The sequence below is a fragment of the Hetaerina americana genome, unplaced genomic scaffold (genome assembly GCF_022747635.1).
Source record: "Hetaerina americana unplaced genomic scaffold, ioHetAmer1.1.p SCAF_10, whole genome shotgun sequence".
Taxonomy (NCBI): domain Eukaryota; kingdom Metazoa; phylum Arthropoda; class Insecta; order Odonata; family Calopterygidae; genus Hetaerina; species Hetaerina americana.
Window position 1 is genome coordinate 35083690 of NW_027286070.1, and position 144179 is coordinate 35227868.

A 144179-nucleotide genomic window follows, 5' to 3' on the forward strand; every position below is an offset into this window, starting at 1 on the left:
ACATGATATTACATCCATCAGAATCATCACATGCTGTCATCCAATGTCTACTATTACATCCAGTTATTGTTCTTCCATTCTATTTTTTGTCATCAGTCTTGCTTCTTTCAGAATCCTATTATTTATGTATGAAGCAAGTGGTAACTACAGCCGTATGAATATTATGGGATGAATCAACCCCTGCCATACTTTTACAAATGGGCGAAGGATATGGTGAGGTTAATTAGAGGGAAGAAAAAAAATAAATGAATAATTCAAATTAAATAAAAATAAAATGGTAGTAGGGTTACAACGGAAAACGATTTAACAAAAAATGCTCTGGCTAAGGTGTATTAGGTAGCATTGACCCTTGCCCTAATGGCACTCCCAAGACAGGGCTTGCGAGAGAATTATATCTGTGCCAGTGGCCCGCCAATCACACGTAATAAAATAAATGCAAATAAATCAGGCACACACTAGCTTGGATATACTCTATAGCGTTGATCCTTGCTAATCTCATGCACTCAAAACTTCAACAAAAACACTCAGGCTATGAAATACTAGAAAGCATTGATCCTTGTTAGTGGGGGATCGAGATGGCATCGATCATACTGGCTTCCCACCCAGAGGCAGTTAAAAGTGCAAAGAATCCTCCCAAAAGTAAAGCTGAGACCAGCATTCTACACTAAAACCAAATTAAGCAATCTGTTATGCCACACAAAGGACCAAGTTGAACCTCTACACAAGAATGGGGTGTACAAACTCCTCTGCGAAGACTGCGACCAGATCTACATAGACCAGATGGGAAGGAGATTTGAGACGAGAGTAAAGGAGCACCAAGAATACTTTAGAAACAACATCCCCACGTCACTCTTCACCTAAAACCCGAGAGATTGTGGCCACAGCGGTGATTTCATCCCAAAATCCTGCTCTTTGAGAAGAAAGGCCATTGCCTCATTGTGCGATTAGAAATCCTTCAGCACAGGAATTACATTGAAGATGTTTTGACCAATGATTTTCTTTACCCTTACGTTCCCCATTATTGTATTTCCCCTCACCCCTCTGCCAACTAGCCAGACACCAAGCAAACCTTTTCAACAATGTAGTAACCCCTTCCAGCCTGCTACTTAATCACCAGACTAATTACCCAGTGCCAATCTACCCATTCCCTCACTCCTCAGCCAACTAACCCGATGCTAACTAAACCTTTTTCAACATAATATTAATCCCTCCTTCCAGCCTGCTAATTTATCAATAATACCAATCCTCTGCCTCCAAACATAAACTGTTAGCCCCCCTCTTCATACCTCAGCCAATCCTTTCCTTCCTCCCTCCTCTTCCCCTCTGTCCAGAGATATATATACTGTTTGACCTGTATTTTTACCTGAAGATGTTTTACCATAACGAAACAGGTCGTAAATAAAAAAAAAATTATGTGGGAAAGCCAAGTTGTTTATTTTTCATTTTCAATTTCTCTTGTGTAACTTCATCTTAAACTTGATACCTATGCAGGATTGTCAGATTGGGTGGTTTACATATTATTGTTTTACACTTAGTAACTAGAGAATGCAAAATGCAGTGTAATACTATTATTATATAAACATCTCAGTTTAGGCTTGTCTATAACCTATCATATGACTTTTAGGCAACAATGTGGATGAATGAAAATATGTAATAAATTGAGATAATTCATAGATGTAGGAATTAGCATGTTCATCCAGTCCCTGCTGAAGTTATATAGCTGGTGTGGGTGAGAAAAATATGATGAAAATGTAATAAACTACTTGGGAATGTTAATGTATGCCACTGATGGGGGAATGTGTGGAGGAGGGAAGGAATTGCTGGGGAAGTTGCCTAGTGCCTTTTTTAGGCATCAGCAGCCCATTTTGTTGCCCTATCAATAGAGCTGCTACTGTACATATAAGATTCTTTCATTTACTATGTTTAAGGAGTGCCTTTGAGAAGGATTAAGGTCCAAGAAGTTATTTAGATCCTGAGGGGGGGACAAAGGTGAGGAGTGTGCCAAGGGTTAGTGAGCAAGCATGACAAGATAAAGTCATGTCATATGAAAACTTACAATAAAAGAAGCATATTGTGCCACTTTCAATAATGTGCTATAAGCAATAATATCTTTGCTATTAATAATGGACAAGAAATTCATGAAGTGCAACTAGGTAGATGTTTTTATAATTAGGAGTTACCCTTGAGATATTTGAGCCTCTTAAAAGGCCAAATATTCTGATGTACAATTGCATGTCTAGAGTGTTATAAATGCACTACTGCATTCTTTTTTAAAGCAAGGAATGCAAACCCTCGGGATATATCCATAGCTGGATGCTTGACTCAGGCCAACATGATTTCTTTTGTTCTCAATTTCTGGATGTGGGTAAGTTTGCTGCTTAAAGATTTGGAAACTGGTGAAAGCTGTTGTAAAGAAGCAATGTCGGCGAGGTGTGGCGAATACTGATATCAATAGAAGAAGGAATATTGATGTCCAGGTGGAGGTCTAACTAAGTTGCTTTTAGTCAAATTGAAATAATCATTTTAAATAGGACGTTAGAGGAAGCTTGTACAACGGGGCCATTCTTGTTCCCATCCCTATAGCAGACTCCAACATCACTTACCTTGATATTGACATCCATCTTGAAAACAATAACCACACTTCACCAGTTGCTACCATTTACACACAAAACGCTCCATTCCTTTTTCTCTCCATCAGCCATCATTGCAGTTTTAATAATGCCCCTTCCCTCCAGAAATACATTCACAACCTACACCATTCCCTCATAAAATAAAAGTACCCAGAAAAAATACTCTATAATAAAATCCTCCTCCCCATGACCCAATATAATCCTTATCTCAAGTCACCTGATTCTGGAATTTTCAGCATCATCGCAATCTTTTATCCTGGCACCCACTAAATTAGAAAAGTAATGAGAGAACTCCACCCCATCATAAAAAATGATAAATTAATATTAGGCCTTCTGCTTAAGTTCCCATAGGTGTCTTTCAGATCATTCTTGGACCTAAGAAACAATCTTAAATCATCTAAGCCCTTATATTTCTCATTCCCTTTCTTCTGCTTATCAGCATTAATCCACCTACCATTCAAATTCTTCCACACCAAATCATCGTATTAACCTTATTTACACCACATGCAGTCAAAAAGATATCATTAACCACCTTTGCTACCTACCTTAAGTACCTATATAGATATATATGCGTGCATATGTATATAATGGAACATTGTAGTCCAAGGGTAGAGCATTGGACTACTGACTGAAGGTCTCAGGTTTGATTCCTTGCACATTTAGCTCCACCCAAGCTGGGCGATTTTTTGGGCACTAGAACTTCCTGGGAAACCATAGGTGGCACAGGGAAAGAAATACCTCCCTACCATGATGTGTGAATTTCACACCTAGTTAGGCTTTGTATTGTGAGAGCTATCAAACCGACCTTTAGGTTGATTTATGTGTTTATGTGGTAAATATATATATACACACAGAGCCTTCAAGCACGTTAACATACCTATATTACATAATCCCATACTTTTTCTAAGGTGTGCAGTACTGCTAAATTACCCATTATCACATTGATCTTTAAGTAGCTCCAAATGAATTCAGCATAGTGAAATGCTGATATGGATTTACTTTCAAAATCATAATCACTACCCAAACCAATTCTGTTACATAGTAAATAACTTCACATTCAGGATGGAATGGAGCATTTGGAATATATTTCAATACATATAAAACACCAAGTCACTAGATAAAATGTTTACTTACAAAAACAATACATGATCCATCATGGTGAATTTTTATCACGAAGCCAAGGTTAACAGATATGGCTACATAGCCTCAGGAGAAATGTTATGACTGGCCAAATCATTCAGAGAGTCGATGATTCAAGAACTGTACAAAATGCACTGGGATAGCCGAGATGTCTTCATCACGCGGAGGATTCAATTTTGTGTAAGATAAAAATTGTCTTCTTAGTCGAGCTAATTGTGGAGCAGAAAGGGTGCCACCAGGACATGAAAAATATATAGGGCAACCCTGGATCTTAACATCATTCTCAGCTCCTATTTTGTAAGCAGAAAGAATCTCCTGCAAATAAAATTAAACAATAGTCTCAACTGCAAGGTAATATACATATAATATAATAACATATGAGCCTAGAGGGAATGTAATTCAATTTTATTAGCAAGACCTCATTGCATGTCCACTTAACTGTAGTCCCAAGAGTTGGCATATTGTCTGGCTAATATGGTTACCCAACTACACAAAAGGTTCATCATTATTCTATTGTTACATTTACCCTTACTCCTTGCACTTTTGTTCCCCATGAAAGGCTAAAAAATTACCTACCTATATCATGATTCACTTTTAACCACAACTCAATGAACATTTTAACCAATTTTTAGGGCAATGTGTACTCACATAGTACATATTTGTATTTTGATAAATTTTATGATTTTTAGGATCTTTCTAATATGAGATATTCTACATTTTCTTTCATCAGCCTGTTCCTATTTTCTTCTGATAATGAGGAAGTTCAAGCCTAAGCACATATGCTTGTGGACACTAGAAAAACAGATCACTGTAGTGGGTAAATTTAGTTACCCAAGTAACAAATCTGGAATAATTTAATGACTTAAATGGCAGGATCTTAGAAAAAGATATACTCACAGAAACAACATTTTGTGTCACTTTATCCATTTCGTATAAGAAGTTTGTAGACGAAATAGGTTGCTGCAAAAGAGTAATGCACTGTAAAATACTATTGAAAAATAATATAATACAATTCCTTGACAATATCTTACACATTGCGTGGACTTATTAGGTGGCGGGGCCTTCCTTTCAAAAAGGCTTTCCAATATTTCAGAGGTAGGAAGTCTGTCAGCCGGGAAAACGGTGAATAGGGGAGAATCCCATCGATTTCTGCTGTCCGGAGCTTCATATCTCATTACTAATGCATCGTGTACTTCTTTATTGAATTTTTCAAATTCATTTTTCCTCCTTTCATTCCAAGACCAAGCTTCTCCACTCGAAATTTGGCAATGAACCGTAACTTGCGTTGTTTTGCACTCTTTTGACATACAGTAAAGCTCGTACCTATAACCTGTCAACTTAGTATTAGTAGACTTATATTGCAAACTGGAAATGATATGAATAAAATTAGACCGATCAAACCTTTGATGTAGTTTCCTCCATCCAATATCACTACATTACCCCCATCAAGAAGTCTGAAAAATAAAAAAAGTGACACTAAATTGGAATAAAAATACTAATGTATAGCATTTAAATTTGATTTGTCTTCAGAAATATTACCTCTGGGCTCGTGATTTCAGAATAGCTCTCACTTCTTTTTCTTTCGACGGATCTGAAAGCATATGTTCACATATTATTCAATCATTGTAAACTTCTTCACTGCATCAACCATTAGCGATTTAACTAACTCATATATACAGAATTTTTCTCGATTCCCTCGAATGCATCGTCTTCACTGATGACATGCACGACTTTCATTTCACTTTCGAAGAAAGACTTAAGTTCAGTTGCGCGTGATGTCTTCCCACTGCATGGGAAACCAGTTAAAATAACCAAAGGCATTCTCAGACGAAGTGTCGGACAGAGTTACAGTACAAATCTTTTTCAGACGTCTTTACGGGTAAACAATATCCATCTTGAATACTCGCATTAGCGCGTTTCAACTATCATTATCATGAGAACTGCAGCGGTGCGCAATAGTGTATATTCGGTAGTTTTTTAATCGAGAATTACGCCACACTGAACATTATTTACTCATGTTCTCATTTACATTAAATGAGCAAATAATAATTTTTAGGAGGGGGTATCATAGATTTATCTGGAACCTCATTATTGAATGAATGAATTTTGGAATCGATATGATCGTTCGAATCAAATTATGGGCACCGAGTCAAAAGATGTGCGAACGGTACATTCGTACAGCGCGATTACGAACTCTGATCCCCCCTTAACTCTTATACCAGCAAGAGTTCGTTACAAACAAAAGACACCCTTTTCAGGAAATATTGTTTAATATAATCCTACTAAAAAGAGGCCGTAAGAAGCTCAGTTTATTCTTTCCAATACCCTTCCTAGTCACTGAGAATATTTATCTAACCCGAGCCCACGCCTACCCACTTCACCCCAAACGAACCGATCCCACCGGACTCGGAAATGAAAACGGGAAACCGGGATACTGAAACCATATTAAAAACCATCCCTACCACTCCCCGTTCTTCCAACCGGGCTTAACCCGGAACGAAAACGCCTTGGGAAACGGAAACAAAACTATAATTGAATAAAGGCACGGTAACTATGGCCGGCTACGGTTATTATGGAAAGAATCAATCCCAGCCGTACTATTAATTTCAGGACTAATGTCGGAAGAGGTTCCACAGTAGACCTGTTTGAGTGAGTGAGCTTTGCAAGGGTTAAGGCGTTTACGCATACCTAACCAAGTGAGTGATTGGCGGGCCACTGGCGCAGGGAGTTATTCTTTAGTAAATCAGCATTTACAGTTATTTGCTAATTACAAAACCCACATATTTGAATGTCTAAAGGGTAAATTTATTGCCCCAGAATCTTTGGAGTTTAATCATGTTATTTGTAAAATATTTTTTTGGAAGTTTACTTTTTTTGGGATGAAATTATTTGTTTTAGGCATAGTCTTATGGTACATATTCACATTAGTTTTTAGTTGATGCACTCCGTCATGCCATTATATTTTTATTCACCCGAAATACAGGTGGTATACATATTTAGCGGAATAATAAGTGTTAGCATTATAGTTTATTTTGAAAAGGAAGCACAGACCCCGCAAAGCAGTAAGGGAAACAATTGAACAGCGAAAACCACGACACGAAAGGGGAGGGAAGTTGTTTGTCATCAGTGGTTCACAACATAGGAAGATTCTGTTCACTAAGCATATGTACTTCAACCCTATAATTTAAGCATAGTGACCGGGGGTGAGACTTCGGCCCCCTCACTCGTAAAAACAGCAGACGGAGATATAAAGTGTGGTATCAGTAAACTCCACCTGACGGAGTGACTATGTGCACTCTTCAATTCTCAATAGCCCCCATGCGAAGGTGACGAGTGTTTTGAGTGCGTAATGTATAACTGAGTAAATGCTGGAGAGTATAGTCCGAATTAACAAACATTAGAAATGGCTGGCGTTGATAAGAATTTTATTACAAATAGTAATATAAGTAGCGTCAACCTCAGTGAGTACCTAGTTGAAGAGGTAAGTATACTTCGTGGTAGAAATCAGAATCTAGCGGTTAATATTAAGACATAATTGCATCGTTATTCTAAAATATCTCTTTACAGACGCCTGCAACTGTGTATTACATCCCAAATTTCGTATCCATAAAGGAGGAAGAGCAAATACTTGAAATGGTTTATAGAGTCCCGAAGCCAAAATGGACGCAATTGTCTAACCGACGATTGCAGAATTGGGGGGGAATTCCTCATCCAAATGGAATGCTGGTCGAAATCATACCCGAGGTAGTACAATGTGGCAATTGAGAACGCCTTTGATGAATGTGATGGTGTGTGATTAAGTCGATACTGTGAAAAATATTAACGTTTTCCCGTTTATTTGCCTTTCTATTGGCAACCTTTTAGTACCACAGGCATGCGAGCGATATTTCGCCTTTAACAACAGTGATGGGTTGAATAGTAGTTAGAAAAAAGTCTTACATTACAGTGATTCTTGTAACATTTTGACATATTTGATTTATATGCTTAGTTCCTTGTCGAATACGATTGCTAGAAGCCGTACCGCAAAACCTATCACATATAAAAATATGTTTTCCATTGAATGTTTATCTCACCTTTGCAGTCTTTAGTGAAGTTCTTAGTCAAATAGTCATTATCCATGCTAATGTTTAGTGAACTTTAAATATTTGAAATGGTTGATTTAAAATGTTAATGTGGTGTTCTATGTCGATTGAGTATTTCACATATTAGCAAAATACTGGCTGTCATATACGGTTGAAATTACGTGATATATGTATGCAAAAGGCTATTCGGGAAAAATTTAATGAAATGACCCCGGAAACTCTGTATTATCAGTATGTGTTAGTCATGTGGAATGATTTGTTGGGGAAAACTTCCCACGTAGGTTTGGTTAAGGTCAGAACTTTTAAACAAAATAAACAATGTACCATGTGTATGGTTACGGGGAATAATATATTGCTCTTCGGTAGTATTAGAAAAAAATCCTGGTGATTGAAGTATTATTTTCATTTTAACTACAGTGGCTGTCTTTTTACCTGGATAAAGTGTGGACTTTGGGAGTGTTTGAGGAAATGTGCAGGCCCAATCATGTGTTGATCAATGAATATTTGCCTGGGCAAGGAATAATGGTAAGGTAGTATTGAGGTAATGTATTAAGGTTCAGCTTTCTATTTACGACCTTTGATTACCACAGGATCCAGCAAGCATCTATTTTATTTAATAGTATTTAAAAATTTAAATGTTGTAAAGTTTTTATCAATTTTCACGGAGCCTAACCACTCATGCTCCATTGAGGGTACATAATTATTTTCTGCCTTTTCCCATCCTCTCCCAGTCATTGGAAGATTGATGGTGGCATCCAATAACCAAGTCATAGCACCATCATTGGTTACTATATTCATATTTATGTTTATTAGTTCATAAAAGACATGAGTGGAACATATCACATTGATTGCAAATTTTCAAGATAGATACAATACAAAAGCAATTGGAGCTTGAAAACAAGTGATACAATCACAAATAAATAAAGTAAAAAAAGAAAAAAAACATTAAGCAGGAGCAGTAACTACATACATAGGAATACAAGTATTTATCAATGGAGTGGGACATGAATTCATCCACAGTATAGAATGGATGTTCACTAAGGATCTGATGAAGTTCAGATTTAAATGACAAAGAATTATTTATTCCCCTTAGTTTTCTAGGTATTAATTTCAGGAATTTCACACCAGCATATCAAGGGTTCTTAGCCAAAATATGTGAGTTATGAGCAGTTATCCTCAAGTCATTACAACCTCTTGTGTGTATTATCTTATCAGATTGAACATGGCTTTGTATTGCTGCTTAATAATAAAAGCATGGAAAATATAAATACTGGAAATAGTTAAAATTTAAGATTTTTAAGGTAAGGTCCACAACTACATGCCCTTGGAACCTTATCTAGGAATTGATCACAGCTCATTTTTGCAGTCTAAAGAGGCACATGGAATGATCAATAGTTCCCCCACATGGCTATTCCATATTTCCGGTGACCATGAATAACTGAGAGCACCGTATCACCACCAACCATGGTCACAATTTTTCTGAGAAGATAACAGCCTATGGCCACTTTAGAGCCTATTATGAGTATGAGTTTCCCAGGACTGAATCCCCAAGAATTTTGTCGCTCTAGAAGACTTTAGAGAGGACCCATTAATCCTCTAAGGCTATAATTTTTCTTTGATGTGACGAAATTGGATTAATGTAGTTTTCTCATTTTTCATCTATACCAAATTTTATTTACACCATTTATTCATACAGTCAGTGTTACCTTGAACTACTTCATTGTTTAGGTGAGTTGTATCATCTACTAGCTGAATACCTGGCTTTGCACGGGTTAGGGGGAAGCAATAATATAAATATACTACATAAATAAAAACAACAAATTATAAAGTACAATAATACACTACTTCATACAAATTTAAGAATCTTTTTTATTTAACACCTGTCTATAAACTACATTTTTTGTTTCATATCCAGGAGAAAGAATATATAAATTTTTAGGCGAACCTACTCCGGAGCAAGCAACATAAAGTTGCCCGTGGCTAAAACATGGCGATCTTAGATCAACACCACAAAACTTTAAAGACTGTCCCTGTGATTTATTAATGGTAATTGAAAAAGCTAGCCGGACTGGAAACTGTAATCTTTTAAAGTTGAAGGGAAGATCAGTTGGGATTAGAGGTATCCGTGGAATAAAAATTATTTCACCTTTTCCTTTTCCAGTTAAAATGATGATGCCTGGATTATATTTTTCATTAATTATGTCACACACAATCGTGTCCCATTGCAGAGTTTTGGTGGATCTAAATTTTGCAATAAAATGATTGGAGATCCTACTCTAAGTATAAGGCGATGTTGTGGCAATCCAGCTGGATCAAGTGAATTTAGGAATTCCGTTGGATAATTGACGGCTTCGTCAGCATCCACTACGGTATCAACCGATTTATATTCAATCACGTCTCCTGGCTGCATGGCTAGTATCTCCTTGTTAATTTCATTAACATCATCGTTCTTAGGAGCTAGAATGGCTCTTTCTCGCAACCATTCTAAATTTTTATAATTTTGATTAACATTAGGATAGACTGCTTGTATCATATCGCGGACAGTTTTCACCGATACACATCTGATGACAATTTTATCATACCAGATGCTTCAATAACTAATCTTCTCCAATCTCCAAAAGTTTATTTACAAAATTTTGAGCATTCCCATCTCTTAAGAGGATTCGCATGTTTTGTTTAAGGCTAATTTCTTGGACATGATTCCATAGAACAGAATGTTTTAAACAGGCATAAATTTCATCGGCTGGAGTCAATTTTGGAATGACAGGCAGAGTTTGACGGAAGTCTCCACACAGGAGTACCAGAGCTCCTCCCATTAAACTGGTGTTTCCTCTGAGATCTTGAAGTGTTGCGTTGAGGGCCTCAAGAGATTTCTTATGAGCCATCGTACACTCATCCCATACTATCAATTTACATTCTATAAGAACTTGTGCCTGGCCGCTTGTTTTATTTATATGACATGTGGGATTTTCTTGTCGGGAAATATTAAGTGGCAACTTAGGGCAGAGTGGGCTGTTCTTCCTCCTTCCATTAATGTTGCTGCAATACCTGAAGATGCAACGGCTAGAGCGATTTCTCCATGAACCCTGATTTCAGCGAGAACTAAATTAATTAAAAATGTTTTTCCCGTGCCACCAGCAGCATCAAGAAAAATGATACCTCCTTCTTGTTTATCTACTTGATCCATTATTGTTTCGTACGCGAATTTCTGATCTTCATTAAGAAGTGGCTTTTTATCCGCGATGTATGCTTCTAAGTCTAAGACATTGTAGCTAGTTTCACGTATATAATCTGGATAAAATACACCCTGTTGATCTTGTACAGGTGCAAAAAGACCGAGTTCCACTAAAGTCTTGTTAACCATGGTGATACACTTTTCCTCCAAAATAATCAAAGTTTTATTAAAAATGTCGGAGTTAAACGTAATATCCAATGTAGGATTTTCACTTCGAACTTTAGCCAGTATATCCTCACTCATTGATTCTTTATATTTTTCCCGTAATGTTTTTGGGTTAGATGGATTACAGGAGGTTATTATGATGGCAAACAAAATTCGGATTTGTCCTGGAAGAGAAATCAAACTGGTCTCTCGCAATGAGTCATCCCAGTGTTGATCTCCTTCTAGCAACCCTAAATTCTGGCAAGCTTCTCTGAATGTCTCACATATTTCTCCGTTTACCGTTCTTAATTCTGCAAATGAGCGAGGTCCTCTAATGGTATGTAGAAGCATTCTTAAAAAATAACATTCGGCGTTGTTAGGATGGACTGTGTAGACTCGGCCCGATGCGTCACATGAATAAATATTATTCTCAGGATCAAAGTTGCCCATTTTTCTTCTACAAAAGACTTTCCTTGATGTATTCTACGTATAACATCTCGGCAATTCTGAATACAATAGTGTTCTTGCAAAAGTATCCTGCTGGCATAGTTGGAAAAATTCTGTTTCTATGACAGCAAAAAAGTAAACAAATTACATACATACAAACAAACACACTCCTTTATATATATAGATGTACATATTCTTGACCCATGAATATATTAATTTTGAGATATTGTTTAGGAATAGAATGAAAAGTAGGGAACCCAGATTAGATCCTTGAGGGACACCTCTCTCAGTCATCAAGGGATTAGAGATAGCAAATGATTTTGATTCAATTGAGTATAATTTATCTGTTTGTGATCTTCCGGTTCAAAAAGATTTTATCCATTGGTTGACTATCCCAAGGATTCCATTTTCCTCAAGTTTCATCGGTGGCACTGCTTGAGCAACTGAGTCGAAAGCCATTTTTAAGTCATTCGAAACACCAATTACATTATTCCTTTTGTCAGAAGGGAGGAAGATGGAAAAAATTGAGATTCGAGCAGTGATTAAATACCTCTTAAAGAAAGGTATGAAAGCATAGGAAATTCATCCAGACTCACAAAGCACTCTGGGGGACTTTCCTCCTTCATTGAAGTAAAACAGATGTATCTTTCTGCAAAATTTTTATTAAGCACCACAAGTTTCAAAGTAGCGGCGTCGCTCTCAGGTACAAAGTTATGGAATTGTCAAGGTGGCGGAATTGGCAAAGGTTGGTGGAGGGGATAGGGGAGGTGGGGAGGGAGAGTGTTAGCAGGGGGGAGGGGATGGAGGTGGCCAGGAAGGTTCACAGTTCGGGGGTCACAAGTTTTGTTCTTGAATGAGAGTGAGGTTTCCATCAGTGGTGAATATCTTTCTAAAACAATGTCATTAAGGAAATAGCCTTTATACACTTTTCTTCTTATTTTCAGCTCTTCTATTATGTCCATTTTGCACCATTTCCCAATGAGATGCAAGATTTCATGGGTTTAGTAACTTGCGTGTCCCTCCTCCAGCAGATGACTTGCAAAGTGGTAGTGGGATGGTTTCCTATAAAGGAAGCTTCTCCTATGCTCCTCCGATCTTATTCTTAAGGCTATCCCAGGCTGCCCCACATATGTGGTATCACATTCATTACATCTCAACTTGTACAATCTACTTTTGTCCAAACGATCAGTCTTGTCTTTTGTTTTGTTGAATCAACATCTTAAATTGTTCCTATTGTAATTACACTTACTTATGTACCCTTATTTTTCTATTAACATCAATTTCATGAGGTCAGCCCGACTTTTATGACCTTGTGGTCTCACTCACTAATTATGTTTCTTTAATTTGAATATATTGATTGCACTTGATCAAAATCCCCGGGATATAATATTAGGGAAGAAGAGTAAATAAAATGTGATATAAACTTTAATATAAAGTCAGGAGGATGTAACTGTCAACTGTCTCATAGCAAATAATAATGCACTATTCCTCTGTTGATTGAGATTTATTTTTATGTAAGTTTTGGCATTGCTTCTGTATCTTCAGGTGCCTAATATGCACAAGCCTAAATAGTTTCCTCAAGACAGCAAGGGGGAAGGTTAGGAGTTGTTTGGAGGGGAAAGAGTGAGGGTAAGGGGCAAGGGAAGGATAAAAGTGAAGTTTTACAGAAATTGCTAATTATATATGTGTAGAAAGTCAGTCTTTGGTATGAGCCCCACTGCATGTGATCATCTAGATGCCAGGGTGGGGGTAGGCTGGGGATCCCCGCCAGTGGGCAAACTTGTCATCAGCAGAGGAGGGATGGACTTCCCTGAATGGCTACCCCGAGACATCATCCTTGGTGGTGGAGTCTGATGAGTGTTGCCTGGCCTCAGCATTCTATTGGGAGTTAGGAGGGGCTGATGAACTTTACAGGCAATTAAGTGGAGACCTCCGGAAGATGAAGAAGTAATGTCGAAACCAAGGTCACATATTTATCATCAGATATATCGTCAATTTATCGTCATATAAATATTTATCAACAGTGGAGCAGTGCATTATTATTTGCTACGAATATATTATGTTTACCTTCCACAACTTAATGCTCGATTTGACTAAATTGGATGTCTCTCTAAGCCAATGCAAAAGTAGTATTAGTTGTTGTAGCAAGAGAGGTGACCAAGATTTGTCTGTATCATTAGGGATAGGTGGGTTATTTGATCAAGGTAGGATTATCAGAGAATGGGAGGAGGGGTGGAGAGAAAACTTGTGTCAGTGTTAGCCTACTCTTTACAAAAGTCAGCGAGGGGCTCACTGCTTAATATGCAGTGAATGAGGTACTCAATTGAAGTGCTCTCTACATAGCTCTCAAATAGGGATCAGGATACTGATGAAAAATTCTGCCAACTCAGGGATGTGATGAAAATCCAGTACACAAGCCACAGCACCAACTTGATCCATGGTGACCTTAATGTGCTCATGAGGGCATCATATTTTAAGTCACATCTAAGAGTAGCTTTCAAATAAATACCTAGGAGTTTAGTGAGTCAATATTAATAGGTTTTTTTGTATGGTGATTGTTGTACTTATGTGTGGCCTCAGCTTTCAGTAGATTTACTTTTAAGACAGAATTGTATCATGTGAATTTTCCTGAGATTTAAATTTATTTCATTTTTGTGGCACCATTTTGAAAGATGTCCAATTGCTGTTGTGGAATCTTCAATAATAATGCTTTATGATAGTGCATAATATATAAGTTTGTGCAAAATTATATTTCTGTGTATATTCTGCTAAATTTTTTATGTACAATATTTGTTGGCATTTAGGACATACAGGCATATAATATATGGGTGATCTGGCAACCCTCCCACCTCCACATGAAGATGACAGCCCTCTTCAACAAAAGTTAGGAATGTGTTTGCACATGTGTTATAATGTACTCACCAAAATGTCATTCATTATGGACTCTCAATTATTGTTAGACAGTCGTTTGAGTTAGCCTTATTGAGGGTTTTTGTGAAAATAGAAAAAAATGGATTGTTGAAAGTCTTTAAATATTTGTTTTTGAAAGGTAATATGCTTGTGCAGATAAAAGATGAGTTGGCTGCTATGTGCAGTGACTCTGCAGCATCATTTATAACTTATTAAATTTTAGGCAGCTGAATTTAAATGTAACCATGCCAACTTGGCTAGTGATGAATGTTCGGGAGAGAAAAAAGCTGCAAAAACTACTATTAGCATGGAGAAAGTTTGCCAAATGGTACTGAATGACCACTGAATTAAGGTTATGTAAGCTATCCGCACGTTGGGTGCCATGTTTGCTCACTTTGGACCAAAAATGCATTCAAATGAACATTTCTAAGGCCCTGTTGGAGCAGTTTAAGCCAAGTGAAATGAGTCACATTTTTTGTGTTGATTCATAACTGTAAATGAAATTAGGATATACCACTACAATCCTAAGAATAAAGAACAGTCAAAACAGGAGACTAAGCTAATGCTAAGGTTGAACGTGCTCTGAAAAAGGCAAAGACGGTTCCATTGGCTGGGAAAGTAAAGGCTGATTTGTTTTGACTGTTTTTTTGGGATAGTCACAGAATTGTGCTCATTTATTTTCTTTAAAAGGTAAAACGATATTGGGATAGTTTTACATACCATTACTTGAGAAGCTGAAGGCAGAAACTGCAAAAAAACTACCATCTTTGAAGAAGAAGAACGTGCATTTCCATTAGGGCAATGTTCCTGCTGACCCTTCTGCGGTCACCACGACAAAAAATCTTGAATTGCACTTCTTATCGATGTTGACATAAATACCCTGTGATCCACTAAAATGGTGTGTGACAAGGGGTGCATGCACCAGGTGGGAAGGGTGAGTGATAATAGAGGAATAGATAGATAGAAGAATATGGGAGAGGAAGGGAACAGGGAAAAATATTCTTTAAGAAACTATCAAATTATTTGCAAACTTGTAAACTTGCAGGAGAAAGATGCAATTCAGAACAAGGGTTACTTCACAGGACAAACTAGTTCCTTGTTTTGCAAAGTAGGGAATTAAAATGAACCGAAACCATTTATACGACAGGCCTCCACCAAAACAAGACATGCCATGCAGAGCTGAAAAATAGGAAGGGGGAACTCCACCATCACATGGACATGCAACTCATGGTCTCTGCTTCTCAGGCAGTGGAGGCATCCCCAATACCCTTAGTCCTCTGTCACACTAATCTCTCTGGTTGACCATATTGATTGACCACTCACCATATTCACCAGATTTGGTTCCATCCGACATTTTCCTGTTTCCTAACCATAAAGTTTGGCTCGTAGGACTAGAGATTTTCATTGGATGAGGTTAACGGACATGTAAATGGTTATTTAATGGAGAAAGACAAAAATCATGTGGAAGGGTTAAAAAAGCTCAAGCATGGCTGGAAAAAGTGTATCAACTTAAGGAGGCTATGTTGAAAAATAAATTTGAAAACAATTGTCATTTTTGTGGAAACTGAGGGTACTGATCTTCTCTGGTCTAATAGCCAAGTTTTCAATGTTTCTTTACGTTCTGGCCATTTTATAATTCTATTTAGCTGGTAATATTTACTATTCATAGCTTTTTGTTGTTTTGTCTTCCTGTCTTCACCAATTTCTTATCTTTTCAGTTGGTAGTGATTTGAAATTTCTTTCTCCTGTTATTTCCATGTTCTTTGCCGTGTAATCACTCGTAGTGGAGCCAATGTTTTTGAGCCATGTTCTGACATGAAATCTTAACATTATTATAACTGTGATAACTTGTTTAAATGTATTTAATTTGAAAATGCATTTTAATACTTTAAAACGAATAAACACTGCTGTTTCTATGTTTTTGTTGATGTGTGAATGTGATGATTGCATTTAGCCACAATTGTGCATGGATAATAGGCATATAGCTGGCAATGGCCATTCTGGCTAATTTCACAACCTACCCACCTCCCGAAATTGTGAATGATAAACTTGACAATAATGTTCTGAAATGAAATGGCAAATAGTGCTTTACTGAAACTCATAAATTATCAAAGAATGCAGATTTACTGCGAGCATATACCCCTAGGGAGCTTACTTGGGAGTTCCACTGTTCACATCCAAATGGAATACATGATTTCATCTGCTTTTGCCTAATGGAATAACACAGACACATATACATTGGATGACACACAAATTTCGATGCCAATGCATCTAAACTCATGTTACTTGAATTCTCTCTTTCAGATTGATGCAAAAAATGTATCACTAAACTAATTATTTTTAAAGAACAGAAAAATATTATGGAAAGATTTTAATCCATCTCACTCTTTTGTAAAAATACAAAAGAACACTTGAAAAATGTATGTTAATATAAATCACAAGATTTAGACTCAAATTTGAACTCATAATTTTGATTACTTGGGTATGCAAACCACCTCGCATTTTAGCCATATTTTGAGGAAAAATTGCATCCTTTGCGCTGGCAAATACAGTATATTCCTGAAGTACACCAAATTATATGGTTCTGTTAACAGACGAATGTTGTCCACCATCATTTTTATTTAGAGATGCACCTTGATAATGGTTACCAAGGTGTGAAATAAGCCAATGTTTTGGTATGCCTCTAATTCTTATGATTGGGATGATTGCTGGAGGCCATATTTTAGAGAAATCATCCCATCTTTGATTTCATGGTCGTATTAACTGTGTATATTATCTATCTCTAGTTCTTAATCTGTCCATTTTACTTTTAGACAAATGTATGAAATTGAATGCCTTATTTTGTATAACATTATTCGATGTAATTTATTATTAGAGTAATTGATATTTTAAAATAGTTTATTTTAATTGGAATATTTCTTACCATTGTGTCATTTATTCTCATACTTTTAAACTGGTTATTTCAGCCTCATTTTGATGGCCCACTCTTTTATCCAACAATCACTACTTTGAGCTTGGGTTCACATACTGTGTTGGACTTCTATATTCCCAGGTTAGAAGATAGTGGGGAACCTCAAGATTCAGTGAGTTGACTATGATTCAATCTTATATTTGCTTTTTTTATGGATGCTTATGTCAATAAGTTTTAAACTAGAACTGTGCATGCTAAAAAAAACAAAGGATTAAATCAATAAACTATTTTTTCATCATGATACATGCATTCCTAGTTGCGAATCATTCCAGGTTTCCCTACACAGTGCCATATTTAATTTTCCACATTTACTATGTCAATTACCTTGTGTATTTTATGTTTGAAGTCTGTGGAGGTTTACTGATTTTCTGATGGGTTCTTTCCACTTCAACAACACTATGTATCATCGTTTCTTTGCAAGCATTTGATATATTATTGAAAATCAATATTTTCTCTTTAATTAGGGTTATTGTGTCTTAAATAGATTTAAAGGTTAAAGACATGGTAATTTGGTTGCTGAATGAGATTTTTGAACATTTTTAATGATAAATTACTGAAATCTAGGGTAAATATTAACCAGTGGATTCCCAACAAATTCCATTAAGATTATTAACTATAAATTCCAGTGTAGAAATTTTTCCAAAATACCTCCGTGAATGATGAAATCAATGAAAAATCACATGTCATAGAAAAGTATTTAGAATACTTCAATCCTAATATAATTGTTGATAAATAGTGGTAGCAGTGGCTATGATAGTAAAAAACATGGTTATAGCCTTCTAAGCTTGTAACATAAGTCCAGGACCAGGAAATATAAAATTCTGGTGAACAAAAATAATAACTATTGACATAATACCAAAAAGTTATATTTAAGAACTCATAACATAGAATAGTGGTAAAAAGTAGAAAAATAGTGGAAAATTGTTGTAAAGATTCATTAAAAAATAGTGCTATGGTGATTTATTTCATTTAAGTCACAATTTAAAAAGATGGAATGTGTCATAAATTCTTTCGTTAGTGTCTCTGTAATTGCTAACAAAGATAAAAAACTATCATAAGTGGCTAAACTTCAGTATTATGTTAGTGATGACTTCAAATTGGATGATAGGAAAAAGCCAAAGGTTTTTTATACACGGGCTGTTCAATAAAGAATGATCAGAAATTTTTTAATTTGTATAATTATTAAAGTTTCAATTTTGTTATATTGTTAGCATAATGTGAATGTGGTAGAAGGTTCATTCATATGACTTCGATATTGCATCAGCAGCAGCCATTTCAAGTTGAAAACTATGTAATTAATCTACTGCATCGATGGAGTTAAAACAGGACAAGCAATACACTGCTTTAAAAGTTTGCTTTCATATGAACAACTCTCCCATTGATGCTGATGAAATGCTACACAAGGCTTATATAGTTGGTAGATATATTAAAATATTTCAGTAGGGCATACAGTGTCAAAAGCAGGTGGACCTGGACCTCCAGTCATTGCTCTTAAAGAAGTAAACATCAACACTGCTTCTGCCATTGTGAGAGAGAATCTTCCATTAATGTAAAGAGTACTATCAGGTGTATTGAAAATTTCTTTTGGTGCCATTCGCATTTTGGTAACAGAAATATTGTACGTGCGACATGTCTGTGCTCTATTGATTCTGGGACTGCTAACACCCAAGTAACAGAACATTCTTGTGCAGGTTTGCTCCAGTTCAAGGCACAGGAAGATGTGCAGTATCTTTTGAATGCACAAACATACTACAGTAAATGGACAGTAGTGTGAGAATGTACCAAAAATTCTCCTTGGATATATCAATTGTAAAAGGCCACATTCCAAAGCAGTAGACTGGATGCTGTGCCATGATGATCCCTGGCCACGCACAGAAAATATTGTTGCTAAATATTTAATTAAAATCGATGTGAAGTGCATTCCTCAGTCTCCGTATAGTCCAGACCTAGTCCATTTGACTTTTTCCTGTGTCTCAATGTGAGGAAATATCTAGGTGGAAAGTAATTATCCTCATCAGAAGCAGTGGTGAAAGCTTCTGAGGAGATAGAATAGACTCATCACAAAATGGCATGTCTTTGAAGATTGAAATAAAAATAAAATGGCATTAGTACATTTCATCCAATCGGTACTTCTTACAAAAATAACATCAAAATTTGGAGGACAAATGAAGGTATGTTGTTAAAAAACATATAATCATTGTTTATTGAACAACTGTCATGTATGTTGCCATACAATCATTTTGGATATTGCTAAAAAGACCTTAACTTTTTATTCAAATTAAGCACATGTACCTTTAATCTCATCAGCAGCAATATTTATATAATAATTTATGCATCATTTTTACTTCTCAAATAAAAGCAGAAATTAAACCCCATTAGTATAAGTAATGACATTGATAGTACATCTTATGCCGCCCTTTAACATTGGCGGGCCAGTGGAATTATTTGGGCTTCCATGTGACTACATCAGTAATCCTCCAAAATCTATGTGGCATCTTTATGTGACACACAGCTCTTGTACAGTATTTTTCTTTTTTAAAGACTTCTTTTACAAATTTGTTGATTAAATGGCTACATACTACCTTGATCAAAAATTTCCCGGAATTTATTCAGAAAATTAAAAATACAAGTTTATTCATCTAAATCTATATTGTCCCCTTCAAAGTAATCCCCATCGACTGCAACACACTTATGCCAGCGCTTGATCCAATCCTCGAAACATTTTTTATATTCGGTTTTCGGTATGTCCATCAGTGCTTCCTGCGATTTTTCCATTACTTCCTCTCGGCTGCTAAAACGCGTTCCCCGTAATGGTTTTTTAACTCGATTGAACAGAAAGAAGTCACAGGGAGCCAAATCAGGTGAATTCGGTGGCTGTTGGATGGTATTTGTTGCATTTTTCGTCAAAAAATTACGAATAATGATAGCACTGTGCGACGGTGCGTTATCATGGTGCAAAATCCACGAGTTTTCTGCCCACATTTCTGGTCTCTTTTGGCGAATTGCTTCACGCAAACGTCTCATAACGCCCAAATAATACTCTTTGTTTACTGTCTGGCCTTCTGGCAAAAATTCATGATGCACTACACCGTTGTAATCCATGAAAACCGTCAGCATTGCCTTCTTTTTTGACTGAAAACGACGTGGTTTTTTTGGTCTCGGCTCATTTGGTGAACGCCATTCACTTGCCTGATGTCTGGATTGCGTGTCGTACTCATAAACCCACGTCTCGTCTCCAGTAATGATCCTTTTGATGAATGTGGGATCGGATTCAGCCTCGCAAATCATGTCTTTTGCGACGTCAACACGGTCTCTTTTTTGCATGAAATTGAGGTCTTTTGGCACCAACTTTGCTGCTACACGACGGAAACCCAAATCATTAACCACAATGTCTTGGGCGGATCCATAGGCAATGTTCAAGTCCTCCGCTATTTCTCTGATGGTTAATTTGCGGTTATTGACCAACATTTCTTTTACTTTATCAATTTTTTCACCGACTTTCGATGTCGATGGTCTGCCACTGCGTTCATCATCTTCGATTGACTCACGACCACTTCTGAACCGCTCGTGCCACTGGTAAACGACCGTTTTTTTTAGAGAATCGTTGCCGAAACACTTTTCCAACATTTCCAACGTCCGTGCGCCACTAAATCCGTTTTTTACGCAAAATTTAATACAAGTTCGTTGTTGGAAATTTAAATCCATTTCTGCAATTGTAAAAAATCGCCAACACACACAGAGATAGATGTACTCTTGGCTACGTAACTTTTGCAAATGTCAAGTTATGACACTAAGATTTAAAGGGAATATCAATAACAGATGTACCAATTTAACAAAAAAAAACAGAACTCAAATCGGAACGATGGGAGCGCCACACGGTGGTTATTCCGGGAACTTTTTGATCAAGGTAGTATATCTTTTTTACTGTTTAATGTTAGCCCCAAAATATCATTAGATGATATTTATTCTCCTTGACATATCTTTCTCTTTGATTACATTTATGAATTTCGTGTCACTTATTAGTATTTTTATAGACACCTGTTTACTTATATCAATAATTCACACTCTTCATTTTCACATTGTTCTTACAGGTAATTTTCAAGACTTTTCAGTTGTTGCTAAATCCCATTTATGTTATTGATTGTTGTCATTAGAATAACATGATAATGGAAACATCTTCATTTAAAATCATAGAAGAACATGTAGCAGAATGTCATGTTTGGCTTAATAGATTTGTATTTGATCTTGCAGAAAATGTCCAAGCTGCTTTCACTTCTTGTGGAGCCCCGAAGCCTTTTGATTTTGAAGGATGATATGTACTCCAAATATCTTCATGGAATAGAAGAAACTGATGTAGACATGTTAATACCCTCTACTATTACTAACTGGAAAACATGTGAACAGTTTAAAAATGAATACCAAGATAAAACTACTGATGTAGGGGTTAAAAGTAGCCATTCTTCTGCCAATCCTAATCAAGTTTTGGGAAATAAAGAACACTCGGATCACTTTGAAGATCAAGAATTTAACTTGCCCCAAAGTGAGAATTATGGAACTGAAGGAAATAGTGTAAAAAAAGTGAAAATTTATGATTCTGGAATTATGAATGTTAAAGACACTCTTGGCATCAAGCTAGATGATAAAAAAGCAATGCAAACTGTCCAAAGAAAGACAAGGGTTTCATTGACCATGAGACATGTACCTAAAACATCTAAATTGAAGATAAAACTTGGAAGGTGAGAAACATGTTTTCATTTATTTTTCATCCCATGCTAACCCATTCATGAAGAATAAGACACATCAAAAAAATTAAATGCACATAGACATAGAAAATGGTCACTGCAATTAAGTTTCTCACTGTTAAGAGTAATGCAATTTTTCTAGGACTGTATTGAAATGAAATTTCAAGATTTTGATACTGCTGGCACCTTTTACAAGCTGTGGAAGTTTAAAAAGAGACGTTTCAGGCGTGATATGGTGGAATATCATGATTAATTAAAAATAGCAATTTTCCACAAAAATAAAGTTTAATGCGACCGGTTTCAATGTTAGTACATCATCATCAGGTGACAGTTAAACCTCAGAGTCCAGTATATGTTAGATTAAAGGCAAGTAAGGGGAGGGTGGAGGAAAAGAGGGGGGGGAGGCGGAAGGCAGCATGGGTGACTATGTGAGTGGGGGAGGGGAAAGGGTTGGGGAAGACAAGGTGCAAAGACCCTAGGAGTCCGGAGAGTGCATCATGGCCGAATGGAGGGGGGTGTCTCGTTGAGGGTGTCCCACGGTGCAGTACCATGCTCTTCGGGCCGCGGAGGAAGGGGATGAGATCGGGGGTTTTTTCCCCATGGTCTTGGTCTAGGAGCAAGGTATCAATACGCAAAGAAGCACTGAGTTAAAGGGTAAAGATTGGGATCACTTTATAGTTTTAAGGGGGCGCCCTAGCGAGGTTTTAGGGAAAGGGTGTAGGAGGGAATGTTATCACTTGCACATGTCGAATAGGGGGGGGCGGTGTGGTTTGTCCCGCAGCGGTGAACCTTCCTTCATCTTCCGTAGGAAAGATGGTGGGGACTCAGAGGGTTTCCCACCTTGTTCGGGAAAGCATGGTCTCCATGTGCACTGGGGGTGAAAGGAAGGAAATATCCAATTAGTAGGGGACAAGGGATCACTGGTCACATGTACGTCGTGGGAAGGTGATGGAGAGGAGGGGGGAGGGTGATGATAAAAATTGGACTTTGTTGATCAGCCCCAAGTCCTTGCGATGTAAGATTTCAAGCTGTTCCATGGCATCCAGCTTCCTTCCTTTTTCCAAGTTGTGAAGCACTTTGAATTCGAAATTGCAGAAATGGTTAGAATCCAATAGATGTTTGGCAAATAAAGAGTTGGTGTGACCTGTAATGTAGCCTTTCCTATGTTCCCCGATACGTTTCAAAAAACTCCTGCCTGTCTGAACAATGTAAATGGCCCCACACTCACACCGAATTTCATATACACCACTTTTGGTGTTGCAGTCTATAGGATCTTTGTTTGAGCATAGGGCTTTGTATAGAGTATTGGGGGTATAAAATGAAATGCTGAATTTATCTTTGGGAAACCTGTTAGCGATTTTGTATGACACAGAGTTATGGAACAGAAGTTTGCACCATTTGCACTCTGAGACAATAGCGACAGCAAGGGAGATGTTTAATTTCAGGGCCTGTTTCATTAGTTTTTTCTTCAGGAGATTATTTATTAAGCGGGCATGGTAACCGTTCTTAAAGGCTATGTACTTGATCGTATTGAACTCTCGTTCGAAGTTGGATTTGGACAAGGGGATACTGATTAATCTGTGGATCATGGAATTGAAGCTGGCTAGTTTGTGGATAAAGGGATGGCAGGAGTCTGAGGGTATCACTTAATCTGTATACGTGGGTTTCCAAAATATTGAAAAATGATCGTGTTTCTTTTTATTTCAATTGTGAGATCCAGGATATTGATTTTATGGTCCACTGCCGATTCCATGGTGAAAGTTATAGATGGGTGGATGGAGTTTATGAATTGTAAGAAAATGTCTTGCTGTCTATCACTGTCTGTCCAGCAGCATAAGATATCATCCACATATCTAAACCAGTATAAAATGTTATTATTGAATTTTTGTTGGACCTCAGAGTGGTCACATTCTTCAAACCAAAACAAGAGCACTCAGGACCAGTGAAACCAGTCATCTTGACAATTGTTGTCAACACTTGCTGTGGTGTAATTCTGTACTAAACCTCTAATAGGTTCAAGATTTGATCTTTTGCTAATAAAAGACACCAGAGTGAGCTCTTTAAATCACCGCAATACATTTATACAAAATGAAAAACTTTTAAGTTCTTATATATGCACCCTGCACAATAGGCAAGTTATCAGTGATGGGGATTGAGAAAAACTTGAATAACTATGTGTATGCACCTCCATCATCAACTTCACTTACCGATTTCAGTGAAGTCTTTGGAAACATACTTTATACAAACATTTTTTACATTTATCCTCCATAAAAGGACCAAGTGTCTTTTGTCTTTAATGGTTTGAGTTCTCAATTATGCATATAAATGAATACTCCTTTTAGCTGGTTTGCAATTATTTTATTGAAATAAAAAAACATCATGAAGGTATCTGACACACTGTCAACAAGAAAAGTTTTTCTTTGTTTCAACAGTGAAAATATAAAATACTTCTGGATTTTGAATGGTAACCTATTACAATGATTTAACAAGAAAGAACCCTTTATCAAATTTAAACACTGGCAAAACTGGGTTGAAAGCTCTGCCCACTAAAAATATGACTGTGTTCACAATTTCACTTGAGGTTATGTATGGGACACTGTTAAACTGATATTTCACTGTCACACAATTCTTCATTCTGGATGCCTGGTCTTTCATTTAGGGAAAGCTGTTATTTGCATGTTGCTCAGCGAAGTCACAGACATGGAAATCAAACATCCGAACTATGGCTTTCAACACAAAAATTCTAGTACTTGGCTCATCATAACAATGAATATTGAGTCATACGTACAGTTCCAAATGAAAATGTGATTGTCTCTTAGAACCTACCGGTGGAATCCTGAGAACACCCTCCTTGGGATTCTGTTACTTTTAACCATGTGTCTGGGACTTAGGAGGTAAATTATTGAAAACACATTTCCATGTTATAAAATGATTCAAGTTCTCAGAAAGTAGTTTGAAATTTGTGTACATAGTGGAATCAAGATGTTGAGAAAAAAATTTGCTTATGATACCAACATGTCTTCCTTTTTAATATCCACTTCAACCTGTGAGTTTCCTGGGGTAATACCTTTAGTGGTATCTGTCATTGCATTACTTGCTTCATCTTCCTCATCCTCAAATGCATCGAGTGATATGTCCATCATGGCACTCACATCCTCTGGCTCATCTTCCTCCTCCTCATCTTCTTCTTCTTCCTCTTCTTCCTCCTCTTCTGGTGTCGTCCCCTCCTCACCCCCACCACCCCCTCCCCCTCTCCTGCTGCTCCCACTACCACTACCCACCCCCTCTCCTCTGTGGCTCCTCTTCCCGCTCTCATCCCTTCTTTGCTTTTTACTCCCACCTCTCCTTCCACTCCGCCTCTTTGTGCCCCTCTTCTCAGACAGCGAGTCCAGTGCATCTCCTTCTAACTTGGGTGTTGCAGAGCTGGATCGGCCATTTCCTTGGTTGGGGCCACTTCCTGATGTGCCCTCGTCCAGCATACTTTGGAGCTGGTGAATGGTGGCTACTAGCACATGGAACTGCTTCCGCCTTACATCAAGCTTGCAGTCAAGCATCTCCCTTGTTTCCTGAAAGCAGTCATAGGCACTTTTGGTCATTTACATCTATTACCCACTATAGTTAAAGTACAGTACATGGGAAATGTGTTCATGATTTTACTCAACATGCATACATGAATTCTTATTTAAAAATATCAAAGATGCTACCACATTCACTGGAATCTAATATGACAAGTTTGTCACAGAAAATTACAAGTCTTCTTCAAGTTTAAATTGAAGCGTAATTGGTGTTTCTCCAATGTGTTGTAAAGTAAATGTACATATGTATGATGAACACATTCATAGCATTGCATTCTATATGAGTATACTCCATCAAATAATGATACAAACAGCAAAATTCTGGCACAAAATGTTCTGGTTCTACATTTATATAAAAAAAAGGTTAACTTATATTTAGTGACTATGGTATTAGTTAAATAACCACTAGATAATTTGGTCATAAATATTTTATCAATTACAAAATTTAGCCAAATATCCAGAAGACACTGCAAATGCACTATTTTATTCTTTTTTTAAAGGAAAGTTCTAGATTGTCTTGATTCATAATTTTAGTCTCTCTTATTCAATACCATCTTTTAAGCACCAAATGTAAGCAAATATCCTATCTTTGAATATATTAATTCCTCTTTTTCTAGATTTTGCCACATGCAAGATGGGTGGGTCCCTGATATTTCACATCTCAATTAAATTAATGAAAAGCTCAATTCTCCAGAAATGCAGGATATATGTATATTCTCCGTCCCATGGACTAAAACTTTGATGCGTTAGAAGGGCTTCTGCATTCCAATGATCCCTAGATCTGAGCAAGTGGGAGTAATGGTAGTTATTCCAGGTAGCCCATACCGGATAGGTCAAGGGATAGGAGTCAGACAAAAGGTAGTCTGTGCAACGTCTGTTCCTCAATGAGGCTGCTGTAAAGGCATCTGACCTCAGTTGGGCGGGCGGCTATTTATAGTGTCATGTCAAACACACTGTTGAGGAAGGCAAAGGGAAGCCACCTCAATTATTCATGCCAAGACTTTTATGGTGGACAATGTACAGAAAATGAGTCTCGGCAATAATGAGACTCAGCCCAATAGACTGTCATGTCCAGCAGCAGGGCAGGCAAGGGTTCCGCGGTAATCTCCCAAAATCCTTGCAAAGAATAAGTATTACTGACAACAGCAGCACAGAATATGGAGAAAAGGTCGGAATTTGATAGAATAGGAATTTAGAACGTAAAGAGTTGAGTACAGAAAAATTGGAGAATATAAGGCGAGAGATGGAAAGAGAAAATATAGTTGTTTTAGGTCTATGCCAGGTGAAATGGAAGGATAGCATGGACTACTGGAATCATGGTTTAAGAGTAATATAGAGCAGAGGTTATGAGAGGCAGCAAGGGATCGCAATAATATTGAATAAAAAGGTAGGAAGAATTATGTTGAACTTAGAGAAAGTAACGGCTAGTATATTACTTACAGAAGTAAAAGCAGAACCGATGAACTTGGTCATAGTTCAGGTATACATCCTCCCAAGCAATCATAGGGAGGAAGAAATTGATAGGGTATGTGATCAATTAAAGGATGATTACAGATGTTCCAAGAGGGAAATATTTGACAGTGGTGGGGGGATTGAAATGCAATGGAAGGGGAAGAAAGAGATGGTAGTGAGGTGGGGGGACGACAGCTTAGGAACTAGGAATGACTCCGTGGAGAAAGCAATAGTGTTCTGCTGGAAACAGGTATTAATCCAAATAAAAATAAGGTTTAAACATCACAATTGGTGCATATATACATGGAAAATTCCTAATGATTCAGAAATATATCAGCTAGACTATATTATGTTCAGGCTTAGGGTTAGGAACAGCATGATCGATTCACAGTTTCCCAGGAGCGGATATGGACTTTCAAAATAATTTAGTAATTATGAAGTGCAGCATCGGATTCAAAAAGATAAAGAAGGTAAGAAGGCAGTTTAGGAAATGGAATATAGAAGCATTCACTGGACTGCCTAGGAAGAAGCATCATCAGGTTGTGGAAAAAATTATGAGTGAGGAAACAGAGCAGGGTACCATTGAGAAAGAATGTGAATATATCAAAAGAGGAATATCAGAGGCTGCAAAAGAAAATACTGTTACTAGGAATAGGGAACCATGGATTACGGATGAGATAATTAGGAAGATAAATGAGAGAAGGAAATGGAAGATTATACGTGCAGAGTTAGGTAGAAGTAAGTATGGAGTTAATTGAGAAGGGTAACAAATAAAGCAAGCATGATGAAAGACACTGTGAGGATATGGAAAGTTTGCAGAGGAAGGCTGAAATTAGGGCACAACACAAAAAGTTTAAAATACTATCAGGAAGTAAGAAGGGAAAACTGCGTTAACAGTTAAATATAAGTCGGGTAAAATAATATTTAAAATGGAAAAGATTCCACAGAGATGGAAGGAATACATAGAAAGAGAATATCATGTAGATAAAGATAGCTTAGCTCCAGGCATACTTTATAATGCCCTTCAGTTCTCATTTACAGAAATGAAATGAAAGAAGGCTGTGGGGGTAGACAGCATTCCTGTGGAACTACTTAAAGATTTAGGAAAATGTGAGAGGAAGAGTCAATATGAACTAAGTTGTAGCATCTATGAGGAAGGAACCTGGTTGGAAGACTTAGTGACATTAGTGTCAGTCACTATTCCAAAAAAGGTAAAGGCTACATTATGTAAGGACTCCTGAACAATAAGTTTGATTTCACATGCATCTAAAGTGGGTCTCAGGATTATCCACTAAAGAATAGAGAGTAGGACCAATGATAACTTAGGGGATGCTCAGTTTGGGTTTAGGAAGGGGAGAGGTGCATGTTATGCCATTGCAGTAATGAGATCGCTAATCGAGAGGAATATAGAATACAATCAGGATATATTTACCAGTTTTGTTGATTTTGATAGAGTGAATTGGAAAAACTAACAAATATATTCCAGAAAACAGGAACACATTGAAGAGATAAAAACTAATCTGCAGCCAGTACATGTCTCCGACAGCTCATGAGCAAGTAGGGGATGGAAAGTCAGGCTAACTTAGGTAGAGGAGTAAGACATGGTTGTCCATTATCATCTGCGCTTTTAAATGTACATGTGGAGGCAACAATTAATAGGCAAGGGAAGAACTGAAGAAAGGAATGAAAGTCAGGGTGGAATTCCTAAATTCGGTAAAATTTGTTGATGACCAAGCCAGCCAAGGGGTTGCAAGCATTGCTGAGGGAATTGAAAATTTAGTGGGATAGATATGGGATGAGAATAAATATAAATAACGAACAAGTTATGCAGTTTTCCAGAGAGAGAAGGGCTAAGTTAAACATAAAAATAGGCGGGTAAAAAGTATTGCAGGTGGAACAGTTTACTTATCTTGGAAGTATTTTGGACCAAAATGGTCAAAGTATTGGGGACATAGAAGAATTGTATTAGGCAAAGAAAATTTCACCAGGACTAGAAAATTGATGAAAGGGATGCTAAGTAAGGATGTCAATAAAAAGCTTTAAAAACTTTGATATGGAGCATAGTTATGTACAATGCAGAAAAATGGCCACTGAAAAGGATGATGAGTGTAGATTTGAGACTTTTGAAATATGGGTGTAGACAATCATGGAGTAGTCGAAGTGGACAGAAAGTAAAACAAAGGATGAAGTGCTAGATATGGTGGGGGAGGAGCGAAGTTTGTTGGGAGAAATCATAAGGCAACAAGACAGATGGATGCAGAGCATAATGATTGGCAACTGGACGTTGAAGATTGTGATGGTGGGGAGAATGTTATGCAAGAGAGGAAGGGACAAAAATAAGAGAGGCATGTTGGGTCGTGTTTTGTTAGGAGAGATAACAGAATTGTTGTAGCTTGTGCCCATCTAAAACCTACCTTAACCAGTAGATTACCTATAACAACAATGTACATTCTATAATGAAATATTTTGATGCGTGTAATATTTAGAAAAAATTATGTGAAGCAACCCTTGTTAATTTATCCTCTGACAATAATCAAATGAACTTCAACAAAGAAAAGTTAGGAGCAGATCACATACTTTTTCAATTTCACAATTAAAATGTTATCATCTCATCAACAATGTTATGACTCCAACTTCATATTAATGATATTTGTCAACATAAGAATTTAAAGGATCGTAGCCTGGAAATGTGCTTATGTAGGGTGTGGGATCCAGCCCAAATAATCCCCTGATAGAGACAGAAAATCTGACGCAATGGAAACCAGAAAGTTCATACATTTTAATTTGATAGAGTCAATATATTGACAACATAATTCATGATCACAACTAACGGAATGGGTGGCATGAACTCTTTAAATGGGTGTTATCTTGGTTTGGGAATGAAATCACTGATTAACTAGAAAAACCTCATCATACCATATGTATGTATGTATGTGTGTGTGTATATATATATATATATATATATATATATATATATATATATACACACACATACATATATACATACATATACATACATATACATAAATACATATATATACAATATATATATATATATATATATATATATATATATATATATATATATATATATTTAATTCTATGCTTCTGATCAAATCGCGATACATAAGGAAATTTCTACCAACCTCTAAAGCACGTAATTCTGCTTTGAGACCAGCCAGACGTTTTGCTGTCTCCCTTCGATCAGGCTGGGCTGAAATAACACTGGCCAGAGCATCATAACGTACTCTTTGTCTTCGTACAACTTTGGCTCGAGCAAACTCATCCAATGTTGCGGTGATACCCTCTCTGGCATCAGCTAAACCACGCTCAACACTTGCAGACAAGAGTTTATAGTTGTTCACTTCAGCTTGAGCGGCACGTGCCACAAGACGACTTCTGGCTAATGCACATTCAAATTGGCAGAGCTGAGCCAGCATACGATCTAAAGTTACCTGACTGTTGAAAAAATAAATTGAGAATTGCAATTATGTACATGTTTGAATCACAAGTTCCAAAATTGTATAAGTTTTCGCTTGTAATTAGGAAATACAGAGTATGCGTAGTACTGACGAAACTTAGTAACACGGAGCCACAAGAATACCCCTTACAAACTAAGCACAAACCTCTCGGAAGGGATTTCCGTTGTGTTACACCATTTTATAAAAGTTTTGAGAAGAACGTTTAAGCGGCGATCATCCCCTGTGCCATCACCATCGATTAAAAGTCTTCGTCTAATGACTTCTTCTGCAAAGTGAAACAAACATTAAGAAAACATGAAAAGTTATACCCTTTTATTATTTATTCTGTTAATATATATAATATACTAACCGTCCGACATGTTAAGTCCTCCAAAGAAGCTGCCACATCAATGCTTGGTATGACTTTTTAAATTTTCAAGGACTAGTACATTTTCTTTATTTACAGACATTCATACATACGCTAAGATACAAATAATCGGCTCCACAACACATTACAGCACTTAGCCAGGGTTGCCAGTTTGTCATTGTCTATGGTTTTCGATTTATTTAATGGACTATCGATAGCTTGTTCCGAGCTTATTACTATTCACTTACTGTATTTTAAGGGTTAATAGTCATTTCAAAAATTTTAAAAGTAACTTTAATGAAGAATTATGTTTCAGCTTTGACTGAAATTGTATGTCGTTCATTAGCTTTTAAGCAAGCGATCAACTCGATTCAATAGTATTGTATTGGTAATAAGCCGTCTTTGCGATAGGTCAACAAATGATCTCTGGCGGGTTGCGAATTTTGGTTAAGGGGGCATGTCTTGAAGTTGTGTTATCTTATTAATGTTAAGTTTTCTGTTGAACTCGTGCAGGTACACTCCTGTCACTTCCGAGGGAGAAAAATATAATTCGAATGAATGCTGCGGTGAAGAACGAATTAATCAAACTACAAATTTGTCGTGTGTTATAGTTCAGGGAACATTTTTCTGATGAAAGGTGCTGTTTTAATTTCCTCTGAATATTCCTAACAATGAGCATATTCAATGGAAAATTGGATGAAATTCCAGAAATTACTATCGACAGATTTGACGGAGAGAAGAATCTTAAAGAATCGACAGCATACTTTCTTACTCATTTTCATTCAGGTAAATATTCATTTGTATATTGCGTTGCACACTTGATTGCTTTGACACAAAAAAGTATCAGACGTTTAAAACTTATATTTTAGAAATTTTGACTGACAGTAAACAATTCTACTAGACTAGCAAGTATACTAAGTAGTAGCGGAAGATTTTGAATGTGCCTCTTCTAAGAATGAAATGTGTATGATAACTTTTCTTTCCCTACGAGCTATTACTTCTCCTCACTGAATGGTCGTATACTAATCCGTAGTTCTCCTGTTTACTGGGACGCACGAAACTATTAATCAATTATCTCAAAAAATGTCTCGTATTTCCATAATTTTTTTTGTAAATCTGAGTTCTTTTCATTTATCTGTTCAGGAGTAACGTACATAAGTCTGTGTTTCCTTGCACGTCTAGAAATGTCCTAAATAATAGATATGGAATGAATGTACTACATTGAGTAATTAACTCACTGTGTGTGTAGATAACTTTCGGTATATTATTTTCACCAGATCACATGAAAGGACTTGACACGTTGGTCTTCAGGCAAGCATTATTAGAAAGAAATGATGTTTACCTCTATACGAGTGAAATCACGCGCTGCATCATGAAAAATCACTCTCGATATCATCTTTTAATACCTAAAATTAAACCACTTCCATCTGTTGGATGTAAACTTTTGAGCATTCCATCATTAATTGATGACAGTTCACATAGAGATTTGCAAGTGACGCTGATTCCAACTGGACATTGCCCGGGATCTGTAATGTGAGTGTTTTATTTTTCTTGCGTACATAATCGTCACGTGCACCATATATGTATTTCAAGGTATTAATTCATAAATTCTGTTTTTTACGTTTTTAACTAGGTTTTTCTTCGAACTACAGCAAGGCAACATTCTTTATACTGGCGATTTCCGACTCTCCCGTGACAATATTTGTACCCTTTCGGATTTGCATCATAAAGATGGAACGCCAAAGGAAATAAACGCTCTCTATGTAGATGCCACATACTTCGATGATCTATACCCTATATTTCCGAAGAGGGAGGAAAGTGTTGAAAAAATATTCAATTTAACTAAAGATTGGCTGGAAAAATGCCCCCACAATGAAGTTTTGCTTGATACTGCAGGTTAGTAATGCACATATAACGTTGAAAATATGAACTCCTTACTATATTTTTTAGAGATGCTCCTGAGTAGTTAATGGTGAGTACATGAATAATGCCTAGTACATGGCACATGAAACTCTATTTTCAGTGCCTGGCAATTATTTCAACATAACAGCAGCCGTAATGAGCTGGAGACTTCATGTCATGTATCATAACAACGTGTTCTGGCGTATCTTGTTAAAATGAACCGTAAAAAATGTTTCATTCTACCGTCTTCTTAACATTGTTTAACAACATTCGTGAAATACATTTTTAGAATATTTCATGTGGGTTTTAGGGCAATACAGAGCACATAAACAGATGTTCGCTTCAATTCACTAGTAAAATCTTCTCCAGCTGAATATGTAATTAACTTATGCATAATCATACCCTTCATGTCACACTTTTCTGTAGTAGGCAAAGTAAAATATATCTCATTGTAGGGTTAATTGGTAAGTTTTAATTTCTTCCATTTTACTCCATTCATACATGTCCCTTTCACCTATTCTATTGATATGTTCTTTTATTAATGCTCCTGTGTTGTTCCTTCGATTATTACTGCTATGTAATATATTCCTTGCCTTGGTTTTCATCTGCCATGAATCCCAATACTTGATCTGATCCTGCTAAGTCCTGGTGCATAAAACTATTTGTGTGGTGTCTTATCGTCACATTTTTTGAAATTAGAAACAACATTTTTTAGAATGTTGAAAATGGTATGCCAGGGCTAGGGCCTCTTTATCTTAATATGTTGTTAGATTCATCTGCACCTATTCTATCTCTGATCCCAACTCATTGATTCTAACATACATATGTTCCCTTAATGCCACTCCCTCTCCCTGGTTTTGGTTCTGTTAAGAAAAGCCTGGTATTGTTATAAAAGGAACTTACTCTATCTTATTAAGTTCTTCCGCAATGCCTAGTCTTTATTTACTTCTTTTGCTTCTCTAATGTTCATTTATCATTCATGCTTTTCTTTTGTTGAAACTTGTACTGTTCTTCATCTCAAGAGTTTCTTCAGCTGTATTAATCCACAGCTTTTGTGGTCTACTTTTCTCTCTTATATGAACAAGTTTATTTGACTCTCATCCATTGTAACAGCATGAGCAAACCAGAATTGTACACTTCTTGCATTGGTGTCAATCTGGTGCATCCACACAAAATTCTTTTATGAATCAAACATTCCTCAGGTGGTACCTCCTCTACTGGTGCCTTATCTTTCCTATTTTTGCAACCAATCCTCCAAGATGAAATTTTGCAGCCAGTTACTTAGTACCACTACATTTAGGTGACCTTTATGTTAATCCTGACACAAGTATTTCTTCCATACAGCTGTGTGGGTAGAGACTTTAACTTTGCCATTTTTGCTGCCTTAAGCCAACAATTAATTTTTCGATGTACTTGATATTCTGCCAACAACTTTTTTTTAAATCTTTTATCTATCCTACCATCTTTTCAAACAGTGCCGAAAGAAAAAAATCATTCTCTTGTTCTATTATTTCACTACTTCAGTTTACAATCATTCTACCTATTCTCTTTATCGAAAAAATAATTAAATACTTTCATTTGGTTGTGTTTATTTTCAATTTTATTTTCTCATATACTCTGCTGAAATGATGCAGTGAAGTTTGTATTTAGATTTAAAAGTTGAAACCTTTATTAATGTACAGTATAAGATTTCCTAAAATATGCTTGCTTCAATCAGAAAAACTTTCAGGAGGCATGTTTTAAATGTTTTTTAATTTTAAAAGTTTAAATATATATCTTGTTATTTTTCAGCAAATTATGGGTATGAATACATTTTTGGTGAGCTAAGAAAAAAGCTTGGAATGAAAGTACATGTGTCAAGAGATAAGGTAAATACCCTAAGGAATGTAAAGGAGATAAATGCAGCCATAACTCATGATAGACGTGAGACCAGGATTCATGCTTGTGCCTACCAGGTATTGTTGTATTTTATACAAACACAAAATGTTATCTGCATATCAGTACCAATAATTCACTTTTTCAAGCAGGGCTGGTCAGTGTGGAATAATTTGTTTTCAAAATTAATGGCAAATATTTCTTATAACAAGGTGAGAGAGATGAGCCGGTGGCTGTTCCTTCTGTTTTGGTCTGGCTAAGAAACACTTTACTAATTCCCTCCCCTTAACCTCCCTGGACCACTCTTCTACCTCCTATTACCCTTACCCCCACACTCCAATGAAAATGTGAATTTACTAGGGCTGAATTTTCAAATCTTATCTATGTAAAATTAATTCTATAAGTGTTAGAATATGGAGGATAGATAAGTAATTTGATCCATTTGTATTGACATATTATTATTTTTCTACAGAGAACACTTCCATCAGAATGCAGAGGATTGGGCGATAAAAAGTTTTTGACATTACGTTTATCCTGTATGTGGTATGAAAAGAATTACGCGGCTAAGGTGAGTTGGCTACTAGTTGCATTCATCATTAGTTGCATTAGAGTTACCTCAGTTACGTACTCAGTGGCCGTTAGAATTTTCTGCCACTTAAAAGTTTTCATAATAATTCTTATTTATCATTAGATGCTTACATACCACAATATGTAATATAAAAATGTTAAAAACACAATACAGCAACCTCTAAATGGAAATATACATTTTACTTGAAACCAAATCATTACTGTCTGTCTCAAGAGTGAGTGGGAAGGTAGGTTCAGTTAGTATTGTCAATTTACTTGAAGGTGTTACGCTGTAACAAAACCTAGGTTGTAAATAAAACTTTTCTCCGTGGAAAAGTCTAGTGTCTTCTTTCATCATGGGTAGTAATTGTTTGGCAATTCTTTGATTGCGAATAACTACAGTATATAATTGCTCTGTGATTTGAATGATTTTTTTCAATGCCACTAGCCTGCCTAATTATGTTCTCTTGTGTCATCACTTATTTATGAATTTGTATTTCTGGAATGATGGCGGTACAAAATGCAAAATGGTGTCATGGTATAGTTAACATTCATTTAGATGCTTAAAAAAGTCAAAACCCTCAATATAGGAGAGTGGTCCCAGAAGTACCCGACCCAACAAAGAAAACACACAAATTTTGGTAAAAAATGTATTTATTTTTCAACATCATCTCCTTTCAGCTCTGTACACTTTTCCCAGCCATGTTCAATAAGTTCGATACCCTTTTTACAACAAGAACTGTCTTGCTCCTCAAAATAGCTATTATCTGCCGACATCACTTCTTCACAGTTGAAAAATCTTTGACCACCAAGCCATTATTTCAAGTTTGTGAAAAGAAATTGATCTGGGAGGACAAAATCTGGCAAATAGGGTGCATGAGGTAGCAATTCAAATTTTATTTCATGAATTTTGGCCATTGCAATAGCATATTTGTGAGCTGTTGCATGGTCTTGATGAAACAACTCTTTCTTCTTAGCACAATGAGGCCACTTTTGCTTGATTTCTTATCTAAGACGTTGCAATAAGTTCGCATAATACTTGCCGTTGATAGTTTTCCTTCTTCAAGATAGTCAATGAAAAATATCACACACTCGTCCCAAAAAACCAACGCCGTGACCTTTCCTGCAGATGAAACGGTCTTTGTCATCTTTGGAGCTGGTTCTCCTTTTTGAATCCATTGTTTTGATTGCTATTTAGTCTCGGGTGTGAAGTATTGGACATCATGGAGTTTCATCTATGGTTATAAAACAGCGGAGAAATTCTGCTTTGTTGCTGTGAAACTTTGCTAAACACTCACTCTGTGAATTTTATTCACCATTTCTGGAGTCGTCACCTCATTTGGTCAAGAAATGCGATGCTCGTCTTGACAGCTTCGTTTTAACTCTGCTACCCAATGTTTTACTGTTGTAAACAAAGGAGCAGACTCACCCAGAGTAGAATTCAGTTCAGCTTTTATATTGTTTGGGCTGAGGCCATTCATATATAAGTTTTGTATCGCATAACGTTGACCAATTTTCTCTATTTTCACAAATTCACTGAAAACGTTCACTATTGATGACTACCAAACAAATATCACATTATGTAGCTCCTTCAAACTTGAAACATATGCTTTATAGATTGCATAATTTCCAATACAGTGATATTTTTCAAACAACTATGGCCATCTCTCGGTCAGGCCGGCTACTTATGGGTAATAAATAGCAGGATAATCAATCTAACGTAATCAGGATTTTTAGTAAGCTGAAATTTTAAAACAATTTCTATTTATTAATTATGCATGGGAACTTGGTACAAAGAGCATAATTTGTTCCAGAATCTTTCTTGTTAAACAAAAAATTAATTATTTGAATCAAATTTTCCCGTCTTAATAAATATAAGATGTGATAATGCGTTCTGTGCCAGAAAAAATAAAATAATTTACAGGACTTATTCAAATAATATTGCATAAGCATTGTTTAGGATTGTGAATCAACTTCATCATTTTTTATTTAATGGAATGAAGCTGTTAGGAATATGAATTAATTTCTTAGAAAGCGAAAAGAATTGAAATAATTTTTATTCATGATACAATCTTAATTCTGTATAATTAGAAAGCTCTCTGGAGAACTTTGTTTTTGCCGACAATTTACAATTTTGTGGATGTGCAACACAGCATGATCATTAAATTAATTTGCAGCATGCATAGCAACTGCATTATTATGGTTATGCTTCAAAATGGATGATGCAACATGTCCTTATTACCTTTAGCCGTCACATTTAGCCTGCTCTATTGGACTATACACTTTTTGATGATTTGTCGAGTTCTTAATGGTAAAAAAATAAGGATTTTATTTTCAAATATTCTCCTACATTGGCTCAAAATGGCAGTAGGAGATGGTCTTTGATTGGCATGTGGCCAGTCAAGGCATTCTCTTCTGCTGTTAAAGAGGGTTGCTTCAGCATCTTTTTCCAGAAGAGACCATGCACATCGAAATGACTTGTGACATTGAAAAACCTGTTGCATCAGCTGGCCCTCCCTATCTTCCAGCTTCTTTAAGTCTGTGATGAAGTTTGGTACTGCCTTTGAGTCTGAGCTCATTGCTTCATCATGTCTCACAATGCTGTGGTTGCCAATTTTTTCCTTAAACTTATTAAGTCATCCTCAGCTTTCCTTACATACTTCTTCTGAAACCATTGTTGATCCTGGCATCTACTCGGAGAGGTAGTCAAAAATCACTTTCATTTTTTCATAAATGATATCCTTGTTAATAGCATCACCTTGCATTACTTTTTGTTTTTCCAGATGAGGACTAAGTTTTCCACATTGTTGAAAATTCTTAACCGTTGTATTAATATTCTTGTCAATCCCTTTGAAGCATGTAACTCCTTAATTTTGTCCTTGTTCTTGAAGTAAATGAATATTGTAGATGCAAAAATTACAAAGTGTAAAAATCATTCATCTTGACTGGAATTTAAACGCGGATCCCTCGATGTCCGGCCGAGTGCTTTAGCCAGTTAAGCTATTGAGGAATGAAATTTGTTGTCTTAGGCGTAACTTTATGGAATTTGCATAACATATTGAAATGTAATGAAATAATTGACTTTGTAATTCCACACACTTTATTTAGAAACTTTCTAACGCAGTTAGAAATTTTGAAATGTGTCCGTTGGAAAGATGATCTTGCCAATGAAATTACGTATCCCTCCCACTCCCCACTCCTAGACCTACCACTCTTCTAAATCAAAAATGTAATTCTCTTTTCTTCCCAGCTACATTGTAACCTTTTTACCCCTCCAACCTCCCGCTCTGACCAACCCCCCCCTCCTATAATCAGAAGTTATATATAGCCAGCGTGCTTCTATGAGGACCACCTGATGATGACGTTCAACGTCGAAACCTGGTCGTGTTTTTAAATAAAGTGTGTGGAATTACAAAGTCAATTATTTCATTACATTTCAATATATTGAGGAATGATTTTTATGCTCTGAAATAGGTGCATTGAAATGCATATTAGTGGATGACTCCTTGAAAAGTTACTGTTATGGCATCTCCTGCAATTTCTTGGAATTTGTCAAATTGTTCATGTTGACTGATTATCTAAGAATGCTACACAAGGTACATGGTCTGTTCTAAAGGTTACGGAACTTTTGGAATAGTGCACCCTTTGTTGGTTTTTAATCTTTTTGAAGGTGTTCTGTTTGTGGAAACTCCCGGATTAGCCTCCTTCAACCACTTTGTTGATATCTTATTTTGTTGATTAGTTATGGCTGTTTATGAAGGGGTGTCCATGGAGTGTGGTGAAAAATTGGATCCACAGAAATGAGCTCTGAAGGAGCAGTGTTGCTCTGTGAAATTCTGCATGAAACTCTAAAAATCTTTCACAGAAAATTTTCAGTTGATAGCCAAGTTTTATCGTGAGGATGCTTTGAAATGTATCGTGTGGTATGAGTGGTTTGCCCTGTTCAAAAAGGGGTGGCAATGTGTGGAAGACAACAAGTATTCCGGAAGACCATCATCATCAGCTGATGACCTTCACATCGAAAAAATGAACAATCTTGTTTGTCCAAATTGACATTTGACTGTCAGACAGCTTGCGGAAGTGCGTGGCCTCTCCATTGATTCATGCTCTGAAATCTTGACTGAAAAATTGAGTATGCATCAAGTTGCCATCAAATTTGTGCCTCGCCTGATGACAGCTGACCAGAAACAACATGGAGTTCAAGTCTGTTAGGAACTGTTTGATTGAGCTGAAGAGGATGAAACCTTCTTTTCTAGGTTCATAACAGGTGATGAGTTATGGGTTTATGGATATAACGTCCAAACAAAAGTGTGATTTTCACAATGGATAGGTGAAACATCCCCCTTCCCAAAAAAACTTGACAAATTCGCTCAAATGTCAAGGTGTTGTTACCTGTTTTTTTCCATGCAAAGGGGGTTGTGACTCCAAAATATCTCCTTAAGGCCAGGCAGTCAACATAGAGTACAACCTGGGGGTTATGAAACGCTTAAGAGAGACAATCTGGTGAAAATGGCCTGAACTTTTGAGAGGTGGTGAGTGGTTTTTCACCATGGCAATGTACCGACTCATTCATCTCTCAGAACTTGCAAGTTTTTAGCCAAAACAAGACCACTTTGCTTCCCCACCTACGTTACTCACCAGATGTTGCACGATGTGACTTTTTCCTGTTCCCCATACTAAGTACATCCCTTAAAAGAAAAAAAATTGCCACCATTCCAGAGAAAGAGAAAAATTTGATGGAGGAACTTTGAGCATTCCAGAAGAAGCTTTCAAGGACTGTTCCGAAAAATGGAAACTCTGTTGGTATAAAAGTATGCGTTAGGAAGGAGACCACTTTGACAGAAATCCTGACCAATAATTTTTTTCTAATAAATAAGTTCAGGAACCTTTTGAACAGACCTCGTCATTTACTCTTTTCAGTGATTTTACTTTTCATTTTTATAGTTATTTTAATTATCTCATGGCTGTATTTTAAGAATTGGGACACTTATAAAACTATGCTCAAAATGTCTGTGAATAATACTACAAAGTAAAACTATGCTCATGAATGTGCATACTATAGAAGAAATTACTCTAGTGGTGCACATGTAAATTTAGCAGTGCCTGTTGGATTAAGTTGGGGATAGGAGGTAATAAAAATAGTGTACTCATCAAGAGTACTATCAAAGAAAATGGGAAGGTATCAAGAAAGGGATATCAGAAGCCGCAAAAGAAACTATAGGAACCATTAATGGGAAAAAGACTAGGAAACCATAGATCACGAATGAGATGATTAGAAAGATCCATTAGAAAAGAAAACGGAAGAATGTAAACTCGGAGTTAGAATAAAGGAAGTACAAAAAGTTAAATAATAAATTGAGGCGGGCAACAAATAAAGCAAAATAAGCATGTTGGAAGACGCAGTGCGAGGATATGGAAAATTTGCAGAGGAAGGGTAGAATTCATGCGCTGTACAGCAAAGTTAAATCTTTATTGGGAACTAAGAAAGGAAGATCTATGCTAACAGTTAGGAATAAGGCGGTTAAGATAATAGTTGACACAGGAAAGATCCAAAAGAGATGGAAGGAATATATAGAAGAACTGTGTGGTAAAGAAATTAGGCCAACAAGTTTAGGCATGGAAAAGGAACGTGATGTAGAGGAAGATAGCTTAGGTCCAGGTATACTCAACTATGAGATAGAAATGGCTGTAAAGGAGATGAAGCTAAATAAGGCTGTGGGGGTAGACAACATTCCTGCAGAACTACTGAAATGTTTAGGAAAATGTGAGAGGAAGACTCTATGTAGACTGATTCTTAGTATCTATGAGGAAGGAAACTGGCCGGAAGACTTAGTGAGATCAGTGTTAGTTCCTATTTCAAAAAAGGAAAGGCTATATCAAGTGAAGACTACCGAACAATAAGTTTGATATCCCACACAGCTAAAGTTGTTCTCAGGATCATCAACAAAAGGATAGAGAGTAGGGCAAATGATTATGTAAGGGATGATCAATTTGGGTTCAGGAAGGGAAGAGGCACGTGTGATGCCATTGCATTAATGAGATCACTAATCGAGAGGAATATAGAATACAATCAGGATGTATTTGCCTGTTTCCAGATGGGCAGTTTTAGTAAGAGGTGTCAGGCAGGGTGTCGCATTATCACCGGTGCTGTTCATATATATGTGGAGGAAATGATTAAAGAGGTATTGAAAGAAGTGGAGGTAGGAATAAAAGTGAGAGGGGAATTCGTAAAATCAGTTAGGTTTGCTAATGACCAAGCTCTAGTTTGTCAGTCAGCCAAGGGGTTGCAAGCATTGCTGAGTGAATTGGAAAGTCAGTGCAATAGATATGGGATGAAAATTAATGTAAATAAAACAAGGCTATGTGATTTTCCAGAAAGAAAAAGGCAAAGTTAAATATTGAAATAGGAGGGCAAAACTAGAGTGGGTGGAATAGTTTACCTATCAAGGAAGTGTTTTGGAACAAAACGGTCAAAGCAGCAGAGACAGAGGCATTCACAATGAGGAAGGAGTTAATGACAGGGAAGTTGAGTAAGGATGTTAAGAAAAGACTTGTTAAAACTTCGATATGGAGCGTAGTTATGTATGGTGCAAAAATGTGGTCACTGAAGCAGGTTGATAGAAGAAGATTGGAGGCTTTTAAAATGTGGGTGTGGAGAAGGTGAAATGGACCTTCAGTGGAAATTGTGTTTTGTTTGGAGAGGCAAAATATTTATTTCGTAGTTATGTCCATCCAAAACCTACCTTAACCAGTAGATTATTTCAAAAAATCTAGTATGTAGAGTGTGGATCGCTGATGATATAATGCTTTGCATATTTCTAATATTTATTATCTGAATATTCACAGCCTTACTATATGCATGTTGTGATGGACTACCAAAATGAACTTTAAATTCAGCATGCGCATATCATGAAAATAGCATTTTTAGATAACAGAATAGTATTTGTTTTTTTCTTATCCAATTTCATTTTCTTCATAGGGTGTTATTGCTGAAGATATGTACGAATATACCCGTGTTTGTTATTCTTCCCATTGCTCTAAAGAAGAACTTGTTAATTTTATTGAATACTTTTTACCAAAGAAAGTAGTTGCCTGTGCCATACCACGGGGAAGAACCGCTAATGAGGTATGTATATAATTTGTAATGAGTGAATATTTGTCCATCTTAGAGGATCATTTATATTGATATGTAAATTTTGTAAGTTTATTTTATGCTATATCATCATATGTACCACATTCTATTGCTACTGTCAACTTTTCCCTTAACTTCTCCAGTTTTTTTTGTATTAACTTAATTTTAACCCTGTTGTTAGTGATTTTTCTACTGATAATGCTTAGGTTAACATTTGTCTTGTGAATATTTTTCATCTATTGGGCAGCCATTTAAAGAATTCAACTTCATTATCAGTTTAGTTTGCCCCCTCTAAATTTAATTTGATTTGAAAGGTGACCTCAAGTTTCTTCATGAAGAATGTAGAAGGTGTCTATATAGTAAAAAACCATGTGACTAACTTGTGGCATAAACCGTCCTAAGTATGGTAGATCTAATACAAATAATTTTGGTCATAAACATTCGGGTGAATGATGCAAATAGACCCCTCCCTATGTGATGCATGCAGTCAGATCCACCCCCGAATGCTTGCTGCCAGAACCATCACCAATCAAAATACTGTCGATCCATCATTCCTGCCTTCCTTAGATTTTTCACTACATTCCTCTCTCATCCCCCTTTGTGCCTTATACTTCTTCATTCGTTTTCTTTTCTGTCCATTTTACTGGTTCCATTCTTCTTTACACTGGTATCCCAAAAACCTCCTCATTTTGCACCAAACACCTTGCTTCAATGAACATGTTTCCATTCCATACAAAACCATGTTTTATATTCAAGTGTTCCCTAATCTTTTATAAATATTTGTACTCAGTATCCCTATCATCATTGCCTTTCTTCTCATGAAAGCTTTTTTCATAATGCAGTTTTTCTTCCTTTACTGCTTTGACTATCTTGGTCCAAAACACTTTCAAGTTAAGTAATCTGTTAAACTTGCTCTCGTTGTTGAACTCCAATTTGAGTATCAGAGGTCAAGGAATATTTGGAAAAGAAAATAAAACATTTTTTTAAATTACCCCTTAAAGGGTTTCCTTTGTCTAAAATGTTAGTAATGGAAAATTTAGAATTGGATAATTCACAGGAAATTGTCTTTGGGCATCACTACCTGCCATTTCATTTTGTATGTCAAAAGCACTATCCAAAAAATATATCTTTCCATGGAGGGTGCTATACCCAGAACTACTGTCATTTCTTCTTCAGTATCTAATTTTATGATCAGGACCATAGAATTCATTACATTTACTCAGCAAATAGTTCCTTTTGTCCTTCAATTTCACTCTTTTGTGGTGTGATACTGGCTCCTTCAGTTCCTTAACACAAGAGTAATTATTTTCACATTTGTGTGCATAATACCACAAATTGTGAACTTCCATAGAGCCCTTCTGAAGGATATACATACCCTGAGTGACAACTTCAGGTTGAGCCCAGGAGTCATCATCTACTATGATTATCTGCAAGCCAAACTCATGTTAACTTAATACAAATACTTGTATATCCTAATAGGAAACTGCAGGCATCTGGAGGTTCAACATGTGTCTTCCAAATTTAAGTCCTCATCTCTTTCAAGAATACGAAGCACTAAATACATTTTCCTAAAAGTATACCATGGTGTTAACCAACTTGAAAAATTGAGAAAACCAGGAAAAATCTGTTAATTTCACTTGTATGGAAATTAAGAGACTTTAATGGATGTTCTGGAAAAATTAGTATTTGACATAGTTTATATTGGGAAGTCTTGGCCTATCATTTTGTCATGCATTCAAGTGATGCTCTATATGTTAAATTAAGGTAGGGTTTCCATAAAATTGAAGATTGAATAGGGACGCGGATGAAAGGTTCATGTCAAATGAGCAGTGCTTATGATGGGGTAAAGAGATAGATTCAACCAATTATTTATAATACTCGTGTAACTGCAGATGACTGGTTTACTAGTTAAAATTTTTAAATCTGCCTGCATGACATGCATAAAGTAAGAAAAAATGTCTTTTGCTATCAACAATGATTCATGATTCCTCTAAAACAGGGAATGCATAAAAAAACAGTTGCTGCAAGAAAAACTGAAAACTGCTAAAAAAAGAGGGAACAAGAAAAAAGTCACCTACTCTGTGGGAAGGAATGCCAAAAGGTGGCCAGTGTGCATACATTTTTACCATGCTCGGCATTGGTGCAATTGGTGTGCTGGTTTTTTTGCTGGAAATAGCAGTGAAGATTCTCATAAAAATTAGAAGGGAAGGTATTTTATCAGAAGCCTTGTTCAAAACATAGCCTCTGAGCATATTCAATAATACTATCCAATTTTCCCTGGAAATTAAGGAAAAGAGCTGTAGATATTAGTGAGATAGGGATAGAAACTGGACCTTTTGAGTTAAGATCCAGCAACCCCAAAAGTATAAACAAGGAAGACAAAATAACAAAAGTCAATGAAAAATTCCAAAAAAAATGCTATATTATTGAATTAAAATAATTGAATGGTAAAGCATGAATGCGTAAATTGTAAAAAATATATTTGAGTCAAGTATAAAAAAAGATTATTATTGTTTTTAAATGAAAAAATCAATGATAAACATTTTATAGCCAAATAATTTAACTGATTGTCTTGGAATAAAAAAGTTGTTTATATATCTGAATGAAAATAGGATACTGCTTGTTATTAATTAAAAGGATTATTTGATTTTTTTGAAGTATCAAATAAACATTACACTAAGGCTTTGTGACGTCAGTCTGATGAAGGTTCCATGCTGCTTCCAGGAATTACTGTCATATAGGTTGACTTGTTGGACGTTAGTTTCACACCCAGTCATGGGGGTCAAGTGTGTAACTTTTCTCTCCTGGAGAAACATTAAAAAGTCTTCTTTTCTAGATATCTCCAGATGCAAGTCCATAACTGGGCTAGATAACTTTTTCTGCCATCTGGAAGGTAGAAAAGCCTGAGCTCATAAGAAGTTTATTGAAGATGAGAAATTCTCGTGAGAAGTGCTTTGCGAGCCAATGGAATCTTTCATTACTACTAGTTTACATATTACGTCACCTGAATCCATATTTTGTAGATGAGTATCGCACGGAGCATGAAAGAGTTTGTAAGTTTCATATTTAATAAATATTTTGATAAATAAATTTGTTGAGGATGCTACTGCAACAATCTGCCAGGGTGTTTGCGTAAAAAGGAAGATGAATTCCAAAAAATCCTGCTGGTAGATTCGTATCAACATAGTTATTTTTGTAAGTGGATAATAGGTAATTTGATATTTATGAATCAAATTCATCTTGAAACAAAATTAGAATGCATACACAGCATTAGCCGTTCAGCTAAAAGTTAACGATGGTAAACATGAAAACAAATGTGAAGAAAAGGATAACTTGTAGATCACAAACTATTTCATCAAAACCCGACCAAGCCCATCCCATCACTTTTTGTTGTGTAGAATGAAGGAATAGCTCCTGGGGATCGAGATGGTACGGGGGCTAACATACTGGCTTCCCACCCTGAGGGCGCGGGTTCAAATCCTGGCGGTGTTGAATATTTTTCAGAGGTATCTCGATCCCTACTTGAGGTGCTTTGTGGAGGGCACTTTGAGTGAGTACGCCGTCCGTCGGATGGGACGTTAAACTGCGGACCCCTTGGCGCCTTTCGTAAAGAGTAGGCTAATGGCGACGCCGGGTTTCTCTCCACCCTTCATCCTTTCCTGTCCATCCCCTATGGCGCAAATGACCTTAGCTGTCGGTCGCCTCCCCTAAAAACTACTACTACTAGGAATAGCTCCTTCCACATTTTAATCCTCTGTAAATATTTAAGTATTGAATTTACCCACTCATAGTAATATTATATTCCATCATTTTACCACTGAAGAAAAGCAGGGAATGTGTTATTGGTTTATCTTCAAGTAAGACTGCAATATTTTATGTAGTTGAAGATTGGCCGGCACAAATCATGGTGAGATGGCCTGAATAGACAGTAATATTTGATTTTAAAAACCTTAGTGAATTCTGATTTAGGCTCTGAATTGGTAGTTTGAAAATACTGTAACTTTTGAAAGATAAATGAGAGGCAATAGGGTAGGTGTGTGTGTTATACAATTGATTTAGGGAACTGCATCTTTTGTGTCGTAAAAATGCCACTGCAATGCCTTTTGAAAATCCATGAAGGATACAAATACAATCTAATTTTACACTCATGTTCCTTTCTACTGATGGCTTCATTATTCTATGGCATCATGTGCATCCATCCCATTTCTAAATCCAAACTAATAATCTCCTAAGTACTCATTTCCTCTTTTCTTCATTCTTTTATTGATGATCCTAAAGTAATACCCATGCTTAGTTTGAAATCTAAATTATACTCTCAGGGTTCTTAAATGCTGCTGCTTTTCCCTTTTTTGAAATGGGAGTTAATACTGATGTAACAAGCTCTACTGGTCAAATTGCTATCTCATGAATGCTATGAATGAACCCATAAAAACTCTTTTTTCTTAATATCCTAAATTCATGAGTATTTCTACAGGAATATTATCTATTCCCACAGCCATCTATGATTTCATTTCCTTTCATACCTTTTACATGTCACAGTCAAGTATTTTTGCTCCTAAGCTACCATTATGAATGATATATCCCTTTCTACATCCAAACTACCTGGTCTATTACCTTTATCATATAGTTCCTCCATATACTCATTCCATCTAGTCAGATTATGACATTTCTTTTCCTACATGTATATATAGCCTGCCTATTACACCCTGTCTCTGTAAGTTCTCCATTCCTTAGCACTGCTTTTTCCTTCATATTTTTTGTACAATTAGTCTCTCACGTCTGTTAATTATTGATTATTCAGGGCTCAGTTTTATAATGCCTTATTAAATCCAATCATTAGGTTATGTCAATGTTTAGTTAACTTGGAGATTACTGACCAATCTGATTTTAAGCAAATAAGATGGTTCATTGGTGAATGTGAAAATTGTAACTATAGGAACATCATGTCAGTCATTGAGCTCTTTAATGTTCAGTTTTGAACTTAACTAGCTGTCATAAAACTGAACTTTGGCCTCAACTTGAGCTTAAGTTTAACCATCAGTTTAATGGGAAACTATAAAATCTGCCTTCAGTGTAGTAAATATTTGCATGTTAGGTTTATAGTATGATTTAACAACCTATATCTTCTTGTAATATGTTATATTTCTTGAGTGTTATTTCTATTGCTACCTCACAAAGACATTGTCCAATATAGGTAGAAAATGAAATAATGGATTTGATACATCAGAAAAGTAAGACAAGTACTGACTCAAGTAGTACTCCAGAGGATTCCCATACAAGTTATGCATTGAAATGCCAGGTCAAGAGAAAGATGATGTCTTCTCCAAGGAAGAAAAGGGCTTTTGTTCCTCTTAGTCCTGATGTTTCAAGTAATGAGGTAAGAGTATTTAAAGTGTTTTCTATGAGCCACCAAAATATGTTTGCATTTTTAGAGGTCTTACATTATAGTGATATAGAATAATCATTGCTATTCCTGCATAAAAAGAGTACATTAACTAGTTTTTATTAAGGATCAGTATTTTTCTTCTTGTTAGCTGCATTATTGTGGCATGGTTCATTCTTGTAAATGATGCTTGCTCCTGCAGCACTTAATAGATGTTTTATGCTACTTTCCTTGGTAGATTTTGAGGAAAATAATGTCATTTCATTGAGGAATTCCATTGATTCCTAAAAACTTTTACCTCTGGTAACCTTATACATATTAATATTCCTATGTAACTTGTGTGATTGGTTTATGGCAAGAGATTTTAGGAAGTGCCTAAGAAAAAGTGGCATCTCAATGTTGTGACTTAAGATGCTAACAGAGTTTAGCAGATGTTTATTTGGGATTTTGTCTGATTTTTGAATTACTGTGTTTTCTCATCGATAACGCGCGCGTTATCTATAAAAAAATGTTCAGATGGTCGAAAAAAATGATGATGCGCGTTATGTAATAGAAATGGAAAAAATCAAAACATAGATGTATTTTTACACACACACATCTGATATGGACGTATTTTTACACACTATATATAATTTTTATGCGCATATATATGTATGTATATGCAGATGCATGGAGTCGCGGTAGTCCAGGGGGTAAAGCGCTGGACTACCGACTGGAGGGTCCCGGGTTCGATTCCCGGGCAAGTCTCTGGGCACCTGCAGCTCCACCCAAGCTATGTGATTTTTCGGGTACCTGATCTTCCTGGGAAACCATACCCGGCACAGGGAAAGGAACTGGCCCCCTACCCTGATTTGCGAATTTCACATGCCATATAGGGCTTAGTACTGGGTGAACTCTACCATCACCTACCAAACCGACCTTCGGGTTGATTACTGTGTTTATGGTATTTTTATACAGATGGGGTGGCATCTGTACACGTTCAAGATAGCTATGAAGCCCTGTGCGCGCGGTATCTATACAAATTCGTGATAACTACAAAGTTCTGGGTGCGGGTTATCGATGGGAAAATACAGTATTTTGACCTTGTCACCTGGATTGTAAATGATGCTTGCAAAAATGGCTTTATTGTATCAGTTTATTCAATTGTTTCCATTGAAATTTTTTTGTGGTTCACCAATGTGATCTTGGATTAACTACTGGCTATGACAATAATAATTTATTGGCCAAATCTGTTTGATGGTATACTAACATAAGGAAAAGGATCAACACATATATAGTTATAGACAATCACAGTCTAGTAAAATGGCAGATAAAAGAGGATAATATAAATAAATAACAAAACCCTAACTCATTATATTAATGGTTATTTTTATGGATGGTATACAAGGTCTGTTTAAAAAAAAATGATGCTGTTTGAATAAATGCTTGATTTTATTAGTTACCCTGAAGTAATGCTTATCGCCTTCAAAATGCACCCGACATTTTACCAGCTTTTGAGTGCTTCCTGGAATGCTTCTTTTTGGATAGCCCTCAAGTCTGTGGTACAATTTTATTGGATGTTTTCAATAGTTTCAAATCGGCACCCCTTCAAGGTGGATTTCAAACTTAGAAAATAGGAAAACATCCATTGGAGCAAGATCTGGAGAGTACGGTGGCTGATGGATCACCAGAATGCTCTTTTTGTCCAAAAATCCAGTAACAATCAATGATGTGTGCACTAGTGTGACATTGTGATGAAAGCACTAAGACTTGTTTTTCCACATTTGTGGTCTCTTCGGCAACATGAGATGTTTTAAGCTTCTCATAACCACTGTATAGTGCTGCCCATTCACTGTTTGTCCTTTGGGGTCATTTTCATAATGAATAATTCCATCCCAAACAAAGAAAACAATCAACATCGCTCTCATTGTTTGATTGTGACATCCAAGGTTTTTGGGTTATGGGGAAGATAGCCCCTTCCACCGTGAAGACTGGTCTTTTTATATCATAACCATAAAACCAGGTTTCATCTCCTGTGATGCTTGTTTTAAAGAAATTTCGGTCATTGTTTGAATGATTGAGGAGTTCCTGGCTGATGTCAAGATTTTTTGCCACTGTTCATCCAGTAACATTTATGGTACAAATTTAGATAATACACATGCTCAAAATGGTGAAATAAAATCAAACCCTAATGTCAACATAATTGGCAATCTTCCCGACAGTTAACCTATGGTTTACTTGCACTTGCAAGTGCAAATTTACATGTTAAACTTGTATAGTTTTGTGAGTAAAGAAATAAAGTATATATGTACAAGGTGTGATCAAAAAAAGACAGGACTGATTTTATAACTTGTTTATTTTGATGGATACAGCTTAATCGAAATTGTTGCCCTCAAAGTACATGCCTTGGCTGATGACACACCTTTGCCAACATTTCTTCCAGCTCTAGAACCCTGCCTGGTAAGCCGCCTTAGGGATCCCCTTCAGGTCCGCCATACAATTAGTTTAAATGTCTGCAAGAGAGTTGAATCGGCACCTTTTCAAGGATGATTTAACTTTGGAAACAAAAAAAAGTCTGATGGAACCATATCTGGAGAGTAGGATGGCTGCGGGATCACGGAAGTTCCATATTGCGCACCAGCTTACATGGCGCTGATCTGTCACGATCAGCGCCATGTGAGCTGGTGCGTTATCTGTCGTGCATTATTTATCAAAATGTCTCAAAATTGTCTGACAGGATCCAAAACTAATGTTCACTTCCTCGGCTATCTCCTCAGCAGTCAAATGGCAATTTACCCGCACCAAATCATTCACAAATGTGACATGGTTGGGGTCTGTCGAAGTGGAAGGCCACCATGTTCACGAATCTTCATCTGGCGAGGTTCTGCCCGATTAAAAACGACTGAAAACCACTCAAAACACTGGCTTCGACTCATAGCTTCTTTAACCAAGGCTTGTTGAATCATTCCAAATGTCTCCATAACACTTATGCCAAGTTTGAAACAAAATTTCATGCACACATGCTGTTCCTCTAGCTCCTTCATTGCTGCTGTTGCTCATGGTGATGAACAGGTTAAGACACGTACCACTGCTGCTGCGTAACAACTCGACATAAACAAATGCAAAAACTCTCGTTTTAGTCATCAGATGTGTTGCTAGATGGTGCACTGTGTCGTGTCGCTTGCGTCCGGGGTTGGCTGCGTGACCCGCCCCGAAACGCGAGAGCGAGTGAGCATTTTCCCAGGCAAGGGCTGGGGTCCCTGGAGAAATAAAACCTCCCTGCCGTTCTGGTTGATTACCCTGAAGGGCGTTTATTCTGTCCCGTACATGGTTACAGTAGGGGACCCTCTCCCAGGGAGAAGGTCGAGTGTTGGTTGCCTGAAGGGCGCGTGGAGTCCGGGGCAGCTACAGCTGCCGGATGGCGGCCGGGGTCCTCGCCGGCTTCTGGCTGGTCGCTGAAGCGGCAGGGCGGCGTCGCGGCGGGTCGGTCCTCCGTGCGGCGTCGAGCTCGGTTGGCGCTGGGAGGCGGCGCGGTGGACGCGGCATTCGTCCGGTTGAGCTTTGGGCGGCCTCGGCCAACCAGGTCCGGTAGTCCTCGAGGGTCGGCGATGATCCCGGGGTGGTCGCCGGAGGTGCTGGTGGCGGAGTGTCGGAGCGGCGGGGCGGCGGGTTTGCGGGTCGGTCCTCCGAGCGGCGCCGAGCCCGGATGGCGTTTCGTATTCGGCGCGGCTGACGCGGCATTCGTCCGGTGGAGCTTGGTCCTGGACTCAAGAGGGCAAGCGAAACCTGGGGGCGAGGATCTCATCGCTGTGCCACCAGATAGCGTGGGGGGGGAGAGGGAGAGTGAACCTGAGAGCGAGGATCTCCTCGCTCCGCCGACAGGTAGCGGGGGAGAGCGAGGATCTGCTCACTGCGCTCTTTCCCCCTTGGGACTCCCACCCTGCTCTGTCTGTAAGAGTCTCAGGGTCCTCCTTATATACCTGCCCTGGCCCGGGCGGTAGCCAATGGGCGAGCGCTGAGGGGACTCCGGGGGAGGGGAGAAGTGAAGGCACTTCCACGTGACGTTGTGACGCATCGCTCACATGCCCGGGCGGTAGCCAATGGGCGAGCGCTGAGGGGACTCCGGGGAGGGGAGAAGTGAAGGCACTCCCACGTGACTGTGTGATGCATCGCTCGCCACATGGCAGACTCTCCCCCTTTCGCATCGGAGCGCGGGTGGAGGGGAAGCTTCTCCGCTGCCGGGAGATTTGAATTTCCTTCGCTCTGCGGAGCGGGCTTTGGCCACAGTAGGCGCACATCAACTGTCTCGTTTCAATCCGTTGAATGGTTTGCGCAGAATAAAATCAGTCCGGTCTTTTTTTGATCACACCTTGTATTTATGAAATAATTCTATCAGGTTTTTCTTCATTATTTATTAATATTTGTCATTGGCATTGATCTCTAAAAGGAATGCATATTTTTTTCTTTTCAGTCACCTCCATGTTTACACTATGCAGAGGGTGATCATCCCCAGGTTTCCAGTGCGAAAAGGCAAATGATGATAGAGAAGTCCGTAATTTCTGAGGTTAGTAGTTCGGATATAAAATTGAAGTGGAATGAAAAAATAAATTGGTTGGCATGTGATGTTCTCAATGCTTCACTGATCATTCTTATGAGAAAGGAAGGAATTTTCACAGGAAATATGGTACTAATTTTCAAAGGATTCACCATTAGGCTGCCCCGTGGCAATGAAGTTTTGACTTTATTTTGGGGATATCCAATTGTCCCTCTTTGGTGAAAAAGTAACATCTTAAATTTATCCAGACTAATATATTGTAAGAAATCACAACTGGAGGTTCGTAGAAATCATTGAATACCAAAAATTGCTCTGGAAATCATCTCATGAAATTAAAGGATTTCACAATAAAACAATAATTGCCTTGACTGGATTTTGAGTGATTTCAGCTGGTTGAAACTCATGTATTTTGGTGCTCATCGATGTATGACTTCCCTAAAGTAACTGCAATGTCATTTCTTGCAGTTCTTTGAAATTGTCTCTTATTTCTTAATCCTTCAATTTGGTATTTATTTCTGAGGCTACTTTCCTCACCTGATACAAGAAAAGCAGTTATGAAAGTAAATTACTGAAGTTGAAGGGTAACTATTATGGTTATTTGATGCCCTTAGCCATGTATGAGGTGGGATAGGAGGGAATGACTCTTGCTTGGACTAATGTTGCAAAAACATTAGTTTCATGCTGTAAGTACTCAATACGTGAATAGTGGTGGAGTACAGTAAATTCGGCAATAAGGTTTTTTTTAAACCATGACTTTAAAAAAATTTCTGGGTAAGTAGGTTAAGCTTGCCTTGAAATAACACAGTCTAGGTGAATATCACTTAATTCAGCATTACTTTAGACCATGTTATGACTATTAAACTAGCCTAGTGCATAAAAAGAAAATTTAAGGTGATCTAGTTCAAGCAAATACTCAAGAGCCAAAGATGACTGGGTTGCACTCATTGTGTGTGTGTATATATGTAGATATGTGTGTGTATATATATATATATATACATATATATATGTACATATATATATACATATATATACACATATATATACATATATATATATATATATATATATATATATATATATATATATATATATATATATATATATATATATATATATATATACACACACACATATACAAAGTAACAATAACAAAAATTTAACAATAAAAACTAAATTTATAAACTAAGCCTGCGATCAATAATATGCAAACCCAATTGAAAATGTTTTTTCAGGTATCTTGCTGGGGAAATGATTCTGAGAAGGAACAAAGTGTTTCAGTTAATCATTCCTGTTCATCGGGAGAGGTCAGACTAGCCTTGGAGGTATATATATGTATTGACATTTTATTCTCTAAGTATTACAAAATTATTATTTATAATATTTGGTGTAAATTGTGTGTTTTTGAAAACAAAAATAATTTGACTACTCATTGACTAGTCATAAGTTGCTAAAATTAACTGAGTTAAATATTTCTATAAAAATTGCTGTTGCATAATTAAAAATGTTTTACAGTTACCTGCCAGGGAAAATGATTCTGGCGAGCATCAAAGTACTCCAGTTGACCATACATGTTCTTTGGAAGTGTTGAGACAAGCCTCGGAGGTATATGTATATGATATATAAAGTTAATATTTATTGAACCTCATAAGTAAATGTATAAGATGTACATATATATATACATACATATATATATATATATATATATATATATATATATATATATATATATATATATATATATATATATATATATATATATATATATATATATAGTACATATATGTATGTACATATATATTATATATATATATATATATATATATATATATATATATATATATATATAGTACATATATGTATGTACATATATATACATACATCCTGATCCTTACTGGAGTGCTATGTGGAGAGCACCCTAAGTGAGTACGCTGTCCTTGGGATGGGATATTAAGCTTGTACCCTGTACAAGTTTAACATACCATCCGTACCCCGTGGTAACTTTTCTTAAGAGTAGGCTAATGATTGTGCAGGGTTCCTCTCCACCCTTCTGCCATTCTCATTCATCCCTAATGGTGCAAAAGACCTTAGCTATTTGTTGCCTCCCCTAATAACTGCAACTGCAATCTGTACATTAACACTCTTTCTTTGTGCTGAAACTATCTCAATGCGCTAACACTGCTTAATTACATAACTGGGTCTTAAATAGAGTGGTGCTAACAAGAAATTCTTCAAAAAGTACCAGCCTACTTTCAGAATGAAATTCATTTGACAAATGAAAGTGTAAGGCTGGGAATTGAATTTTTCTGTAATTAACTGTTTGGAAAAAGAGCACTGATACCTTTCACTGTTGAATTAAAATTTAGAACTTCAAATTTTGAGAGAGATGCAATGTATTGAGCTCTTTGCCAAGTAGTAAACTGAATGTACGAGGCATACTCATAAATTAAGGGCCGTTTGCTTATATTTAAATATTAGCGCTTCAGAACACAGTTTTACTCCTGCAGTGCCATCTACTGATTCACTGAGAAGCTATAGCAGCATTTGTTTTGTTTCAGAAATCGTTTGCTTGTCCGAGCGTACAAACAACAGTGTCTGCGACAATCGTTCATCCCACCAGCTGTGAAGTGCATTCTGTCATACGATTCTTGTATGCAAAAGGATTGTCAGCTGCTGAAATTCATCGGGAGTTATGCCTAGTTTATGTACCTACAGTTATGAGTGAAGAAAAGGTTAGACAATGGTGCCATGATTTTAAAAATGGACAAACAAATGTCCATGACGAAGAGCGAAGTGGCAGGCCCAGTATTCTGACCAATGAAATTGTTTCACAAGCGGAACAAAAACTGTGATGTGATCATCGATTGACGATTAATGGCCTGGCTGAACAATTTCTTCAACTTGGACGCACTACGTGACTTCTTTTCTTGCATTGTTACCCAGGACGAGATGTGGATATCCAGAAACAAAACAGCAATCGATGCAGTGGCGACACTCATATTCACCAAAACCAAAAAAGTTTAAGCAAACTCCGTACCCAAGGCAAAAATCGATGGCCACCGGTTTTTGGGACATAAACGGTGTTCTTATATTGGAATTTATGAAGCATGGGAAAACAATTACAACTGATAGGTACTGCAAAACACTAAACAAACTGAGACGTGCGATCGAAAGCAAATGACGTGGGAAACTGTCATCTGGCGTAATTCTCCTCAACGATAATGCACGTCCTCACACTGCTGCCAAAACCAATAAGAAAATTCAAGATTTTCGTTGGGAACTCTTTGACCACCCACCGTACAGTCCTGACCTGGCACCTAGCGTCTACTTCAAGTTCTTGCCCTTGAAACAGTGGCTCGGTGGACAACGTTTCAAAACCGAAGAGGAACTCAAGAACGGCGTTGTCAATTGGTTCAACTCTCAGGCGGCGAGCTTCTATGCAGAGGGGTTCAAGAAGCTGGCGCTGCAGTAAGAAAAATGCTTTGAAGTGAATGGCGATTATGTAGAGAAGTGAAGTAGGTTTGTAGCTAACTAAAAGTGTCAATAACGGATGACCCGGGCCTGTAATACTCCTCTGATTGCGCATCCCACCGGCGCCCATACCGCGGTGATTCGGTGCAGTAATCCGGAGGATTACCGGGCCGTCTCCTCTATTTTACGCGAATTGGAGGTACCGTTCGTGACATACCAACTCCCAGAAAATCGGCGACGCGAATTCGCCCTCCGAGGCGTCCTTCCTTCCATCCCTGAATCGGAGATCCTGTCAGACCTCCAGTCTCTTGGCTTTCCAGTGATATCAGTTCGCCGTATAACTTCCACTCGTCCCTCCGAGATTGAGGGTGCCAACGGCACTCGCGAAGTTCCCCGATATCCGACCCGCACGTGCCACATCATGGCGGAGAGCACTATTGACTGCGAGGCTTTCCTCGCGATCTCTTCTCTCGCGGGTCTCCGTGTCTCCGCAACTATTTTAAAAAAAAACCAAATGAGCCGGTGCAATGCCACCGATGCCAACGTATCGGCCACACCTAGAAACACTGTTTTCTCAACCCAAATTGCGTCCGCTGCGGTGGTGACCACCTTAGCAGCGCATGCACCAAATCTCCGACCGAGCCCGCAAAATGCTTTCTATGTGGTGACGTGCATCCGGCGAATTATCGGGGCTGCGAAGTACACAAGGAGGCGAAGAGACTGCAGTTTGACAGAAAAAAGGGCGTGACATCTCGCCCTTCTCCGGCGGCAAACCCAAACCCTCCCTCCCTCTCCCGTCCCTTTGCCGCGGTGGCAAACCCATCTGCTGAGTTTCCTCCCCTCCCATAGACACCCTCTTCCCAGCCGCAAGCTACCCAGCCGTTCCCTACTCGCCCTCCGCCCCCTCCATTCCAACCTTCTCCTGCGGACGCCCCGGAAATTTTGCAATGGTTTCGTAGCATAATGGTGGAGATACAGAAGGCTCCTACCATTGAAGACAAAAAAGTTTTTATCCTTGAGCAGCTCCTTCGCATTTATGTCTAACACAGCACATACTTACACACCTGACACTCTTAAAGTCCTTGCATGGAACTGCCATGGCATTGCGAACAAAAAATATGAACTTTTTCACTACGCCGCCCAGCACCAAATTGACGTCATACTTCTACAGGAAACATTGCTCAAACCCCACCTCTCATTCTATTCACCGCATTACTTTACACAGACTCGATCGGAACTCACATGGCGGAGGGGTTGCTGTTCTAGTTCGCCGCGATCTTCCGCACTCTCTTCTTGATGTTCCCATTCTCTCTTGTATCGAAGCTCTCGGTATTACAGTCCATACCACACAGGGTGACCTTAATATATTCTCCATCTACCAACGCATAGGCAAGGCGTATTCTTTGAAAAACAGTGATCTTTCGCGGCTGGTTTCACCGCGAAAGAATGGCTTGTACATAGGAGACTGGAATTCGCACCACACGCTGTGGAATTGTTCAAGAACAAATACGAACGGTCGGACCCTGCATTCCTTCCTTTCGCACAAGTCTGCGTGCATCCTTACTCCTTTGGAGCCGACGCACGTCACAAGATCTCCTTCCTCCGTGTCAATAATAGACTTCGGTCTATCGGTAAACCTTCCTTTCGACAGGCCGCCTTCAGTCGTACGTGATTTTTTCTCAGATCACTATCCAATTCTTTTTCACCTCCCCCTCTCCTCTCCACGCTCCTTCCCCCTCCTATTCAGTCCTTTGACTGGCACCGCTTTCCCGACTCTCTCTCCGCCGTCCTGGCGCCGATCGCTCCTCTCATTTCCCCCTCTCCCGAGGACTTAGACCGCCGTGCCGCGGTCATTTCAGAGGCTTTTACTGAGGCGAGGCGCCTGGTTACTTCGCTAATCCATCCGAAGAAAAGGGTTAGGAGACGCCCCCTCCCTCCTCATATTGTTGCCATGATTAAAGCGCGCAAGACCGCCCGGCGGACTTGGCAAAGAGACCGTCTGCTGTGGGACAAGTCCAGATACAACCGCCTGGCGGCCGAAGTGAAGTAATCTATTGCGGCTTATTCATCGAGGGAATGAATGCGCCACGTTGCTTCCGTGTCGTTCGAGGATAACTCTCTCTGGCGTACGTCAAAATCCCTTCGCCTCTATCCCAAGCGTACCAACCCCCCACTCCAATTTAATGATGTCCTAATCTTCGATCCTAGCCGCAAAGCGGAGATACAAGCGACCCACCTGGAGTCAATTATGGCCGCCGATCCCGCTCCCTCTCCTGCTGACCGGAAAAGTCGTAAATTCCTTTCCAACATTCCCCCGAATCCTCCTTCCCTCCTCTTGATTACGTCTGCGGCCGATATTAAGGTTATCCTCACCTCGCTCCCAAACTGTAAGGCGCCAGGATTTGATAATGTTTCAAATCGCGAGCTCAAGCTCGCCGCCTCTGTTCCCGCTTTTCCTCTCATCCTTTCAGATTTAATTAATCACTGCTACCTCTCCTCCCATTTTCCTTCCCCTTGGAAGTCAGGGAAAGTTATTCTCCTCCCGAAACCAGGGAAAGTTGCCACCAACCCGGGAAATAGTCGTCCGATTACCCTTCTTTCTAACGTCTCGAAAATTTTCGAGAGGGTCCTTCTGACCCTCCTAGAAACCCACGTGTGCGACCGCGGTATTCTCCGTCCCGAGCAGCTTGGCTTTCGTTCGCGTGTGTCCGCGTGTCATCAGATCCTTCGCCTCAGTGAACAAATTTCGCGCGGCTTCAATCTTCGCCGTCCGACGGACGCCGTCTTCCTGGACGTCGCCCGTGCTTTCGACCGCGTTTGGCACAAGGGCCTCATTTACAAAATGCATATCCTCGACTTTCCCCCTCCCCCTCTCCTCCTCGTCCGAAGTTACCTCTCCGATCGTACGTTCCGCGTGTCCTTGGGTGATTCCCTCTCTTCTGTAAAGAGAGCCGAGGCGGGCGTGCCGCAGGGGTCTCTTATCAGCCCCCCGTTATTCAACTTGTATGTCAACGATCTGCCTTCTACACCTCACACTTACCTTTACATGTACGCCGATGACACTGCTATCGCCGCCACCTCTCGAACACGCTCCGCGAACATCAGACGACTTACAGCACACCTTGACAAACTGCACTGGTGGACACGGGCTTGGAAAATACGAATCAATCCTGACAAAAGCACACATATTCACTTTTAAGAGGACGCCTCGGTAGCTTAAGTGGCTAAAGCACTCGACCGGATATTGAGGGATCTGGGTTCGAGTCCCAGTCAAGGCGAATGATTTTTACGCTCTGAAATTGTTGCATTAAAATGCACATTAGCGGATGACTCCGTTAAAAGTTACTGTTGCGGCATCTCCCGCAGTTTCTTTGGAATTTGTAAAAGCACACATATTCACTTTTCCCACAGACGAAAATGCACACCCCACGTTCCTCTTTTCTTCCACCAACACATTATACAGAGGGCTTCATCGCACCGATTTCTTGGTGTCATTCCAGACAACCAGCTCACTTTTCAGCCGCACCTCGACTTTTGCCGTCAGAAGGCAATGGTCGCAAGGAGCCGTCTCGGCTGCCTTTCCTCCGTGATTTCTCCCCTGGGTCACGCCAACAGGATGCGACTTTACAGGTCAATCATTCGCCCGCAGTTTCTGTACGCTTGCCCCGTGTTTGCCATTCGGAAAACGCTCTGGCGTCACCTTGAAACCATCCAAAACAAGGCTGTTCGGTTGTTACTCCAAGTGAGTCGTTTCACTAGGATGGCCGATGTGCAAGCGGCACATAAACTCCCATCCGTTGCGGAATTTATTCGCTCGCAAGTCTCGTCTTTCAAATCCCGCCTCGCACCGTCTGGAAATCCGCTGCTACAAACCATCTGGGACTATGATCCCAGAGAGAAACACACTTATACACTGCCTAAAGATATAACTCGCCTATGAGTCTTTACTATGTCTTTTAATTTTAAATTTTCTTCGTAGTATTAAGCCGCTTCACGGCTGGACGGATCTCTTCCTCCGTCCTCTAAGTTATTTCAGTATCATTTTATCCGCTTCACGGTCTTGCTGTCACCCGCTTTCTCATGCCCAAGTGTAATTTCCCGCTGTGGGAAATGGGCGACCCTCGCCTCCGTTTCCTTTTTGTACCGCTCTATGCTCAGAGTGTGCCGGTGGGCAGTTAGTGCTGTTAGTGACGTACTTTTTTTTTCTTTTTTGTAAAAAGCCGTTCCCTGTCGGCTTTCCTTTCCTGTTTGATTAAGAATTCATATTTTATTCCTAGTTTTAAGTTTCACTTTCTCGCAAACCGCACTTCTACCTCAGCCATGTTTCTTTCTTCAATGCCATGCGTTTCTTATGTACAATGAGCGGTAAAGGTGGGACTTCACTCACTGGGACGGTTTATACTTGCCCGCTTGGGCAGTCAATGAACTTTTGTGTGTAAGTGTCAATAAAATGTGTTTCATATGAGTATTTTTTTTCTGTGACCAAACGGCCCTTACTTAATGTATATGCCTTGTATTTGCTGGCATATAGGATGAACTTTTTTCATGGCCTGATAAAATGCAAATGCCTAAAGTATTATGTGAGTCTTTAGTGCCAGTTGTCAAAATTATGAGATGGGATTTCTGTCTGAAACTTCTGGTTTGTATTAAAATAATTAGGTTGCATGTTGTATTTTTGCAAAAGAGTAATTTGGATCTTTCCATACTTGTTTTTTGTTCCGTAAAAATTAAAAGTTATTTCATATATTTTTTGCTTTACCAATGAAAGAGGGAGCATTTAAAAAAGAAAATGAGTTTAGATCCACTGACATCCTAAGTTATGATTTATCCAATGTGTTCATTCAGGTGTGTTTTAATTAGGCGAAATCTGATGAAATTATCTATACATTCAATTTGGATGTGAATGATGTAACTACCCACTTTAAGCTAAGCTCCCTTGGGCTGTATGCTGGTGCTGTATCCATAATCTTTGCTACTCTATGAATTTTTAGGGAAGCACTATTGGTCATATTCATATTCTGTAATAAAATGTGAATAAAAATATAAACTTTCCGTTGGAATGAATTTCAACATTTTGAATAATGTATACTCAGAAATATTTTTCAGAAAGACTAAATAATAGATGCTCTGAATAGAGCTTCCCAGATGATTTCTATATGACTGCTAATATCTATATTATTAGTTGCTGCGTGTATTAAAGTATGTCTGAGCTATTAAGTAACATGAGGATTTTTTGTTTTTTTCATTCCTGACATTGGAAGAAGGATGTGACCGCAAGTTCTAATGAATCTGAGTTTGAGCCTTCCCCATCTCTTTTACCTCAATGTAGTTGGAAGATATCAGATCCAACTATCAGCAAAAGTTTGTCTCCTGAATGCTATTTTGTATGCAATAATAAGGAAGATATTGCAGTAGACGTTATAACATTGTCATCTGATGAATCGCCGGAAATATTTGTTATGGATTGAACTGAGGGTACCTTTTGTTAAGAGGTGTTAATGTATAGTTTTGTTTAGGTTTTTTGCTATCTACTGTATAAAATATCTGTGATAATTTTTCTCGTTGTATATATATTATAGACTGGCTTCTTTTGAAATATTGTGTATTTTGAATGAAGTCTTATGTAAACACAGTATATTTAATGGTAATGCCGCTGCCATCACAAAAGTGAAGTATGACATTTCCTTACTTTTATATAGTCAGATGATGGCTATATATTTCATTCTGGGAAAGTGCAATATTTTCACTGAATGTATTAATGAGCCGGTGTATCCTATTTTTTTTGACATGATTGCTATCCTGCTTGCATTTGTGTGTATGCTTTAACTCCCCTACACATATTCCATCTCCTTGTTAATTGCATGCGATTGTTATTTTATGAAATATGCCCTTTATTCATATTAAGATTTCACTCCAAGAAACTGTGTTATCATGTGTTATCAATGAGAACACCTAGTCTATTCTGAATTAAGTAATTTACAGTATCGTGTATGTCCGCAAATGTGATGAAGCCATTTATATGAGTGTGTTTTTAACTTTTATGTTAAGGATAGCATAATAATAGCAAGGTTTTTTTAAGTAGGGTTAATTTGTTGCAAAATTAACTTAGTGATGTTGTTGACAGTGATTTCCATTTTTGGAATTTAACATTATTCATTTTTATAGTAAGCTTTAATGCTAGTCAGTATTGAATCTAATAATGATCTAATAACAATGCATTTGGTCTACATGTTTGAAATGCATTACTGCAATTATCACGGTAAATTATTTATTGACCAATTAAAGAAATAATTTAGAGGAAGTATGTACTTTCTACTGAAATTAATAATCAGATGTTGCATTCGAGATTTAACAGATTTGTAAGATAACATCTGAAAGTGAAAATTTTAAATAGTCTAATGCACCATAACACATTTCAGTTGTATTCTTAACTTTTCTTTTGGAAAAGTTTATGTTTTATTATGATACTAAGATTGGGCTGCTTTAGAAGCACAGTAAATGAAAGTATTATGTGAACAAGGACTTTGATAGTTCACAATCCTTATAGTGCACAAAATAAATTGGGCTACATATATTTACTTCCACAATTAATCCTAAATGAGCTGCATTCATTCTTACTTACCAAAGATAACATATTTTGAGGGCATAAAGTGGTCAAGAAAATGAAACTTGTTCTATCACTGGGTATTAACCTCTCTTCTATGAGAGTAATCCCAAAAGTACCTGACCCAACAAAGAAAGCACAAATATTTAGGAAAAAAATGTGTATATTTTTCAACATAATCTCCTTTCAGCCCTATACACTTTTCCTAGCGATGTTCAATAAGTTTAATACCCTTTTTATAATAAGAACTCTCTTGCTCCTCAAAAGACCATTGACTGCCATCACTGCCATTGACTGCAGACATCACTTTTTCACGGTTGAAAATCTTTGACCACAGCCATTTTTTCAAGTTTGCAAACAGAAAATAATCCGAGGGGGATAAATCTGGTGAAAAAGGTGCTTGGTGGCAATTCTAACTTTAATTCATGAATTTTGGCCATTGCAATAATGGATTTGTGAGCTGGAGCATTGTCTTGCTGAAGCAACACTTTCTTCTTCGCCAAATGCGGCCGCTTTCCCTTTATTACTTCGCTCAAATGTTGCAATATGTTTGCAAAATTCTTGCCGTTGATAGTTTTTCCTTTTTAAGATAGCCAATGAAAATTATCATCCCATGCACATCCCAAAAAACTAATGCAATGACCTTGCCTGCAGTTAAAACGGTCTTCGCCTTCTTTGGAGATAGTTCTCCATTTTGAAGCCATTGTTTTGATTGTTCTTTTTTCTTGGGTGTGATGTAGTGGACATCATGGAGTTTCATCTATGGTTATGAAATGGTGCAAAAATTCTGCTTTGTTGCTGTGAAACTTTGTTAAACACTCAATTGAAACATCTTCACGACACTGATTTTGCTAGAGTGTGAGCAAACGCGGTACCATCTTGCACCCAGCTTTCTCATGTCCAAATATTCAGATAATGTGCTATGCACTGCACTTTTTGGAATGCCTACTATGTCTGCTAGCTCGCGCACTTTCAGTCTGCGATTCATCCAGAATCACTTTGTTGATTTTCTTCACAGTTTCTGGAGTCGTCACCTCATTTGGTCGAGCAATGTGATGCTCGTGTTGACAGCTTCGTTTAAACTCTGCTACCCAATATTTTACTGTTGTAAACAAAGGAGCAGACTCACCCAGAGTAGAATCCAGTTCAGCTTTTATATTGGCTGGACTGAGGCCTTTCAAATAAATGTATTGTATCGCATAACGATGAGCAATTTCTCAATTTTCACAAATTCACTGAAAACGTTCACTATTGATGGCTGCCAAACAAATACTACTTGACTTAGCTCCTTTGAACTCGAAACATATGCTTAATTCTTGCATACTTTCTAATACAGTGATATTTTTCAAACAACTACCACCATCTCTAGGTCAGGCGGTGTACTTTTGGGCCTTCCCATGTACAAGGGAAATATCTCGTATTTTGAGATGTTCAAGAATGACTGATGGAACAAGATATCAATTTTTCTGGCACTGTAATAACACAACACCTTGTATTCTGAAGACTATAGGTTTATATTGCACCTTGGTAGCTTTTTCTAAGCGGACTGGGATGATTGTGTAGCAATATCTTTTCTAGATTTTTTAAATGTTTGCATTTTGGGTTATCTGTGAGTATTACATATATTATGTGGTATTATTTCATCCATTTTGAAAACAAATTGAAATTTGTTATTCATAAAATTAAAGTAGTAGAACAGGTAAATATAATGTCTTTTCTATTTGAAAACACTTAGACAAACCTTTAGAATTTGGAAGTATCTATACATATGTCCCAGTATCAACATTTTTCAAATTTCTATATTAAATCATTGTATAATGATGTGGCCTTAGCTCTCGTTTTTGTTGATATCGTTTAATATTATAGTTAAATTAAATTCCCATATTTTCTGGCCCATAAGATATATTGATTTCCCTCCAAAATGTGCTATGTCTTTTACTCCAAATTGTAAAATCAGCCTGCATCTAATGGATAAGGAGTATACATGTATAACTTTGACGTATAAGCTCAATCCAATTCACTGGAAACTAGTTACTTTTAAGTATTTTTTCTGTATTGGGCATAAAAAATGGCTGCCTTCATAACAAGTTTCAATAATATCACACTCTTGAATCAGTAGTATGCAACAGACTTTTAGTATTTCATTGAAAGTACTTTCTTAAAAATTCACAAATGAATCATAAATTTATTATTTGTTTAGTTTCATCCCACATGTGGTGCTGCTATGAAACATACTATGCTTTCGATTAACGGAGATGTCACCCCTCTGCTATTACATACATACATTGTATCTCTCCCGATAACCTTGAGTGGTATGAGAGTGTCATATAGGCGTAGATAATGGTCTGTATCAATACTAATTTTGATGATATCAATGCAATTACAGAAACTAAGTTAAAATGATAATAGTCTTGTGGGATCTTAAGAGAGAAGATTGTCTTACAGTTTCACATATAAACTTAAATTTGTGAATTATGCTTTAGAACATGGTAACAAGGCAGCTTTAAGGCATTTTGGCCCAGTGATGCCAAATTTCTGGTATTTTACGATGAGCAAAGGGTGGCATACGTATAGAGTCTTATTTTTGAATGTTACCATTCAATTTTCTTTGTATTAAGTGTTAACGTCAAAATACCTTGATCCTGCTCTGGCTGGCCCAAGTACTTGTATTTTTGTAAATTTTAACATGAAAACAGGGTGCATCTTAAGTGCATCTCAAGGGTCGGTAAATATGGTATTGTTATTAAATGTGTTTATAAAACTCCAAGGCTACTGCATTGCATTGATTTTTCAGTTGCATCAATAGATTGATTTTCCAGAATGATTATTGCAATCAATATGTTATGCATATTAAATAGTGATATACTGATGTGTGGCAACATGGATGCTGTGAAAGAATGTTTAAGTTTTATTCCAAAATAACTAATGTAATTGTTGATCTGGCCAATTTAGTATTCTTCTATTGGTTGTGGAAATCCACTTGGTTTTCTCCAGTTTATGGTTAATGTTATTTGTGGAAAGATTCAGCTTTTTTGTCTTGCCCATGGGTTACTCAAAATATCTAATGATGATTTTTATGTTCATAATTATATTACATTTGATTTTATGATAGTGAAAAAGGTTAGCATCATGGCCATCATATAGATTCTTGGACTTAAATTTAACAGGACTTATTTGGTAGTTTTTATCTTAGAGACTAGGGATTGCTGACATCAGAATACTATGGAATCCTTACAGTGATGGTGTCCATAACCAAAAGTTGAAATATTTTATAAATTTTCTGGGAAGTGAGTGCTTTAAGAATCTTTAAATTGAAATGCATGAGTTGCATAACAAGTGCTCCTCTGAGTTCTTTGTTTTGCTTAATTGTTTACTGATAATTACCCAAGTCAAAACGATGTGAAACTCTTAATAATGTGGAAATCTTGTGGTGGTTATTGTAGAATACGCAGACTAATGTTCCTTAGTGTAGAGTATTTTGATGCTTAAATATGTTGGATTATTCATTCAGCAGATTTCCCCTATTTAAAGGTACTTTTTGGTTGGTCTCTAAAGACTAACTTCTTAATATCATGAGAAATTCCCCTTTCTTTGCTCTAATTTGTTTCTTTCTCCATAGATTCATAGCTTTTGCATTACTCCATGCTCTTTCTCCCTCTACTAGCATTCTTTCTGCAATAATGACCCTTCAACATCCCACTACTACATTTCAGTATTTCATCCATCTGCTTTAATAGTTTTTTCTTGTTTCTCCCAAAAACTTCATCTCATTTTAACTGTGTTTAAAACTTCAACATTTGTCTTTCTCTCTTTGCTACTTATTGTCTTGATTCTTTGCCACACCCATATAGACTAGGTCACACATCCATAAAGCAATATGTTCCATATCCAAGTCCTTTCTCTTTCTTTTGTATTGGGTTGTGGTAAGTGCAAAATGACCTTAGCAGCTGGCACACCCTAATAAATGCATCACTATTAATTAAGCATTGACTACATTTTTTCACATCTATACTCAGTGCACCCATAATCAGTTCTTTTTACTTGTTGATGCATCTTTTGATTTATAATTCTTTTCCTAATGCCTCCATTATTTCATTCTTTTCCCTCTGAAATACTGCCGTCAGGCATCTCTAAGTCCATGAAACATGCGAAGATGTCCTGGCTATATTTCTGTCTGCTGATTTAATCATTACTGCAACTGCATCGCACTACTGTATAATTTCCAACCTTAATATCATCTAGGTTGTTGTTTGAACATCATCTAGGTAGTTGGTGAACCAGTTATCAGTTATAATCAAACCTCTTCTAATGCTTGTATTTCTGAAACTTACTGTTATCCCAAGAACATTTCTGATTTCTAAGCTACTTATCCACTTCTCTCTCCCATCCCTCACCTTGCTTCTGCTGTGTCCCTTTCTCTCATTTCTAGTAGATGCTTCCTAACTGGCAAGTTTTCAATTATTTCTATTAATTGATGTACAAACCTTTTAATTCCCCACAGTGACTGCTTTTTGGTAGGCACACCTGGATTGCCACTGGATTTGTTGAATGTGCCTAAATCTCTCTTAATACTGTCATTCTTCTGTCATTCACCTGTTCTATAGTCACAACCCTTCTCCCCAGTGACCTTTTCAGTACTACATTCGTCCACTCCACATCTACTCTCCACCTCACCACTATAAATTAATCTTAATCTATGGCACCAGTATTCCCAGCTATCCCTCCAACCTACCTGCTACAAACATATTTATACCTCCTTTCATTGTTTCTATCTTTATTTTCCTTGTTTCCTTTCCTTCATCATCTTTCAAAAGGCTGATGCTTTGCTTAATTTTTTCTTTAAATATCACATGCAAGTAAGTTTGTGTTTGGTTCATTAATTTTGAGTGTTCCTTATATTTTGTTAGCTACAACATTTTGTTTTGATCCAAAGATTTACTGACTGAATCCCCACTATTAATACAAAGTGAATTTTGGCTGTGTAAAATTGGAGTGCCTCATCTACACCACTCTAAACCATCATATTAAGAACCAACTGTTATAGTGAGAGCTAACAAGCACCCTTTGAAATGAGATAGGAAAATTGTCCTGACGAAATCACATCTCGTGAATTATCATTTTGTGATTGTATGTGTCTAGTATTCATATTTATAAAGTGAAAATGAACATTTCAACCATAGGAATAGGGGTTAGTTATATTTGTTTGTGTTTTTATTTGAGGCTTTTGCAGTGTTGTCCTGGAAACTAATTTTTCTAGAAAGTTTTATTGTATTGTGTCTTTACTATGGAGATGATGTTTCAGAAGCATTGCGGCCCCTGTCTGAAATGGAAACAGTGTCTCTTATAGGAATTCATCTTTGAGCTCCTATATAAGTTTATGCTTTTTCCATCCAAATCAGAGCTTGTCTGTAGACAGAAGCTGCAGTGCCTTCAAAATATGATCTTCAGAGTGAAGGTCTAATCCAGCGAAAAATTCAAAGAAAAGCTGTAACCTTAATTTTTAAATTCATTTGCATTTTGCCAAGGTATATCGACTATTTTAAACAAATCTTTATAATTTTAAATGGAAACAATTTGAAGTTTTCCATTTATAGGGTTTCCATCTCCACAAATTTGTTCTTAATGTCACCTTTAGGGAAATTTGATATTAAGTTATGATAGGAAATGAAAAGAAATTTGCTTTTCTTGGTCAGAAATTTAGACTGAATCATTCAAAATTGTTATCCATCATAATGGAGATCATAATGATGAACATATCTCCATTATGAATGGCGCAAGTGAATAGTATGGGCTTTGCCCAATGTTTCCTAGGTCTTCGTGTTCCTATTTCAAATGTCATAAGTTGATGATTTTTCACGGTTAACTATTTTCTTTTGGGAGCATCCGAGAAGAAGGGACTATTAGGTCTCAATTTTGCCCAAATAAAGACATCTATCTATTTATATCTTCCTGATCATTTGAGAGTCTATTTAATTAGAAGGCAGAATTTGACTTAGGCTTGAGGATATTTCAACTTAGCAATGTAACAATTTATATTGACTTCAGCTTATCCTGAATTTTTATGCAGAATTCATCTGATTGTTTTTGCTGATTAATGTGCAGTGGGTGTTTATGTACTTCTTGTATGGTGTTTTCTCCAGTGAAATTGAAGTAACTTGATTCACTCTTAGTCCAATTATACGATACATGTACATAGTTTATTATTTATTAGAATTCTATTTGGTTATCATAATTTTAGGTTTGTCTTGCATTACATATTGTTATTCTCTTTACCAATAAACTATAAATACTCTTATATTGGAGCATGGCAGTTCAGGGCCAGGGAGCTTTGGACTACTGACCTGAGGGCCCGAGTTCAGGTTCCCAGGGATGCCTCTCTGGGCAGCCTCAGCTCCAAATATGCTTTGTGACTTAACTGGTTTCAGATCTTCCTGGGAAACCATAGTCAGGACTGTCCTCTCTACCTTGATGTGTGAATTTTACATGTCGTATAGGGTTTTGTATAGGGTGAACTCTACCATAACCTGAAAAATGGACCTTCGGGTTGATTACTGTGTTAATGGTTTTTTTATTCTGCTGTACATGTCAAATGTAAATATTTGGATTACCTAGATAGGCTAATAAAATTATAGATCATGGGGTTTACTTAGCATTCCAAGAACCAAAATTACATTTGCCTTGCGTGTTATACAGGACTATGCTATAAGAAAGCAGTATTGATAATGATGTGATACAATCTAATGTGATGAAAGTGCCCATATCTTCATACTCTGATGTTGAGTAGGTTTTATATATAAATGTATTTTATATGAAGGAATGTTGTCAACTTAGCCAAAATTATTCATCGCTTTTAGTCATTCACTATCTTCCTAATTTTTCCAAGGAACAATATACCCAAAATTGTAATGGAAGATCTGTATAGTTTTCATACGTAGTTCAGTTCTTAATATTTCATTTTACTCATCATACTGCTTTGTTTAGGAATGGGGATGCTGCATTTCACCCTGGGTTCATTATTATTGGTTAATTTAATTTTATCTGGTATTATTTAGTGTCTGTCAGTTTTTTGACTGCATCATCTTAATTTTTATTCTTGGTGTATAGTTATATTACAAACTTTTTTGGAGAAAATATTTTGCCTTATGGTGGATATATGTGTAGTGCTTGTGATATATTTTTAGTAAAAATCATTTTTTGTTTGATGTTGTTCTTGATTTCATATTCGTTTCCATTTATCATTTTGAATGCTTGTTCTGTTATTGTGGTGCTTTCCATTTCTTCTTGAACCAACTAGTATCTACTTCTGTGTAAAGCTCAACATTCATGTCTATTATTATTCATGAGCATTACATTCTTAAAATTCAGTCAGAATAACCAAAGAAAGCACTGAAATACTTATGTCAGACAGTTCCTTTGCGAATGTATAAATCATAGCCCTGTCAGGTAGTAACTTTTTGATAGCTCACAATTTTTTCTGTTTCATGGAGAAATAAAGCATGCATGTGGCACGTTTCATATCAACGAAATTTTTCCTGTATTCTGCTAGAATGGCTGGACAAATTTTATCATTATGGAAATCCTGTTTGTAAATAGGAACATAGTGAGCAATTTGATCCCTATTGTTCTCATATTAATCTAGAGGGATGTGAACTCTTCATTTTTCTAAAGTAAGTTGTTGCCGATTTCATTCTTAAAAAGGTATTTAATGCCTCCTCCATGACTTCAGAAAAATGTTTTAGTTCTATTTACCAGGGTTATTTAAATAATGTAATTAGCCCTAAGTCATGCCGTGCTGTAAATAGTGACACTTACATAACGGTATAAAAATTTGCCTATATAAATAATATAATGTGGGAATTGGAAATTGATGGTAGACAAAGGAAGGTGATGAGGTCAGGGATTACAACTGAAGTATAAGGAATGGCCATGGGGGGAAAGAAATTTGAGTTCTGCTGGAGATGGGGATTAATCATCCCCAATAATTGGTTCAGATACTAGAAAAGGTGTAGGTATACATGGAAAATGCCAGGTGACTCAAAAAGGTATCAGTTAGATTATATTATGGTTAAGTACATTTTTAGGAACAGTGTGATCAATTCACAGTTTCCTGGGAGTGGATATGGACTCTGATCTCAATTTAGTAGTCGTGAAGTGTATTGTCTGATTCAAAAAGATAATTCAGGGGTGGTGGGTTGGGAAATAGAATGAAGAAGCATTAACTAGATTGACAAGGAAGGGCTATCAGCTGGCTGTAGAGAAAATCATGAGTGAGGGAAAGGAGCTGAGTACTGCTGAGGAAAAAATAGGAATACATCAAAAAGGGAAATCGAAAGTTGCAAAAGTAACTATAGGAATTGTTAATAGAAAAAGGACAAGACAACCAAGGATTGCAGGATGAAATGATTAGAAAAATAGATGAAGGAAGGAACTGGAAGAATGTAAATTCAGAGGTTGGAGGAAGTACAATGAGTTAAACAATAAACTGAGATGGGTAACAGATAGAGTAAAATAGGCATGGTGGAAAAGAAAGTGGGAGGATATGGAAAGTTTGCAGATTGGTGCACTGTACAAAAAGATTGTAAAACTATCTGGAAGTGAGAAGGGAAAATCTGTGGTCAAAGTTCACAGTTAAAGATACGTCAGGTAAAATAATAGTTAAAGTGGAAAAGATCCAAGGGAGATGAAAGTAATATATAGAACTGTATGGTTAAGAACTTAGGCCAACCAGCTTAGACATAGAAAGAGAGTATGATCTAGATCAGGGGTGGCCAAGCTTCTTGATAGTCCGAGCCATTTTTCAAAATTTGAAATTTTTTGCGAGCCGCAATTAAATACGTATTTAAATGTATGCAAAAAGGTATTAAAACATCTTTAAAGAAATTATATCTGTTGAAAACATATAAATAAAAGTACAAATTATGCGTGTTGAATTTAAATATTAAAAATTAAACACATTTATTTTACTTCTCTTGATAATTCTTTAAAATTTGGTGGATAGTTGGTGACCACTTCTCAGTAATTCTTTCAGATACTGGTTAGTTAATACTGATCGGTGTTTGGATTTCACAAATTTTATAGTGGAATGAAATGATTCACATAAGTACGTTGTTCCAAATATTGAAATAATTCGGCAAGCAGCCTTTTTTAATTCAGGATACTGTGATTCTGGTTCAAATTTCCAAAATTCAGTAATTGGCGTCGACTTATATTTCAGTTCTAGAGCTTGATCTTCTTGCATCTCTATTAATTCTAATTCTCCAGATGCTTTTTGGGTCATAATTAGTGAGTGGGAAACTCACTTTTAATTATGTTTATTTCAAATGGATTCAGGAAAAAAATCAAGAGACTATTTAAAATATTTCAGGTCTTGAAATCTATTTTGGAATCCCGTCAATATTCCCTCTTGCTTTTTTATATATTCGTTGAGTTTTTCTTGTTTAATATTGGAACATTTTTTAATTCGAGGAAAATGCCAAAATGTTTTATTATTTAATGTCCTTTTGAAAAAGTTATTTGAAAGTAATTTATTTTGAAAACTAAATACACAGTGTGAGAGGTCAGTTATTATTTTATCTTTACCCTTCAATTGTAAATTCAGTGTTTTCAAATGTTCCATGACATCAGTCAAAAACATTGTCTTGCAACCACTCGTCATCATCTAATTCTGAATAGGTTGGTTCCTTTCCTTTTAGAAATACAGTTATCTGATCAAACAAATCTAAAAATCGATTTAATATGTTGTAGCTAGAAAACCATCAAAAAATGCAAAAGAAATTAATAGGTTCTTCGTGCTTTAATTCTTCAAGGAAATTTTTGAATTGTGGATGATTTTTTTGCATTGAGTCTTGGAGAAAGGAATCTGGCTGAAAGGTTTTGTGAGATCAGAGTCAGTACCTATTCCAAAAAAGGTGAAGGCTACATCATGTAAAGGGTGGAGAGCAGGGCAAATGGTTACTTAGGAGATAATCAGTATAGGTTCAGGAAGGGGAGATTCATGCGTGATACCATTGCTGTAAAGAGATCAATAATCGAGAAGAATATAGAATACAATCAGGTCGTATTTGCATGTTTCCTAGATTTCAGAAAGGCATTTGATGGCATGGATTGGGAAAAAGTAATGCATATATTGTGGAAAATTGGAACAGATTGGAGGGACAGATGACTATTTTGCAACCTGTACATGTCTCAGACCGCTCAGGTGCAAGTGAGGAATGGAGTCTGGATGGTTAGCATTATGAAGATGTGTAAGGCAGGGTTGCCCATTATCACCGTTGCTGTTCAACATATATGTGGAGGTAATGATTAAAGAGGCATGGGAAGAACTGGTGGTAGGAATGAAAGTTGACAGGGAAATCGTAAAATCAGTTAGGTTTGCTGATGACCAAACTTTAGTTTGTGGGTCAGCCAAGGGGTTACATGCATTGCTGAATGAATTGGAAATTCAGTGTGACAGATATGGGATGAAAATCAATATTAATGAAACAAAGGTTATACAATTATCCAGAAAGAAAAAGGCTAAGCTTAACATTAAAATAGGGAGGCAAAAACTAGAGCAGGTAGAACAGTTTACGTATCTCGGTAGTGTTTTGGACTAACACGGTCAAAGTAGTAAGGACGTAAGGAGAAGAATTGTGCTAGGCAAAGAGGCCTTCACAAGGAGGAGGGAGTTAATGACGGGGATGTTGAGTAAGTCTGTTTAGAAAAGACTCGTAAAAACTTTGATATGGAGCGTAGCTATGTACGGTGCGGAAACATGGTCATTGAAGCAGGAGGATAGACGTAGATTGGAGGCTTTTGAAATGTGGGTGTGGAGAAGGTTAGAGAAGGTGAAACGGACCAAAATGAAAACAAATGAAGAAGTACTTGGTATAGTGGGCGAAGAGAGGGGTTTGTTGGGGGAAATCCTATATGTTGAGGCAGGAAAAATGGATGAGGGGCATATTGATCGGCAGTGGGATGATGAAGACTGTAATAGAGGGGAGAATGTTAGGCAAACAAGGAAAGGGAAGGAACAGGATAGGAATGTTGGGTAGAATGAAGGGAGGACGGGAATATTTTGAGATGAGGAGGGACTTTATTTGTAGAGTAGGATGTTGGATTTTGTTTTGTTAGGAGAGTTATTTATTTGGTAGTTGTGTCCATCCGAAACCTACCTTTACTGAAAGATTTCCTAATAATGTATCTATACTCCTGAGGGATATGGTAATGCAATGGGTAGAAAGTTTGACTACTTGTTGCTGGTCTGCTAATACATTTTTATCTCTCCTGACAAACTCAAGAGTAATAAAACTTTGTTCATGTGCTTCTGGATGTTCAAAGCTTGAGGAAAATGTTAATAACTGGATAATAATTAACAGGAAGAAGAGGATTACTGTTTCAACCAAAATGATTTTACATGAAGTCGGAAAATCAGCGATAGGTATTTCTATTGGTGATTTTTATGAAATATCATGGTACAAGAGATCCATGAAGAGAAATGGTCTGTACGTACATACTAATAGTACAATATCACCAAAACTGCCATTTGCGTACAAAAGTAAGGTAATAAGGCATCGACTCATGATGTCAGACGGATGGGAAGAACGAAATTGCTGTTGATTTTTTGTGGTGGTGATTTGTTGAAAACGTTTTGGCAGCAAGTCAAATGTGAGACTATCCAAATGTCTTTTTAAAACTCTGGAATTAACAATGTGTTAGATGGAAGTGGATATGTCATTGTGCATGAGGGAATAATTGGAAATGACCACAGTGGTGATAAAGTTCTGGCATTCTACTATGAGTGAACGTTGATAAAGCTGCTAATTTTTCAAAAAAACAATTCCATTTTCTTTCTATAAAGGGTCAACATTCAAAATATTTTGATCCTTTTCTGTCTCAAATATTTTTCATAAATCTGGCCTGGAAAAATCACAGTATATCATCTGCGCTCAATGTTGTGTCTCATAGTTAGTTTGTATATTTATTGATTTAAATACCCATTTTGTGTTGTTAATTTTCATATTATATTCATACAATTTATGATACTTGCAGGTCTTCTTCATTCTCTGCTAAAACTCTGATGTCATCTGCGAAGCATTGCATGCTAATTTATGCATCTCGCACCCTAATTCTTTTCATGCTGATTCCTTTTGCTTCAATTATTGCTTCTTATAAGCGCATGTTGAATGACACTGGTTGAATTTTGCTGCATTGAGTATTTAGGTGTGTGAATATTTTTGTATATGGAATTGGATCCTGGTAGCTGTTATTCTCCCTTAATCTAAGCCTAACTTCAAAAACGAAGACCTGAAACTATGATAGTTTTCATCAGTTCTTAAAACTATGATAGTTTATAATACTAATTGAGAAAAATAAAAAAAACAGTCAACTACTAGTTCTAAAGCTTTCACCTACATTACATTTAATTTGCATCCACAAGAAAAACATGATTTTCATTTCAGCTTTTTTATCTTTCATATATTTTCAAAATTTTTTTATTCCCCTTTATGGTAGAAGTTGGCTACATGAGTGAAATAGTGAGCATTTTTTTCTACATAGAGTAAATATAATTAAGGTGTATTGTGAAAACAATAATCAGTTTAAATCAGCACCTTTATTTAACTTGAAATTGGTATTCTACTAGACAGGATAGGTTTTTGACGAAAGAGAAAAATTTTCTTAGATTAAATGAGTAGCAAATGCCATAAATTGAAGCCTTTATGTAATTGCTGTTAGCTCCACTAAAGGCAGTTAGATTTATGAAATAAATAGTGGTACATGTACTTAGTAGAACTTAATTCTTGCATTGCTTAGGTAATGGTCATATAATACAACATTAGGAACTAGGATATTAGAGAAGACAAGAAAGAGTACTACGAGCATGCTATATGCACAGCCTCCAGAAGCATAGAGTAAATGCACAAGTTATTAGTTTCTTGTTAGAAAGGCAACGACAAAGTAATAATGAAATGGTATTCACAAATGACCAAAAGATAGAGCATGACATAGAATTTGGGAAAAATGAATAAATAAATATTTTAGTGTGGAAGACGTTTAGAAAAGTACATTAAATACCTAAGGGAATAATTTTGATTTTGGTAATAACAAATGCCTAGGGAAAATAAAATCATATTATGTGAATTCATACCCATTCTTGTAAATTGTCAAGCAGCTGTATAAAGTGTAAAGAGTGGGTTTAAATTTAAAAATTGCATAGCAAACGCTGGAGATGCAAAAGCTAACAATACTCTAAGATACATTTGCATAGCAGATTACTTCAATTCATAAATAGGAACTAGAATTAGATCAGCAAATCAAAGGTTACTTATCCTAACACAATGGTCGCGACATCATAATCGGTGGGGATTTCTAAGTGCCGTCTATTGACTGGAGCACATATACTGGTAGTAGTAGTAGTTTTAAAACGGGCTGTTAAGACAAAGATATCTGTGAATCGCTATTGAATTCTTTTACGTTGAACTCATTGAAATAACTTTTCACTTCGCCATTTAGGGGGGATAATATTCTGGATTTGTTAGCAACAAATATTCCTTAAAAAGCCTTAAATATAGAAACTATAAAAGGAATTAGTGACCACAGGGCAGTAAATGCTAAGTTTTCGCTGTATAGGGTCCGAAATAAGAAACCTAAAAGGAAAATTTACTTGCTTAAAGAAGGGGACTACAATGGCCTAAAGTGCATGCTACAAAATCAATTTGCTAGTTTTAAGAAAGATAATAATCACGAAAATATTTAGGATACGTGGGATCACTTCCTTGAGATCACGCGCTCAACAGTCAAGTTCATTCCCATTAAAATTAATAAAAGATAACACAGAACCTAGTGGGTACAACGCGGATGATAGAAAGGCAATACGATGTCAAAGGCTATGTCACACCAAGATGAAAAATTGTTCCCAGAAGAGATAGTGAGTGAGGGTAACGCCTAGATATTTAATTGAGTCAACACATTCCATTTTGGTGTTCCCAATGTTTGCTGTTCTGGCGTTACCCTCACTCTTGACCTATCCTGGGTGAAACACATTCGGGGAATATGTGGACAAGCTAACATAAAATTATCATTTATTAGAAGAGTAATAGGTAAATGTGATGAAAAAGTCAAAGAAAAATACTACCTTTCGCTGGTTAGGCCTCATTAATATGCTGCAAGTATATGGTATCATCACAAAGTTGGATTGACTGCCAAATTGGATCACGTGCAACGTACAGTAGCTAGATTAGTAAAACGTTTTGATGAACTTAGTAGTGAATCTAAAATATTAGAGCAGCTAGCCTGGGAATCACTCATGGAGCGATGGTTAAATTACAGAATAAATGTTTTGCATAAATTGGAAGGACATCTCGTTTGCATTAATGTTGGAAACGTATTATTACCCCCTTCGTACCTTGGTAGGGGAGATAATATCAATAAAATTATAGAGATTGAGTGTAGAACAGATCGATTTAAGATGCCATTTTTTCCACGAACGATAAGGGATCAGAGTAGCATTGTCCGACGGCAGTATGGTCATATTCGGGTGAAAATCAGTCTGGTGTGTATTCACCCCCTGCTACAGACCTTTGCAGTGGCTTGCAGGGTGCTAAAATAAATAATAAAAACATGTTGTACCTTTTGCTCATTGCTCAACGTAAAATTTCAATCACAATAACAAATCCAGTACTAGTATTTTCGCATTATGAAATTCCGATCGCATATCATACGAGGGGGGACCCAAAAGTAACGGAAATTGGGCCGCGGCGGGGAGGGGGGGGGGGGCTTTGTTCGGCCGGTCGTACGTCAGGCTCACGCCACCTGGGTCAGTATGCGCAGCGCCGTCGCTGTGACTGGATCGGTCCGTCCGTAAGAGCTGTTTCAGTGAAACAGCTTTTTCCATTTCGACGTGATGGCGGATTATCAAGAGCAACGCGCTGCAGTGAAATTTTGTTTCCTGTTGGGGAAACCGGCCGCGGAAACTATTGTAATGCTCAAGACTGCTTAAGGGGAAGCTGCTCTAAGCAAAACCAGAGTCTACGAGGGGTTTACACGTTTTAAAAATGGTGAAATGTCAATTGGAGACCAACCCCGTTCAGGCCGCCGTTCAACATCAAGAACTGACAAAAACGTCGACAAAATCAAAGCCCTCATTCGTGAAGACCGTCGCAGAACCATTGATCAACTCCGGAAAATAAAAAATTTATTCATAAAACTGGAATAAACACTGTGCCAGGGTCAGATACCTTCCCCGCCCCCTCCCCAACAGCCACGTGACTAAATGGCATAAACCCGGAAGTAAATAATAGAAAGCCGAAAGTATGCATGCACTCGATGCTAAGCTAGTGGAGCAGCATGTCAAAATTCTCCTTAACTCCCGTGCTTTCATATTTTTTTGGGTCACGATGTCAAATGCCACTGAAACAGCAAGAGAGACTCCAGGTATTGTTAAAATAATGGATAATTTTTTCGGGCTGGTCTGAAAATGATCGTGAAAGTACCAAGTGGACATATTATTGGCCTGGTAAAATGCAGTTTAGCTTTTTTTTACTAAAGATTTTATTATTTTAAGTCTAACAAAAAATCAATCAACATGAGGTAAACAGGTTGCTCAGTTAAAATGAGAACCTGTAGAGGAAAATTAGTTATAAGCTAATCAATTGATGTAGCACCTACCTTTCAATGAAATTTCATGCGGTGAAAAATAGGCTGCTTCCTTAAAATTTTCCTAATGAACATCATCATGAATTGAGATAGTTATGATAATTATCGAGATTATAGCAATTCTAGAAACTGATAATATGCTAAACCATAATTTTCAAAATAATTCATCATCAAGTAATTATTATGAATGATATCCTGCTGCTAGGTTTTGGATGGGCGCATATTAACCATCACTATATTTCCAAGTGGCGTGAAATAATGTAATTCATTGATTATCTTCGATGTCACTGCAGGTAAATTATTTGTCATGGTCATGACATTATCTGGTTATAGTTGTCTGGCACGAAAGGCGCATTTTTTAAATATGCATGCAAAATTGTGTGAATTTACGTCAGATATCCGAGCGTCAGCGAACGAAATAAGTAAATTGAAAGCCCAGTTAGGCTGATTGACAAGCTCAACCCGTTTTTACAAAATGAATGGCGAGTCATTTGCTTCACTTCAAACGAAAAAAAATATTCGGTTGAATTATTTTGAAGAAATCGAGCATAGCACTAGTTTTAGCCCTGCCATTCCGGCCATTTCAATCTTTACTTGACGTGTCATATTCTCGCTGATCACTTAATTGAGAAAGATTTTAACATAGACTTACTGATATAAGGAATAAGAGCTATCAATTTTTTTAATGCGTGAAAAATCGAGCACAATTAACATGTAAAGATTTCTGGCCAATTTTTAATTCCCCACTTCGCGATGCGATATAGCGATGAGCGATTAATTTCTCTAAATAGAGTTTGTCCGATACAACAAACTTGATTGCGATTCAGATGCATGTGCCGATATGCACATAGTCATAGGGAGGAAGAAGTGGCCTGCATAATATCATCTAGACGAGCTAATACGGACATTTTGTGGGTTAGTGATGAGAGATTCAAATTTAGTTGTGGACCAAAGTACAGGTGGGGAATTAAGGTACCAAAAATGGCTGCGGGCAGAAAATATGCATATATTGATAAAATTGGAAACTGTCAAAAGACACAGAAGATATCGTTTTGATTATATTATGTTTCAGATGTAGGAACAGCGCCATCAATTATACAGTTTTCCGCGAGTGGACGCAGAGTCGGATAATGATTTAGTGCTTCGAAATGTACCGTCGTATTCAAGAGGGGTGAAAGGTGACGAAAGTGAAATGTAAGGAAGAGGGAGAAATACGAGTAATCGATTGATAAAATTCTGGGCACAAAGGAATAAGCACAGTAAAAGACAGACTGGGATACTTTAATTAAAGAATGACAAAAGCGACAAACTAAACAATAGAGACGCTAATTTAAAAGAGGATTAAGAAAGCCGTGGATTACTTGAGAATTTACATAAATTTGAACGAAGAAAGAAACGAAAGGACTTGACCAAGGAGTTAGGGTGAAGAAAATATAAGGGTAAATAATGAACCAAGGTGAGGCACTAATGCGTCGGAAACAACCTAATGGAAAGCGTGAGTAAAATGTGAAGACATAGAATGGAGGAGGTAAAAGAGGAAGGGGTAGAGTGAGAGGAGGAGAACATGGGCAATTCATACACGGGGAATAGCCATGTGAGTGTCATCTCGCGGGTTCCTGCCTCTATGATACTCCTGGATTGTGGGAGTCTTTCGACTATTGCTACGAAGAAGCAGTTATCAAAGGGGTTGACTGGAAGGGCAAATGGAAGAATGGTGTTTCTGAGCATGAGATTATTTAGGAAAGCGGCTGTTTTGGTGGGATACCGATGGTCATCCATTGAGAGGGAAAGGGATATAGTATGTTTTTCGATATTATATGCTTTTATTTATTTCAGATTAGCAATTATCAAATATTTAAAAAAGTTCTTGAATTCCTACATCAATAAATTGATCATCTTATTTTGAGATTAACAAAATTCATGCAGCATGTCATTCCCGGAGGTCCTCGTAAGACCTTGTCTATGATTCTATCACTGTTTACCCCAGCATTAGGACTCTCTACAAACCAAAAGTAAGATGGAACAATAGGAGTAATCCTAGAAAATTTTCGTCGCCGGAAATTGCTGAGACCTAGCAAACAGTAAGGGGTAATAGGATTCGGATGAATGAATTGCTGAAAATAGTTTCCACCCCGAGTAAACTGAACGGATGTATTCGTCAACTGAGGCCAAAAAGTTTTTTTTACGGATTATTTCTAAATAAATAAATCCCATTACTTCCTTATATGTGGACTTGAAATTCATAATAGGACGATACTTTCCATCAAGGTATCGGCGAGCTGGTGTTGCGCATTCATTCTTTGCTGCTCTATCAAGCAAGGTGACATCAAAATATTATTTTCCCCTCGACATTCGTGACAATTGTACTACTATTACAAGGATTTTCCTTGGTTTTAAAACCGATTAGGACTGTTTGTATTAAATATTGGGGTCGTAAATTATTCTGTATTTACCTAAATCGGGTGTGAATAATTCACAAAATGTGTATGTCAGCAAATGTAAGCGATCAAATCATTCCTTTTATTCATTTTCAAAATGGCAACCTTGATTATTAAGATTAACGTCTGGATCCGATTATCAGTCTTTACTGTAAAAGGAGCTAATGTAATGATTTTTGCTTTTGCTCGTCACTGTTACCTTAATTTTTCTCGAAATGGGTTGTTTGTCGAGTATCCGATTTTACAAAGTTTCAGTTAGTTATGACGTTTGCCACAGTCATACTTTCTCCAAATGCTACCGACTATTAGGTGGCCTAAGTAGTTGGCTAAGGGAAGTTCTGCAGCCTGTATCAGCCATAAGAAATAAGGAGCACGCCCTGATTACTAAATAAATATCAAGTGACTTACTCTTCTCTCTTATGAGAGGGAAACCTTATTAAAATTTCTCTCCTAAGATATAATTTTCGTATCCTTTTTCTGCTTCTATGCTGCATAGGCGATTTTTATGTATAGTATACTAATTTCGTGATGACATTATTTGCTGGAAATCACACTTGTTTGGTTAAATTTTCCTGGCTTTTAACGCTTTGCACTGATTTATTGAATGGCATTTCCCAATAAATACTTATTTCTATGCAATATGCTAACAATTCAGTTATCGCACCCGAACATCTATCGCGTCGTTTTCGCATCATCATCAAGTTAAGTTCTTTTCTTTATAAATACTTTTAGATTTGTCTCAAGCCATATTCTACATGATAATAGCATGGTTAGAGCATGCATTTAAAAAATAAGTTAATAGGATTAAATATTGCCACGTATATTCTCTCCTAAGAATGTGGTATATATTGAATGGGGTAGTATGCTTGTGAATTTAATTTTTTTGTGGTTAAAAAGTGTCTAGATACTCGTATTTAAATTTTTTCATTTATGCTTATTACAGGGACTTTGACCACCGAAGGATTTAGTCTTGGATTCAGCACACAAAATTTGTTTGGTAATGGATCAACCTAACTACCCAAAGAGTCTTGATTCGTACCGCATTGCTGTGCACCTACTTTTTAAAACTATGTTGAAACTCTACTGCCAAACCCTCTTATTGTGTAAAAAGTAAATAAATAATTAAGTGGGTTAAAGCTTAATTTAAATGTAATAATCAATAGAAATACTACAGTGAAAACTTCCTTAATCATAATTGGAATAATTCTTTATTAGAGACACATGCTTCAGGAGAAAGTTAAATATTTCTAAAAGCTGAAGAATGCAAAGTTTTATGGTGCTGTGTTAGTTAAAATATTAGAATGAATTATGTCCATGTATGCATGCAATAAAATATTATTTGTACACGGAGATTAAATGAACATTCCTGAAATTTGAAATCTCGGTTAATGTGTTTTTGGGGTTTTGGGAAAATTTGTTCTTTTCCAGTAATATTTCACCAAAATCCATAAAATTAATGTTAACTATTTTTCTTTTTCGATGACATTCAGATGGTTGAAACTACTCTGTTTGGGAAAAAATGAAAAATGTTTATAAACTTTTTATCACGATTTTAAATGCATTTTGTCGCCTCTGTACATGGCATCTAATATTGCATTCCTTCTTTCAAAAAGAATTCTATCTTTTTAAAACAAGAATCTCCATCACCTAACCCTAGGTAAGGAGTCGCAAATTTTGCTCATCAATCATCGTTATCTGCTGACTATTTTGGTCTTATTTGTTATTGCGAACGTTAAATTACCTTTGGGGTATTGGTTACCTTATGAATTTAGAAGGTTAACCAATTTTAACTATTAGACTATCCAAATTTATTTAAAACTTTAACTAACTTTTAGGGGTTAAAGTGAAAAATGTGCCGAGGAGACTTAAATTTTCTCAGGTAAGCACAGCGTTAAGGTAAATATGCTTTGAATATACAACTGTTATGGTAAACTTTTTCTGAAAACTCATGGGTAGGCCCAGAAGTACCCGGCCTGACCGGGAGATGGTGGTATTTGTTTGAAAAATATCACTGTATTAGAAAGTATGCGATATAAAAAGCATATGTTTCAAGTTGGAAGAAGCTACGTTACGTAGTATTTGTTTGGCAGCCATCAATATTGATCGTTTTCAGTGAATTTGTGAAAATAGAGAAAATTGCTCATCGTTATGTGTTACAATACTTTTATTTGAAAGGCCTCAGCCCAACCAATATGAAAGCTGAATTAGATTCTACTCTAGGTGAGTCTGCTTCTTGTTTACAACAGTAAAATATTGGGTAGCAGAGTTTAAACGAGGCTGTACGAGCTGTCAAGACGAGAATCACTTTGCTTGACCAAATGAGGTGAAGACTCCAGAAACGGTGAAGAAAATCCACAGAGTGATACTAGATGATCGTCAACTGAAAGTGCGCGAGCTAGCAGATATAATAGGCATTTCAATAAGTGCGGTATATCGCATATTAACTGAAAATTTGGACACGAGAAAGCTGTGGCAAGATGGGTGCCGCGTTTGCTCACACTCGAGCAAAATCACTGTCGTGAAGATGTTTCAATTGAGTGTTTAGCAAAGTTTCACAGCAACAAAGCAGATTTTTTGCGCCGTTTCATAACCATAGATGAAACTCCATGATGTCCACTACTTCACACCCGAGACTAAATAGCAATCAAAACAATGGATTCAAAAAGGAGAACCAGCTCCAAAGAAGACAAAGACTGTTTCATCTGCAGGAAAGGTCACGGCGTCGTTTTTTTGGGATGAGCGTGGGATATTTTGAAAAAAGAAAAACCATCAACGGCGAGTATTATGCGAACTTATTGCAACGTCTTAGAGAAGAAATCAAGTAAAAGTGGCCGCATTGGGCTTGGAGGAAAGTGTTGTTTCATCAAGACCATTCAACAGCTCACAAATACATTATTGCAATGGCCAAAATTCATGAATTAAAATTTGAATTGCTACCACATGCACCCTATTAGCCAGATGTAGCCCCCTCAGATTATTTTCTGTTCGCATACTTGAAAAAATGGCTCGGTGGTCAAAGATTCTTCAACCGTGAAGAAGTGTAGTCGGCAGTTAATGGCTATTTTGAGGAGCAAGACAGTTCTCATTGTAAAAAGAGTATCGAACTTATTACGCATGGAATTGGAAAAGTGTAAGGACTGAAAGGAGATTATGTTGAAAAATAAATACATTTTAGCTAGATTATCGAGCGAAAACCTCTAAAGATTTAAAAAATTTGATTAATGACACATCGGTTGTTTTTGTTCGTTAAAGTGAATAATGCGTGAATCATGGAGTCTAAAAAATGCCCAAGTACGAGGGTCATCCGGAAAGTAGTACCCGTTCGTGCCGCATGAAGTGCTGACGACGCGAGTAGCCGCTGGACGAGGTCAGATAGCTTCAGTGGCTTGTCTGCCTTCTCTGAGCCAAGTTGCGTGACGCTAGCATTGCCTGTGTTGTTTCTGTGATTGTTTACAATGTTTAAAAAAATTGAGAACGCCGCCAGTTGTGAAGTGAGGGCAGTGATTAAATTCCTCAATGCAAGAAACGTTCGCCCATGTGATATTCATCGCCAATTAAAGGAGGTGTATGGAGACAATGTAATGGACGAGTCGTCTGTTCGGCGGTGGTGTCGCAACTTCAACATGGGGAGGGGGAACACACACGACGATGAGCGTTCGGAGAGACCGTCTGTCATTACAGACCAACTGGTGAGCTCAGTTGACGAATTCGTGAGGAACGATCGGCGCGTCACAATTGATGACATCTGTGAGCATTTTCCCAATGTTTCTCGAACAATTGTTCATGAAATTGTTAAACACCATCTGCATTATGCAAAAATTTGTGCAAGATGGGTCCCTCGCGTATCTCAATGAGCTGGCGGCGAAGGACTATGCAGCAGGAATACAGAAACTTGTCACACGTTATGACAAATGCCTTAATTTGCTTGGAGATTATGTTGAGAAGTAGTTTAAAGTATCCTCTTTCAAATAAAAGTTTTTATGTTTGTTAATATTTACTTTTGTGTCTTTATTTCACGAACGGGTACTACTTTCCGGATGACCCTCGTATCTACTGTAACCAAGCTGATTAGTAAACAAGATCAATCTCAAATGAATGAATACGTGTATATAATTTTGCAAAGGTTTACTAGAAATCAACATTGGAAATCTACTTTGCGACACATTTGATGAGTAAATGTATATTTTATAAATTATTCTTGTTTAAAAATGCCGCCTATTTATTTCATATAATTTAAATTAAGTATTGGTATTTGGTTATTGATGCCTGATTGGAAGATATAACTAAATTATGTTTTTGATAGGAATTTTTGGCGTTGTATAAAACGGCGAAAATGAATGAAATTAATTTTAAAATTTGGAAGGACTCTACGCGTGGACATCTATCTATCAAGATACTGATTTTTATTTGCCTGCACTTTTTTTAGTGAAATTCATCTCTCAACCAAACCGTATACTTCGCTTCTTTCACGTAACAGTATTCTTTGTTATTTTATCAATATTTAATACTTCTAACAAAATGTTTGCAGGATGAAATAAATTACGAGGACATTTTATTTACAAAATATTATCGTACTCTTCAAAATAAAGAGCAATTCATCCTTAAAATATCTGTATAAAATTTGTGGTTAAGATTTTCACATGTGTTGCTTGCGGTCTTCAATATTTAGCCAATATTCTCGTAGATTTTTCATAAGGCATGACTGAGAACTATGGAAACTGCACCCATTAAAAACCTGTGCCTTAAATAAGTTATGCAATTTGGAAAATACCTTAAGAATGACAAAGGTGTGAGATAAGGCGTTTCTACTTGCGCAAAACACAATTATGCTACAAAAATTAATATTGTTTTTGATTTGACCAGCATGTACCCGAGATATATATGAAATTCAAAGTGCTTCCTTGCACTATCCTATGAATTTATAATTCACCATTGCAATCATATTTTACATTCCTTTAGTCCTGAATAGCTGGAAATCTTTCCGATCGATCTAGATTACGCTTCTGCTCGCCGCTGTCGCCGGTTGGAAACGAATTCGCCGCTATGGCGACTTCATGCATCTGTACACTCATGTCAAAATCATGAACGTTTTGAGTTGACGGGAACAAATGGGCTCAAATTTGACAAGGCATGGGTGACGTTTTATAATAAGCGGATTCAAGATAATTCAATCCATTTTCCCTTGGGTATTGAAAAAAAAACTTAGTATATTTGATTCATGCTTGAAATATCCGGATTAGCATGTGCGTTGCCCGCTGGGGTACGATTGGCACTCTAAATGACATGACTAGACTTCGGCTACTGTCTATCTAAAATGTCGATGTTCAAACAGTAACTATAGAAAAACACTTTTGACAGTCGGCTGTTTCTTGAATTTGGTCTTTATTTTTTGAGCGACCTTAAAAGATAGGTGATGTAGGTGAAGTGTGATTGATCGATTCAATCGATCAAATATTTAGAAAGCCTATTATTTTCTAGATACGTTTCTTGCGAGACTTTGGATTCTCTGCTGACAGTACGAATGTCTAGAGGTAAAACTAATTCTTAATCGACTCATGTGTCCATGAATAGGTTTTCATCCATTCATACAATTGAGAAATCACAATTTTAACCCCTCATTTCATGAATAGAATGGTTTGAGGCGTCACTTTTTGGAAGCGATTCATATAGGCAAAGAAAATACTTTGTTCTCCACACATATTTTATAATAGACGACCTAGGTTTCGACTTACAAAGTCATCATCAGTGTGTCCCCTGTACTTTACCTGATGATGACTTTGTAAGTCGAAACCTAGGTCGTGTATAATAAAATATATGTGGAAGAACAAAGTATTTTCTTTTCCGACCCTCATTTCATATTTTGAAACGCCATTCTTAATACTTTCGTGTATTATATTTGCATAGATTGAGTGATTGCGATGGGATGGGGACGTCGCTAAGGATGTCACTACATGCGCATTATTTATCCTCTGCTAAGTAAAATTTTCCACAGATAGAATTATCAGGATATAGAGAACACGTTTAATTTTGGCCTTTAATATTTCTTCCGATATTTGTAAAATATTCCAGGTCAATATCCAATAATAGCAGAGTTATATGTAAAGTAACGAAAATATTAATGCAAGTATAGCATAACTGCATAATAAGCATTTTACACCTGGTGTAAGTAACCTTATGCCGTGTCTATAAGAAAATATTTTTCAAGTCAAAACCTCGCCTAAGTGATCAAATGTAACGGAGTTTAGAAAGGGTAGCACAAAGGTAAAGAAAAAGGATTCGACGCGCGAGAAACTCTGGGGTTGATCTTTGAAATCTAAACGGCTGTTTTGGTACCAATAAGGCTGGGGTTCTGTTATGGAATTGAAAAAAATCATTGTTCATCCAGAGCTTTGTATTTGAATGGAATTGAAATTTCACTCGCAAACACGACACCCTTAAAAGGTGTGAGAGATCAAGGCAATGAAATTCACACGAAAATATGAATCATAACCCGACTTGAGTCTTTTTGCTTAAGTTTCGTGTGTGTGATAAACACCCACAGATTGCTGGAGGCATTCCGCCCATAGTAACGTATTAACATCAAACAGCTTAGGTTGAACTGGCTGGATGCAGATTTTGTAATCTACGAACCTTCCATTAGAAGACAGTCAAAATCTTTACGCACATAGCTAACTGGTCTCCTGTAGCTACGTAGAAACTATTCAAAGGAACAGTGGGGATCAATTGGTCTTCATTACGCTATGAGAATAAAAACTAGTATTTTTGTAGACATTTAACAAATTTAATGATAGTTGGTCTAATTTAAGCCTCATAATTCCAAAACTTTTAATAATAGTAGCACTAATATGCAAAACATAAATCTTATAATTTTTTAACGCGTATTACAGCTAACACAATGCATTTATATACCCAGATTGAGATTGAGAACCATCATATTCAATGTACTTAGGCTAGAATTACATTTCTCCCTATGGATTAGAATCTTGACGTGTTGGAAAGGTTTGTGCATTCTGATAACCACTAGAGCTGTGCTGGCTGGAGCAATAATAATGCCTGGTGGGGTAACCGATGCAAATTGGTCGAAGGGTAGGAGCCAAACGGAAGGTAGTCCGCGCAGCGTCTCTATCTCAGTGAGGCTGTTGTCAAAGCGTCTGGCCCCAGTGGGATTACCATTAGAGTGATAATGCCACAATAAATGCGCTATTGAGAAGGCAACGAGTACCTACCTCAATTATTTATTTAAATGTCGAACAGGTTTCGATGAACTTCATCACTACCATGCTACTCCACCTTAAGATAATGTAGTGCATCTAAATCTGGTTGATATCTATAAAAAATCTTGTCGAAAAGTACCATTCTTTTGCCATTAAAATAGCCTTACTAAATGCCTTGTGTTTTTTAACCAAAAGGAAATACATTTATAGAGTTCAGAAATGAAACATGGACGTATAGTATTTTTCTTCCCTTTTTGTCATCAATTTTGTTTCGTACATAATTGCAGTAGTTTTTACCTTTTTATCCAAGAGACTATTCAGTTACCTTGTGATTACCATTTTAAAGATGTTTAATTTCATTTGGCGCTTGGTGCTAACTTCAGTAAATAGAAATTTTCCTGCATACTGGTCTCGAAATATATGGTATTTGGCTACCCTGGAAACATAGGCTTGTGTCAATTTGCTCAAATCAGCCATGCGGAACATAATTGTGTGCGGCAAATTTCCATTACTAAATTATTACAGTATTCACGGTCACTGGCAGGTTGAAATATAGGAAAGAGCGAGCGAGCAACGAGGCTTCCTCATTAATCATTACCTTCCATTACCCACTCCTACTTGTTTTTCAGGGGTTCATTTTCACCTAACACACAGGTGATTATTAATACCATGGACACTCCTCTGCGGAACAGTAATTTTACACAATTTACAGTCACTATTTACAACGCTTATCGTCAAAAAAGATTTTTTCATTCGGGAAATGGATTAAAAATAAAAAAAACCACGATACACTACACCAACGCCATGAAATTTCCACAGTTAAGGGTTAGTGCGGTTAAAACCGCTGTTGATTATCGTGGTTTATTTCACGACAATTTGGGGAGATCACCCGAGATCGCCGAAAAATTATTAGGAAATAATTGATTAGCGTGACTTTCGTAAGCACTCCATCTCCTCTCCGGGCACGTATTAGAAACTTGTTGACGAGAGTCTTTCTACCTCCCCTAGACGTTGCTGCAAATCGCGCATGATACCAACTATCAGGATCCGCATCTTCCTCTTTTTGCAAGAGGGAGTTAGTAGCTCAGCAAAGCCACGAATACGTGTTAAGGGAAACATTTGGGGGTACCATGAGGGTTGACCTGATTTAGAAACACAACCGGAGGAGAATTCGAGATGCTTTTGTAGTTACATTTATGTAAAATGAATAAGACAAATTCATTATGAAATGAAAGGAAATGCTTGTCAAAGTTTGTTTTCAAAATAAATATTTTTTCTTATTTTCTTTTGCTATTCTTAAAAATGTCTTCTAAATCACTTGATTTTAATTTCGAATATCTCAGTTATCCATTTACGTTTATATCTTAACACTGTTTGTTTAAACATAGACCAATACAATCTTTTGACATTTATAATTTTATTAGTAATTTATTCACGAGTGTATCTTCACCCTCCTCAAAGTCCAAAGAAACTTATTATATTTTACACTCTTCAATTTTAAATAGAATAAGAGAACGAGAGTTGTATTACATCATATTCTATAGTTGCCTGAATGAGTACAATGTCCTACTAATCATTTAAAACAAAATTATATCTCTACCCTTTTACTCTGATATATCAAAAATCATTACTAGGAGTTACTTACCTTCACTGAAATTCTCAATAGTAACTGCATCTTTAGTGGATGACATATTTTGGCGTTCTGATGGAATCGGTTGTTCTTTTTTAGACCATCCAGTTTGCCAAAAAAAGGGCAATGGTTGAGCGTTAAATGATCTCCAAAGTTTTCATATTTTCTTGGATGTTAGCCACGGAAATTAAAGATATAATTATGCATGATGTTCAAGAAATTCATGCCTTGTAAATCTAAGAAGTTGGTAACTACACCACGGTCGGTCTTACCTTCCATCAGGCCTAGGAATCTTGTAGCAAGGCCAATAAAGTGGGACTATTGAGTTGATTCCCAACAGATCCATAAAAAACATAAAAACAGTAATCAACCCGAAGGTCGGTTTGGTAGGTGATGGTAGAGTTCACCCACTACTAAGCCCGACGGTGTGTGAAATTCACACATCAGGGTAGGGGGGCCAGTTCCTTTCCCTGGGCCGGTTATGGTTTCCCAGGAGGACCTGGTACCCGAAAAATCACATAGCTTGGGTGGAGCTGCAGGTGCCCGGAGACTTGCCCGGTAATCGAAACCGAGACCCTCCGATCAGTAGTCCAACGCTCTACCCCTCGACTACCGCGACCCACTCCCTATAGATCGTTTTGGGTTTTTCCTCCCATATGAAATTGATGAAAACCCCGTTCTTTGAACGAGATTTGGGAAAACCCAGAGAGTGTTACAATTCATTGTTCTGGCATGCTTAGATGCATGGGACAAAAAACTTGAACATTTGTCTTTTCTCAAGCGATATGGATTGAAGCTGAAAGTAACCCGAAATTCATTAAGTCAACTTTCGTTTTACTTTTTCTTGCCTTATGTATTTCCATAGTAATCTAGATTTTGAGGGTTCATTCCAATTAGGGTTCGATCAAAGATTAGTCGGGTGGGTGCATAAGCATAAGCGAAATCCAAAAGAGATACACAGGGTATGATATTCAGTCATTAACATTTCAATCCATTAACTGATTGAATGCAGGCATTCATTTTCCATCTCCCTTACTTCTTAATAGTTCTAACGACTTTATCTGATCCACTTATTTGTCCCGTGGCCCTATTCGTGGGATTCTCCTGTATTGTTTCCATTCTGTTATGTTTCAACCAATTCTATTTCGCCTTAAAGTTTATCTGATGATAATAGTTCTTTTTTTCCTTATCTTCATGTAAGAATTAATGCAAGATTAACCTCAATTAATAATTTTAAATTGTATTCGATTTTATTTTGGATTAGACGTAATGGACTAGTGAAATTAGTTACAAAATTCAATATCAGGTTTTGTAATTTTATTATTTGTAATCAAAATATAAAACTACAAATAAAGTTTGAGGAAACTTCTTTATTAAACAAATATGCATCGCAATCAATATATGACTCATCAAAATGTCTCATGTAAATGTTTATTGGTCCGTTATTCTCTCGCTCACTATCGGATTTTCGAATTCAATGGGTTCCCATAAGAAACAGAACGAAGTTGCGACAAATCCCTGGTCATTAGGTTTGTGTTAAAAACAATCTGCAGGGTTTGAGAGCAAGAATTGGAGGTTGCGAGATAATAATGAAAGCACCCAACTTGGTGTGGAAACGTGAGGCAAGGGCCAATCCTTCGATCTTTGGGGGGGGGAGGCGGAGACCAAGCAACAAAAAATCCACGCTCGCAGCATGCCTTTCGCGCATGCATCGCTCTTACAGGAGGAGGTGAGGGTCATGGTTCCCCCGCCTCCCCTCCCCCATTCCCCTCTCCCCCACCGTTAACCGTTCCCTCACGAGGAAATTCTTCCGCTCAATTTACCACTCCTCTTTATTCTCTCCCTTCTTTGTATTCCCTCGGGGGCAATATGGCCGACCCCTTTTTATTTCAATTTTCCTCGCATTTATTTTCATCCGCGGAAGGAAAGGAGAAAAGACCCCGCGTTCTTCCCGAACAACAGTTTTAGCCCTCCCTCCCCCCCGACGGGAAAAAATAACGAAATAACGTCCGGGGGTTCATTAGCGTGCGTTTTTTTTGCGCCTGCCCCCGTGCAACTTTTTGCGTAAAAAGCAGACTTACCCCTATCACTCTTGCACGTCAAACCTTTCGGCCTAATAAACTCGCCGAGGATCCTTATGAGGATGTTTAGACCGTTTCGTTGTTTCCCAAGGACCCTCCCCCCCATACTCCTCCCTACACGTGCGCAGCTCACCTTGCGCCGTCAAACCCATCCCGTCGATCCCTTCACTTTTTCTCTCATGACGACGCACACGCCCCTCAATTCCGCACCTTGGTCCCATCGAATTTTTTTTTGCCAATCTCGGATTAATCCGAGTCACGTCTTCTTTCAAAGTTTTTGGTTGTGTCGAACGGCTCCTCCTGGCGCAGCCCCCGGGTCTTTTCGTCTCTCAGCAATTCCCTAACGAATCTCAAAAGAAAAAAAATGCTAATGAGGAGCCCTATTACTTATAAGCCCTTGCAGGTTGCTGAATTTTCCATAAAGTGTTAAATGTCTGTCGGCATGGCAATCTCCCGGTAGGCTTCTTATTGGTCGTCCATTCAGCCCTCAATATTCGTACCACTAGATGTCCTAGGGTCGCGAGTACGTTTTCTCATTACAGCTGAATGTCTACGAGGTCAAATTTACCGCCTCTGAAATAATTTGGCGATAAGAATTTAACTTAGTTTTTGGAGCAAAAGCACAAATTTTAACTTGAATTTGCATATTTTGGATAATTGAAAAGGGAAGATTATTAAAGAACGTGTGTGGCATATGGCCTCCTTCATGCTGCGGAGATTATACAGCCGTTGTCTCCTTTGAGGACGCTTTCTTCTGTCCTATAAATCGGTAAACATATTAAAACACAGAATTTATAATAAGGATGGAGTTACTAATCCCCGTATTTCAAACTCCTATTTGCAATGTCCTCAGGACTCTGAATGGTAAGTTTTTAAATAAAATACGCTTTCAAATAATCTTTGTTGGCAAACATTTACCTTAAAGTATATATTGGAAGCTGATTAATAATTGTCATTAAGGATTAATATCGTTTGTTGATGATTCCCAAGAGGGGATTTGAATAACGATAAACTTCATTAACCCTCTGATTTATTATTTCATAACATTCATGTTCGTATTCCTCTGATTTCCCCGCGGAGCCAAGCTAACCTATAATTGCTCCGGGGCTTATTTTCGGCTCGTGGAATCCCAGCGAAAACGTTTAGCTGGTGGTGAACAGTTCAATTTAATGAGTTTGGTTCCCCGTTTTTCTTTCCCTAGTGGGTTTCTCGACGTGCTCATTAGTCCGGAGCCTTGTCGTTCCGCTGAGCAACCACTATGAAATTCCTATATTCAATCTCCCTAATTCTTAGCCATTTTCCGATTGAGCGGTTAATCCTCCCCGCCTCGCTTTTCTTTCCCCGCCCCCATTAGGTACTCTTCTTCCGCGGCACCTTCTTGCACTCCACTCCTTTTTCCGCTACTTAGCATCTCTCCAGCCTTTCCCCGCGAGACAAAGCGCTTTTGCAGCGAGGCTGCCACTGTGGTTACAGTGGGTGCGGGATCAAATGCAGATAACCATTGGAATAGACGCTTAGTTGCATTCTAGTTAGAACAATTTTATTTATCCTGAATGGAAAATGAAGTCATCTTGATTGTTGAAGATGGAGAGATAGAAATCAGCCAAATTAGTTTGAATGGTATTCTATTATACTCTTCTACAGAACTTCAAGAGACGAACTTCTGTTCCCATTGTATCTACCTTGAAGAAGAGATGGTCTAATTTTGGCGCCATGTTTCCATCTCCCTTCCAACTCCCCATTCAATTACCCTCTCATCCAAATTGCTCTCTCCTACGAGACACAAATGAGCTCATTAGTAAAGCGCCGCCTACAAAGCACTACTAATAATTACGACTAATTGATGATGGAATGCTGCAAAATTGCATCAAAGTGGTCTATTAATTACTCGATGCTCTTTGAAGCGGGAATCAATGAAGAGTGACGTATCTTGAGGAAGGAAAAACCACAGTAATCAACCCCCAGGTCGGTTTTGAAAGGTTGAGGTTAGACCTCACATCGGGATGCGTCCTCTGCGTTGAAATTCGCAAATTCAGGCTAGACGGGTCTATGATGAAATAATGTCTTTCCCTGCTCCGCTTTCCAAAAAAGTATTGTAAAGTTTGTTTTGATTTTGCATGAGATAATCCAGAAGCATCACGCAAATATGGATTTTGAGCCTCCAGACATTCCTTTAGTTGTGTACAATGCTTCCCTTTCAAAAAGCAGCTATCATCATCTAATAGTTAAGGTTTTTGGGTTCGGTTTACTCTTCATATTTAATAATTTCGATCCTCACAGTTAAACACATTACTGATCTTTACCTATATTATAGACTGGTTCCATTAAAGATGTTTTGATTTATTTGAAATTGATGTCTGGTACAATACGTGTACTTGTGATCAGAAGAGGCTACACTCAGCTATATCTACAGCTTACCCGGGAAGCTATCAAGATGGCGTATGGTCGGAGATGTTGCGCCGACATACACTAGAGTAATTGTTGATTTCAATCTGTTGTGATCTCTAATTATGCGAAAGATTGATTATTTATTATATTGATTTGGTCTGGAGTCAAGTAAGATGTGATAATATCCTAAATTTCATGGGGACATCTTAATTAAGTAGTGATAGCATGCCTAGGCATGTGATTATTTACTGTATGTGCGGAGTGGATTGCCGCTCATGACACCACCCGTCTAAAAATGAGGACCGGCTCGGTAATAAATAAACGTCAACGTATGTAGATAGCCGCCACTTCACCCCTCACCTTTCTACCCATTATCGGGGGCACAAATATATTTATGACCCACGGGGGCACACTTGGTAAATATCACATTTTCTCTGAATAAATAAACTTCAAATTTTTTCCCTGAAAAAACTTTATTTTATTACTACCGGTCTCCACGCATAAGCGACATCATCAGGTATAAAATCTCATAAATGGCCAAGAAATATGTATATACTCTTACTAGGAGGTGAGGTGGGCTATGGAAGGGAATTTGTAGCGGAAAGGGGGGGGGAGAGGAGGTAGTATCGGTTAGGACGCGGCCCCCTTAGTGCCGCAAATTCCCTTCAATAGAACACCTCCCCTCCTAGTAAGAGTATACATATATATATATATATATATATTTCCTGGCCATGTATCCTGGCCAATATCAACCAAAAGTCGCATTAACAGGTCATGAGGTCGCCCACTCAACGATACGTTCTGAATTGAATCACATTTCGTCACATTAAAATAAGAAACTAAAATCAATTAATGCTTAATCAACTCGATTTCAGCTGTCAATTATCACAGTTGTCCTTCATGGTCCCGATTTTATTGTCAAATATCACACGAGCGAGAGAAAATGAGAGTATGATACTTAATCTCTCTCAAATCCGTCCTTCATGCTCCTGAATGAAGGGCGTTTGTTTACGCATTCCTTTACTCTGAATGGATCAATACGTAGCCTTTATGAAAATTATGGTAAAAATTGAGAAGATCTGCTGGCCATAGATTTTCAACGTACGCTTTGTACATCACTCGACCGTCTCCTTTAACGACTGCTCTGGGGCAGTTATAGAAAACATTTCTAGACGGCTGTGATAAAGTAATGCTCGGCTTCATTGCATGATAAATACCTTGCTGCCGAAATTTATCTTGGTATTATCTTGGTTAATTTAATTGGATTAAGCAGCAGAGGGTTGAGGTTGTTGTTCTCAAATATTAAATCAGTGGTGAATAATACAACAAAACATTATTCATGAGTAGCTAGGTGCACGAGTAAAAGTGATGAAAAATCAAGCTCAGCTACATTTTACATCAGTTTACAGTCACATATACTCCTTATGGGACATTCAGTCTTCAAGACAAAGTTCTGGTGTACTTGCAAGTTTACATCCCGGGGAGGGACAACCAAACCGTTCACTGATTGATATAGGGAACTGACCACAAAATGAAATAGACTTAACACAGAAGTAAACAGAAGGATTTGTTGTCTCCGGCGTAAATTATAGAATTTCCATTGCATATTGGAATGAAATGAAATTATTGACTTTGTAATTCCGCACTTAATAGTGCGTGGAATTAGAAAGTCAATGCTTTCATTCAATTTCAATATGAACAGCAGGAGGTCGCAGAAATTGTTAGTTTTACTTGAAATTTAACTAGATTGATTCGAGTTGATTTGAAGCATGTCGGTGTATGATGTTTATTTTTGTTGTGGAGTAAAAAGGACAGAGTGCTCTTTGAAGAAGTGAAATATTTTGGGACAGACTTCGGTTGAATTTCACGACTGGATAAAGGGAACTTCCACCGAAGCTTGAATATGGAGGCAATGTCAAATTAAGCTCCAAGTTAACTATAGCTTGCCGTTGTTTTTCATTGCTTTGCACATAAGTTTGCGAGAATCAATTTAGGAAAAAATTTAAGGAATCACTACACCGAAAATCAGGGAAAAGGTAGTATGTGAGGACTATAGCACGATGCTTTTAATTTCATACGGAGAAAGTGCTGTTCTCAGAGCCATCAATTAAAAGTTGAATATTGTCACTAAGAAATATCTAAGCGAAGAAAAAAGGGGATCTAAAATGAGGACGCATGACACCATTTCATTATTGAAAAAATGTACAGAAAGGAATAAAGAATATAATCAGGAAATCTTTCTTTGCTTCACGGATTTCAGTTAGGTGTTCGACTGAGTACAGTAGATACAGATGATGAAAGAATTGCGCAATATAGGGATAGACTGGTAGGATAAAGGGGCTTACTCAATACGAGCATGTAAGCCAGATGGTACAGGTAGGATTGTAAAGGGAGAATAAGCAAGGGATTGAGAAAGGGTTACAGGTTATCGCAAGTGTTTTTTACCTAATACACGGATGAAATGTCGAGCGTGGTATGGGAAGGCTTTTAGGGAATGAAAGTGAATGGCGAGGTGATAGAATCAGCGTGGCAGATGATCAAACAATAGATGGTTAGACTGGCAAGGGGTTACAGTTATTGTTGAGTACTTCAAAGGACTCATACGTGCAGTATGGTGTATACAACTCTAAGAGAGCCAAATTGGTGAAAAACTAAGTTAAATATTTAAGTAGAAAGTTATATACTATGGTAGGTGCTGTCGTTCAAGTATTTTAGCAGTACTTAGAAGAAAAAATGGACGTAGAAGTAGAGAAATTAGGAAGATTAGCCAAGAAAGCATTAACAAGGTGAAGAATGTTGATGAGAGGTACGATAAGTCAGGACTTAAAGAAAGTAATGACTAATATGAAGCTTGACGCTGTGTGGATTTGAAACCTAGTGTTTGAGAAAAGAGGTTGAGCATGGATCAGAGTCGTTTGCGATGTGGGTGAGATGTAATATGGTCATAAAATACGATCAACTTTGTCATCAAATGAAAATTGGAAATACTACGAATACATGCGGGAGTATACCAGTAATTTTGTTTCCTATCTAAAAGCGATTTTTATTTAATACTCATCATGCCTTGTGGGAGAGATTCTATCAACGCTTTTCCTTCTCCGTCATCACTTTTAAATCGCTGCTTCCTCTGCCCCTTTGCATTATTTCATCATAAAAGTCCAACCTCGACAAATTATCCTCGAAAATTTCAAACAAATTCGTTTTCTCCCCTCCGAAAACACAGGAGAGAGTTTTGACGTCGGGATCTTGAAAAATTTGCCTCTCCCCCGAAGCATAAGCCCCAGGCCTCCCGGGGGAGGCACGCATCAACGCACAGAGAACATCTGCTATCCTGCTTCTACTTCCGCGTCTCCCCTCTTTCTCCCCCTCTTCTTTCTTTCCTTATTCCCTTAAGGGGCGGTTATATACAATACGTTTCAAGTGTACGCAACCGTGGGACGCGCAGATTTTACGAACGAAAAGTTCGCAGCCTTGGGCATCGATGACGTTCGTGGACGACAGCCATATGCGCAACACCTAAAGGAGAAAGTTTAGGATGGCAAACAAAAGAATTCGCTTTAAAGTGCTTGTTTTAGTGCGCGAAGAAAGCCTTTACTGTGAAGATATCTTTCTTAATGAGATGAATGTTCGATATTTTTCAATCGCGTACAAGTGAAACTTTTTTGTTATCTTTTCATGGGTTTCGCTCGTAGGAAACTGAGCTATCGTCGACTCTACTCCCACACTACTCCCTTATGTAGGGCGCAGTAGTTTTAGGCGTATTTTTCCAGGGACTTGCTGACTTGCTGTGGGGTTATACGACTGTAGCACCTATTTAGGCGTTGTAGAAACTATTGACACTGTTCACTAGGTGGTGTTGAAGCTTCGGTCTCAGAACTTTCCGCATCTTTCGTAATGCGATAATGGGAATTCGATCTACAAGGTACGCTGCAAGCCACATCCTAGGTGTACGGCAGGGGTTGCTTCAACAAAAGTCAAGCAACACAAAAAATTAAGTGTTTAAAATTTTAATTTTGAAAGATTGATTCTGGAATCCTCCCCGATCCTGTATACGTCTCATCTATTCCATTTCTCTCACTTCTCCCTCTGAACTTTTCTGAGCGATTCAAACACGTATTGCGCTTTGGCATATGTGAAATCCAACCAAATATGTATATCTGGCGCAGCATATTGGTTTGGCTTTGTCAGGTTGGAAATTTACTGATTCAGCGGGATATGACTTCCTGTGAATCAGCTGAAAGATAAGAAAAACAACCCCCATACATATACATATGTATGCATAGCAAGGAAAGAGTTGCATGGTTTGAGACGTGAATAGACGCAAATGTGAAAGTGTTTTCTGATTAGTTTATAATGCAAGTGCTACATAATCTTTAGGTGCAGAATGAGAACAAGTGTCGCCTTATGCACAAGTTTATTTAGGAGAAAAGCAAGAAGTGGGAGAATGGGAAGGGTGTGACTGGAGGAGGGAAGGTCAGGGGGGATGGGAAGAGCTAGCAGAAGACGGCACTAATACTGGTTATGCATCTGAAGATGATGAATTGCATGGAAACTTGGTAGGAAATAAAGTTGTATACTAGTAGAAACTTAGAATTATTTGACCATTTTAAAACAATTTGCTTCTTAAGTCCAAAACGTATTCGCAATCCTTTTCTCCACCCGCTCCTTCCTTAAGTGTATTTCCCTTAGTGGAAAACTTATGGCTCCAAAATAAAAATAAATGAAAGAAATATTTAATCCTACTCCCTGCGCAGTTTTTCACCAAAAACACTTGCAAAATCTGAATGTGAATCCGTCATTACCACCCATTACCTTCCCTTTCTACGTTCATCCACTTTTTTCTCATTTCTTTCTGGTTTGGTGCCATACCGCTAAACATATAAGCCTCAAAGGTGGAGAAGTTTTTTTACGAAAAACTTAACGCGGGCGTCTTCTCAACAGGGACCGGCGAGGGGCTCGATTGGCGAGGCCGGACTATGAGGATTTGAGGTAAGGAGGTGGTCGTGGCGCGGTTTAGCGAAGAGGACTGGGCTATAGGGAACACTCATGGCCAGCCTCATACTAAAGGTGCTCTTTGCTTCTACCCACGAGTAAGGAAACTTTACTCTGTGAAGTATAGATTGGGGCCAGAACTAGTAGATATTGCGTTTGGAATTACTAATTCATTATATGAGGGCCAAAAATAAACAACATTCGGGATTGAACCCACAAATTCATGTTTTTTCTGTAAATAAAACGATTAAGAAGCCTGTAGCATAAACAATCGAATTTTAACGTAGTTTTTCCTTTCTATGCCAGGAATGATAAAAGGTTTTAACCTAAAATAATATAATAACTGAGAACTACTGCACTGTTGCTTATCTGTATGGATAATTCATTTATGATTTTCAAATACTCTTCTGACTACTACGGCTTAAGGATATTTCAATATTTTTACTGTATTATATAAAATTACCTTTTTTCTTTTATTTGACTTTATTAGCAGTCTAAAAAACTAATTTTCACCGCTTTCACATTTCAGTAAATCATGGAATTGATTATTGATGTCTGATTTTCTAAAATCATTTGTCGCTCATCTTATTGATTGATATTACTTATATCTTACTCCTTTGGCTAAAATTAATGCATAAATCTAGAAAAATATTTTCTTTCATCTCACTTAAGTCTTTGGTTGAAAATAATGAATTTCCAATATTTATTATTTAAGAATTTATCGTTACAATTAGGTAATTGTCCTGGTGGCAATGGTCAAGTCTGATCAATGATCACTCTTAAAATGCACATATATACATACACACCCAAGAAGAACAAAAATGAGACAGAATACTCTTTTATACAATGAAACTTAAATATTGCCAAACGAACCTTTACCATGGGCTCGTTCACACCACACAAGTACATACTACGCACCGTCCATTGCCACACTCCGACCATAATCAAGCACTCTTCAATTGCAAATACCGTTCAAAAGCACGCACCGTTAACACACCAGTCACTTTTGCAATACAAATTCTAACGCCATCCACATCACATGCAAACAATATTTAAATAGGTACAATAGTATAATAATCACTGATCAATGAAGTTTATAACCCAGTGGCTGCTTTACACTTACTCTTAAAACTTATTCGAAAATTGGATGGAAAGGGCTCAAACAAACCTCCAGGCAACTGGTTCCTTAGCTCAGAACAGGGCCTTATATGCTTTTTCTTTTGTGGCTACGCTACTTCCTTTTAAATTTCTCATCACCCAATGCAATACTTTAAATGCCTTCCGTGTCATATTATCTACTTGGACTCCCCACCCAAGATCCCTAGTTAAGTAAATGCCTAAATATTTGCAATGACTGCTACATGGGATTATTTCTCCAAAGAGGGTGTAAATGTCATTTTCTGCATATGTTTATTTGAGAAATTTATATGCTTACTTTACTAGCGTTAATGCCCATATTATTATTTGTAACCCAGTCACCAAGGCGATCGATGTCTTTTTGTAGTAGTACGCGGCCATTAGCATACTCCACCCGTCTGTATATAATGCAGTCATCAGCAAAGAGTCTTATAGGGGAATTTAAACTCTTTGGTAAATCGTTTACGTAAATTAGGAAGATTAATGGCCCTAGAACACTGACTTGTGGAACTCCTGCTATAGCGTTCGTCTCTTTTGAAAATGAACCCCCTATTTTTACTTTTTGGATTCTGCCAGTCAGAAATTTTTTCATCCATTGCTTTACCCTCAAATCCAATGGTAACGGCTCCAACTTTAACAATAAATGATCATGAGGTACTCGGTCAAAACTGCTGAAAAATCAACGATTACTGCATCAAAATCCTTTTCTTCATCAATTGCGTCGCCGATATATTGACTTAATCCCAAAAGCTGCGTTTCACACGAGTATCCCATTCTAAACCTATTCTGGTGCTTGAATAGTCATCTATCTCTTGTCTACCATTCCCGAATGTAGTCAGCGATCCTTTTTTCCGTTATTTTGCAAACATCTGAGGTTATACTTACCGGTTTATAATTGTTGGCTATTGCTTTATCTCCTTTCTTGAAAATCGGCTTAATGTTTGCTTTCTTCCAATCATTAGGCAAGGCGTCATTATTTAAAGTTACTTTGAATAGATGACTCAGGGAAAAAGCTTGTATTGCGGTATCACCCAGCTTTAGAATGTCAATTGAGATATTATCCGGTCCCACTGCCTTATTTTTCCTCATCCTCCTTATTTTTTTCACAAAATATGAGTCCTCCACGATAATACCGTTTGTCGAGGGCAGTAAGCTATTTGGTGCTGTTATACTGATGAAATTCTCTGTCGTTTCTGAGCAATTTAGGCAAGCCTTATTTTACTTTTTGTTTTCTATTCCCCGAAGCAAATCCGTAAAGCAGGAGTTGAACATATTTGCTATTTCTACAGTGTCTGTTACAATGCCATTTTCCTTAGTTTTTAATATAGTCACGCGTTCCCTGTTATCTTTCCTCGTTCTCATGTAGCTATAGAATTTCGTTGCATTGTATTTCGAAATTGCATTTGTAAGAAATTTTTCTTTTTCCTTCTTCTTTTCCCTATTTAGGTTCCAAACCAAGGCGCTGTAATGCTGTGACATTTCTTTACTTTCGTACTTTAATCTGTGTGCCTTTCTTACCACTTTATTGAGTTTTTTATGGTTTTGTTGTAGTACTCGAGATCCGTATTCTGTTTCAAAAATTTTATGGGAAAATACTTTATTTTCCCTTCAAGAATTATTTCTTTGAATGCTTTCCATATTTTCTCCACGATCGCTCCACTGTCTGCCCATCCAGGAAACTTGCCCCTTAAAAATTCCTGAAACCCTTCCCTATCTGCCCAGGTATATTGCCAAATTTTCTTTTCATCCCCCATACCTCCTTTTGTTGATCTATACCAATCCATTTGTAGACACACTGCTGCGTGATCACTTATCCCCGGAAAAACATCTATACTAATAAAAGGGTTTGGAGGTCTAACAGGAAAAAACTTCGAGGGTTCTTTCTCCCCTAGTTGGCTTATTTACTACCTGTATAAACCCTTCTTCGTTAATGAGGCGATTTACCACGTCTCTTGCCTGCTCACCCCCTCCTGTTTTGCCCCAACCCTATTTCTGGAAGGTTGAAATCCCCGGCTATGATTATCATGGAGAACCTGGTGGAAGAGGAAAACAGTTTTGATGGTTAAATATATTTGAAAGTTAGAATAAACGCGCAGACACAGGGGAAAATATTACTTATAACATTTAAAATTGATCTGTAATTTGAGAAAGATCAATGGATAAACACAGTTGTTGGTCTTATGAAACTTAATGCTGCGTCGTGTCAACCTATCCTACGTGAATCAATTTAACTATTTTTTCCGTAAGTGCTCTTTAACTTTCAATTTCTCTCCATTATGGATGGTATCCACTGTCATGCAGCGGCGATTGGAGATCTAATATAAATTCCAACGGTACTCGAAACTCGAATCCTGACATCCGTGGAGTGGCGCTGGAGGCACACACTATAGTATTTTCCGTTCCTCGACCCTTAAATGAATGGTAGCCTGGTAGAGTAGAAATTAGAAACCTCGGATGCTATCTGAGAGGGGAAAAATCTGACTTCAATCTAGGCGATTCTAGTTTTTGGCTACTAGAAATGGGGAAGAAAGTGGCCCTACTAAACAGATTTTTCGGCTTACAAACATCTTAACATCGTTCTAAGTGAATGCAATCTTGTGTTTGAGACTATGTAGATGAATGACGATTTATCAGCTTTTATTGTATTAAGCATCAAAATTTAGCTTAATTTTTTCTCCTTATGTGATGATTTTTATGAATTACAATTTACGAGAGAAATATGGGAATGTTCCATTTTTCGGTCCCATCGAGCAATTTTATAATAATGTGCATTTTGGCTTAGAAGGATCTTAGTCAATTCTTATCAAGGGTTAAAATAATGTTCTCGGCAACAGACGGTTTGAGAAACTCGTGCCAGTTCGTCATTTTTCTCTCAGTGCCATAGGGGTAATTTTCACCCTAAAATGCGTGTTTAGTGCCGTAACTGCGAAATGAATTACGATTATCACATGGGAGACACATTCGTGTCAGGAAAAGTTTCGATCTTCCATGTAATTTAGATATTAATCAAGCAATAAGTTATTTTTGAACCGTTGGAATAATTTTGCTCATTATCACCAACTATTCTAATTATGATTTGTGCGTGACTATATTTATTTGTTGTACCGGTCCGCTAGACAAAACACCGAAGCACACAAAAAAAGAAAAGAAACTCACTCGGTTTCGAATTTCCGGTGATCCAAGCCACCGTTCTCAAGGAAGAGAAGAAGAGAACTGAGGAAAATACGGGGCTGGAAACGATGGATTTAAGGGAAAGTTGGGGAAAGGTTTGCAAGGGGAAGAGTTGGAAGGGTGATTTTTAGTCGGGTTGGGGAAAATATGGAAGGTGTTAGGGGTGGAGGAGGGATGAAAACGTGTGCAGATCAGGGTAATTAATGCCTCATATTAAAACCTGGGCAATTCCGGGAATCCCAGAGCCAGATTAAGGTTTGCTCTATTGTTTTGAGTTTCAGTGGAGGATCATAGGGTGAGAGGGATGCTAAGATGGCATCCCTCCAACTCTATGCTGTAGGGTCCCCTCACGGAGAGAAACAAGGGATGGAAGGGGACCTTAAGAAGATAAAAGGCAGAACTGAAGAAAGAAATTTCTTGATAACATTTACCGCACCTCACCAAAAAACTTGATGTTGATTCGTTGCTCCATGATTTCGTGGATTTCCATTTTCGACAAACAGTAAAAATAAGGACAATTAGCTGCTAACATAACTGACACCATACGCACAGCTCGAAGATCCGCCAAGCACAGTCGGCTCATTGGGTCTCAGGCAACTAGCACCGTTAATGGGTAGGTTTATAGCCCGCATCATGACTGCTAGATGGCACCAGTCTGTGCATTTATTGCACACACCACGTATGTATTCTTTTAGACATTCGAAATCAACATTTTCACATATATTTATAGACAGATCAGCTATATTTCCCAATATATTAATGATTTCTAAGACAGGTTTTCAATGGCCAATGATTGTAAGTGAGAATAGATGAGGGAGGGATTGTGATTAAACTAGGAAATGATGACACAGGGTTATATAGCTCACTGGAGTATCCCTTGAAGATTGGCATTGGCAGGACCACTGAAATGTTGTTGACAAATTAACTGTATCCCAGCAGTACATGAACGGGTAGCCACTGAGGTAGCAATATGTGTAATGTAGATAAGGTTAAGCATAAGGTCATGTTGAAGGATCCATCCATCCATCGCTGTGAGTCAAATTTGGTCTCAAAATCTCTCAAACGCTTGAGTACTGTAAGGTAGAATTCAGCGTTTATGGTTTGTCCTTCAGGAAGAAATTCACGATGAACAACACCTTCAACATCCGAGAAAATCAGGAGCATGATTTTGATCTTCGATCGGCTCTTTCTTTATTTTTTGCTTTGATTTAACCCACTTGAAAACGGATGTTTTCTTCAGAGCATTATCACTGTAAACAGCTGTAAACATTTCTGTAATTTTTTTATAGCTTTTACCGCACTTCACCGAAAACTCGATCTTGATTCGTTGTTCCGTGATTTCGTCAATTTCCATTTTTGACAAACAATAAAAACAAGGACAATTAGAAACTAACATAACTGACACTATAGGCTCAGCTCGACGATCCGCCAAGCACAGACGGACGGCTCATTGGGTCTCAGTCACCTAGCACTGGGCGAGGGCTATAGTTCGCGTCGTGGCCGCCAGATTGTACCAGCTCGCATATTTATTGGATAGACCTCGTAGATTCATCGTGTAGGAAAGTATAAGGTAATAGGATCAATAAATTAAATATTATCAGAATAGTGGCGCTGTGATGAAGGAATCAGAGGGTTGGTCAAGTCACCGTCTACATGCCGCATGTCCGTGCCACAAGGAAACTGAGAGAATATTTGTTCCTGGATATTTTCTCGATAATATTCCGGAGCTTATAGTGAAGTAGGTTTACGTGAAAAATAGCTAACATTTTTTCGAACGAGCACCAGTAACAAGCGCTGCGCGTGTGTGGAGAAGTTCCCTGGAGGGCGCATTCCTCCGCGGAATCATACAATACCTTTTTTCTTCCCCAAGAGGATTCACCAGGTTCAGATTCGAGCGGGGCGGAGAGGAAAAAATGAGACGGAAAAAATATAAACAAAACGCACGGGGCGCTCGTGAGGTAAAAACGGGGACTTAATACGACCATCAATCAGGCGACGGTTCGCGTGGAGAGCGGGGCCAGGAGTAAAGAGAAGGGGAGGGAAAGATGATGAATTTTCAAAAGTTTTCCGAACTCAGGCGGAGAGTATGTTAGCGATGCTGGGAGAATATGGGAATGACGGAGGGGAAAAGGGTGAGAGAGGGTTTGGGAGTGGGATGGGCGCGGGTTAAAGGGTGGCGTCCCCCTCCACGCCCGCACCACGCCACCAGGGAAACGCCGGAAGACCCGACGACGCATGTGGTGAGGGCCAGGTGGGGGGGGCCAGTGGGGAAAAATTCAGGGGGAGGCGCGGGAGGTGGGCGGGTGAGGAGGTTGGAAGAATTTGCCCCCGTCCTCTCACCCTCTTTTCTCACCCGCGAAGGCATCTTTCATTAGCATACTAATGGAACTTGGTAACCACCACAGACGAACGGTATTCCATCCGCGAGCCCTTAACCAGCCCCTCCCAATCCCTCACTCCTTTCTTCCTCACAGGACACTATATCCCTTCCACCTACATCTCCCTTCCTTAACTCCTCGTTCGACTATACAACCTTATCTTCCAACCCCCAGTCAGATTTCTCCCCTCCAATGCGTAGTGAATACAGGAAAAAAGTCAATTGGTGGAAAATAATTATTGAGATCATGACACCTTTACTTTGATTGTTCAAGTATTATCATTAATTGAACACTGGAAAGATTTTTCAGACATTTTTATGAGAAATATTATTAAAAGACTTTTTCCTCAATTATTTACATGAAAATATGTAGAGAATATTACATTTTCATGCCAGCAATTATTTTAAAAATGCGTTCACCGTCTTTTTTCCTTGGGAGTTCATTAATGGGGTCTTTACATTTATTGAGCCTGTAATTCAATATTTTGTGTTATATTTGAAAGTATGTACTGAATAGAATGCTGACAGATTGTGATTTAGACGAATTGTGCCCCTACTTTACCTTAACCCGTTTGAAGCCTCTAAACTCGTTTCTGCAAAATAGGCCATGACCGTAATTTAATGCCCGGTTGCGGCAGGTGTGTAGGAATCATTTGAAATTTCGTGTGGGAAAAACATCAATATTCAGACAGGGACTTCCAATTTTCCCTGTAATAATGGATATCAGCCGCAGCATTGATGGGGATGACTTCTTCAATGGGTCATAGAATTTCTAATTTACACCTAAATCAAAGAAATATCTTAACGCATCTAACTGGATTCCGCCCAATGACTTCCAAGGGCCCCACTTAGTTTAATAACCGATTTGATTCGAAATATAGGCCAATTTAATATGGAGGGCTAATCTTTTCCTAAGGTTTCAATTCTTCATCGCCACCATCAATGTTAACCTAACCGTAGATATGACTTTGATGCTCTGACTCATCGTTTACCGATGATTCCCTACCTTGACTTTATATTCTTCAAGATATTCATCAGTTAGAGCTTTTATTCTCATATAATCTTATAATTATATGTAGATCATTGGGTGTCCAAATATATGACTCATATTTATCCCTTCATAATTACTTGGGTTATATGAATGTGGTGATTTCCCGTTGCTCTCCACAATACTGCTTTTAACGTGGCAACATCACTCTAATAGCTGCCCCAGTGGTATCAAACAATGTTGCAGCTACCTCACTGAGCAGCAGACGTTGTATAAACAACCTTGCACATGGCTCCAACCCTTTGACCTAAGTGGCTTGGGTGGCAGCATGAGTTCTAGGATCAAAAAATATTACTCCCGCAAGTGCAACTCAGCATGTCACCAGAACACAAAAGCCCTTTCAACACGCAAGGTTGTAGTCCTTGGGGAGGGATAAACATTAAAGTTTGGGGAGGAGATACATGTATAGTAATTATTAGGTTGAGAAGATAGATTGGATACACGATAGATTGAGTGGCGATGGACCGTTAAAGACTGTGGCAGAGGGTAGAATGTTGGGTAAACGATGTGGAGACAAGAAAAGAATAGACATATTGAACGGGATGAAGGAAGGCAGGACTTTGGTGATGAAGAATTGTTGTGTGGGACAGGGGTTAGAAATGTAACAAAGCTTGATTAACAGATTAAAACTGATGACAAATTTAATTTATAGATTAATGTCAACAAAAATTCATCCCTTCTTTTTATCAGTATAGGTTTTTCGTGTGTTCATTTGCGAAACGTATTCAATATTGTTCACTTCCCATTCCCGTCGACCTCTTGTTTCGCCAATTCTTTCTTATTCCGATGATGATGCAGAAAATGCTGTCTTGACCAGTTAGTTGAACTCCAAGCACATTTGTTAATCGGTATTTCCTCAAGTTTAGGCTTTTTAACATGCGCCAACTTGCTCACTTTAAGTATTTCGCATTAACCGGCGTTAATCACAATAATAACCCGGAAGTAATCAAGCTCTAATTTGGCATATAGACCATATGATAGCGTGATGTTATCAATAGTGTTTCTGTAAAAAAATTAGTTTTTTTCAATTTATCCTCAAACTGAAAATTTTACCCAACATTGATTAACAAAAACTTAAGTCTTTCTTTTCTATTTCTGAAAAAATGCTATGCCGTTTTCAAAATGATTGCTCATTCCCGTAAATTATTTTTTTAAGATTCGAATTAAAAACGCGCCTTCATAAGAGTCTATTCAATTTGAAAGTTGAATGATGCTGAATTATAATTTTATTTATCGCCTTTAAGACAATTTAACATTAGCCGCCTTCTTTATCATGACTTAATTGCACCATTTGACAAAGAAAATATAAATATTATTTATTGAAACTATCCAGTCATATTATTGTTTTATCCTAATTGTACTTGCATATTGGATGTCTTTAGAGCTATTAAGGGAACTTGGGGAGGAAATAGGGTAATTTTCGCATAAAATAGTAGTTATTGTTCGTTCGACATTGCCCCTTAACCCCGCGTCGGACGGGCGCCCTCAATGCGACGCCCTCTGCCTTCCTTTCAGTAATCCTCGCACACAACTGCGACTTCATCTCCCTTGCTCTCCGCACCCTTCTCTTCATTTTCTCCTCCGTTTCCCATCCGTTTTTCCTCCCTCTTCCACTTACACGTTTGCCTCGAATCCAACCGGTCACTGCGAACCACATGGGACCCAGAATTTCATCCGCAGAGGTCGCGCTCCGAAATGTCCATTGTGACAGGATTTACATATTTCATCCGACCCTCATCTTCTCCTGTAATGTTTGGGGAAAACACGAAATTAACCGCTCAAGGCTTTTAAGCTTCTTGATTGAGATGCACGGTAATTTGATCTTTCGAAGCAAGGAATCACCCAGGTATTTTTTAAGACCAGGATTCAGATTGTTAGGTTGTACAGTACCTTTCAGTTTTCAATTTGATTTTCTCTAGAGTGTCTCTCCTGACATGTCTGTTTCCCGGCTTATACACACATAGGTAAATACATATATATATATATATATATATATATATATATATATATATATATATATATATATATATATATATATATATATATATATATATATACCTGATATATAATGTATATGGTGTTAGCACTAGTAAACAAAAACACAAAAAAGAAAAGAAACTTACACGTTTTCGAAAACGTGTAAATTTTTTTTCTTTTATTGTGTTTCTGTGTTTTTGTTCGCTAGTGCTCACACCATATGCATTATTATTCCTATCTGTGAGCCTTTAACATTAGTTCTATATATATATATATATATATATATATATATATATATATATACATATATATAAGGACCCTTGGAACCACTTGTATTCAGTACGTACTCAGCTAATTCAATTCATTTCCATATCTACCGATATATTTTAAATTTTAGTTTGCGGGATAAGTATGTTAAATCAAGTGTTGTAATTTGCCCATTTTATATTAGATTTGTGGAAATTATGAAGTTGCTCTGAAATTGATGTGTGAAACTATTCCATAGGTAAAAAGGCCTTAGGACTACAAATAAGCCATATTTCTTGTATTTGACGTTCTCATTTACGTTAAAATGCTTGCTCATAATAATAAAATAACAATTATTATTCAAAAATTGATTGCCTTTTAGTTGGTGGACTGTTCCCGATCCAATTTTTGGCACCAACGAGAGTTGAATGATTAACGGTTCGGGTCAAAAAAACTAAATGAATAATTTGGCAGCGCAATTATCATGTATCATATTTTCCACAATCAAATTCGATGACAAAAACATTGGAATATCTTAAGTAGGGGTTGCGAGGGATTGTTCGAGGGTAGGTGAGGTTTGTTTGAATACTTATTTCGAGGAGTATAGGTAAAATATTTCCGCAGGTATTATTGTTAGAAGTAGTCAACTCTGTTTTGATAGATCTTTGATGAACTCAGGCAATAAAAATCACTGCACTCGTTCGTCTTAAAGAACATGACAACAATTCTTATCCTTTACCACTAGATTTGATGATAAAATAACTAATTTTTTTACCTCTGAATACTTTCTAAATCTCTTAATTTTATCCAATATATGTATTATTTTCTTTCCTTTAACTCAATCCCAGAATACTCCCATTAAGCACCATCTTCGGGATCCCATCACCTTTCGTTATCTCCAGCATCCAATTACCCTGCCTTCAAATTTCTTTCAACAGCCATATTTCTTACCCTACCTTTTTCAAAACTTCATCGTTAACTTTTCTTTCCGCCCATTTTATTTTCTTCATTTTTTTCCACGCCCAAATCTCAAAGCCTTCAGTCCACGTCTAATATCTTGCCTCAACGAGCAAGTTCCGGTTTATGCAAATATACTCGTACCCTCCGAAGTATAGTTCTCACTAGTCCTTTATTTATTTAGGTTATTTAGATGAAATTAACATTTGAGATGATATTTATTTAATTTTCAAAGTGTTAGAATCTTTTTCAAAGCATTGATTTGGTTTGTTTCAACTTTCACCGACTGCGAAATTCTTGGCTAAATCGGATAATCATCTGAGATTGAGTGGGAGGGACGGAGGGGAGATCAACCAATTTCGCCCTGCGGTAACGGGCCTGTCCTCAAGTGTTTCATACCCTTCCACAATAGAGTCGTTTGTTTATCCCGTTTCCTACGAAACTCTCTTATTCCCACCGAGTTCGACTTCAAGCCAAACTACTCAGTCACGTCCTTCTTCAACTCCCTCCCCAGTCGGCTCTCCCTCTGCCCGCACAGAATCAGCGCGTAATGAAGGGAAAGATGAATCCATTGGCCCGGGATCCTTCTGACCCTCCCCCTGTTCCCTCCCCCAAAGAATACTCCTCCCTTCCAATCCGAGTTCTCCCCGCTGCTCGCTAACTGAGAGAGAAGAATAGTTCGAGGTAATAGGCTAGTTATGCTTATTGTTGATTTAATCCAGCGTACTGCCAACCGTAACTTTTCCGAAGAAAGACATGATGGTAGGTAGCATTCCACAATGTAGTTTATTTATAACTACACTTTTTATCTTACCGTATTCTTACAATTCTCTCGCAGGATAATTTTGTTGAACAAGTAAAATTAATTTTATTCTATCTGCCGAAAATGCAGGATAATTTTGTTGTACAAGTAAAATTAATTTTATTCTATCTGCCGAAAATGCCCGTTTTAATATAAAACGGGAGTATCAGAGACCAGTATGGAATAAATTTTCATTTATTTACGAATTAATAAATGCAACTTGAAACAATATTGGCGATACGAACGCGATATCCAAAAGTTTAGACTAATAAAATTTACACGTAAAGAGAAGCTTTGATTGAAATTGAACGCCAGTATGGTTGCAAGAATTATTTTTGTAGAACAGCAAAATTGACTGAATCAAGACTAGCAAATCATTATAACGTATCCCTAGCTTCACCCAAGATTTTCGTCACATTAACTTTGCTGGTGAATATGCAAAAGGACGGGTGAGGATAGAGGGAGATAATTTTGCCCGGGTACAAGGTAGGGGGAGTGGGCAAAGAGATTCGGATGGTGTACGGAGGGTGTCGTAGTTGCGAGGAACAGGGGGTTTGCGGCGAGGCAGGGGTGGTGCCCTGGTAGGGTAGGGGAAGGAAGTTTGGTATAGTGGTGGGAGTTGGGTGAGGGGTTAGCTGGCCGTTGGTTAGTCGGAGGGGAAGGGTGAAATATGCGAGCTCGCTTATGCCGGAAGCTGGGATTTCTCCGGCAGCCTCATTTAGAGGGGAAAAGTGAAAAGAAAGGGGGGTCGGGGACGACGGGGTAGGGAACATATACCATCGTCAGGAACCCCGCGGAGCTGTGTCGGGGTTTCGGGACGATTTGCATACACCCCCGAGATTGCAGAGTCAGTTTGCTCCGCAGGATTGAGGGGGGAGGGATAGGGAGGGAAGAAGGGGTAGGGGAGAAGGTGAGCTGGGGTTGGAGGCGGGGAAAGATTGAATGGTGAGATTCAGACGGACAAACGGTTTTGTCGGTGTGAACTGGAAAATTGAGGACGTGGATGGGGCCCGGGTAATATAGGTGAGGATTGGCGAATTGCTTGGGGACGTTAGGGTTCGGGTATGGATGGAGTTTATGACTTTTTTAATACAGTCGGACGATACCGTTGGGCTACTCGCTTTCGCTTACCAGCCCGTAATTGTGAATATTCCTGTAAATGAAAATAATATCTGAAAACGCGACGTCTGACTCACAAGTGATGATTACAACGTGTTATGAAAAGGCAGAGTTCATAAATGAATTTTTATTCATTATAAGTTGATTTTAAATTTTATATGAATAGTCCTTAATTGAAATTTGAGCCAATAAATGGATCAGCAACTATTAAACGAAGCTAGTGACCAAGTTGTTTTCTGCTATATTTGTGCCATTATAAGTTAAATATTCAAAAATATTAATCAAATGAAAATTTTCTTCGTATAATCCTTTCAACAGATCTACGTTCTGTTTTTTAAAGTAGTATCTAATAAAGAACGGTAAAATATGTAGTATTAATAGGTTTATCCCACTTTTGCATTTGTGGATTTTTTGTTTATTTTATTACCGGGAGACTTTTCAAAAATCATTTACTCAAGAAAATATTACATGCAAAACAATGTAACGACCGCCAGATTTATTAAAAAATTGCATTTGTTTAAAAAGGAGAAATATCGCGGTAAATGTTTTGATCATCATGAATGCTAAGAGTTATAGTTAGGTAATAACTTAAGAATTGGTTATTAAGAGCTGAAAATAGGAAGAATTTCCGTTATTTCTCCCTCAATTCAGCGACTCTTGCAATATTGCTATGGTTATACGGTGAAAGTTCTTTATACACGTAAATGGATTTTCATCCTGCATTGGTAATTGTAAGAGGAAATTGGTTCCTAGGTATGAAAAGGAAGCCATCTGGCATTATAGCTTTAAAATTGAATAGTTTTGATAATTGTTCTTACTTGAAGTAAATAATACTAGATTTGTAGTTGAAGGGAATACTATGTGCGAGCAATTAATCCAAAGCAAGAGGTGAAATTGTGACCAAAGGTGAATGTGGAGTAGAAAGGGGGAGCATGCATGAAATATTTTTTATAAACTATGCCTCATGGCACATGATCAATTTTGTTGACGAAGGTATACCACTACAATCATGCAATATTTGTAGAAGACGAGCTAACAGAATAGGAACCGATATTTTAAAAATTCAATGTAAGTCTCAGAAGAAAATCCTTATCAGATAAAGAAATATGCCACTTTTTGATGTTAATACGATTAATACCGATAGTGAACAGATATTGAGATATTTAAAATGGTTTATTTTCACCATTTATATTTATTTAAAATCAATTGGCAATTGATAAAGCTTGATGTGCAAGAGGGGGAAAGGTGTGTGCGTTAGTAAATATGGATGCTAACCGTGAGTAAAATTTAATTTCTTCTTTTCCCATTCGTAAATTTATTCTATTGACGAACCTTTATCATACACGTACGTTGCAAAGAATCGCGATTTTCCTCTCAAATTAAACTTAAAAAAATTGATTTCTTTTTCGATTTATTATCTTTGGTACTACGGTTTGACAATAGAAGGACTAGAGATGTGTTTTCATGAAAATTATTACTTGAAAAAGGAAAACATTCATGTAAATGAGGTTTAGAGAAAAAAATGGAAAGTTATTGACTCTTGATTTGAATACACAAAAGGATAATTTTTGCATTCAATTCACACTAATAAAAATTGAAAGTAAAATTATTGAAATATATTTAAAATACTTTAAATAGATTGACGATAAGTCCCTTAATACAACTCAATACACGTGTATAATCCAGATAACTTAGGGAGCTGATCAGATAAAAATATTCGTCTATTGTTACAAATTTACATTTTAACGTTTATTTATACTCAGTTAGTAGAGCGGACATAATCAGCATTATACATAGGTATATAATTTTAATATGGAACCATATCTAGAGTTTTGTTAGTCATTTTTTGATGGTGAATATTTTTAAAGATTTCAAATATGAAACTATTTGTAAAAAACCCGGCTTAATTACGCTAGTGATAGTATAATAGCGTTGAGTTAATCCGATATTAACAGTAAAAGTCCTTGAAATAATTGTTTTGATTTATTGAAATCTCCTGACTGCTTTAATGGTATTTATTTTTGACTAGTCCGATGAATGCATGCTCCGTTATCGGAATCGGAGACATTACAGCTTTCTCATATGAATCGATGAAGTATCATTCATATTGATTGATGACGTGGTGACTAATGCTAGCCGTTGGTGTAGTCATGGAGATAAAAGATGATTAGAAAAACACGAAATTCATGAAAATTTTGAATTGCAATTTGGAGGTTACCCTAAGGAATATACAAGTATTTCGACAATGTGGCTCGTTTCCTTCTTCTGGATATGCGTGCCGTGAAACTCACCGCTCCCATTCCTTTTTGAAATCTTACGGTTGCTTTCGTATTGTTTATTCTAATTCATCATAGTACTTCGTATTATGTCATGACGATAGATAATTATATAAATAACATTGTATATATACTATATTTTCTAATGTATGCGTTGGTCATTTTAATTATTTACATGTAAAGTATCAAAAATATTCGAAGGAAGTTAATATAAATTATGTTTTATAAATAATTATTTAATTGAAATCTATTTTTTGTCAGAGTCATCCTGTTAAAAAATAATTGTCAGTGTCAGAAAATTAGGGCTGTATCATGTTAAGTTGTAGCAAAATTTGTTTTCTCCGGTGTGATTTTATGGAATTTAAATAAAATATTGAAATTCAATGAATTTTTTTTTACTTTTCTTTCAGTATTTTCATTTTATTTGGTATTAATTTTTGTATTCTTAAAATTTTAGGCACTTATAGTAAAAATTGTGCGTAAATATACATATTCTTCGTTAAAACGTTGATTAACCAACTAGATAGGATGACGAGATGCTTGTTCGAAATCATTATCAATGTTACCAAAAAAATGAAGAATTTGGTACGAGCATCATTTCTTTACCCATGGGTACGTGAAAAATTGCGACTGTTGTTAGGCGCCCGCACTCTGGGTGCGCCTCGTTTATCGTGAATATTTTTGATTATTAAACAATGGCAGCGCTATATATTTTGAATAATCGAGCTTATGGCCACATTTTTATTAAAACACTCCAAACATGCACATCCGACGACGCCGATATAAACTTCACGATATTTTATTTATCCACTCGAAAAAATAACTCGCCATGCGTCCAGCGGAGCGAAAAAAATCTCGCGACTCGACCAGATTACAGCAGGAAGTAGTTTATTACCCGTCTTGCGTACATTTTTGTGGATCAGGCCGCGTCCCTCACCCCCATCCAACTCTATCTCTCCCTCTAAGAGAACGTCCCACTTAACCTCGGGGAAAATTTGTAATTTACCGACTAACAAAAATATCGAGTTTAGTCTTCGAAAACCGCCCCTTCCCTGCGTTCTCCTCCTCGACCTTCCCCTCGTCAACTCCTTTCCACCGCACCCGTCCCACCGATCCGGGAAAAAAAGATTGACAAATCACTTTGCGTCCCCCTTCCCGGCGGTGATTAATTGCCTCAACTCTCGTCCACTTCCACCGCCTCTCCTCTCACTGGCCCTGTCTCTTCGCATCCCGCCGGCCCCGGACCATATTCTCCACCACGCACGACGCCCAGATCCAGCCCCGCACCCCTCTTTCTCATCTCGCCCTGGAACCCCTTCCTAACTCCCTGCTACCCCCTCGGACTTGGCCACTCCATATTGCGCGGTTACTAATGGAGGGGAGGTGGTGGGGGAAAGGGAGGCGCGTCCCTCTTCAACCCTTTCTGGCCGCACCCTATCGTATCCCTCCCATCCCCATCTGACCCTACCGAACCACGCTACTTCGGCGACCGCCACAGTCCCGATACCAAAATGCCTTGCAACCTCCCTCTCTATGTCTCTCTTCACGGGTAAAGTTTGAAGGCTTCCGGACGCCCGACGTCCGAGTTCATCCAAAGTAATTACTGGGCGACGTGGTACCGTCTGGACGAATATACAGGGAGTGTGTGTTTGGTCATGCTTCCTTGGACCGCCTCCTTTCCCCATTCCGAGCACTCTCGCGCCAGCGTGCGGTAAAAAGGTCGTGCAGGACGGTCCAGAGATCGAAGGGGGGATGATTTCCTTTGAATTTCACTTAGTTCTTCGCTCACATCTTTGAAATTTTCTTCTCTGTCCGGTAATGTCTTCTTTCTTCCCTCTCGAGATCGTATAATACTGACCGGATCTTCAAACCAGCTTTTCAAGGAGCCTCCAGGAAACATTTGAGGGTCGCTTCGAGCCTTGCCTCTCTTCGTTATACTTAAGTAGTTTCAATTAAGAAGGATTCATTAGATATCCTTCCAATATTACTTTTGAACTAGCTTCTTCCACATACTTCCACAAAATGATGCCAGAAAGTAGTGGCATCAATTAAAAAATAATTAAAGAGCATATTGTTTAACTGCACACAATAATTTATTGATAAAAAATAATCAAAATATAAAAAGATAAAATTTGTAAAACCTGGAACACTTTCGTTTGTTCAAGAATTTCATTTCAGATATCATATTTTATTAAACTTCTGTGATATAAAATTTTACTATGAGGTAGTATTTTTAAAGATAAAAAGGGATTGGGTTTGTGCGGAGACTAGCGTCCTGGCTTCCCATCCTGAGGGCCCTGGTTCGAATTCTGGAGGCGACAGATCTTTTTCCGTGGTCCTGAGGTGCTTTAAGTGAGTGCACCGTCCATCGGATGGGACGTTAAACTGCGGACCACTTGTTACCTTTTGATGAGACTAGGCTGAAACCGACGCTGGGTTTCTCTTTACTCTTCATCCTTTCCCATCTATCCTTTATGGCGGAAAGAACCTTAGCTGTCAGTCACCTCTCTTAAAACTACTACTACTACTTAGAAAGATAAATCCAAATACTCACTCATCAGTCCAATTGGCAGGGCACTGGAATTTGTCCACATTGTTAACATGCAGACTCGCACTTTCAAATGTTTTTCAGGAAAATTAAATCTTTGATTTTATGTAATGGAGTGCATAATTTAAGGTATACTGACCTTCCTACTGTCGATGGGCCAAAAATGACCATAGGGTCGTCGTCCTTTGGTTTATAAAAGTCGGTTTCAAAGCTACAATTATTTTTCGGAGAAACATGAGGAATTAAAGCACAATGTATTTGGGGAAGGCTATTTCCCTTATGCAAATTTAGTCATTTACGCATCGCTATTCAAGAAAGCAGTAGCCTCCGCTTGTAAAAGTAATTAAAAATGAATTTTTCAAATAGGAGACATGAGGATTACATAATCACAAGGATAAGCTGTACCCTGAGTTTTTGTTATCGGGGAAAAATCTGAAGCTTCTACTTGCTTCGAAAACAAATAATTGGATCATCTGCTGTTTTTAAGCTTTAAATTACTGTTTGACTTTGAAATTACAGTAGAGTATATTGTCTTCCCATGGTGTAACCAACATTTTACAATTCAAGTGACCAAGTCTTCCGAAAGTCGTCTTCGGTTGCTGACCGTGTCATTTCAAATGACGCTTTACAGGGATTCGCTGTTATATCATATCATCATCTGTTAAACACCTTACAATTTTAATTGGAAAAAATAGTCGAGAGGAGCTGACGTAGTTGAGATAAGAATGCAAATAATATTTTTTCCCATAATTTACAATTAAATACCTCCTGTCACATAATTTTATTGGTGTTTTCATTCAAAATAATCAATTAATTATTAATTAACATTAATAAAAAATAATCACTTATCCAATTTTCAACAATGGTGGTTAAAAAAATTGCTACCCTATATCAAGTACGTAATGGTACAATTCACATTCATCGCGAGAAAATATTATTTTCTGCTTAAATGAAAAACATAGAATCCTGTCCTGAAAAAAGCATTAATTATGGTTGAGACATTTTCATTTACACGAAAATACATCAGTGAGAACTGAGACATCACCGTACTTCATTACGGCAATGTTGATTGCGTTCAGCAGCAACTGGAATTTCTGAATAAGCAAAGGACTCGATGGAATTTGCGAAATAACGTTTCTGCCTCCTATCATTCCTCCACCTATCTTACCACTTCTATTTCCTCATCCCTTCACTAATTACCCATCACACCAATTACCCTTATCTCACTCATCATTCCCTCATCATCTCAACCTCCCGCCCTTACCCTGCCATTCTGCGTTCTCATCATCTGCGCATTCTGTCCTTTGGCTATCCATCCATTCTCCCAACTCATCCATCCCCCGTCGCATTGCCTCGTTTTCCGCTCATGGATCGCCATTGCTTCTCTTGAGCGCCTGTGGCCCATTGTTATGTGCACGGAGGCTAATTCATTAGAGTGGCCTGGTCAACGGACCTCTGACAATTTTTCGATGTCTGCATTTCTTTGAGCCGTGATTAGAAAAAAAACGATTCAGAATGTTTTTCTTTTGCACAAATAAATCACCGACACCGGCGATAGAATAATGGGCTTTGGGATGATCGTTCATGCCCGAATCTGTGAAGTTGGATTTACTGGCACACCGAAACGAACACTTTACTGAGTATAAATCAGTGAATATTATTCATATCCGGTCTAACTGCTGAAATGTCCTTCCACCTTGCAAAAGAGTAACCGGCGTTCATTAGCTTGATTAAAGAGAAGTATCATGGCGACATTAAATAAATTGATGATACATTTTGCCACAGTCATAATACCGATAAAGTTGATTAATGATTATAGTATAATAGCTGTCTTCAATTTAAATGAGTTTTTAATCTGCCATACACTCAGGACTCGAGATGATAAATTAAATGCTACCCATTAAAATAGGAATAAAATATCATGGGAAAAACTCTGGAAGGCGGGGACACAAATTACTATGAAGAATGAATTTTCTGAAACGTAGGTAGCACACAACTGACCATTGATTCAATGATAGAGAAAATTCATATAATTTATTTAGCATTAAAAATTATTATAATAATATACATTTTGTCAGTCCTGCTCCCTTCTTTGGTTATAAAGAAATGAAGGATTACCCATGTCGGGGGCACGGAGGCAGTGTGTGATAGAGAGAGCAGTAGAGTAAGGTATGCTGGTGAGTAAGGGTTTGGGGATATGATATTACTGCAAATTAATATTTAGAGGGCAACGTTGAGCCTGAGAGAATAAAAACTGTAATTAAGTAGCTAGATATGTGCCATCTCGCGAGTTCTCACCTCGACGCTGCTCGCGGTTTCTGGGAGAAGGGCTTTCGATTATTGAAACGGAGAAACAGCTGTCAAACGGTTGACAGTGGGATACGGAGTGTTACGGGATAGTGTAATTAAGGAAAGCGGCCGATTTGATGGAATAGTGACTGATATTTACCCAAAGGGAAATGATTTTGGTGTATTTACTGGTGTGAAAGGCGAGGAAAAATTTGCATGATGGACAGTACCTGACGTTTTTTGGGATAAGTAGCTTGGAAATGAACGTGTAAGAAATGACGTTGATGAATAATGAGTAAGGGAGACATGGCTTTATCGATTACGGGATATTTCCTTTAGTTTTGCTGGACGTTTGAATTTGAAAGGTAGTAATCGGAAAAGGGCAAGATAATACGTTAGAAAATCAGGAAGGTTTGAAGAACTGTGAGATAGGCGGAGCAGTTTGAGGGAGTGAAGTAATTGTAGTATCAAAGAAGAAGGATAATGAGATGCAACGAGAAGAGGAATTTGATTCTGCTGTTTTAACCGTCCTGGACACTAAAATGCATATTCAGCTAAAGGATAAAAGAATGCATTAAAGCCAGCTCGTCAAAGAGCAAATACGTATTCCGTAAGTGCAGAAAAATGAGAGAGGAGGTACTAAAAACAAAGGGTACTGGTAGGAAATAAAGTAAGCTCCAAATATTCTGTGTTTCTAGGATTTTGCCACTTTTCCCAGATGCTTGTAAACCCCGATGAAGAGATTATTCAGGAGTAAAGGCCTACAGTATGAGTTTGCTTGTTTCTTTATACTTTGGTGCAGGTACCATGTTGGGTAGAGTATGAAGGAGAGGAATGGTGGAAGGGGAATGGCTAGTGGGAAATCTTTATTGAAAACAGTGCTCTACGTGTTATTGATTCTGCGGGGATGGTCTCAGCGATTTAATTTTTTCTTAATGCATTTCCTATGCTTTCAGTCCTTGTTGAATGAGCCAAGGTCTAAATGTGGCTGCTTGCATACTCAATGGATGTTGTTCTAGTTTCATCCTAGTGCCTCATGGTTACACATTGTAGTACTGCTGACTTTGTTGATTTATCTTGTTAAATATGCGTGTGCCTAGTGATTTAATAGAGGTGTTTTGTGGGAACGTTCTCCCTGCGTGCAGTCATCTCCGCATGTGGCAATCAATCTCGTAAATTGAAGTTTATTTTAATCTAAAGAGAAATTATTTCCGTCCATTATTTGACAAGGTTCTGAATTGTAAGTACAGATTTCAAATTGTGTTAATTTTAAATTTTTGAAGAGTATCCTCCTATCATTGTCTGATCGATAAATTATTGTTCTTAAGAATATGTTCAATAATGCATTTCTCTTCGTGATAATTTTTACTTTTCCCACTGTTTGAAGTAGGTACTAAATATTTGTCTTCAATTTAATTCCCAAAATTTACTGACAGTCACAAAATTTCAACTTTTTTAATATTATACGTATTTCTGCTCTTGTTATGCTCTAAACCCTACATACATGCACTCAGCAACTATTGCTGTTTCTTATGAATACATTGAAATACAATTGAAGATGTATGCTATTATTTTATACTGCGATTCATCTAAATGTAAAACCAGCTAATTCCAAAAAGTACGCGTTATTCTCAAATGAGTCTAAATTAATTTATTAATAAATCAGCAGTTCTTGGGACACATTCTTTCCATAGAGGACTGATAGTTGCTGCATGTGTTTAACAGGATTTAAGGTCATTTGAGGAAAAAATTGCTGTAACTGGATAAATAACTACCATCTTACATGTCGGAGTGATAATGCAAATTATCGGTCGAACTTCACTGCTCCGAAAAACTTTTCGAGGGCTAAAATGCTCTAGGACACGGCTGCGAATCCTAACGCGGACACATCACGATATCCCATCCGCGAAACTGTCCCTCGGAGCGACACCACTCGCGACCAAACATTCTGTGCCTACCTCTTTGGTCACTTGTGACCACCTCCCCCTCCTCCCCGCTCAGATTATTTCGGCGGCGGCTACGCCGATGCGCCCCGTGAATCACCACCACCCTCACACCACTGCGGAAGAAGGCCCCGGCGTATTCCCACGGCCGTCCTCAGGATCTGGACCGCACCAACACTGGCGCTCTCCACCTCGACCTCCGGCAGGTGGCCTAGGGGGACAGTTCGCTGGGGAAGGGAGGAGGTGGGAGACAGTCCCGCTGCTCCCCTAAGAGTCGAACGGGGCCGCGGAGAGAGGGAGAGTCAAGAGGGGCGGCCACGGGATGGATATTACCCGGAGCTGGGTGCAAGCAAGCTGTCGCTTCATTCAAAAACGGGGGTTCGGGGGTGAGAGGGAGTGGCAGAGAGGGAGGTCAACGGGAGATGATATCTAGATAGCAGGCGAAACTCGAGCGGTATGTGGTCGGGTGTGTGTAAGGATGGATGTCGAGGATGACCGTTGTAGTGAGAGCAGTAGATAGGCAGGGGTCATAGTCTGGGGTTACATGCGCCCGCCTGCTAGGAGATATGGTTCTGCTTCGAGGGGTGGTGGTGTGAGATGGGTGGAGAGGGCAAATCATTACCATCATGTGCCGTGCCGTTCTGGGCAGGTTTGTGGAGTGGGATGGTCAGGGTGAAACTATCGTTTCAAAAATGAAAAGAATCGCGGCATAGATAGCCAGGAGAGTAATGAAAGGGGTGGTCGGGCAATGGGGTGGGAAAGTGGAGGTGCCGAGTTTGTGATTCTCATTCGTGTGCAATTCGTCGGAAAAAAGCCTCATTCGTGATATCGGGAAAGGTCCAATGCGGGTCAACTAGATTTGTTTAGAACGTTCCGACAAATACCGCTTCAGTATCACTGCAACCTTTTCATCTCTAGATCGGGAATCATTTTAGGAAATTATGTTTAACGATGGGAAGAAATGATGTTAAAGATATGAAAAAGTGTTAATTGAAATTCCAAGAGCGAGCGAACATCTAGTGCCTCTTAAATTGCCGATTGGTATTATTTTTAAGAGAAATCTACTTGTAAGGTTAGGGTTTGATGGATTCAGGGACTTAGCCATTCGAAAAATCTAAGTCGTGCTCAAAACAAAACTGCGGTATATGTTCTGATACCCTGCATTAAAACAAAGGTAATATAAATTTTAACGCAATTTTTTAAAATGGAAGGCCAAATAAATTGTTTTTGTCTATAATTTATTTCGAAAAATTCTTGTGTACTGTAAGAGACGTACATTTATAACGCGTGCAATTATTCGAGCTATCAGGGAACTTGTAAAACAGGTTTCTTTAAATGGATCAGTTTCCAACTCAGTATTCTCATGGCTACATTTAAATTAGGGCCTCAAACCCCCTTGCCAGCCTTACAATGAATTTAAACGGTTTAGGATGAAATTTTTGAATTTCTTCGTCACTTCTGTCTTATTTCATGCTGTTTAAAAAGTCTACTCTCTTCCGTTCTCATGCCCGCTTACCCAAAACTATTCCTTCTAACCTTCTAGCCTTCAACATCTCACAACTACCTTTCTGTGTTTCCTCCATCCACATCCTCTGCCTTTTTCGGATTTCACCTCATCGCTCACCCTATTTCCAACCTAAGCATTTGGTTTCCTCTCAGTTCAACTTGTTTTCTCTATTCTTCGTCACATCTACATCTCAAAAGCTTCCAATCCACGCTCATATTCCCGCATCCAAGGCCAGATCTCACATCCATGAATACATAAACTACTCAATATGCTCTATTGTATCTCTTTATACTTTAATTTTTTTTACTTTTCAGTAAAAACCAGGGTGTTGTTTTCGTTTTCCTATTGAGGTAAATGACTCCACTTCTCTGCCGTAAAGAATTATTGGGTCATCCAGTCAAAGTCCACCAGTTATGATTGACGTGGTTTATGTAACGATTTTTCAGCACAACCGCCTGTTTATTCGAAACCGGGCAACTAGCCAGAATTCAGTAAATCAAAGCTGCGGTTACAGTATGGCTACTAACGCAGTGTTAGTGTCGTGGCTAGAAATAATTATTAAGGTTTAATTATTTATATTTTTCTCGCTCTGTACATCCCCCTCATTTACCAAATCACCTAAAAATTTATCGTTATTTTCAGCCGTATTTTTCTGTCCAATTTCGAGTTTGCAGAATTCCGCTGCAGTCATTCGAGACAGAATGGATTTAGTTGTCACCGATTCACTTTTATAATTGGTAAATAGAAAATTTGGAATGGGTGGGATGTGCGAATCTTGTTTGTTCTCCCTTACCGCACCGATGAAAATTTCGGATGAGTTTAATGCCTACAAATACATGAACGCCTATACGTTACGTATCGATCGAAGCCTTTCGCAGCAATTCGTTGACGATGATGCAGTTTCCGATGTCTGCTGCTTGTGGAGCATTTCGTAGCTCTGAACGCTTTTCTTACCGCGGAACTAGTAACGCGTTCGCAATTGGCTTCCAAAGACGCCCGAGTCGACGCGAGGAAAACGTCGAGGGCCGCAAAAACGCCTCGCACGCAGCAAATCTCGGGAGCTACCTCAGCAAGAACGTTAGCGTAGTTTGAGGGTGGGTGGACGTGAGTTTCGCGGTGGGAATATTACTCATCGCGGGGACCGCGTGCACCATGAAGTTGGGAGTTTGGCGAACAGGACGTTGGGACGTTTGCCGGTTGATCGGGAGGGAAGGAAATGTCTCCCCCCTTCGTTCCTCCGAGTGGGAGGAGGGGAGATACCGGGGAAGGTTGGGGAATGGAGGTCGCTGGGGTTGACGGTAACACGTGTCTGTCGGATGCATTGATGCCGGCGCGCGCGCGAGAGAGGGAGGGGGGGTGTGAGTGGATGTGCGACGGGAGTGAGGCGAGGCGCGGAAGGTAAAGGGGTAGGGGCTTTTGCGAATAGGGGTGAGGTATGCGGGCTCGCGACTGTTTTAGGGAGCGGGAGTCTCCATTCTATGGGCGGGGGAGGAAATAAGAAGAAAGGAGGGGAAGGGACGGTCGATGGCGGCGGTCGGTCCAGGGTTGATAGGTTACTTTTTGATTTTTGTAATAGGTAATGTGTCACTCGAATGAGTCCAAAAATATTAAAATTGTTTGTCCATCATACGGGAATGTAGAATTAGAATTTATCCTGAAAGGAATTCAAAAATAGTCTGGTCCTATAATAGGCGCAGAACGCTTAATCAGTGCACCGCATAAATATTGTAGGAACCTACTTTTTCCGTTTCATTAAATGGGTCTTGAGGAACAAGTAGTTTCTCTTCCATTCACGTCTACCCTCTTCCGCGCCTACTTTTACGCTTGTGTATTTCTACATCCGTACACTACTTACTTATATCATCTCTTTCATCAGATTTTAAATGCCCTTTTCGAATATCCACAGTAAATTCCTCTCATCCTATATTTTTCCATCGATCCTTCACTTATCTTCTTCTTCGTCCATTATGTTTCCTCCATCTTTCGTTTCACACCCACATTTACAGAGGCTGCTTTCTATGCCTAACTGTAATTTATTTAATCTAAATATTTTCTTACAAATTACGCGCAATTACTCGTCAATTGGAGTTATTATTACTCGCGTGATTACATCGGTCCTTAATCTTTTATCGACAAGTATTTCGTGCCAGTATACATTGTAAATAAAATGGAGGAACTCGGTATCATAAAATAACGAAAATATTTACTACCTCAAATTTTCACTGAGAATTATCATTCCATTCAGAATGAGTCTTAATTACTAGGCACTAATTTTGTAAAAAAGGAGAACCCGAAATAAGGGCAATGTGAACAATTGATCATATAACCAGATTAACAACTCTAGTTACTCCTAAGTTACTACTAAGTATAGTAGCGCAATAGTTTTTTCGTAAAAGTGTGAGAAAAATATGCGTTTTCTCTTTATCATCATAATAAGTATAATAATATATTTGGGTAGATACTGATTCATACGTTTTGAATAGACCCCATTCAAATGGTGCCATTTTGTGCAAAGTATCAACGATACAGAGGGGAGGGCGATTTAGCAGTAAGAGGAAGCTGAGAGCAAGGCAAACGCACTTTTGGTGGCCGTCAGATCAAAACAAGTTTAGCATAGTGATAATTTTTATTAAAATATTCCGGCAGAATTAATCTATTAATGGTAATACTTGAATATCGCCAATAAATTAAAAAAATTGCAAGGAAATTTTTTTATTGGATAAAAACATTTAATTTTAATTTGAATTATTTCATTAACTTTTCCTCCATGTTTATCAAATTGTTTGAACTTAAACCTCAATTAAAAAATGGAAGGCACAAAATGTACTCAAATAGAAATTTTTTGTTTTTATTAGTTTTCTTTTCGAACGGATGGAGTAAGAAAAAAAAATCATTTGATCCTTTTGTCCATGATTTTGGAATAAATACTGAATTTAAAATTCTACAATAAGCAGTGTGCGCTCAAGGTAGAGTAAAGACATTAAATCACATATTATATTTAGATTTTATATATTTTATGAATTGATTGTTATAAATATTTTCATGGTATACTCTTGTTGGCCAATTATTTATTCCGCAGTACGTAACAATTTTAATACAATTATTTGGTGTTGCTCAATTTATTACCACAATTATTACAGCCATTCACCTGCATAATAACCTTCAAACTTTTACTTAGGGCATTCCTAATTTTATACTCAAAATATACAATTGATACCCCAAGATTCAATCCTATCTTAATTAGGCTCATGTAGAGCAAAGTAAAGTGTTTTTCTGCACGTCGATGAGCAGAGGCTTAAATTTTTCCAATTTCATTAAAGAGTTATGAAGCTTGTCACCATCTGCAGGTTCTAAATCGAAATTTCCAGTGACAAGCAATGGATGTGTCATCCAAGTATTTTCTGGTCTTGGAATTATTTGTCATAGAATTATTGAATAATAATGGACCTAAAATAAACCCATGTTATACATTCCTATCAGAAAGAGATACAATATATGTAAATACTCTAACTTCAAACATTCTTTGTTTGATCGATTATTCAAACCAACTATTCATTTTATAAACAATACCATTCTTAGGCATTAAATTATAACATAGTCAACAAAGCTGTAAGGAAATCGGTACATAATTTTAGGACATGATGTTCTACGAGGGTAGTCCCAGAAGTACCCGACCTAACGAAGAAAACGCATATATTTAGGAAAAAAAATGCATTTATTATACAATCTCCTTTCAGCTCTATATGCTTTTCCCAACGATCTTCAATGAGTTCGATACCCTAAAATGAACTGTCTTGCTCCAAAAAATAGCCATTAACTGCCGATCAAACTTCTTCACGGTTGGAAAATCTTTGACCGCTGAACCATTTTTTTCAATTTTGGCAACAGAAAATAATCCGAGGGGACAAAATCTGGCGAAGAGAGTTCATGAGGTAGCAATTCAAACTTAAATTCATGATTATTGGCCATTGCAATAACGTATTTTTGAGCTGATGCATGGTCTTGATGAAACAACACTTTCTTCTTAGCCCATTGCGGCCACTTTTGCTTGATTTATTCGCTAAAACGTTGCAATAAATTCGCATAATACTCGCCGGTGATTGTTCTTCCTTTTTAAACGTCTTCAATGAAAAATATCCCACGCTCATCCCAAAAGGCCGACGCCATGGCCTTGCCTGCAGATGCTACGGTCTTCGCCTTCTTTGTAGCTGGTTCTCCATTTTGAATCCATTGTTTTGATTGTTATTTTGTCTTGGGTGTGACGTAGTGGACATCATGGAATTTCATCCATGATTATGAAACGGCGCAAAAATTCTGCTTTGTTGCGGTGAAACTTTACTAAACACTCAATTGAAACATCTTCACGACTCTGGCTTTGCTCGAGTGTCAGTTAATGCGGCACCCATCTTGCACATAGCCTTCTTATGTCCAAATTTTCAGTTAATATATAATTTACCGCACTCTTTAAAATGCCTATAATATCTGCTAGCTCGCGCACTTTCAGTCAACAATTATCCAGTATCACTTTGTGGATTTTCTTCACTGTTTCTGGAGTCGTCACCTCATTTGGTCGATCAATGAGATGCTCGTTTTGAGAGTTCGTATGGCCTCTTTTTAACTCTGCTACCGAATATTTTACTGTTGTGAACGAAGGAGCACACTCACCTAGAGTAAAATCCAGTTCAGCTAATTATTGGCTGGGCTGAAGCCTTTCAAATAAAAGTATTGTATCATATAAAAATGAGCAATTTTCTCCATTTTCAGAAATTCACTGAATACGTTCTCTACTGATGGCTGCCAAATTAACAAATACCAAACAACGTAGCGTCTTCAAACAACTTGAAACATATGCTTTATAGTTTGCGTACTTTCTAATAAAGTGATCATTTTCGAACAACTACCGCCATCTCTAGGTCAGGCCGAGTACTCATGGGACCCCTTCGTATATCCAGTCGTGCATAAGAATGATTACTAAGTAATCTACCGTTTAAAGTAGGTTTTGAATGGACGCCACCACCCAATAAATATTATGATACTCCTAACACAACAGAATCCAGCAACCCACTCTACATCAAGTATTTCTTCATCTCTCTGTACTTCGTCCCTTCCTCTCATCCAAAATTCCTATCCTGTTCCTGCCCTTTCCTCGTTTTCCTGCCATTCTACCCTCTATTACGGTCTTTAACTACCCACTGCCGAACAAAACGCCCTTCATCCAGTTTTCCTGCCTCCTTAGGATTTCTCCTAACAAACCCCACTCTTCGCCCACCATACCAAGTACTTCCTCATTTGTTTTCTTCTCTGTCCATTTCACCTTCTCCATTCTTCTCCACACCCACATTTCATAAGCCTCCAGTCTACGTCTATCCTCCTGCTTCAATGACCACGTTTCCCCGCTGTACATAGCTACACTCCTCATCAAGGTTTTAACGAGTATTTTCTTAATATCCTTACTCAACGTCCCCGTCATCAACTCCCTCCTCCTTGTGAAAGCGTCTTTGCCTAGCGCAATTCTTCTCCTAACGTCCCTAGTACTTTGACCGTGTTAGTCCAAAACACTGCCGAGATACGTTAACTGTTCTACCTGCTCAAGTTTTTGCCCTCATATTTTAATGTTAGCCTAGCCTTTTTCTTTCTAGGAAATCGCATAACCTTTGTTTCAGTAATATTGATTCTTATCCCATACCTGTCACTCTGAATTTCCAATTCGCTCAGCAATGCTTGCAACCCCTTGGCTGACTGACAAACTAGAGCTTGGTTATTAGCAAACCTAACTGATTTTACGAATTCCCCGCCCACTTTCATTCCTACCTCCAAGTATCCTATATATTTTGTGCTCTACCATCTCTTTCTAAAATTTCAACAGTTTGCCTTCTAAATAAAATGCTGTGGCTGTTAGCTATAATGCTGTATAATGGGCTTTACATCTTATCAAATTACTGACATTATTCTTTACTCAGATATTGACAATCCCTTTTGATCCAGTGAACTCTAATTTTATCTAAATTTTACAGTTTCTATCCTATTTGAGGTTCAGGGAATTGGATATTATCAATCGGGGAAATATTAACATTTATAGTAGTCAATGGATAGGGTAACAAAAAATCACAGCCAATTATATATATTGATTAGATGTCTTGCATCTGATATTTGTAGGCTATATGAGGCTAAAAAGAAATATAAAGCTCAAATTCATCTTGAAGTTGAACAAGTATTATACTAAGATATATACCCTTAGCATTGGCTCCCCAGTATATATGTCAACATTAACTATATTATATGGAAATTGCCTTGCAAGTGGGTTCATGCATCAGAAATTTACTTTCAAATCGCTGCTCGTAGTAAAGCATTATATTTCATGGAGACATCTAATATATATGAGTCTCATTTGAAGAAGGCCTCTGAGAGGGCCGAAAGCTCGAACAATTTACCGTGTGAGTGTCCTTTTAAATGTTGCTATTCTATTCTCTTTGTGTTATATTGTGTCAGTCCATTATTGTACCTCTCGTGTGAGTTTTTCCGTACAATCGTTATATATATATATATATATATATATATATATATATATATATATATATATATATATATATTAGCTTCTTTTAATATTTTGATTCAGTCGTCAAATGCACTTTTCCTAGGATATATTTTACAGTTCTTTGACCAATAATAATTTATTGGTAACATTTTTCTTTAATTTGGGAGACTTACTTTTATGGTGTAATTGTTAGCGATGTTTCGGTGGTGGAGCAGAGAGGTGATGGTGACGATCAACCCTGTGAGGATGATGATTGGGGTTTGGGAAATAAAGTAGATGTGGACAGGGTTGGAGGAGGGGTTTTTGAGAATTTCGGAATAGGAAATGAGTGCCCGGGTGTTTTATCACTCGATAGATATGGCTCGCTGGAATTGAAAGATTACAAGAGCCCTCCCGCGTTTGGAACGTGAATGGCCAATGATGCAATGCCTCTGCACACACGGATTTATGTTTTCCCCGGGCGTTGCGGTCGGTGGACCAGCTTCATTTTTCAACACGGGGCACCCCTGGGTGTGGAGAGGGGAGGGGAGAAAGAGAGAAGGGAACGGACGGGAATGGTTTGCGTTTTTGTGTGTATATGTGTGTGTACGCGTGTGTGGCGGGGAAGAGGTGCGTGGGGATTGGGACCTACCCTCAGGGTGGAATGGTAAAGAGTGGGGAGGTGGGAAGGGTTCTGAAAAGGGTTAGGTGGGGACGTAAAGGGAGAGGAGGCGTGAGAGGATTGGAGAGGTGGATGTTAAACCTCGACGTAAATGGCGGGGGTGTGTGGTGTATTGACACGTTTTTGAATGGGTGCATATCAAATAACAGTTTGGATTTCTAAACGCCTCTCTTTCTCCCATCATCATCTCCCTCTCGGCCCGAGTTTGCCCCGTCGCCGTTTTTCCCATCTCCAACCCTTTTGTTTCTTCCCGCTTCCCCATCCCCCGCCCTCCTTCCGATAGCCCTCCTGAAAAAAAGAATGACCACCCCACGTCCAGCGCGTCCCCTTACTACGCCCCCTTTCCACTTCTCTCCCCCCCGTCCCCCGGGGATTTTAAGGTTAACTGTCGCTTGGTTCATGATCGGCGGAAACTTTTTGTCAATTCCGAACCCCTTCTGTTTCTCCAAAACCCCCTTCCAACCCTTTTCATTTCACCGCACCCAGAGAATTCAAAACCAACTCTGCCAGGGACTCACCGTCGTGTTTCTTCCTTTTTTATTGTCATTCTTTCCTTTTGAAATTTTTTTTGTGTTCCCCGCTCGCCATTTTACAATTTTTGGGTTCCGTCGGTGACGTGAAAGAGACCCTTGACGGATGAGCGGCCGTTATGCCGTGGGGAGTAGCATGAAGGGCGTGCGAGGGGGAGGTGTGTGTGTGTGTGGGGGGGGCGTTGGGGAGAGGGGCTGAGAGAGGCGGAGTGCCCGGAAAGGTAGCGGGGGAAGGGTTAGGAGGGGGGGAGAGCGGAAGGTTCCGGCGCTGGACTCATGCATGACGTTGAATCGCTTATTTACTTTATTTTGGTCATCTTTTTTTTATCCCGGACGGTCATTTGTATCTTGTTGCAACCCGAATGAAATATTGTTCGGGGTGAAATTCGTTTCGGATCCTCTCGACTGGAAGGTTTTTGAGGAGGGGTGTGGAGCAGGCGGCTGAAAAAATTAATGCAAAATATGGCGACTATTAAAACGGCCCGTTACGAAATGAAAACGTTGGTGTAGTTTTCAATAACGTTTACCGGACGGATCTTTTGGGCTTTGTTTTATTCGGGGATATTTTTTTGAGGTCACGTAGTGGATGATCGGGTCCCTTCTTCTCTCACCCCCTGCTCCGCTTACCACCCACCGCGAAAGCTTTTGTCCTCCGCGCCACCTCCTCCTCCTAGTTCGGCCCCCCCGGATAACAGTTTTTACTCTCCGACGTAAACGGATATTGGGTGAGAACGTCCGTACGCTAATAATAATTACGGAATAAAACTTGTAAAATCCGGCGACGAGTTTGAATCGGTCGTGTTCATAAAAAATATTTATCTTTTATTTATATACGCGCGGGACTTTGTGAGCCCAGCCGTGCCTTTCTTTGTTGTGACATATGTGAAGGATCAAATGGATGAATTGGAAAACGCGTGTTCCTCATCCAGCATTGGATTTGAAGGTAAGTGAAAGAAACAAGTAACGTGTGGTCTATATAAATTTATCAGCAGGTACTATTTGATTGGTTGTTATAATGCTGACTCCGAGAATATGTACTCTTCCTTGTAATTTTCCGTGTTTTCACAATTTTCGGACCTTCCTATTCTTTTTCTCCCGCTATTGTACCAAATTCTTAAGATTATTTGGCATCGAAGTCCTCGAGCCGTCATACGATATGACCACTGTTCTCATTTGACGTCCTTAACCTCAGTTTCATATTAACGACGAGCATACTACAGGTACATTTGAAGCCAACGTTTATTCGGTTTCATATTTTAGTTTACTTGCGTACTTATTCCACATATTTACGGTGTCTATTAGCATTAAAAGAGGCCATTAAGGAAGATTTTTTATAGAAAATCTTTAACAAAAAGCTGTAAAACTAGTCAGGTATTTCCTAAAATAAAAAGGAAAAGGTAACTTTAAAAGAAAAAAATATATTTCTATTAAAAATATTGCTCTTCACTAGCTGAAATAACACGAGGTTTTGCAATTTTTAGATGATAGATGGAGGGTTACGCTATTAATTTTATTTTGCAGCCGAAGCTCGAAGCATTTATGGATAACCATTGTTAAAACATATATGAATAATTGAAAAGATTAATATTCATTTTCAAGTGGCAAATTTTTAGTGTCGACAAAGCTCTATCTATCCACCGGCCGTCGTGGTATTCGAAAGGCCGGTTCAGTGAATCCGGCAAAATTGTTTAAAATTTATTGCAATTTGAAAGTAAAGATCACATTTAAGCGTGAACGCGGCGCCGGAAATTTAAACGGGGCTTTTTATGGATTTTTGGAGGCGAGTTATTAAATTCAGGAAGCCTCCCGCATTAACTACGGGAGTTGTTTTGCGGGGTCCGATTCCAGAATTCATCCCGGGGAATCACGGGGCATTAGACCAGCGCGAGTTCGCCGGGATGCTGCTGCGATCCCGAGTGGAGCGGCGTAAACCCGTCGCCCGCTAACTGGGTGGGCCGGGTGGGTGCAAGGGGGGATGGGAGGATGAGGTTAGGGAGACGAAGACATTTAGAACCCGGGGGTCCACTCCATATGATTCATTGAAATCATTCGCTCACACTCTCAGTGTGCTGCCGGCTCTGCGATCATCATCCACTTCTCTGCTTCGCGAATGGCTGGATGGAGGAGGGGGGTCACTTTACGCATCGACTCTCTTGATTCAAGGGCCTTCCCTCCTGTTCGCTTCTTTCCCTCCCACTCCGATTAATCTCCCCATTGATTTACGCCATGCGCGCACGCAGGGTCGGGCCAAATCCTGCGACCTGAGGAACGGAAAGGGGAACCAAACGCCTAGGCCGCCGCCGCTTTGCGCCGGGAGCGCCACCGATTAAGCCCGCTTAATGCGTGCGCAGGCGTTGCGCTCCACGCCAACGGGAATCGTAAATCCTAATTTGCAAACGGCGTAATCAGTTTCCATGGTTGGGGGAGAAATGGGGGAAGGGAAGTGAGGAGGAGGGAGTTTTGTTGGGGGGTCGTGAAGAATAGTGAGGGGGAACGGGTGGAGCGCGCGGAATGCTCAACCATTTAACTTTTAGTAAACGTTATCGTCCGGAGAGTATTTCAAATGAATCAATATCCGTACATAACTTCCCGAGAATCACGTCAGTTGGGCGTGAGGGTTAGGGGGGAGAGGGTTGTTGGAATAATTAGTACCATAACGCTTCCTCCTCAGATGACTCAGTCGTAGAAGCCCTGTGCGTACGCATTTTTGCGGAGGATCGAGAGGGAAAAAAAACAGAAGCAAGTCTCCATCCGTCGGTTTTCAATTCAAAATTATTACTCGAGAACGTTATTCCACGTCTCGAGCCAAATCGTCTCTCTTTTTCCCCTTTTTGGGAGTGCACGGAGGTGGATGATGATGGAGGTAATAAAAAATAAATAAATTCTCCTCATCCCTTTCTGGTAAAAAGGATGTTTCATTTTTATTCTCCCCGAATCACGTATAAGTAATCAGCGGAGGTTGCTTGAAATTCGTAGTCGGCATGGAACCATTTAAGGGGGGCTGTGGTCGGCTGAAACAGTTGCCATGGTTACCGCCCGTAATCCAACGCCGCGGCGCGCTGCCCGTTTTGATGCCGGGGCCGAGTAAAATAGAATGTAGCAGTCGTTTTCGTGACTTGGCTGGAAATCACCAGCGCATATCTCTCTTTAGCGCACGGGGGGAGGGGTGGGCAATCGAAGAGGTTGCCTGCCCCTCATCCCTCTATCTCCCCACAGCCTTGGTCCCATTGCGGGGTGGGGGGTTCGACAGTGTGTATTTATGTGTGTGTCTGCCTGTGTCTGTGAGGGAGGGTCAATGTTTGGGTGTCGGAAGGGGGAAACCCAGGGATTTAATGCCCTCGCACAAACCCCCTTCGCCCCTTTCTGTCGCTCAGAATGCCCCCCCTGCCTTAATTTTTGTAACTTAACTCTTGGCCCCTCGTTTGAATACTTTCAAGTTCCTTCCGTGACTTAACCTCTGACCTACTTCTTCTCCTCCACACACAACTCCCACTGCCCCGAGGCCTTCCTGTGACACTCTCCAGCATTCAAGGTAAATCCCTGGAGTAATATGCCGCGAGTAAGTATGCACTCCATCAGCGACCCGAAATTTCCCCCTCCCGCCGTCATTACCGACCCAATTCATTGCTTCTCCTCTATCTCTATCTCCCACTCCCCTCCGCCAGAACCTTTAATAATCGGCCTCCCTCGCCGTCCAAGGCAGGGGGGGGGACGGGTTAAGGAGTTACGCCTCCCACTAACCTACCCCAACTTGAGTAACTCGGCTATTCTCCGTGCCCTTAAAGTCTCTCTTATGGACTCTGTGCTCTCCACTTCCGCGTCTTCTTTCGCCCCTTCTCCTCAGCCCTCTTTCTCCCCTCCATTCCCTTAGCCTTTCCCTACCCTCTTTCCCTTCCCACCTCAACATTCCCCCAGACTCAACTCACCAGGCGCCTCGCTAAGCAGTCGGCTCTGGCAGCACTCTCCCCATCGATCACCGTTCCCATGGCAAGAGATCCCCAAATTGCTTCCGTAATTATTTCCAACAACCTCTCAAATTGCGTTCTTTAATTCGTACACGTGTTTATTTTGTGCTCACCCTAAATCGCGTTGCGTTTCGCATTCCCGGAGGCGAATCGCGAAGTCTAAAGTCATCTCGTTTTAGTTTACGGTGGATCATGCTCTCCCCTCTCGTCCCCCCCCTCCTCATCCCTCGGTTTAATTTTCTCCCTTTTTTTCGGTGCGTGTTTCTTTAGGGGTTATTGTGGAGGGGATATGAGAGATTTGGTCGGGGGATACATAATGTTGGGTGCTATTTCTCTCTCTTTGTTCTGAATGTTCGTCACGTTGTCTTAAAGAGGAACACTAACGCGACTTTTATTAATCAATTTATTTGCCCATGTCAGTTTTTTGTGACCAATTTATCGCTGAAAAAATGAATTGCGTAAAAAGAAAAGATAAACACACCGACCGGAGCTACAGGAAATTTGTTCTTCCGGGCCCGAACTAATGTTACATGAGTATTAAGATACTGTTGATAGAACGAAGTTCTATGACAGCTTTATCCTTTAGTCATTCCCTTGATGAACTAGTATGTGTGCCCTTCGTTGGAATTTTGCTGGTCGCGTCATCCCCCAATAGCTGCGGTTTCAATGTGAGAGTGCAGGGTAACTTATGGATATCAGCCGCCTCTCAGCGATATTTTTAACCCTTTTAATTCCATTTCTGAAATGCGATGTGGTTTTTGTAAAATGTTAGACAATCCAACCATAGTCACAGCCGTAAGAACAATAGAAAATAATGCCAAACATATTGCCTTTAGGCTTGAATAGCTGCCACAGCAACCGAAGGGACTATCAAAATTGACCATTTTATGTCTTTTATCTTTATACATTTATGTATCATTCATAAGTAACATCGAAAAGTCAGTATTGATTGTTCGTGAAAAGAACCGTAAAAATATGAAATTATATAAGGTAATGATGTAGCACAATAACCCTAAATGGAGCCTGTTACCTAAAAGTTTAGCATGAAAGGCTTGTAGAATTTTTTAAAATGAGATCAATAAAAATATTTTGGCTATTTTACTTCAATTTTTCTTTAGTAAATGAACTTCGAACGCAATTATGTGGAAGGAATTTGAGCAAAGATACTTTCATTTGAGTTTGCAGTAGGTGGAGTTAATCATTGAATCGAGGCATCCTGCAAAATGAGCCGTTGTTCCAAGAGACAATATTCCATACCGCATGTTTAAGTAAATACAATTGGAATTCAGATAGCTAAAATACAAAGGCACGTCAAATGAAGTTTTTATTAGCACATTTCAATTGGACGTGTTCAATTATGGGAAAAAACATAAATGATGGGGCCAAACGGAAATGCATCCGCATGTATATATCCGCATGTATATATCCGAATGGAAACAGTGAATTCATTTAATTTTTTCCTCATTATTTCCTTTCTTCCTTGATCAGAAATAATAAAAGTGACTTCAACGCTAATAAGTAGCTGGGATTTCAAGTATTTATTAAGTATTTTGAATAATTTTGATGTGAATATATATGTACGGGTGTAAACGAGAATAAAAGTATTCTTCCGTGATTGGGATGCTCCCAATCCCAAACAATTCTCTGAACTGAAGTCTCCCTTTGATAAATGCTATAATGTATTCATTTTAGCATCCCTATCATTCTCTGACCCTCAAGTCAAACTGAAAACAATAGAGCAGGCGTTTATCTGTATTCCTTGAATCACAAAAGTATTAATATTAGACATTAATAACCCCGATCTTCACATATTTTCATCCCACCTACGTTCCCAACACTTTTCATTTTATTCCCACACTTCTAACAATTCCCCTCCCAACTCTTCCCCTCGCAAACCTTTCCTAACCTTTCCCTTCCTTACTGCGTCTCCAGCCCCTTCGGCTATAACCTTTTCCTCAGTTCCTTTCTTCTCTTCCTTGAGAATGTTTGCTTGTACCAGCCGAAATTCGGAAACTTGTGACTTTCTTTTCTTTTTTGTCTTTGTTCGCTTGTGCTAACTACATATATATTATTAAGGTGCAGAAAAGTGCTTGATATTTATTTTAAATACACTCAGTCATGTGTGACGGGTACTCGTATCTCTCTGCCTCGTATCGCTTTTAGCTTTCTCTAGAAACCGGAAAAAATCCATAAAATTGATTGCAATTGCAATCAGTTGCAAGATGCTGTATTAGTGCCCAATAAGGATAAACTTTAAGAGTTATAACTTGCCATTTGCAAAATTGAGCAAATGTTTTACTCTTATAGAGATTATAAATTAGGAAACGTTTAACCCTTGCTGTCCCCCAACATTTTCCTACCAACTCCAATTTTGTACAATCCCACTAGCAACGCAATGGGTTGCCCCAAATCTTCCATCCTCTCATTTACTGTTTCTACCCCTTGAAACCATATCAGAAATATTCTCTCCGTTTCCTCCTCTCCGTTTTCCTGTGTCACGCTCAGCTCTCTCCCTCGCCTCTACTCCCCCTGCTAAGAAGAACAAATACCAGAGCGCCGGCCTGATTCGGACAACTCAAACTCGCTCCCCTCCCCTTCTCTTTCACGCCTCTGCCTTCCACCCCGTTCCACCCCTACCCAATTCTCCTTTATTAGCTATATAAACCATGTGAATGTTTGTAACTTCGCACATGAATATGCCACGATGTACTCAGGCGTGTCGTGGCGCTGTCCAACAAAATTGTGGAGAATTACTAAGTTCATTTTCAATGTGTAATTCTCGAAAACAGTGCTATCTGCATATGGAAAACAACTCTGTGGATCTGAATTAAAACAAATTGGCTCAATAACATTTGGAGTTAGGAAAAATTTAAAGGAAAAGATCAGGATATGTTTTATATTCTTCTTGATTAGACCTCACTTTGAACACTAGCTAACAGATCCCCTTAGCATGGCCTCAAGAAGAAACGTTAGAAATGAATAGCATATTGGATAAATTGTGTTGAGAGACACTGAACTAACGAATATTATATGAAAATATTATGTGAAAAAGAAAATCGAGTGGTTTAATATAATCTGATTCATAGGACTTATCTCAGCTCCCCCATTATATCACTTGGTGATACCAAAAGAGGATAAGGGAATCTGTTGAAAACCTATAAAAGAACTCCTTTTTCCTTCGCCTAATTCGGAGACCGCAGTGGTAGGAAACATCACGGGGGACAATTGAAGCTTCCCAAAATTAAAATCATGCCAAACGTTTATGATACAATATTACCAAGATGTACCCATCAAAGTTATACCTTATCAGTCACTACGAAATTATCTTCTGTTGAGTAAATTCTGGTGAATATGATACGTTAGGATCGGGATTTTAATTTGAAATTATATTTCTTTGGATGCGGAGCATCTTAATTGGTGAAGTCATATTGAAGACTGTTACAGAAGGGAGAACGCTAGATAAGCGAGTAAGGGGTGAGAGAAAATGGGCATGTTGGAAAGTGAAGGGAGAAAGGAAGTATGTGCAATTGAAGAAGGATTTATAATAGTTTCGGATGTCTGGTTTTGATTTTTTAGGAGAGGCTAAGAGTATATCGCTGTTCAGTCTGTGTCCTTCGGAAACCTAAATCGTTGGATACCAATAATAATAGCTTTAGTATAAGAGTTTTCAGAGTACTGGAGTAAGAAATAACACCATTACGATTGTTTAATTTTCTCAAGTACACTTTTCTCTTCCACTAATCATGATAAAGCATGCTCTAATTTTAATCAAGAGAATAAGGAAATTTTTTAATTTCCCTCAATCGGTGGCAAGAAAGACTTTTCGGAGAGATTAAATTCACATTTAGTGAAATACGTGCAGGAAAATGTATACTAAGCTCTCCTTAGCCACCAATGTTGAGTGTCAATTAAATCGCACATAGTAGAATCATTTTAAACTAACTGTACCAATTGTATCTCTTCTTACAGTGAACACAGGAATTATTGGAAGCGAAAATATTCCTTTTTGTCACTATGAGTTAGAAAATATGTTTATGACGTTAAATTGTGAAATATATTGCAAAATAAATTCACATAGAATATATAAAGTATATCACGCATAAAAAAAAACTGATGAAAAAACATATCGCTCGGGCACTCCGACCCTGGTCCTTGGACCAGGATCGGAGGAGGTCCCATGGCCCGGTAGGAATCCCGGGACGAATCGCCTCCGCCAGCGTCAGCACTGAATATGCTAAACTCCTTTAGGGCCCCACTTAAATTTAATACCGAGGCCCGCCGCAGGGATCTGTGGTAGGGGTGAATGACGTCAACCTATATTAATTTAAAATTAAGTGAATAAAATGTGCTTTTTTCACTAGTCCCGATGATACTAGTGTGGTAAAGCTTGTGAGAAATAAAATTCTATTCTATGGAGACGCAAAGTCATTGGTTTTTTCCTGTTCATTATAAGTGAATACCACAAAGTGTCATTAACCTTTCTACTATCTCTCTGAATAAAATGTGATATTAATAAGAAAATCAGATGAAAATCAGGTTCATAACTCGTGCTTGCTGGAGTAACTTTTGTTTGACTCCGAACTGTTTTTTGACTAGAGTTTTTATTTATATCTTCAGCTTCTGTTTTTCGGTAGTGTGTATCGCATGGAATTTTAATGCCAATCAATCAGAAAAAGTTATTGATGCCACTTGTCTGCATTAAATCTTCCTAGTGAATCTCCTTTTGATTCCATGGAACTGTCCATACTGTATATAACGCCCCACTAAGTGTCACCTAGGGACCGCTTATGTATACAATCTTGATTTTCCTTTAATAATATTTCTAATGCTAAAATAAATTGAAATTATTTTTATGTATGTCTCTTATAAGATACAGAACACAGTACATACGCCATAGTAACCTTGCAGCTAACCTTAGACCAATGAGCATTCAAAGCTTTTTTTCTTAAAACATTCAGCTCTAAACGGTTCCCTTATGCAACCATCTACTGGAATGGGAATATCAGTGCTGGATGAGAAAGAGCTATGGGCACTTACGAAGTCTAGGAGAGTGGATGCTTTTCAAATTTAAAACTATTTCTCTCGTGAGTAGTGGCGCATAATGAAGCTGGAAGCCTTTCGTGAAACTATTCTAAAACTGCTCACTAAAATTATTAACCTTGGACTTATTATTTTAATTGCCTAAGATTAGTCTGGAGGATTAGAGTAGGTAAACTGTGACCGAGTATGTTACAACTTACAGTGACTGGCCTGACGCAGAGACGCTACCTGAGGTCAAATCAATGACTATATAATATTAAATATGATTTTTGAACGATAAAATATGCAAATTAAAATTTATAATTCTCTTTATTGTACATCCCTCGCGCATCTGAACTACTTCCGCTAGTATAATTATGATGATACTTCTCTATTAGATACGGAAAAGTTCCTGAAAGTATCCTAGTATTATCATTCGAGATCGTCTGGATATGCTATGTTTATGGAGGAGAGAAAGCAAAACACTGGGAGGATGTGACACGGTAATTAGAGTGCGACAACCACAGATATTTAGACCAAAAATTACCAAACAAAAATTGTAAAATATGGTTAAAAAGTATACGGCTAAAAGTTTATTTAATATTAACCCTCTCTCCGAACCAGAACAATACGAGTAGATGTCAAATGACAACTTAAGGTAACGCTTGATTTACCTCTGAAGTTCGCTTCTTCAATGGGTATCTATTCAGCTGAAATTTGAAAACTGTATTGCTTAACGCTTTTGATCAGTATATACGAGAAAAACAATATATTTCCGCTTTTTTGAGTTATCCATAGCTCCTTAAGTATTTAACCAAGTTAAACTGATGGTGGATACGGTACCACTATATGGGTACGGCATACTACTACATGGGTACATACATATGTATTTAGATTCTACTTTTTGTATCTCTATTATCACTAAAAGGTGATACAAGATTCATTATAATGTGAAAGCAATGTTTTTCTAAAGTTAAAATACGATTATCGATTAAATTTCAAGCACGCTCGCTTAAAAGTATTTTTTAATCGTATTCCAACTTTCAGGCATTTGATATTTACTTTCTATTATTTGATGAAGAAGAGATAAATGGATTTCTTGCATTTTATACTCCGAAATAATTAAAATACAGAAAGATTAGTGACACCCAGTGACTCTCCACTACTACTCCAGTAACGTAAACATGATAATGCACTAGAGAGGCGAAGTACAGAACCAGGGTGTCATGAAACTCTTAACTGAAAAATTCATTTATAGTTGAACGAAAAAAATAAGACATATTTTCAGGCTCTAATTAACCGAGTAAAAACAAAATAATGGAGGACATATGCATTGAAATTTATATTCGGGCGTTTAAACTGTTAATTTTCTTTTTGTAAACAAAGGATTATGCATTAAGGATCGCATTTGGCATTTGCATTTTTTAGTGTAGCAAAGTATCAATTTTTTAAATAAGACATTTTTGGGAACGCTTTGGTGGTAATCAACACCAATACTAGTGTAAAATTAGGCACAGTAATATTGTTAAAGTCACGTAGAAGGAAATTGTCTTCAATATACGTTTAGTGAAGATAACATGTTTTGGATAAGTATTCGCTGAAATTGATTACACATGTATAAGCCGGAAAATTCTGAGGAATTACTTAATTTAAAGGGGAATTCCTTCTCTTGTGATTTTGCAAGATTCAAACATTCGAGCACCAAGGAAAGATGGCTGTCAAATTTATTCCTTTTTTTCTAGGCATTAATCAGGTTTGGAATGGTGATGAACCGTTATTTCGCCACATTTAAAGTGGGGTCCTATAATTTTCCCATTATTTCATATACATTTTTTAATTCATACCCTCTCATTACGGTGACCTCTGATATCTATCATTCACAGCCGCATTCTACCTTGAAATCGTCTGATTATGTAATATGCTTTCTAAATTCTACAGCTGGTTATTAAGGTAATAGTTTTGGCTATCGCTACTTTGCAAGTATTTTTTCCAAGTAAATGTGCTAATACATGGGAGTAGAGCCCTGAAATACCGACCGAAGAGCCCGGGTTTGATACCGGTTGATGCCTCTAGGCACACATCATAATCCAAGCAGCGTGATTTTTACGGGTAGCATATCTTCCTGGAAAACCAAAGTCAGTACAGGGAAAGGACGTGGCCTTCCTAACACTCTGATGTGTGAATCTCATAAAACTTAGTCGAGCTAAAGGAGTCCTATCAAACCGACCTTCAAATTTATTACTGCTGATATTGGGCCAATTTTCCCCTTCTTTGGTAAATTTGCCTAGATCACCACGACTCAATCACCATAAGGGAGTTTTATGTCAATTTATTTAATATTTTTCCGTGCATGTCTTCTCCTGGCTGAATGAAAGAAGGCGAATAGTGAGAGCATTAGATCACAAAATCTGGAATACAGTTTCATTAATTATCACTTTTAACTTAAGTAATACTCTAACGGTCATTGAAGCAATTTTTACCCTTGGTTTTCAAATATTCGAACCATATCATTGATACCCCATGGTACACCATGACGTGCAATATAGGTTTTCAATTTTTAAAGAACTCGTGTCTCAAAATACACTTTTTCACACCTTAAATTTACGAAATAATGGAACTGTTAATTTATAAAGAGTTATCTCTAGCTATTTTTGTGATATTGTACTTCATAGTGCACATTCCAAAATAAATTAGTGGGTATTTTGAATGGATACTTGCTCCCTGTCAAATCTTGGATTCTTTCTTCACATTTAATCGCGATCGCTGCGGAAAATTATGATAAGACTTATCTTCCTAAGACTAAATTAGTAATATTCCGGTGAAATAGTTGAATGTAATATCAACGAAAAACTTAAGGGCCAATTTAAAATTAAAAATTCAAAATTATAAACATTAAAATTAGGGATACAGTGCGCAGACTATGTAATTAAAACTAAGAGTAAACAAATTTATTTTATGCTTTCATGATTTTTCTTTGATGTAAAACAACATAAGATTTGTATTTTTAATCAACAGGAAAATAAATTTGCATTTGAATAAATCCAGAATAGGATCTCATGCACTATTGACTGAATATATTTCATTTCAGGGTTAAAAGACTGCATTACTTTCGATTGAGAACCCTCCAGGAAGTCATACAATGCAAGTGGTTGTTGTCACTCATCCTTTTTATCTCATTATCACTCATCCAATGCGAGCTTTTAGCATGGAATTTTCAAAAATACTGCCCTAAAAATGGAAAATTTTTTGCCAAACTCCTTTTTTATGGAAGCGAATTCCTCGTTCAAATTATCTCGGAGAGTGTATATGCTTTGCTATTTAAAAATGAAAATACACTGACTACTGTCCCGTAAATCCCCGTAAAACTCTATGGCGGGATACTTTATGAATTCAGTGTTTCACGCATTGCGGTGTTTTGATAAACTGAAATATAGGTGATTGATAGGAACGGACGCGTTTCTGAACATGCTTCTGCTTCCGATTTTAAGCCAGGGATTTCGAGAGCTCTAATAATCCGCATTCAAAGCATACAAAAAATTTCGTTCTCTTTTATGACTGAGGTTTTTGAATACGTCGTCGTGGCTTTGACAATTGATCCTTCTTTTTCATTCCTCCCGATCATTAACAAGGCATCATTAATGCTTTGGCGTTGGATTCTGCGGCGGCTGTTTTCGTCACTCAATATCGCGTCTTTTATTTCTGTGGTAGGGTATTAAGGGTCCTCATTGGTGATGAACTCATTTGTTAAGAGATAATGATCTTTACGAGAAGCTCATTGGGAAAGTATAGGATGCGGGGAAGTATATTATAAGCGCGTTATTATTTTAAAATTAATCTTCCAGGGCAATAGTTCTTTCAAAGGGGCAATGGGCTTGGAGAATGTTATTTATGAATAAAATACGAATTTTCTGATTTGAAGACAGATAATTAGAGAGGAGGAAGAAGAAAACTAATTTTCTGAGTTGATTTTTAATAATTAAAATGATAATATAACTATTCTCTTTATTAGCTAATATTTAAAACTATTTTGCAAAAAAATTGCATTGCATTAGGACCCTTTGTTCCTGATATATTTAGTAGAGTTTTGTTTTTCTGTATAACTTATATTCTATTCTAGGTAACTGAGATAAAATTTGAAACATTGTGGCTAAATCTAATGTTTTTTTGCGATATAAATTTGCCATAAAGTAAGAAGGTATTTAAAAAATTAAATTGAATGAATACCAGTCTTTATCCTTAGTTATATAAACAAATATTCCGAAGTTTCCTGTTCATATGGCAAACCTTGGAGAAGATTATGACAATGCTGAAATAAAAATAATGAAGACTTTAGACATATTTAAATAAAAGTATATTTTATTTCAGCATTATTGCTACGTAAACGAGCACTGAAAAGATTTTTTAACACTCTATTGAAAAATGTGGCATATTATTTGGTTTAAGACAGGAATATACTCTGATGATATTTTTCTAATTATTTATTTCATAGAAACAGAGCGTGTGTATAATTTAATCTACTGATCGATACATTACTTGTAATGATGATACATGTGAAGGGTTATGAAACTTTTCAATCTTGCGCAATGGACTAAGCCAACAGATCAACGATATTCATAAATCAATTAATCAATATTTTACCAACAAGTAAGGCATAATTTTACAAGGTTATATTCTGTAAAAAGAGAGCTATTCATTAAATGACCTCAGATAATAGATTTTAAAGCAATGAATTACGAAAATATCATAATAATGATTTCAGTTTTCCATTTTGGATATCCTTTAAGAAGCCATTACTTGTCGAGTTTGGTTCCAAATCAAAAGAAAATATCCAACATTAATTAAAAAAACGGCAGTTTAAATCCTCTTACCATTTCCACTACATAGCTATTTGTTCGACGATGTTTTTTGTACACACCCTTTAAAAATACCGAATATGGCAATATGGAATCAAGTACAGCAGCGGATACGAGAAATCAGCTGTCTTCCATTAAGTCATTAAATATAGAAATTTGTACAATTCTAGACAGTATCATTCATCTCACGAAATTTATATTTTTGAAACGTTTTCATAATTA

At 37.9% G+C, this 144179-nt stretch overlaps 4 protein-coding genes across 5 annotated transcripts; 2 read left to right on the forward strand and 2 right to left on the reverse strand.

Moving 5' to 3' along the window:
- Nucleotides 1-3740: 3740 nt before the first annotated feature.
- On the reverse strand, nt 3741-5670 carry LOC139698500 (protein KTI12 homolog). Of its 2 annotated transcripts, XM_071597386.1 has the most exons (6): nt 5438-5670; nt 5310-5361; nt 5172-5224; nt 4802-5100; nt 4668-4730; nt 3741-4085 (listed from the first exon to the last, which is right to left on the reverse strand). In XM_071597386.1, the coding sequence occupies exons 1-6, from the start codon at nt 5589-5591 to the stop codon at nt 3864-3866; spliced, it is 843 nt and encodes a 280-aa protein (XP_071453487.1). In that variant the 5' UTR covers nt 5592-5670; the 3' UTR covers nt 3741-3863. The 2 variants fall into 2 exon arrangements, with proteins under 2 accessions (XP_071453487.1, XP_071453488.1); XM_071597387.1 differs by lacking the exon at nt 4668-4730.
- A 1198-nt stretch (nt 5671-6868) lies between these two features.
- On the forward strand, nt 6869-22299 carry LOC139698522 (alpha-ketoglutarate-dependent dioxygenase alkB homolog 6). The gene is made up of 5 exons (XM_071597388.1): nt 6869-7251; nt 7338-7514; nt 8270-8377; nt 17555-17671; nt 21811-22299. The coding sequence occupies exons 1-5, from the start codon at nt 7174-7176 to the stop codon at nt 22297-22299; spliced, it is 969 nt and encodes a 322-aa protein (XP_071453489.1). The 5' UTR covers nt 6869-7173.
- A 3004-nt stretch (nt 22300-25303) lies between these two features.
- Nucleotides 25304-31292, reverse strand: thoc7 (THO complex 7). Its single transcript, XM_071598945.1, has 5 exons — nt 31160-31292; nt 30955-31075; nt 30475-30787; nt 25583-25867; nt 25304-25414 (listed from the first exon to the last, which is right to left on the reverse strand). The coding sequence occupies exons 1-5, from the start codon at nt 31167-31169 to the stop codon at nt 25304-25306; spliced, it is 840 nt and encodes a 279-aa protein (XP_071455046.1). The 5' UTR covers nt 31170-31292.
- A 311-nt stretch (nt 31293-31603) lies between these two features.
- Nucleotides 31604-81780, forward strand: LOC139698538 (protein artemis-like). Its single transcript, XM_071597391.1, has 11 exons — nt 31604-31942; nt 32434-32689; nt 32790-33052; nt 34850-35013; nt 35406-35501; nt 42480-42626; nt 47827-48009; nt 52466-52558; nt 53782-53871; nt 54062-54151; nt 81636-81780. The coding sequence occupies exons 1-11, from the start codon at nt 31828-31830 to the stop codon at nt 81642-81644; spliced, it is 1506 nt and encodes a 501-aa protein (XP_071453492.1). The 5' UTR covers nt 31604-31827; the 3' UTR covers nt 81645-81780.
- The last annotated feature ends 62399 nt before the right edge of the window (nt 81781-144179 follow it).

What these genes read in the sequence shown, in the direction of transcription:
- LOC139698500 (XM_071597386.1), bottom strand. Translation starts at nt 5,591, where the DNA reads ATGCCTTTGGTTATTTTAACTGGTTTCCCATGCAGTGGGAAGACATCA. An exon ending in GAAAAATTCTGTATATATGA is followed by an intron (nt 5,362 to 5,437) that starts GTTAGTTAAATC and finishes ATATGCTTTCAG; the next exon opens with ATCCGTCGAAAGAAAAAGAA. An exon ending in TGACACAAAATGTTGTTTCT is followed by an intron (nt 4,086 to 4,667) that starts GTGAGTATATCT and finishes TTTTATTTGCAG; the next exon opens with GAGATTCTTTCTGCTTACAA.
- LOC139698522 (XM_071597388.1), top strand. Translation starts at nt 7,174, where the DNA reads ATGGCTGGCGTTGATAAGAATTTTATTACAAATAGTAATATAAGTAGC. An exon ending in TGGTCGAAATCATACCCGAG is followed by an intron (nt 7,515 to 8,269) that starts GTAGTACAATGT and finishes TTTTAACTACAG; the next exon opens with TGGCTGTCTTTTTACCTGGA. An exon ending in TGCCTGGGCAAGGAATAATG is followed by an intron (nt 8,378 to 17,554) that starts GTAAGGTAGTAT and finishes TGGTTATTTCAG; the next exon opens with CCTCATTTTGATGGCCCACT.
- thoc7 (XM_071598945.1), bottom strand. An exon ending in ACGGAAATCCCTTCCGAGAG is followed by an intron (nt 30,788 to 30,954) that starts GTTTGTGCTTAG and finishes TTTTTTCAACAG; the next exon opens with TCAGGTAACTTTAGATCGTA. An exon ending in CAGAATTACGTGCTTTAGAG is followed by an intron (nt 25,868 to 30,474) that starts GTTGGTAGAAAT and finishes GACTGCTTTCAG; the next exon opens with GAAACAAGGGAGATGCTTGA.
- LOC139698538 (XM_071597391.1), top strand. Translation starts at nt 31,828, where the DNA reads ATGAGCATATTCAATGGAAAATTGGATGAAATTCCAGAAATTACTATC. An exon ending in CATTGCCCGGGATCTGTAAT is followed by an intron (nt 32,690 to 32,789) that starts GTGAGTGTTTTA and finishes GTTTTTAACTAG; the next exon opens with GTTTTTCTTCGAACTACAGC. An exon ending in TTCATGCTTGTGCCTACCAG is followed by an intron (nt 35,014 to 35,405) that starts GTATTGTTGTAT and finishes ATTTTTCTACAG; the next exon opens with AGAACACTTCCATCAGAATG.